Below are 103,192 nucleotides of genomic sequence, written 5' to 3' on the forward strand. Positions count from 1 at the left end.
TATGAGGAAATCTGCCACCCAGCACTCATCCTCCCCTCCAAAGAAAGAAAGAAATGCATAGGCATGCATGTGTGGAGAATTGCCAAGTTTTGTGCAGCTCCCTGCATGACATGTTATGTAATGTTATGTACTCAGCTGTTTTGCAGATTTGCAACTAATTTGCATATGAGCATAAAACTTCAGAGGGGGGAAGGGGGAAAGCTGTGTAGATTTAGTACCTGAGAGTTGTCAGTTTGACAGCTCTAGTGGATAAAAGATGCAGTGTATCTACGGGTTCCCAAGTAGATTGCCCTGGCAGCATGTCTCAGATGTAATGTGTGTGTGATTTTCTGTAAAGATAGCCGGGGGAGTTCAGTCTTCATGGGCCATGCAGTTCTTGGCCTCTCTGCTGTGTCTGCCAAGTTATTATTAATTAATTATATTATATTATATTATATTATATTATATTATATTATATTATATTATATTATTCAGGCCCTACTTAATTTGCGATATTGCAGAAATAGTAGATCCCACAATATTAGGCTTTTCATTTTAATTAGCTTACTTTGCATAGTCCACAACTTTGCATACATTTTGGGGTTTGCAATACACACCTTTCCCCCCATTAGTACAGTAAAACCCCATTTATCCAAGCTGATAGCGTGTGGGACACAGGCTGTCAGCCCCAGGCAGCTGGGGCTTGGGATGTCAGCCCCGCACATGGTGGGACTTCTGTTGTCAGCCCCATGCATTAATGAATGTAATATAGTTGCAGCAAAATGTCTAGTTATCAAAAAAAAATTATCAGGCACAACATCATACTTGAGTGTTTATATTGTTCCAGCAAATTTTTCTTAAACAAATAGATCTTCTCTAGCTTTTTCAAATTGCTGCAATTAATAAAGATCCATTATTACTTTTCTGTGATTTTCCCTGTCTTGTCCTCAACTCAGCCACAATTACATCATCCCGCAATTCAAGTAGGGCCTTAATTATTTTGTATTACCATTGTGCCTAGGAGCTGCAGTCATGGACCAGGACCCCATTGTGTTGTACAAACACAAAACAAAAAGATGCTGTCCCTAAGAGCTTACAATGTACGTACAAGCTTACAATCTGATACAAAGCATGGGGTGGGTGGGTGGGTGAGCGGGTGGGTGAGACAGAGGTTTCCAGTATTGCCATCCTCAAAAAATCTAATCCATCGATAGCAAAAGCCTTCATATAGCTTCTTGATATCTATTATTTCTATCCAATAGCACAGACAATGTGCTAAGTGCAGTCCACGCACATACACACATTCATGCACATTCCCTGCTTGGAAAAGATTAGAATATAAGGCCAAGCAACATCCAAATACACATGTTATTTCCCAGTATACGTGATGGCCAAGATTTTCAAAAACAGCAAGTGGCTCTGTGTTGCCTCCATTTTTTGTTTTTGTTTTGGGGGGCTGGTGGTGGTGTCCATAAAGTAGCCTGATTTTCAGAGGATGGATGGCCAGTGGAAGTTTTGCTTCCATGGTAGCAGGACTGGGGGCTAGGGAACTCTTGCGTGCTCAGAGCTTCTGAAAATTAGTCCACTTCTTTAGGTACTTAAGTATGGACTTTTCAACATCTTGATCTATTAGATCTCTGGACATAGATCATGTCATGCATTTTTCTGTTAATGGTCAGGTATCTATATATTTTTCTGTGATTAATGTATTATTATTATAATTATTATTATTATTATTATTGATATAGGATCATCCCACTAAGTTTGTTAAACTGGATTTTATATGGGCATGTTCCTTGTTATATAGACTGATTATCCCACATTCCTCCATTGTGGGAGGAATGTCCCCTAGTGGAGGAGGCAGGTGGAGAAGAGAAAGAGAGGTAAGTTGGTAATGGTCCATAAATGTATGAGAGAGACAGGGTGGGTGAGGTTCAATCTTTTATTGAACCATCATCAGTTGGTGAAAGAGACAAACTTTCAAGCTCCCCAGGACTCTTCTTCAGGTCTGGTGAAGCGCTGTGGAGCTCAAAGCTTGTCTCTTTCGTCAACAGAAGATGGTCCAACAAAAGATGTTACTTCACCCATCATGTCTCTCGCATATCCTGGGACCAACATGGATAAAACACTGCAAACATAAATGTATAGGCAGTGTGTTACAAAAATGTGGGAGTCGAGGGTCATGGGGAAAGGAAAGTCAGTCTGACTGTAAAAGTCCATTGAAAATACTCTCATCGGTAAAAGAGTAATTATATACCTCAAGCAAACTTATTACATTCCTGTGTGAGGGTGACGCATGATATTCCTTGACTTTATTGTTTTAAATTAGACAGAACCAGGAAGACAAAACTGACCTACTACTTATTTGATTCAAGTGGTTAAAGAAAAGTGAAGGCATTTAAGATGTTTCAGTTCCTACCTTTTAAGTAATTAATGACATTAGAAGACAAGGTAATATCTTTTATTGGACCAAGTTCTGTTGGTAAGAGAGACAAGGTTTCAAACTTATGCAGCGCTCTTCTTCAGGTCAGATACCTCATCCACCTTGCTTCTCTCATCTCCTGAGACCAACATGGTGACAACACAACAACTATTAATGACATTGTTTAATGAATAATAATGTGTACTTACCTAGTGCTTTTTATACAACTCTCTCAAAGGGTTTTACAAAAGGAAATCAGTGTTTTACAGACTGGGAAAATGAGGCAGTGGGAGATGAAAAGAGTTGCCCAAGTCATTAGAACCCATCTATGGTGATTCATAGCTCCAAACGCTAACCACTTGACCATGCTACAAGCTTTGTGGGTGGTAGGAACGCAGAATCCAACCTATGTTCTGTCAAGCATGAAAGTAAACCTGCTAATAAGATATAAACACTGGTGCAGAGGTCTGTTTTAGTGTACATTTGCCTCTTATTTTGCAGATGAAATGTTATCAATACAAAAAAAGTAGGTGTTCCTAGAAAATCCGGCAGTGTTGGTAACGTGTTGCTTGTTTGGGACCGGAGAAGGACAGAGATGTAAGAATTAATTGTTTTTTGGTGGATGCAGTTGATGAAAAGCAGGGGCAAAGTTCTTGTTTTTCTCCTTTTAAAGCACCACACTGCAAAGATAGCAGAAGCTCCTATTCAAACAGAGACTTTGGCTTTGCAGTCTGGGGCCCACCTTCCCCCCTGCAAGATACTCGAAGATCATGTGGATTTCAGTGGGGAAAATCATGTTCTGTGAACCTACGTGGGGTGGAACAGGTTAAAACCGACTGCTCATTATAGTGGAGAGCTCACCATATTGGAGAATGGGTATCTCTATTTTCCCATTTTGTAGGTCAGGGTGGTATATCACACTCCACCCCTGCCACTCTGCTAACATTACTAGCTTGCTTTGGGGGGTGCACGCCATTTATTGCCAGGGAACAAAACTGTTTTTTGGGTGAGGGGAAATTACACCTTTTAGAAATCCTACATGTTGTCTAGCAGGTTTCTAAGCATCATTGACTTTAGGGCAGAAAACCAAAAGTTCAGCACTGTCCAGTTGGGACAATTTAAAGGAAGAGAGATTTAAAAAATAAAAAAGTGTGTGTTTTAAAAGTCTCATTGAAACAAAGAGCCAAGTAATACTTAATTATTATTACAGTACCATAAAGAGGGCCCTTCTGACATCAAGGCCCCACTGCACTAAGCACCATACAAACATGCACCAAGAGACATCTCCTGCCCATCACACCTACATCAAAACAGACAAGAAAGAAAAGGGGAAAGAGAGGTGACGTGATTTGCTAAGCTCATACAACAGGCCAGTGTCAGAGCTGGAGACAGAGCTTGGTTCTCCTGATTCCCAATGAAGTGTCATGGTCAGGAGACAATACTGCCTCTTTGCCTAAAAAGGATGTTCAATAATTCAAAGGAGGTAAACTGGGAAGGTCTGAGAGCTGGCAGTTTGGATCATCTTTCCTGAATGTGGCACATAATATGACCCAAAACAAGGGATCTGAAGGAAATAATCATGTGCAACACTTTAAGGGAAGTCACATTAATGTCTTCATCTTAAATAACACTTATACTCTCTCCTTCATGCTAGTAACCATTTACAGTAACAAGAGAGGCAGATACCACCAGATCCTGTTGGGAAGGAAGTGACTTTGGGTCTAAAATGAAGAATACCCTTTTGAAGGGCAGGACTGAGAGTGGCAAAGAGACTTCTGGAGCTGCAGAACATCCTCAAGGACCACACTGACTAACTGTGTCCTCATGGCCCACACTGTCTCTCTCTCGTAGTGGCTGGTACAAGCTGAGGATAAGAGCCTCATATTTATACAAGCTAATGGAGTTGCCCCTTTATTATTAACAGTAGCACCTAGAAGCCCTAGTTATCGACCAAAACTCCATTGTGCTAGGTACTGTACAATCACAGAACAGATAGATTGCCCCCACCCCAAAAGCCTTTAGCTCATGCTTTGAAGTGGTAGTTTCTGGATTCTGTCATGTCTGAGGATTATTACACTTCAGTTTAAAATCCAAGGGCTCCCTTCCATCTGGGGAAGTAGGCAAAATCTCAGACAGAAGGAGCTACTTTGAAAATGCATTTTCTCTAAATGGGGCACAGATTTTCTTTCCCAAGAGTGGGCAAGTCCTGCTCTGTTTGGAATTAGATGCATTACGATACATCCTTATCATTGGCTCTGAACTCTGAATGCCACTTTTATGGGCTAGTTTTACCAACCTCCATTCCCCATAGTGGAATGGTGAAGGCAGCAGGTACTAGTGGCAAAGCTGGACATAAGGAAGAACTTTAGAAGACAAGGTAGAAGAAAAGACTAAGATGCCATGCAGCTATGTGAATCTAATCACTACAACTCACTAAATACATGAAGCCCAATACATCCTTGATCTAACACTTTGCAATGTCACGTAGGCCATTAGCTAAGCCTGACCTAAATTCAAGCATTGTTGTTAATCTAGACATAGCTTTATGTTCTCTTGGAGCATTCAGTATAATTTACAATTATGTATAAGAAACTTTGATTCTTGTGTAAGCTTTTTCCCATTTTTATTTTTTTTATTTATATTTTAAAATAAAGTAGCTGCAGTATGAGCAATCTGAAAAACAAAAAGGAGTACTTGTGGCACCTTAGAGACTAACAAATTTATTTGAGCATAAGCTTTCGTGAGCTACAGCTCACTTCTCCGGATGCATCCGATGAAGTGAGCTGTATCTCACGAAAGCTTATGCTCAAATAAATTTGTTAGTCTCTAAGGTGCCACAAGTACTCCTTTTCTTTTTGCAAATACAGACTAACATGGCTGCTACTCTGAAATCTGAAAAACAATACTAATGTGCAGTTATATTCTGAATAGTGACTCTGAAACTATGGCCTTGTAAGGTGCCATGCTCATTGTATCTTTATGGCTTCCATGATGAAGTCATTCAGTCTACAAGCAAAATTATTTTCTATGTAACTACTTTCAAACTCCAAGTACATTCTGCAAGCGAAGCTGGGATCATGACCACCAGTACAAATGACTCTGCAATTGGAACTTAGTTAACAATTCTATTCATGATGCCTGAGCCAGAATAGAATCTGGATTCCTCTTCTGCAGAACTAACAGTTGTAACAATTCATTTTTGTAACTCACATCAGCAGTTATGACTTAGCTACCCTGCTCTCTTGGGCCTGTAATGCCATTTTTACCTAGCCCCCTTTCTAAGCACAACCACATTTTAAAAATCATAGGAAATAGAAAATGCACAATATAAATGAAACATTTTCAGGCCTCAGTTTTTATGGCTGTAGTTTTCTCCTGATTTTGCTCAAGACATAGATATGCTGTTTCTTCCCTGGCTATCCTTTCCCCAGCACAGGGATTAGTTATGTAAATTGGAACTTAATCCCGTAAAGGCAAATTTGCAGTTCAAGTCCAAGTGCCTGCTCGCATGGCCAACTGGAACCAAAACCATCAAGAAACTGGGGATATTTTGCATTTTACCCTATTTCCTTGAACTATAAAGATCTCCGTCAGGTTATAAAGGCAACCAACCAGATTTTTTCCCTTTTAAACAAATTCATAATACAATAGATAAAAGGAAAGAGGGGAAAAAAACCTTCCTAGAAAAGTGAGCTAAGGCTCAGTGAATTTCCAGCAATGTGGCAAACATATTGTCTGCTCCTGTGACTCTCAAAAGAATGTAATAAAAGGAAGACAGCAGCCCAGCTGGCAACTTCTAGGGGAACTATCTGCCTTCCAGCCCCTTGATGTAACGCTTGAACAGGTCCAGTATAAAGGATGCTAAAGTGGTGATTATTAGGGCTGTTGGAAAACGTTTTCTGTCTGCTGTGTGATGTGAATATTTTTTTTAAAGGCACAGTATTAAGGGATGTACAGGCCTTTTACAGATCATCTATTCTAAGGGGAATACTATGTTTGCACAGAAAAAGAAAGTTGACCGTTTAAAAGATATTGCTCCTGATTTGTGGCGCTGTGTATCAGGAATACTTCTTGTGAAATCAATGGAGTGATACAGGTGTAAGTGAGAGGGATATCAGGATCACTGTGTTGCATTTCATATTGACTATTTTTCTCAGCAATGTCAGCCGTTCCCTGGACTGACTTCAGAACAATAGCTGACCTCCTAGCCATTCAAGTTTGCATAACAGGCTGCAAAAGTTTTTAGGTGTGTCTATCTTTGCGGGAGTTGAGATAAAGTGTTTTTTTTTTCTTCTCTGAAGTTGCTGACCTTTCAAGATTATCTGTCCTTATGGCTCAGCAACCAACCAAAGACTAAATAACAAGCAAAGATCCCGTGTGGTTCAGTGAGTTTCTGGTTAAGCTTCTATCCAAGAGGTAGCATTCTCTTATTCTTTGCATGATTTCTTTTAAAAACAAAACAACAAGAACATCAGAGATTTACAGGAAGGGAAGTATGTTTAATGTCAACTATCCAACTTTAAAATCCTCTTTTTATTGAGGTTGCCTTCTTCTGTTCCTCAGCCAACTCTGATCTCTTAAGCAACATGTACTACTAGTACAGGAATAGAATTGAGCAATTTAAAAAGACACCTACTAGGCCCATCCTAAACCAGTGCAGGATTGACCTTACACTCTACTTTTTTCTATTGCTTAGTCCAGTCTACTTTTTAGGGCTTTACTGTCTGGGACAGACAGTAGTGCATGGGGCCTAGTGCATGGGGCACTGGGTTGGGCATCTTGAGACCTGGTTTTGACCTGCTGTATGACCAGGGTAAGTTATTCCTGTTCTCAGTTTCTTCCCCACCCTTTGACTATGTAAACTGTAATCTTTTATGGGCAGTTGCTGTCTTTCACTGTAGATTTGTACACAGTGGGGCCCTGCTCTTAATTTGCACCTCCAGGTGCTATTGTAATATACAGTAGAACCTCAGAGTTACAAACCCCTTGGGAATGGAGGTAGTTCGTAACTCTGAAAAGTTCCTAACTCTGAACAAAACATTATGGTTGTTCTTTCAAAAATTTACAACCGAACATTGACTTAATACAGCTTTGAAACTTTATTATGCAGAGGAAAAATGCTGCTTTCCTTTTATTTATTTTTTAGTAGTTTACGTTTAACACAGTACTGTACTGTATTTGCTTCTTGTCCTTTTTTTTGTCTCTGCTGCTGCCTGATTATGTCCTTCTGGTTCCAAAAGAGGTGTGTGGTCGACTGGTCAGTTCCTAACTCTGGTGCTGGTAACTCTGATTAATGTCCTAATCATCTAACCCAGTGTAATCTAATAGCACTTCTTACAATATGCTTTTCCAGCTACAGTTTTACTGTTTAACGTCAGGATATGCTTACACGATGGATGTGAAACCCCAGGGCCATTTTCCTCCCTGTTCCCTTGGCAAGATGCTTTTTCTAGCAGGTGCCAATGGGTTAACAAATAATTATTTTAGCTTTTTAGGAGCCAATGCATGCCAGACGGTGGCGCTGGCTGTGCCCCTATCTGTCAAGAAGGAATTGTATAGATAATAGGATTTGGGGAATGGTCCTAGCTGATCACTCCGGAGATATCCTAACTGACTGGGATGGGCAAGTATCCTGCGTTTTGCACACACTTACGGGTGCACACTTAGATTCCTGATTAGTTTCCAAGGGGAAAGAAGCTAAAAGGAGGAAAGAGGAGAGAAGAAGAAGAAAAAAGCTCCCTACCCAGTCAGGCGGCAGTCCCTGAACCTAAGATTTTACAGAGCTTCTACGTAGCCATGATTGCTGTATAGACTGGAGAGCTTATGTGTGTGTGTGTGTGTGTGCCTATGTGTGTGGATGGGAATGTGCCACCCTCCAGCGCCTGCCTGAGCCCTTAGCCAGCGCCTGACTCTGCTTGATTGTCTCCTGGCAGGAACAATGTGGGTTTGCACTAGGGGTCCCAGACCCCTGTCCCCGCCTGTGGAAAGCGTGTGAAAGGCAGCTTTGCAAGAAGGGGGCACCGTACGGAGGAGGAGGAGGAGGAGTGTGTCCCTAGCAGGAGGAGGGGTGGAAAAAAGGAAGCCCTCATGGAAGTATGAAGGAGATGGTGGGAGGCTGCTGTGTTTGTTCTGACGAGAGAGGATGGGCAGAGAACCCGCTGGTCTATTGCGATGGACACGGTTGCAACGTGGCTGTGCATCAAGGTAAGGCAGGGAGGGGAAGACCCCTCTCCCCAGCGCCGGGCTTTGCTTGTGGGGAGTGGAAAGGGTGTGGGGAGAAAGGGGGGGGGAGAAAAAACCCAGATCCCCGCCCCCCTCCCACCCCGGCCTGTCCAGGCACAGAACAGCGATGGGAAGCTCCGAGCCATCCCAAGCGGGGGAGGAAGGGGTGGGGGAGAAAAATGGGGGTGTATGTGTGTGTGTGGGGGGGGCTTTGTTTTATCCCTATTGTTCAAAATAACGGTATTGTTCTTGGGCCCTGCTGCGATGTCGGGGACTATGCCCATGGGGCGGAGCAGGGGGGCAGGAGTAAAGCGGTTTGGGGACCCTGGTGTGTGTCTACACTGGGGTGGGAGTGCGGGGGGGTATTTTTTGTTGAGGGGGGCGCTAAGTGGGGAGTGGGTTCTTAGCCTCGGGTGCTGTTTTTTTTGGGAGGGTCTGCAGAAGGGGGTTCGCCAAAGCAACACACCACACAAACGGGAGCCTCCCGGTTGTTTACTATTCCCGGTTGTTATTAGGAGCGGGGTAAACTCTGGGAGTCCTTCGCAGAGAGCAAGGACTTCTGGCTGCGTTTGCCCGGTTTCCTCCAGGAGGACTGTGTGTTTATTAGTAGGGACCCAGGGGGGACATCTGTGGGGACAAGATCCTTAGGGAAAGTGTCTGTGTGTGGGGGGGAGATCTGCTGGGAGGTGCAGATCCCCTCTCTGGAGGCGGGGCAGGGTTTTGCAGAGGTGACAGAAAGGCAGGGAAAGGGACCGGGGCTGGCTGCTTTGGCAGATTATTAACGGGGGGGGGGGCGGGCCGCAGGATTGCGAAGGGGGTTAAAAGACCTCGCTTGGCAAGTGTTTCTGCTGCTCCCTGCTGCACATGGCTGGGTTATTAATGCCTCTCCTGGCTGAGTTAACCCTTTCGAGGGGCAGGACCGGGACCCTCTCACAGGCTGGGTCCTGCAGGGGGAGACAGCCCCACTTATCCCGCCCTCCCCAACCCCCAGTAAGGATTACAAGCATTTGTAAATGATTTTACATAAAGGGCAGCACAGACACGAGCTGGAAATGTTGCCCTCCTCAGATCTGTGGGAAATAGCTTGTTAGTGGAAGTCCAGCAGAAGGGGGAGATGGTGAAAAGCTGAAGAAGCACAAGTTTGTCATGTGATTTTTGTTTAATAATAGAAAGTATCTTGGTCTCACTTGGTGTCTGTCTATCATCATCATACATAAGCCAGTATCTATCTATCTATCTATCTATCTATCTATCTATCTATCTATCTATCTATCTATCTATCTATCTATCTAGTGTACTGCCCTAACTGCCCCAATAACAAGGAGGTGAATGAAACCAGACAATCACTACAGTCTCCAATGAACTCACACATCAAAATGAAAAAAAAAAAAGACAAAAACAGCCCCCCCCACCCCCAGGCAAACACTTCTCCTAAGTGATCACTTTGTATCTGAGCTCTGAGTTCTCCTCAAAGGAAATCTGCTCAACACTTTCAAAAGCCAAGCCTAGGAACTTAAATTCGTAACTCTGCTAGACACCAAAAATCATGGACTTATTAAAGACACCAGATTTATGTCTCATAACAACAATCTGTAACCCACTAAGCCTCCTTTGTCCTTTGGGGGAGGTTTAGGTTGGATATTAGGAAAAACTTTTTTACTAGGAGGGTGGTGAAACACTGGAATGCGTTACCTAGGGAGGTGGTGGAATCTCCTTCCTTAGAAGTTTTTAAGGTCAGGCTTGACAAAGCCCTGGCTGGGATGATTTAGTTGGGGATCAGCCCTACTTTGAGCAGGGGGTTGGACTAGATACCTCCTGAGGTCCCTTCCAAACCTGATAGTCTATGATTCTATGGCATCAGCGGTGATGATTCTCTTCACCTTGAATGGTCTCTTGCAATATGTGTTACTCCTTATCTGTTCCACCTTGTATTTAGCTGTGATGCTCTCAGTACCTTTCCCAGACCTGAAGAAGAGCTCTGTATAAGCCCTAAAGCTTGTCCCTCTCACCAACAGAAGTTGGTCCAGTAAAAGATATTACCTCACCCACCTGGTTTCTGTTTCTCTTATTCATACATAAGCCAATATCCATCATTATCATACATAAGCCAATATCTATCTATTGTACCCCAATATTTCTTTCTCTCTTGTTCTCTTTCTTTCTTTCTAGACTTTCTTATACAGGTTTCTGTGAGTGGGAGGTTGGGCATTCTTCTGTGGCTTATATGCCATGCTCGCACCTGTAATAAGAGGTCATTTGCAACCAGGAGAGCAAGGGGAAGTTAAACAGAAGAAGCAGAGCTTGCAGGGGAATTCTTCTCACAAACAGATGCAGTGCCTCCTGTCATAAAAGAGTTTATTCCAGGATGCCTGTAATGATCTGTTAGCATGTAGCTGGTCACTCTGAAATGACACTGGCTTGTAGTTTTAATGTCATTGGTGTAACTCTTCTACTTCGTATTTTTGTAATACCAGAAACTTGAGGATATTTTTCTTCACTACTGATCATTGGGCATCTATGTCTTTCTCCCCCCCCTCCCCGGCCTGCACATTAACACATATGCTTTTAATTGGTAACTAGGAGTTCCAACTTTTACAGTGCTTTATGATTCTGAAGTATCTTTGTTTACAAGCCAATGCAGTGATACTGGGACTGTATATGTTTACTACTTGCTGCAGAGACAACAGAGCAGGCACAAAACATTGTTTTGGTAGGGCCTACAAAACCAATTTTGAGTTTATAAAAGTCTGAGTCATAAAGTAGTGTATAAAGTATCATACAAACTAGATATTTAGACTTTGAAGACTTGCCTCCTTCAGGTTATAATAATTCTAAGGGACATCCTATTTGATATCCAGAAACCTTGCCACCCTCCCTTACTATATATATTACCTGTGACCATGGCATTTGGATATGATTTTGGCATACTTTACATTTTCTCTTCCAAATAGAGTTGCTTTGTTAATTTATCTCTTTGTGCTTTGTGTACAAAGGTAAACCGTGTTTAGCTTTTGACTGCATGAATAAAATAGAGCCAAAAATGAGCTTACTTTAAAACTTCACATTAGAGCTGGTCAAAAAATGGAATGCAATTTTTGGTGAAAATTTTCCTTAAAACATTGTCCCTTTTTGTAACTTAAAATTACATTTTTCAACAAAAGTGTCATAAAAATGCAAATTAAGAACATTTTCAACTCTGGTCCATGTACAGTTTATATTTTCTTTCTTTCTCTCTTCTTGTTCAAGCAACAGGTAGGGAAACTAATAATGTCTTCAGCTGAGTGCTTGCCTCTGGCCATAAGCCCACTGCTAAAGATGGACCCAAGGCACTTCTCTGTCATTGCTTTTATATAGTTTCTATTTTCTTATGTGTATGCCTTGGCTCATCCTGGAGTGAGCCAGCCCTTTCAGTTTAACTCCAACACCCCCATTTTTTCTCCTCGGCTCACATAAAATCTCAGGCATTAGAGAAATGGCAAAAACTTATTGTGGTCCTGTCCCGTCTTATCCCCAGGGAACATCACATGACTGCTTCCGGCATTACATTTTCAGATGCTTTGTCCAACCTAGTTTCAATGGTGGGGACTCCATTCCAATTGTCAGCTCAAGGTTTGAAGGTTGAGTAAGGAGGATGTAATTTGTTCTTTGCTGACGGGTCCCTACATCCTAGTTGGAGCATGAATGACCATACCACTGTCTTCTCTTTGCTTCTGTTGCTTTAAACTCACATGCATCCTTCCAGAGTCAGCAACACTCTCTTAAAATCCAACAAATACATCCCTTCATGGATTAGAGAGAGGCACTGTTGTTGAAGGAGGTAGGGCATCCTCAGGTGACATCGTCAGTCCTTGGAAAGGGTTATAATGGCCAGGATGTTGGATTGCCCCATGGCAGAAGGGAAGTAGGCTGATTATAAAGGAGAGAGCTCCTGTTGACACAGAGGGAGCTGGAGACAAACAGTCATGCTAGAAGAGCAAAGAGAGGGGAAGATTTTGATAAGAGCAGGGTAAAATATGAAGATTTCCCGGATGCTAGCTGGAGGCTTTTACATTAAAGTGGAGCTTGTTCCCCACATTGGTCCAAAATAGCCAAGATTTGGTAACCTTCCTGGCATGCTGAAAAAGGCATCTCTTTCACAAGGTTTTTGGAGAGGGCTAAGGGTATGCTTCACTGTGATGAAGAGATGGAAAAGAGATTCTATAGTTGTCTGGCTGGCAAAGTTCCTGGTGAAACGATTGCTTTAATGCTGCTGTAATTTTACTGTATTATTAATGATGGTTAGGGCACCCCTAGAGCCTTGGATAGGAGTCTTTTTAATTATTTTAAATCTAAATAAAGCAGAACCTGGTGGATTTGAAATTGACTGGGGATTGTGGGAGTCGTCTCTCCACTCCATTTAGGCCAGATTTTCCAATGAGCTCAGCTCACATTCAGGCCAGATTTTTCAGAAGCTTCCTGCATGTTGGGTGCTGACCTCTTCTGAAAGTCTGGCCCGAAGTGTCACAGTGGAACTGCTGAGTACTTTGGAAAACTTGGTCCCTTATTCAAGTGCTGAGCTCAGCTGAAGATCTGGCCTCAGTTGTGGCTCTAAGGAGAATGTTCCCTACCTTTAAAGCCCTCCTCTGCAGCCTAGAGTTAGCTGCATGCAAGACAGCTGCTATGGTCCTGTGGCAAGGCCTTAGGTTTGAGAGCCAGATAATCCTGGGTTTTATTCCCCACTCTGCTAGAAAGGCATGTCAGTTTGCTGCCTTGTGCCTGTGTTTACAGGGTGAAACTCCACAGCCTGTGTTATGCTGTGGGTCAGACTAGAATTAGATGATCTAATGGTCCCTTTGGACCTTCAGACTGACTCTCATTTTACAATGCACTAGGGTCTGCAGGTCTGACCAGAGCCAGAGGATGTTCTACAACAGATTTGTGGGGGTGGGAGAGAGAGTGGGTGTATTGCGTTGTCTGGTGGTGGGAGTCGGGAGGATAAGCTGCGGTTTAATTTTAATTTTTGCTCTTGTAATTTAAGTCTACCTGCCTATAGCTTTGGAGAGGCAGCCCCCCCCTTTTTTTGTTTGTGTATGAATCTGAATAATTTAAACAAACAATGAAAGAGCCGAATTAATTTTCTCCTGCTTCCCCCTCACAGCTTGTTATGGAATCGTCCAGGTTCCCACCGGACCCTGGTTCTGTCGAAAATGTGAATCTCAAGAGAGAGCCGCCAGGGTGGTGAGTACAAGTCACACCAGTCTTTACACTGAATAGATTATTCTGTTCCCCTTTTACTCCCCAGGAATGGTCCAGTGGGGAGGGAAGTGGAGCTCAGGAGATGTGGGTTCTCATCCCAGCTCTACTGATAACCTGAGCCAAGTCACTGAAATGTTCTTTCTCCTATTGAAGTTTAATAGGATTTGAGTGCCTAACTCCTTTTGAAATTCCCTGCTTGATTTAAATAAAACCCATCTTGTGTAGACAAGGCCAGAATCTATATAAGCCAGGTTTAAGAGTGCCCACGCAGCCTTTTGCACTGATTTAACTACATTCTTTTAAATCACAGTTTTAGTTAAACTAATGTGGACAAACCCTTGCTGTGTACCTGTGCAGCACCCATCACAGTAGGGCCCCCAGTCTCAGCTGGGGATTGTAGGGGTCCTGGCAATACAATTATAGCTGTACAGATGGGCACACAGAAGTGAAGCGAGTTGGCAAAGAGCTCAAGCTAAGGGCTTGTCTACGCTGCAAAGTAGTAAGTGGAAGAGTTAGGAAGAGAACCCATGTCTCCTAGCTTGCAAACCCCAGCTCTAATCACTAGATCCCACCCCCTGTTGGAACCAGGACTGCAAACAAGACCTTGACTCCCAGACCCCGCCCCGCTTCTCTAACCATTGGGAAATACTGCTTTTATATACACTGTGGTAAAGAGTATGGAATGTGCCTGAAGGTGGTTATCTCATGCAAATAGTTTCCTAACAGAGGGTCAGGACAGGAACGGCAATCGGGATTTCACGCCCCTCCTCCTCCTCCTCTTCCTCCTCCTCCTCCTCCTTCTCCTCCTCGCCCCTGTGAGGGAAGGACACCCTGCTGTGTTATTTACAATGCAAACAGTGTCTCAGCTGAAATAATATACATGCACATGCAAGTCCTCCTGGGGGGGGGGGGCTCACCTGTGTGCCTGGCGAGGACTGTAATGTTTCAGCAGGAGACTATGCCCCTCAATCTACCTTCAAGATAGCAGGAGAATAATGGCCCTGCAGGTGATTCCTCTTTTAACTCACCCTAGGTGAAATCTGTTGGACAATGCATAGTGGACTTCAGTGATGCCGTTCATTCATGTGACATTCAATCTTGGCTCCATAATAACCAGACCGTGATAACCTTATTTCCTAAGAAGAGCAGGGGGTGACTGCCTATCTAAATCTCTTACCTTATGTGTGTTAGATGCTAGCAGTCCTAACAGCAGATGCACAGATGAGTAAATACCTAGAAAGAGTCTAGTCCTTTGATGTAGGAAGCTGTGCATCTGGTGATCAGTGAGGGACTGACTCAGTTCTTGTGAGTTCTGTGCTGAGCTCTGCTAGCTATTTACTATGTGGCCTTTGTATACCACAACACAGTGGATTGGGTAGTACACTAAGACCTAGAAGACATGGGTTGTGTTCCTGGCACTGCCAGAGGCTGGCGGCTTTGCTATGCCCTAGTTTCCTCCTCTTTAAGAGGAAAATTATCTTCCCCTGGGTAGGCTTGGTTGCAAAATTCTGCAGTAGAAGTGCAAGATGTTTTTAGTATCCCAGTGATACGATGCATTGGTATCCATATCTCACTTGTAGTGATTGGCTCTGAGCTGAACTCCACTGAGAAATAACAAGTATCAAGGGGTAGCCATGTTAGTCTGTATCCACAAAAACAACAATGAGTCCGGTGGCACTTTAAAGACTAACAGCTTTGTTTATGCATAAGCTTTTGTGGGTAAAAAACACTGTGTTTTTTACGCACAAAAGCTTATGCCCAAATAAATCTGTTAGTCTTTAAGGTGCCACCGGACTCCTTGTTGTTTTTGAGAAATAACAGCCAGCCTCTAATAAGGTTTTCCACTTGCATAGCTCTCACCATATGAGAATCTCAAACCACTTTATAAAGATTAAACATTACCTCCCCAAAAAAACATGAATTGAATGAATATTTATAGCCTCATGTTACAAATGGGGTCACTAAAGCACAGGGAAATATATGACTTGCCCAGGGTTTTAAAATCTAGATCTTATGATTCCATACCCCTGCTCTGACCAGACTCCCTCGAGCTGGGAAGAGAATCCAGGAGTCCTCACGCCCAGTCCCTTGCTCTAACCATTAGATTGTGCTCCCTGCTCTGAACTAAGATGAGAATCTAGGAGTCCTAACCTCTAGGCCCCCCTGCTCTAACTTTTAGGCTCTGCTCCTTTCACAGAGCTGGAAGGAGAACCCAGGAGGCTAGACTAGAGACCAGGTTGGTTGAATGTAAGGAAGAAGTACTGCTAATCCCTACTCAGAACGCCTCCTCAAATTCGCAGGTCCCTAAAGGATGCTATGGACATTAGTGTGCTTTCAGTAAGCAACTGAAAACCTATTCCACTTTGTAATCAAATTGTCTGGGAAGCCCAGTAAGCTGCAGTGGCCCGGAGGGCGGCTTTAGCTGTCTCTCAGAAGCAGGACTATTAAAAGTTTTGTGAGGGACTGCTAACCTCTCTTGTTATGATCAGAGCTTTGCTAATCGCATGGTGGGAGAGACACTTTGATCTAAGGGTTGGAGGGAAGAGTGTGGGGCCTTTTCAAGTGCAAATTTCTTATTACAGGGCTGCAGTTTCCTCTGTTCTCTCTGGTCTTTGCTGGGGTTTCCATGCGGATCATGGGAGCAGCTCTCCAGTGCCCTCCCTGGCAATCCCAGCCCAGTCAGAAGCAGTGTATTCATATACCAAACCAATACCCAGTGTCTTTCATTCTTGTGCCGAGGGGGTGGGGGGCTGACTGCTGAGTTCCTGATGGACTCTACCATTTCCCCCCACGTTTCTTATTATTTTTAATATTATTTAGCGCTGGTGAAAGTTGCAGGTTTGCCAACCCATGAGACTTGAGTCTCTTATTTATCCAGAGAGCGGGTACAGCATAGGCCAGGAAAGCAGAAGCTTCCCAAACTCTGCCCATGGCCAGAAATTTCTCAGGCTGTTTTTATATTATATACACGTATGAATGTGTATTGCACTAGAGATCAGAGACCAGGGCCCCTGTGGTGCTCGCTGTTGCTCAAACACAACTACAAGATGATTGCAGCGTAAGGGTCTGATTCTCCATTGCCATGCAGTCACTGATACCAGAGCAAAGTGGGTGTGAAACATTATCAAATCGGAGTGATAGGATCAGACACCTAGTTTGCACTGGTGCAAAGTGTATGGCGATACAGAATCAGGCCCTGGTGCAGCTACCCTGTTGCAAACCCCTCCTGTAGACACAAGCTTGTGCAGGGGCAGTATGATTTCCACTGTTTTGAAATGGGTCTAATCTGCCCTGGGGCAAATTGTGTGTGTCCCACCAGAGTGAAGCACATCTGCACAGTGGCTAACACCCCAGTGTAGAAGAGAGCCCGAGTCTATAGAAGAGGTTACCTCCAGGGGGCAGAGAGGAGTTGGGTCTCCATGGCCCCTTCAACTACAGATGTTTTTGCTGAGAATGCCAGTAAAGAAGCAATTGTTTGTTGCTAAATGTGATGATGATTTTTCTAACTCGGGACACTAGCCCACTGAGGAGTGGAATCTCTAGAGCTTGTAACATACAGCAAACCCAAACAAGGGCCCCACATCCATGAACGTTTATTCCACTAGCCCCCCCCAGCTCACGTTGTTGGCCCCCATAATTACAGCTGGTCATAAATTTTCCATGGAAACTTTTTTTTTTTGGACAGAAAATGGCTTTTTCGACAAAATGGACATTTTTGCCAAAAAAAAAAAGTCAGGTTTTCATTTAAAATTTACGGGGTTTGGATTTTTCATCCCAAACCTGCAACACTTACAAGAAAAATGTCAACAAAAATAGAAAATACATTTTGTTTGCCTTCAATTTTTTCATGGGAGGAAAACTTTTTTTTTCTCCTGCCGCCTCTTTCCGCAAACATTAGTGCGAGGTTGGCGGCACAAGTGTGCCAGCATCGGACACGCTCTTGGGAATACACATTTGCCGTAGAAGCCACGCCAGTATTGGCCCAGCCATCTTGAAAGCTCATTGTGGGTTGGGATCATCCAACCAGGGAGCAGGAAAAATACCATGTGAGCCATCACCTGTCACAAATTGTCAGATACAAATAGCCAGCGACACAAAAAGGTGTGGAAAGAATTAATACTGGGACTCACATCTGCTGTGAGGTGCTGGGTGGATCCTCTGTCCAGGGCCAGGTGGATCCTCTGTCCAGGGCCGGGTGCGTTAATGAGTCTCCACTTCCATTGTCCCCCGCTGCCATTTTAATTAGTGCAGCCAGGTGTGTGTTATTGAGCCAGTCTCTGTCTGTTCTCTCCTGGCTGCTTCCTTTGCTGGAACTGCAGGGGGCTGGGTGGGGCTGGGCAGGTCTTGCCTCCCCTCACAGCCGGAGGGCATTTCCTCAGCCCCTTTTGGCTGCAGCGGCCTCCCGGGTTGTGGGGCTCCCTCTCCTGCTTCCGGGGAGGCTGGTGGAGATGGGAAGCAGGAGTCTGGTGTGAGGCAGGGAGCTGGTCCTGGGGCTGTGGAGCGGGTCCGGCATTAGTTGGGTCTCGTCTTCTCCCCGTCTGCCATGGCCATTTCTCTCAGTGGAGCCAGCCCCCCTCACCGCCACAGTGCACTGTCTCTGGGGCCAGTTCCTCACTCTCTGGGGCTGCCTGCCCCTTTCCCTTCTTCACACCAGGCATCCTACCCTCGCCCACTGCGGCCCCCCCAGTGACCGGCTGAGGGACGATGGCGAAAGGTGGGCGGCGGGGGCGGGAGGGGTCGCTCCAGCCATTGGTCAGAAGGAGAGCTGGGGCGGGGCTCCCTTTGGAATTCCAGCCTCTGCATCCTGGCGAGTCCGAACCCTGCAGCCAGGGGGAGCTCCAGCCCTGGGCAGAGGGCCTGCTCAGAGGCCACGCACCCCTGCCAGCCCCGCCAGCCCCAAGCATCCAGAAATAACGAGCCGGGCCAAAATCACGCGATTGGCTGAAGAATCCTGAGATGATTTGAAAACACGTTTGGGTTCTTTTTGTTTGCCTGCTGCTACTTGAATCCTGGTTTCTCCACACCCACAAGGGCCAGAAATTTACTTTAAAAAAAGAGAGAAAGCTGGGAGTTTAATGTAATGCCATGACTACAGGAGCTGGGACTTTAACATCAAACATTGGGAGACTTGTGATAAATACTTGTGTGCTGGGAATGGTGCTGGATTTTACATTTGGAGCGGTAGCTGCTGAGAGCACTTTATGACCAACCCATATTGTGTGAATTATCTTCCCATAAACCATTACAGGTAAAAAAATTGGTCCCTGATAAACCATGGACAGAAAAAGGTGCAGGATTTTTTGAATTCATTGTTTCCTGTGGATGCTTTGCCCATCTTTGAGCTGAAACCCTCCAAGCTCATTTCACATGGTCATTCTTAACTCTTGGGCCCAGAATTGTAAAGGGCTTTCAGGCATTGTCACACTCAGTGCAGCGAAGCCTTACTGAATTAAGAGTCTAAATCTCTTTTTCAAAATGGATTGAACCACTAAGGAGCTAAGATTACATTGACAGTTGATGGTATTTAAGTGTTGCAACACTGACCACAGCAGTGCCTAAATAGCTTTAAAAATCTGCTCCTCAGTCACTACTGACCGAGGCTGGACCAGTGACCTAGAAATGAAAGATTCTGTATCCCCTGAGCTAGCTTCCTTCCACCAAGTGTATTATCACAATGAGGCAAATAGAAAAGTGACCCTGGCTTAGATCCTGAGGTTGTGTGAATCACCATAGTACCACTGAAATCAGTGGAACTACACCAGTGGTTCTCAACCCCTGGTGGTACGCAGAGGTCTTCCAGCAGGTACATCAACTCACCTAGATATTTGCCTAGTTTTACAACAGGCTACATGAAAAGCACTAGTGAAGTTAGTAAAAACTAAAATTTCATACAATGACTTATTTATACTGCTCTCTATGACTATACACTGAAATGTATGTACAATATTTATACTCCAGTTGGTTTATTTTATAATTATATGGTAAAAATGAGAAAGTCAGCAATTTTTCAATACAAGCAGCATGTGATACTTCTGTATTTTTATGTCTGATTTTGTGAGCAAGTTGTTTTTAAGTGGGGTGAAACTTGGAAGTACGCAAGACAAATCAGACTCCTGAAAGGGGTACAGGAGTCTGGAAAGGTTCAGAGCCACTGAACTACACCAATTTACATGAATTAAGGATTCGAGCTCTTAATCACTCATTGGATCCCTCTGGTGTAAATGCAGCACGCTGGTATTAGAGAGATAAGGTCGATGCAGTAACATTTTATTGGACCAACTTCTGGTGGAGGAAGGTACAAACTTCCGATTTATGCAGAGCGCTTCTTCACATTGGGGGCAGGAAGCCAAATAGCTCAGATGGAGGAAGCAGAGTGACTCAGACACTCTACTTCCTTCCCCAGACCTGAAGAAGAGCTCTGTGTAGCTCAGAAAGTTTATACCTTCCACCAACAGAAGCTGGTCCAAAAGAAGATATTACCTCGCCCACCTTGCCTTTCTCATGTCCTAGGACCAACACGGCTACAACACTTCAAACACTTTGGTATTGCAGACAGGACAATATCTGGCTCTGCTATCGAGTATCCTCTCCCTCCCACACCACTTCCTCTCAGTGAAGAAAACATCATCCCACATAATCCAGCCATGTGCTAAATGAGAACATCTCTGTTCCCCATCCCCTACCAGGAACCATACTAACTTCATTGTTTCTGTTTGATTTCAAGAGATGCGAGCTGTGTCCCCACAAAGACGGAGCCCTGAAACGGACCGACAATGGAGGTAAATGCCCCTGCACAGAGCAGTCAGCTTGCTTTCTCATTGCATTGTCTGCTGGGGGGATGGCAGCACCAGTTCCAGATGCAAAGTAGCAGTTAACAACCTAGAAATTACTGCACTCATTGTCCATCTAGTTTTAGAGTAGCAGCTGTGTTAGTCTGTATTCGCAAAAAAGAAAAGGAGTACTTGTGGCACCTTAGAGACTAACAAATTTATTTGAGCATAAGCTTTCGTGAGTGAGCTGTAGCTCACAAAAGCTTATGCTCAAATCAATTTGTTAGTCTCTAAGGTGCCACAAGTACTCCTTTTCTTTATTGTCCATCTAGGTTGCCAGTGCTGGATGCTGTCTAGGTTGCCAACCAGTGGACAATGCTGAATGCTCCAGAGGAAGGAGTAACATCTCCCCTACCATACATACCCGTACCTCCTAATGTACCTACAAAGGCAACAGTATTCTCTGGAAAAAATTCCTTCCTGACCTCCAGCTGGTATTCTGGTTTATGCCCTGAAGCATGGGGATGGCCTTTGTAATTTTCACCTAAGCTAGTCTCACTGCAGATGCTGCTATTGTTCATATAAATACATAACCTACTAAACTATTTATTTCAATCATATGCTGTAGTGGTGAGTTACAAAGGTTAATTATGTTGGAGAGAACACCTCCCAGTAGGGATAAGAGGGAAATTGATTCTCTGAAGAGCTAGTCAATCCTTGCCCTTTTGCTGAGACTTCCAGCAAATGAGTCGGTTAGTGGGGAGGCAGCACGGCCTAGTGGATAAAGAAGAGGTTCTGTTCCTAGTTCTGCCACTGTGTTGCTGGGTGACCGTGGGCAAATCACTTCACCTTCCTGTAACTTAGTTTTTCCCCCATCTATAAAATAGGGAAAACTATACTTCCTTGGCAAAATGCCTTGAGATCTATGGAGGAATAAGCACTAGGTATTCTTATCATCATTACTAGTGGCTGTTGTGATGATGGTTCAACTTGGGCTGGGTGGAGATTCTGCTTCTGTGTCAGATTCCGTTGAGGATTCGGAATTTAACAATTAAGCTGGAGTGGGGGGGGGCTGCTGTAATGGAGGGGGACTTTCCTCCAGAGTTGTCCCATCCGCATCTTGTGGAGAGTTGTCCTTCTCCCAGCTGGCTGGTGGTTCTGGCTGGTCTGCAACAGTCTGGGCTTCAGATCTCGAGTGGGTCATTTGTGGGGAGGAGTGGACATTCTAAACCTGCTCTCTCCAAGAAATCTCTGTCCCTTTAGTTAAAATTTGCAGGTGGTATCTAGCCATCTGTCTGTCTACAGAGGATGACGATCGATTGTTCTTCATGTTCACCAAGGGTGGGACAAGAAGGAATCAGCTTAATTTGAAGCAAGACAGTATAGGTCAGATATTAGGAAAAACTTTCTAACTCTAAGGATAAGGAAGCACTGGAACAGGCTACTGAGAGAGGCTGTTGAATCCCCATCATTGGAGGTTTTTAAGAACAGGTTGGACAACCTCCTATTAGAGATGGCCTAGGTATAATTCATCCTGCCTCAAAATGTGGGGATGCCAAAATGATCTCTTGAGGTCCCTTCCCGTCCTATCTGTCTCTCTCCCCATCCACTGATCATCACCATAGGCTCTGAGGTCCTAACAAAATTTTCACAATCAAAATCTCAAGGCCAGGATGTGGTTTAGTTTAGTTCCCTCCCTTCCAGCCTCCCCCGAACTGTGATTCCATCCCGCTGCCTGTTTGCTGCCCTCCCCAGGTCTCTGGCATCTCATGGGGGCCTGCTGTGATCTTCTCTCTCCCGTTTGCCTCCCCAGGCTGGGCCCATGTCGTCTGTGCTCTGTATATCCCCGAGGTGCAGTTCGCCAACGTGCTGACCATGGAGCCGATTGTCCTGCAGTACGTACCTCACGACCGTTTCAGCAAGGTGAGGCTGCCTGAGGAGGGAGAAGAGTTATTTGAGCTAAAGGACACGGTTGGCACAAGAACAAAGGGGGTTAAACTGGCCATGAATAAACTTAGGCTGGAAGTTAGAAGAAGGATTATGACCATCAGAGGATTCCCTCTAGGAGCAGTGGGGAGAGCAAACAACCTAACTAGTTTTAAAATGGAGCTTGATACATTTATGAACAGGGTGATATGACAGCATGCCAACCCTTGAGTACACTCCCTTGTGGCATGGCATGGCCCCAGTGCTTAATTTGTGCCCGGGCTCAGCCCTGGCACCTCTAGGCTTGCTGTGTTAATTATGAAAGTAAAAAATTGCTTGAGCCCTGGCACCTCTTTCATTACAAATTAAGCAGGACCCTGCAGGCCCTCTCCTCTCTCTTTCTCTTGTCATGCAGTTATTTACTAGTAGACCAGAGTACTTAGACCAAGATTTCCTCCCGCCCACCCCAGGAGGCTTATTTATTAACTCTTGCACAAAGTACAAACTCCTTAGCTCCTCAAATCCACCCTTGTTCCGGGAGCTAATTCAGACAGGTCTCCTCTCCTCAGACATCTCTCAATCTCCACTTGTGCCTATGTGCTGTGGATGAGGTAGACTTCTACCTCCTGCTAGCATTTCTAGATGCTGCTCTGAGAGCGTCTTTTCTCTAGGAGGTTTCATAGTAGCAGCCGTGTTAGTCTGTATTCGCAAAAAGAAAAGGAGGACTTGTGGCACCTTAGAGACTAACAAATTTATTAGAGCATAAGCTTTCGTGAGCTACAGAACCCTCCCTCAGATGAGCTCTTACCCTCTTATCAGGTGCAAGGGGGTTAATTATTGACACGGGGGATGGGCTGGACTAGCCTCATTCTCCTTAAAGAAGCCCTTTGTGGGTAGACTGGGCCCTGATTCCTTTTAAAGGGGCCAGCCACCCTGTGACATAAGGGCAGACTCTATGATCCAGGAGATCTCTGTCAGTCCTTTCTCCCTTTTCTCCAGATGCCCCCACCTCCATAGGGTCTTTGTTGGGCCTTTTCTTATTCCCTGCATTTCCTATCCACTTTGGGTTCATTTCTGGGTATTTTATTCCCTTTCAAAAATATATCATAAAGTGAAGTCTCATTAAAATTCTAGAATCACAGGGTTAGAAGGGACCACACGGGTCATCTAGTCTAATCTCCTGCCAAGATGCAAGATTTGTTGTGTCTAAACCATCCAAGGCAGATGGCTATCCAGCCTCCTTTTGAAAACCTCTAGAGAAGGAGCTTCCACGTCTTCTCCAGGCACACTGATCCATTATCCTGGTGTTCTTACCGTTAGGAAGTTTTTCCTGAAGTTTAATCTAAATCTGCTCTGCTGTAATTTGAATTAATTGCTTTTTGTCCCACCCTGTGGCAATTCTTGCAAGTTACCTTGATTTCCCTCCATTGCCATGGCTCCACCTCTGACTTGTGCCTTTGCATTCCCATTGCCCTCACCTGGCCCTTGCCCAGAGAACACTTCGTGTTGTGTGTGCAATGCCCCATATTGTGGTGTGAGCCACTTGTTATTTGGGGGGTTGGGAGAAGAGTGTGAGTGGGATTAGACTGTGTCTGTCCCCCCCCCCGATTATTAGGGGATGGCAGGATTGGTGTTTCATCTGCCTCATGCATTGCAGGGAGAATGGGGACGGGTCTCCCTTTGACCCACATGTTATGGGGAATTTGTGGGCTGAAGCTCTCTTTGACTCACGGGTTAGGGAGAAACATGCGTGGGGAAAAAAGGGAAGGAGGCTGTTATTGGGATCAATGGGGCTGAGGCTGAGTGGAACACTGAAAAATAAACCAATATCAGTGTCACGGGAAGGAACTGATACCACCCCACGGGAAGAAGTTTGGGAAGGCTTTTGCTGACTATGGAGCAGTGTGCGTGGGATGGGGAAGGCCTGCCCATTGCATGGCATCCATGGGGTTGAGGGACAGCTCACAGCCCTCCATTTCCTTTTCCCAGACTTGCTATATCTGTGAAGAGCAGGGCAGGGAGAGCAAAGCAGCCTCTGGGGCTTGTATGACCTGCAATCGACATGGCTGCCGGCAAGCTTTCCATGTCACCTGGTGAGTCGCCGCGGTAACGGCCCCCCTCAGCTGTTTTCTGTGTCACAGCCCTGAGGCCATGTTAACCAGCAGACAGGGCCCCACTTCAAGGGGAACTGGGCAAATAACACTGGCTTTATATTTGGAGGGGGGAATCCCCCCCACAACTACCAGAGGTGGAGGAGATTACCCAGACTTGTGTGAAATTTCACAAGAAGGAGGCATTCCCAGGGTGGGGTGGTGAAGTGATGGGGATTTCCCTAGGACTGCGTGAAATCTAATGATAGAGAGGCTGACTCAGAGCCCAGGGATGCTTTTTCAGGAGCACAGGGCCTGGAAGAGCTTAATCAGAAATATGTGATTTTTAAGGTCCCATCTCTCATGCACCTTCAGGGCCTGTCGATCACGGGAAGGTTGGAATTTCCTGCTTTGCACTGGGAACAGCCTGGCTTCCTTGCTCATGAGCTATTGTCCCTTGGAATAATCACATGTTGCTCAGACCAGGCCCCAGCTAAATGCAAAAATTACAAATAGAGGTGGTAGACAATGTTCAACGTTTCCACTAAAACCTTTTGTGAAAATTTTCCCCACCAGCGTAGAGAGAGGTTGAAATGGTTCCAAAGTGTCAAATTTTGGTGAAAATTTTCTCCTAATGTTTTTCAAGTTGCTTCCCTCTCCCTCTCCCCCATCGCAAACCATTTATTGAACAGGCCAGGATGGGAAACATCCAGCCCTTCATGGGACAAAGCACTCAGCACATGGCCTGCTGAGGTTTATGCTCTGCCGCCCTCCCCACCTTCTGCATTTCAGTGCCCAGATGGCTGGCCTCTTGTGTGAAGAGGAAGTCCTGGAAGTCGATAATGTCAAATATTGTGGCTACTGCAAGTATCACTTCAACAAAATGGTGAGTCCCTTTGTTTCACTGGTAGGGCTTATTCCTGCTTGAAAGGGGAGGCAGCATCTTGGGGGTTGACCCTGGATCGTCCCAATGCCTGGCAGCAGGAGAGGCCCTGAGGGGATGTAGGCGAGACCTTAAGCCTGTGCCATGGACCACTCCTTGGGTCTCTTGCTCTGACAGGGCTAGCAGAGCCTGTGAGTGGCAACCTTCCCTGACCTTTGATGCGAAGCACTTTAAAACTATGGGGCTGGTTCTGGCCCCCTGCTCCTGCCCCTGTAGGGCACTCTGGGAGCACTCAAGGGTCCGGGGGGAGATTCTCCAGGTGCAGGAGCAGCGTAGGCAATGTAAGCAGCCCATTACTACTCTGGCCTAGGTGATAGTGTTGGGACCAGTAGGGGACGTGTCAGGACAGGAGGGAATGTGGTGCTACAGGACTTTTGGTACTGAGGAGATTCTGAGCTGTAACCCATATGCCTTCCTGAAGAGGTTGCTGTAAGATAGAGCAGTCCTAATTTATGCCTGGAACCAGGGGCGGCCCAAAGATGGCATGAAGCCACCCAGGAGATGCAGCAGAGAATCTGGCCCCATATATATATATGCAGCCCAATCAAAGTGCAGCCACTTCTGGGGAGGAGGGTGGCACGTTGCCCAGCATTTAGGGGAGATTTGGGGCAACAGGAACATGGGCTCCTCCCCAGTACATCACAAGAGGAATAGGAGGGAGAGGGACCCTTCCCAATTTAGAGACCCGTTCTCTCCCCAGCCCTACTGGCAAGGACACCTAATCCCCAGCGCTCTCGGCCCCTCCTTTGTTTGCTGGCCTTTCCCAATCTCCTTCCCACTTATCATGGCTGTCACATTCCATGTCTAATATCTCCGGCCTCCTCCCCAAAGTCAAACTGGAGGCCACATTCCTGCTATGTGGGTCCCTTCATCACCCAGGACAACCATGGCCCTGTATCTATTTTCCCGACACAATTATAGGCAGCACGGCTCCCTGGCAGCCACCTCACCAGGGGTCTGAGAAAAGAGCCCCTCTCACCCAACATCTTACTCAAGAGCATTGGCCTTATCTAGGAAGGGGGCCTGGATGTAGAAGCCAAGCAGGGGAGTCTGGTTTGGGCCTATCTATGTATATCTACCCATGTGAGCTAAGCAAGTGTTTAGGGTGGTACAAATCAGGTCAGAGCACCATCGCTGCCACAATTCATCTCCTCCTCATAGGTAAGCTCCTCTCCTCCTTGCTTACAAAGCTCTCACACCCAGGCAGGGCCTAGCTACTTCCTCTGCCTCATGCATGTCTTTGTGCACTGGCCATGTGGCATACAGGAATTGGATAGTATCCCTTGAAGCAGTCTGTGAACCCTCTGGTGGCCCTCACTGTGCTGCTCTGTGCTTTCGAAACCAGTCAGAGCAGCAGTATGCATGTATAACTAGGCTTGGCATGTCGGTTGCACATACTAAACGCACTTGTTGGGCTCCACACGTGGTTTCTTCACACCATTATTGTTGTGTAAAGGGCAAAAGGCACAAGAGATCACGAGGAGGGATTTGAAGTGGAGCGATGTACAAGAAGCTGGGGGGAGGGCTGTCCATCTGACCAGATGGAGAGTTGCTGGGGTAGGAGAGGGGAAATCAGATAAAGCATGTCTCATTAATCCCCTGTCCTCATTCAGCTTGCCTAGAAAGTTGGCAAGCTGTAGGTTATCCTGCTTGTAATCTTCTTTCTAGTGAAAGGGTGAAACTCCTCCATCCTCCCCCCCAAGACCAGCAAAGGGCCATGTGGCCCCTGTTTTAGGCCATATCGACACCACGGTTGTTACAGCGGCACAGCTGCCACTATGCCATTGTAGCCACACCTACATCGGGGGGTTGCCTCAGCTTAACTACAGCATTCGGGGGGGGGGTGAATTTTTCATACCCCTGAGCGACGCAGTTAGGTCAATCTAAATTTTAAGTGTAGCCGAGGCCTTAGTCATGATTTTGCTGTAGTGCTGAAGCTTTGGCCCTGTCCTCACCATTGGCTCTTTGTTTTTTTGTCTATTCTCCATTTCCTCCCCCCAAATCCCCCGCTTATCTCAGAAGACATTGCGTCACCCTGGAGGCAGCTCCTTCATCGCCGGGAGAAGAAGCCGGTCTGTGTCACCCGCTCAGGAGAAGCCTGTCTCCCACCATGAGAGGCCAAAGAAGGTAATGTTCCCCTGGGTATGTGTCTGTGCATTGAGAGAGTAAGGACTTGATCATATGGGGTGAAAGAAGGGAGAAAAGGGTGTGGGGGACCCAGGTATCCTGTCTGATGTATCATTGCCATCCAAAGGTGTTCACTGCTGGAGATTTGTCCACTGGGCTGCGTTTTCAAATCACACTCTAGGAACACCTGCTAAGTTTGGAAGCACAGCCATGGTGCGTGTGAAACACTGCACGTACAAAGGAAACACATGCCAGCAGAGGTGCCCGTGTAACATGCTTCCCCTCCCTTCCCAGTGGTTGTTCCATATGGAGGATAACAGTCTACTACTGCCACCAGCTAACAGAGTTACTTCTTTAGCTCAAGTGGGAAGAGTCTGTGCTGTGGTGCTGAAAGCAGTGGGTTCAAATACAGCCGTGACTTATGCTTGAGGTTGTTATGCTCACAGACTTTGGAGGCTTTGCATTCAAGGGCCAAGAGATTATGGGTCATAGAATTTTGGCCAAGTTGTTAATTGTAAACAATAAAATAATTCATAATAACAAGCAAGGTGCTTAATTAGCCAAATTAAGCACAGTCACATGGATCCTGCCCTGTGGTGCAAAACTAACCAAGGAAATGTCTCATTTTGGTTAAATGATTATTCTGAAGAACATCACACTCTGTGTCTGTCTGGAATGATAGTTATTTAAACGAGTAAGATGTGCTCACCGAAATCACGACAGTATTACATGCCATGGTAATGAGGGAGACAGAGATGTGCTCTCCTATTGGCCACATTGATGTCTTCTGAGACTTTATGGATCAAATTCTGCTCTCAGTTATCCTGGTGTGAATCTGGAGTGACTCCATTGAAGTCGTTCAGGTTTGCACCAGTGGAACCGGGAGCAGAATTTAGCTCATTTCACAAATGCAGCTCATGGTTGCCATGCAAACTGGAGCAGGAACTCCTAAGGTCTTGCCCTGGGTGGTGTCTGGGGGGTGTCTGGCTTGCTAGCTTTTATTTTGTCTTGTTTTAATGCTGCAGCCCTCCATAAATAAACAAACCAATTCAAATCCAGTGCAGGCTGGTAATAACCAAACTCCAGAACTCCCTGAGGACTTGTTGGGTGATTTCTGTGGAATGAGTTGGGTGGGTCTCAGCCCAGTTCCCAGTGGGCAGGCACATCCACCTTAGAAAAACAACGTGGCTGCAGTGAACGCCACATGACTTTCTTCTTGCCAGCCCCAGCTGAGAGGGGCTGAGTGGGTTGTGAAGATTCATGTCCCCTCTCGTCCGTATTGAAAGGTCCCTCCAGATCTGGGTTGACACACACCAGCCAGTACGTGTGAGCACTGTGCTGTACCTGATCTGTAGTCAAACAGGGGAGACGTCAGTTTTCAGGGATGCTTGTATAAATTCACATGCACCCCATTGCTGACCCTGAATGGGCAAATTTCCTGGTGTAGACGAGGCTAAGATACACCAGGATATATTTACTCCTCTTGTAAGTTGCAGCTGCTGGGAGGGAGGGAGAGAGAAAGAGCCTTTGTGTCATGGATAGAGAGCGCTGGAGCTTGGCACCGGGTAAACAGCTGTAATGGAACGTGCTATTTTTAGCCAGCACCAGCCAGAGGGGTTGGGGGAGGGGGACGGGAACAGTGTGATTGACAGGAGCTTTGGAGATCCCAGCTGGAATTATAACTGACTGAAGCTGCGAAGGTCAGGGACTGTAAGACGTTTCCTATATTTACACAGACTTTGGCAGCAGGGGTGAAAGGGGCGGGATCATTGTCATGTGCCTGGCAGGCAGGAGTGTAGGTGGTTCCGGTCTCCATGCTGAGGCTGGAAAAACAGGTTGGCACCGGAGGGGAAGCCAGAGCAAGAGGAATGTATGTTTGTTTGCATTTCTGCAGCGCTTGCTGCTGTTGTTACGTCTGGGTGCCTCACAAACAGGGATGGACTCAGCCCCACAACTCCCCCCAGCCCTGGGTGGATCATCACTGTGTTTGTACAGCCCCTAGCACAATAGGGCACTGGCCCATGATTCTTAGGGCGCTACCACAATGCAAATAAATAATCGTAATAGTAATCATTCCCCCATTACAGACAGGGAAACTGAGGCAGAAAGAGGACTAAGTGTAAACCTCCTCTCTAGGGGTATGAAGCAGCTGACACGAGAATGGTCATGAAGCACCCGGTCTTGCCCCTCAACTCCCACTGAAGTCTGTGTAAGTCATGGGTGCTCAGCAATATACAGGTCTGGCCCCAGTTCATTGTTAAGGTGTACGAATTGAAAGAATTGCCGCTGAATACAGATTGTCCATGTGCCGTAACCATTTAAAGAGTGTCTAAAGCAGTATTTCAAATCTGTTACTCCCCGAACCGTTTCGCAGTAAGGGTTGAGTGGCTAGATCAGGAGACGGGCCGTCAGGACTCCTGGGTTCTATGCCTGTTTCTGATGATGACCTTGGGCAAGGTCACTTTCCCTCCCCTTCTTAACCACTTGTAATATAGGCATTGCAAGACTAAGCTATCTCCCAGGGAGCATTGTAAAATGTTCCTGTTTGCAGAGCTCTCTGAGAGCCTTGATGAAAGGGATCTGGGTGTTACTAGGGTTATACCTTACTATACTGGTAAAGACCTTCAGCTGTCCAGCCCTCCCCTCTGGCCTTCAGGAGAGGATTTGAAGCCCTGGTAAACCTTGGGTTCATCCTTTGTTGCTAATTACCTGGCTAGTGTAGGGTTTTATACTGCTGCCCCTCACTCTAGTATCTGAATGTCTTCCATGTAAAAGCGATAGCAATAGCGAAATCCCTAGTAGACTTTATATTGCTATGGAGTTTGTACCCATGGCAGCCAATGATATGGAGCCTTAATTCCATTACCTACTTTTTAGCTTAGTAGGGAGGCCCTGGACAGGAAGGACTCAAATGAAAAGCCCCAGTCAGATTTAGGAGAAAGGTTTCCCCTTGTTTGCATCAGCCCCGATCATGTTGCCAATCCATGCTTGCACCAACACCCGAGGAAGTCACGTTGCAACACGTTACATCACAGCGTGACGACATGTCCTCATTCTGTTGTCATGCTGCTTTGGGGTGCCCCCGAAAAATGTGATACTCTTGCTGTCCTGTGAATGTGTGATGGACTTGTGAAAGTCATTACTGGCCCACATGCTGGACGTGTCTTTCCGGAGAAGGTGGCAGATGGAAAGGATAGCTTTGTGGCCTAAGCTTGGGGTTGGAACTAGCTAGACTGCCTTAGCACTATGGGTTCGACATTTGGATAGCTCAGCTGTGTTTGGTGTAATTTCCCTGGAGTCAGTAGTCTTCAACAGAATTACACAAGAGGTGGATCTTGACCACAGAGTACTACAGGGGTAGCTCTCATAAATGAGATCCTAAAAGGAGGGATCCTGTCAGCTGTGCATAGTCATTATAGGTCACATGGCACATTTAAGAGTAAATGGGATTTGCTGCATTATCCCTGGGCAAAATCTTCTTTCCTTTTTCTCCACTTTCCCCTGCTGTGCAGCATAGAAGGTGCCTTCCATCCCAGAGATGGCTGCATTTCAGCAGAGTTTCATGTGCATAGGACCATACACCAAGATCCTTACATAGGTCTGAAAGCTTCAGGTGCTTCCTGTTATGTGCTTAATCCCATTGATTTGTAGGGGACTCTTTACTGCCCAGCAGCAATTGTTTGTAACATTAGGATCATGACTTTTTACTTGGTCTTCACTGAAGCAAAGCTCTGACTGAAGTGAAGAGGGAGTCAAAACAGAGTAAAGAAAGAATAAGGAGCTCAGGATTTAGCCCACTGAATTTGTTAGGAGTTGTGTCTGGGCTTTGCTAAATAAGGGCTCATAGTTTGTAAGGAGCGTTCATTATACTGGAAAAAAAAAACCCAGCACCTGAGTTTCAGAGCCCAAGTCCTTTTACTGGGGTTCACAGGGCTTGGGCCGTGGGGCTAAAAATAGGAGTGTAGATGTTCCCGCTTGGGAGCTGGGGCTCTGGCCCAAGTGGCAATGTCTACACTGCTGGTTTTAGCCCCACAGCCTGACCTCCATAAGTCCAAGTCCATTGACCCAGGCTCTGAGACTTGTTGCCACGAGTTTTTCTTTGCCATGTAGCCTTACCCTTTGGGACAATAGATGCTGATGGTGTGGCCCTGCTAGCCTGTGTGCCTGTCCCTCTCAGGAACCTCCAAGCCCTTGTGGGTTCAGCAACCCAAACATTTCCTTTCTCTTGGGCTGTTCCAAAAATGACTCACTCTTGTTTTAAGGCAGTTTGGGTTTTTTCTCCAACGACACCCAGGGCCTTAGCAAAAGCACCACCGTTTATTTCTTTGCCTTGGCATTTCCAAAGTGCCTGCTCATTGCTCAACCCTTTGGGTTGCATTTTTTGTGTGTGTGCATTTTTTTAAAACAATGCTAAGTAACGAGAAAATGCTGGATGATATCCGGATGTTGAATGAGGTACAGATGCCCACGCCCCTTCTCCTGTACGTCAGCTGTGAAACTTTAAAAAACAGCCATGCTCTATGTTTTCTATGTACCTGAAGTTCCCAGGAATGGATGGAAACAGAGACTGCTTCCTCTATGAAGTGATGGGCATTTTTAAAAATATCTATAACAGGCCAGATCCTCAACCACTGCTGTTATTATTATTCATGTTGCAGTTTTATCGAGTTGTCATAACGCAGGTCAAGGCCCCATTGTGCTGCGTGCTCTACATCCATATAATAAGAAACAGTCCCTGCCCCCGAAGAGTTCATCATCTAAATATAGGAAGGAAATGACTTGCCCGAAGTCACATGGCAGCTCGGTGTTAAAAGCTGGGAATAGAGCCCCCTTCCAAGTTTCAGAGTAGCAGCCGTGTTAGTCTGTATTCACAAAAAAGAAAAGGAGTACTTGTGGCACCTTAGAGACTAACAAATTTATTTGAGCATAAGTTTTCGTGAGCTACAGCTGCGTCCGATGAAGTGAGCTGTAGCTCACGAAAGCTTATGCCCTTCCAAGTTGTAAAACAGTGGTCTAACCACTGGACCACACTGCTTAGCTATTGGGGTTTATACCAGCTAAGGATCTAGTCCAGTATATCTAGGTCCCAGTATGTGTTAGAAAGAGGTGGGGCTGTGAGATCTCACATCCAAACCCCTTTATGTTTGGTGGATGTGTTTAGTGTTCCGATCTATACCAGAACCAAATCTGCAAGGGATCGTTTTGTTTCCACATTGGATCCAAAGTGCGGAGCAGCCTTCTTTCTTCTTTTTAATGCAGCCAAATACTTGTGAGATCAGCATCTGGGATATTTTTGGCATGGTCAGATCCAAGTCTGATTCAGCCTCAAACCCAGCACCCCGAGCCCTGATCCAGATCCCAGTCTGAATGACACCCTTTTGGGGCCTTTCATTAGGGGGCACGGTCTGGCCCACCCCTCCCATCAAATTATTTGGAGCAAATAAATAGAGCCGCAACAATTTAAGAGCTGCATCCGATGAAGTGAGCTGTAGCTCACGAAAGCTTATGCTCTAATAAATTTGTTAGTCTCTAAGGTGCCACAAGTACTCCTTTTCTTTTTGCGAATACAGACTAACACGGCTGCTACTCTGAAACCTAACAATTTAAGAGCAGGTGCTGCTCTCATGCCTCTGCGTGAAATCCAGGGGATAACCAGCTAACCTGACCCACCTGGGTGCTAGCACTCATGGATAAGCAGCTAACCTGATCCATCTGGGTGCCTTGACTTATTCCCCAAGCACTCACTGGGCTAGCTTCCCCTCTCTCTTACACTGGTATAGCTCAGAAGGAAACCCACTGCAATGAACGGGGCCACACTGGTGGAAGAGAGAGCAGAATGAGGCCAGTACATTTCACTGGGGCAACATTTTTAACTCCTCCTTCCTTTCTCTGCCTTCTTCCTGCGGCTGCACCCACATCCTGGCTTCCTTGATTTCTGGATTATTAGAGAGTAAGAACCAGAGACCGCTCGCCTCTTCCAGACTAAGATCCCAACCCCCCTAGGAGCCTCTTCTTCCTTCCCCCACTCCAAGCTGCTTTTCATGGTCCGCTTGCTCGGGCCCACCAGCAAATTAGAAGTGGGGCTCCGAGCAGGGAGAGGAGTGTGTGGATTGGAGCGGGGGAGGGAATAAACGCCCCAGAGAAACCGTGCACTCCTTTTTGGCAACCCGGGGATCTTGTTTCACTCCGCCCGCTGCTTGAAAGCTACAAGTTGGATTGTGTGTCTCAGTCCCGCCCCGCTATGCGAACCCAGCTCCCCCCCTTCCTTCCCCAGTCAAGTCTCTGCGCTGCTCCATGCCCAGATGCCAATCCCCAGCTGTTAAATCCTGCCTGGGGAGGATGTGTTGTTCATGAAGTTGGTTGCTTTGGGGGAGGTCCATGTTTGCTCCAGAGCCAGGCTCACCCAGCCAGCCCCGCAGGGAGTGTGCAGTGCCTGGAAGGTAGGGGGGTACTTTGTTTTTCGAGGCAAGGTGGGTGCCTCTGTGTGTATGTGTGTGTGTGTGTGTGGTGGGGGGCTGTTAACATATTTGCCCCCCCCTCCTCCAGTGAAGCTGCTTCCTGCCAGTCTTCTCTTCACTGCAGGTTCCCCAGGCAGGCAGGAGGCACTGGCAGCGATTTCTCAGGGCTGCACACCAAGATTCCTGGAAAGCAGATTTGCAGAAGCGGGGCCTGTATGGAGGGGAAGGGGCCGGGAGTGCTGGGCACCGGAGGACTGGGGGTTGGCAAGCAGGGCAGACTCCGGCCGTACCCTTCCTCCAGGCGGTGCAATCAGTGGTGGCTCTTGCAGGAAGCCTTCAGAGCAGCAGTGATACTCATCCCCTCCCTTCCCCCAGAGCGAACGGACACGTTTAAATGCCTGGGCCAAGCGCTGGGGGGATGGCACGGCATGGGGCTGCTGCCTGCCAAGCTGAGCGTGGGCGGCACAATGGAGCAAGGTGGAGACAGGGCAGGGCTGCAGGACCTGGGTGCTGCCAGCTGGCTCTCCATGCGCATGCTCGTGGGTAACAGGGTAGCTTGTCTGGGGACTGTCAACCCCACTAAAATACCAGTGAGTAACTAGGGACCAGGGCCCCTGGGTGACTGGGTAACCCGATCCCTCTGGGTGCCAGGGCCCCTGGGTGGCCAGGTAACCTGACTCTTCTGGGTGCCAAAGCCCCTGGGTAGTTGGGTAATCTGACCCCTCTGGATGCCAAGGCGCCTGGGTGATCAGGTAACCCAGCCCTGCTGGGTGTCAGGGCTCTGGGTAGTAGCCAGCTAACCTGACCTACTAAAGTATCAGGGAATAACCTGACTTGTCCATTTCCTGGGGTATCACTAAGGGACTCGGAGCAATCAGGCATCCTGAAACTTGCAAAGTGGAAGTGCAGGGGTTTGAGACCCAGAAAACACAAGGCTGAGGTTCCACCCGGTTGTTTTGGCCTTCTGATTCACCAAGAGGGGAGTAAGTGAGTGACCTGGAGAAGCCTGAAAAGAAGAAGTGTTTCCTAACTGAGCAGAGGAGGAGAAGGAGGTGGCTGTGGGCATGGCCTGGAGCTCTTTGTGTTGGCTTGGAGTACAACTGCAATTCAACTTCTAGACTCCTTGCAGCACTCTGGTCTGAATGCAGGAAGTAGCTGCTGGGTAAGTTTAAGCAGGGTTCAAAGTCTGGCCTCTGCAGAGCAGATGTTCCAGAGTTCAGAGCCAGATTCCCAACTGCTCAGCACCTGCACTTGGGGCTACCTTTTCAAAAGAGCCGAGCACCCAGTGTGCTGAGCTCTTTGGAAAAGCAGGCTACTTATCTTAGGTGCCTAAATTGGAGATGACAGGTTTCAGAGCAGCAGTCTTGTTAGTCTGTATTTGCAAAAAGAAAAGGAGTACTTGTGGCACCTTAGAAACTAACAAATTTATTTGAGTATAAGCTTTCGTGAGCTACAGCTCACTTCATCGGATGTATTCAGTGGAAAATACAGTGGGGAGATTTATATACACAGAGAACATGAAACAATGGGTGTTACCATACACACTGTAAGGAGAGTGATCACTGAAGATGAGCTATTGTGAGCAGGAGAGCGGGGGCGGGGGGGGGAAGAAAACCTTTTGTAGTGATAATCAAGGTGGGCCATTTCCAGCAGTTGACAAGAACGTCTGAGGAACAGTGGGCAAATCTGATCCCAGTTGTGGGTGCTAAGTGCTTGCGATGTGCATGTGCATATATATATATATATATATATATATATATATATATATATACACGTTCCTAGATGCAACCAGATGCACTGCTCAGTTATTTGTCGTAACCTCTATAGTGCTGACAACTAAAGGAGATTCTCCAGGACTTCAAATAGCAGAGACCTGTGGTTTTGGAGCAGGAAGTTCTGAGATCTGTCACAACTGCTACTATGTTAGCTGTGGCTTGTGCCCTTCTTGCCATGACCTATGGGATAAAATCATTACAATGCTGTCTCATGCAGCATTTGCATCGCCACATTGTAATGCTGCACCGCAACGTCCCACCTCCTGACCGACATTAGCTTAATTTTCTGTGGATGTCATGAGTGGTGTGTGGAGGTGAGTGCTGGAGACTGGGAGTCAGGATGCCTAGGTTCTTTACCTAACTTCCACTGAGTGAGACCTATGGCAAAGTCACTTCACTGCTCTTTGCCTCAGTTTCCCCTTGTGTAAAATGGGGATATAGACACTGAACCACCCTTGTCAAGCACATTGAAAGTGTCTTCCGTAAGCCACTAAATGAGTGCTTATTTTTCTTTTTAGAGAAACGGACTAGGAATCACAACCCTTTCATTCCAATCCTAGCTCTGCCACTGATGCACAACATGACTTTGGGCAAGTCAGTTAACCTCCCTGTGCCTCAGTTTTCCAATCTGTAAAGTGAGTGTAACATCTGTGTATCCTACAGGGATGTTTGTGAGGCTTAATTGATTAATTAATGTTTGCAATATTACCAGCCCAGAGCACTCAAAAAACATGAATCAGGTATTGAAAAATCAAGAGATTGGCTAAAAACCATAAGATTTTAATATAATAGATTTTTTTTTAATTTGCCTTCTGGTTTTTGAGTCTTTAAGGGTCACATTGGCAAGTGTTTTTTGGTAATCATGAGAGGTGGAAATGTTTGTTTGTTTTTGAGTGAAAGCTGAGATTCTCACATAATCCCTTGCTTCCAGGAGCTGGTGCTTTAAGCACAACTGGAGAGTTGGCAGCACTGCACTCAGGCGTCAAAACGTTGTCCAAGGTGTTTGTAAAGTGCAAGGTAGTCCCTGGATCACCACAAATACCCAGTGGCGTTGCCAGGCACAGTATTCCAACTCCATGTGACTTAATGGATGACTGTTGTTGTTTTTAACATGACACATTTGTTTGGGGAGAGGTGCACTCTTCTCATGTGGGCAGCCCAGCTGAACCCACCTTTTTCATGAAAAGGATATGGGGGGAAGCTAAGGACATTTCCAGCATCAGAGCTGCCTCTTTCTGTGATACCTACGGGAAGGACCATGGTGTCATCAAGTCTTTTTTAGCTCTAAATGCCCCGTTGCTAAGGCACTTTTGTGCTTCATGTGTGAAATCCTATCTCCTCTTCCTTCCATCTTCTTGACTTCTGTGGTGGGCATGCCTGGCATTGGGGCGGGGGGTGGAGGAAGAGAGGCAACCGTGCCAATTTTCCTTCTTCTACTGCATCTCTGCTGCTGTTACAACTCTGCTTTCTTCTCTGCTCATGATGGGCCTCCTTCCCTGACCTCAGGGCTGCCGAGATGGAATGAGCAATGCCTTTACCGTCTCTTCTCCCCGGTAGTTTATTTTCTACAAAGTTTTCATCTTCCAAAGACTTTCCTAGAAGTTGTGTCCAAAGTACCCCTGTCCAGCTGCTGCTCAGGGTTGGAGCTGTTCGGTTTGGGCTCCATAGCAAATTTGCTGGGGAGTTATCACATCAGACCCGCCAGTTGGTTGAGATGAGGGGAAAAGGAAGACAGTTTAGGTAATAAGGTGACAAGTATGGGATGGATGGGGAGAGAGAGAGAGAGGAACAGATGTTATGGTTGGTTACAGCCAAGCCTGTGTGAAGAGAGACTGTGGTCAAGTGGATTGAACTCATGGCTAGGAGCCAGAAGCCACTGGTTTGCTGGAAGGAAGGATGATCTTGTGGTTGAGCCACTGTCCTGGTGCTCAGGAGAATTGGATTCAGTTTCTGGATCTGCTGCTGACTCCCGGTCTGATCTATGGTAAATCACTTAGGGCCAGATTTACAAAGGGGTTTCGGTGCCTAGTGGACTGACAAATGTGCCTAAGCAGGTTAGGCACCTAACTCCCATTGAAAATCAATGGGATGAGGCACCTAACTCACTTAGGTGCTTTTGAAACTCTCACTAGGTGCCTACCTGCATCTTTAGCCTCCTAAATACCTTTTCAAATCTGGCACTTGATCTCCCAGGGTCTCAGTTCTCCACCATTAAAATAGGAGTGTGGATGCTTCCTTTGTTGAGATTGTCAGAGTACTGGGGCAGTGATGGTCTCTCACTATACTGTGCCTCGCTCAGTGGAGCCCTGATCTTGTTTGTGACTCATAAGTGACAAATACTAATAGCCCTGGCTCTGCTGCTGACTCATTATCTAGCCTTGGGAAAGACACATAGGCCCACATTTCTACAGCACCACTCTCTTTGGGTAGCTCCATTTTTGGATGACCAGCTTGCAAGTGTCCCATGTGACTCACACATCCAAAAGGCAACCAGGGGTTCAGGTTGGAGAACAGGGGGAATTGACCTGCATAGCTATTCTGGAATTGCTCCCCCTGTGGACACTCTGTGAATAAAAAGTCTCTTTGTTCTGGAATAAGTATTCTGTTTATGAGCTTTTATGGCAGATGCAATTTCATGCCTTCCTTTTTTAACTGCTTCCTCAACAGAGTTGCACCAAGGATGAATCTGGCCCCAGGGCATTCATCACACACAACACTCAACACAAAAGAAATAATTATCGCCCTCTACCAAGATCAATACATGACAGAAAGAGCAGAGAGCTATGAGCTGTGCCACAAGTACTCCTTTTCTTTTTGCGAATACAGACTAACACGGCTGCTACTCTGAAAACTGCTGGAGACGGTTCTTTTGCAGGCCTGATCCTGCAAGCTAACAAATGTCTCCAAGGCTCAGGAGGTTGAGGTACGCAGCAGCTCCTAGGAAGTCTCAGCAATCCACAGGATCAGAACCTTGCTCTTTAGAGTAGCTTTACTCCTGGCATGGGAGGTTTTAAGAATGGGAAGCCTAGAAAATCAGAAGTTATGGGAACAGGAGACCCTCTACCCTTCCAGCAATCTCATCCTTTAAAAATAATATTATTCCTAGTGCTTGGTACTTCCACAGACAACCCTCTTCATCTTCATGGCACCTTGTAAGCATTCATTTCTCTCGCTAAGTTATTTGCCTCAATATCCTGCAGCAGTAAGTTCTCCAGGGTTAATTATATGTCACATTTATTTTCATTAAAAAATGTGTTGCTTTAAATATTTAAATCTTGCTGCCTTTTAAATAATAATACCAAGTAATAATAAGTAATTCTCAGTCATTATTATTTGTATTACTGTAGCACATAGGAAATCCCAGTCAAAGAGCAGGATCCCACTCCACTTGTCACTGTGCAAACACAGAAGCATCTTCCATCCAAGGGTCTTTATGGATCACTTTCAACTTTAAGCCCTAGACCTCTGATCCTGCATTGAGTTCTGTGCAGCACAGGGGTCCCCACACATGAAGCTCCTTTCAGGCCTAAATGTTGGCAGTTGCCAGATTGGATCAGACCCAAGGTCCAGCTAGCCCAGTATCCTGTCTCTGACAATGTCCTGCACCAGATGCTTCAGAGGAAGGTGTAAGAACCCTGCAGTAGCAGATGTGGGCTCATCTGCCCCCTACATTAGGTCTCATCCTCCACTGTAGTAGTTATAGATTTGCTTAAGCATGAAGTTTAATATCCCTTCCAAAATGTATGCTAGCCTTAACGATTATAACTCTGGATATTCTTGCTATCTGTATAAGTGTTCAATCTCTCTTTGTATTTTGCTAAGTTCTTGGCCTCAATTTCCTATAGCAGTGAGTTCCCCAAGCAACAACAATTTATCATGGGAGAAGGACAGTAGCCTATGGTGGCATTACCCTTTTCAGCTGTCAGCTTTATATCTGTAGCGATCTGTAATAAATTATTATAATTAATAGAGCTATGCGGAGGATGGCAGTTCTGTTTCACAAAATATTTTGAATTTTCAAAAATTGGCTTTTTTCCAAATTGGAGCAAAAAATGAAAATTTTGAAATTCTCCACAAAGGAAAATTCAGATTTTTTGTTTGTTTGTTTGTTTGAGGTCAATGAAAATGTTTCATTTCAATTTCAACTTTTTTTTTATGTTTTATTGTATTTAGGGCATCTGTTTGGGGTGGGTTATTAATTTCATTTTGGGGGGTATTTTGAGCTGTTTTTGCGTTTTATGTAGATGTCCACAAATCAAGGGTTTTCGGTGCTTTTTCTGTGTATATACTGCAGTATTATATACATTACTCATTACAGTAGTATATACAGTAATGAGTCATCTCTTTTAACATTCGCTAGTGCACTTTACTTTAGTACTGTTTCATACAACAATATGTTAAAGTGCACTAGGGAACCTTTAGTGCACACCAGCAGGGTCTACACACGGATCAATTAATCTGCAACATGTTAGTACGCTTTAGAAATAACACCCCCACGGTCTTTGTTAATGCTCTGTGTAGACAAGCCCTTAGAGACAAGTAACCACTTCCAGTGTTTTTGCAATGTTTGTTGGATAACCACCAAATTCTTTTATATTTTTTTAATCAGGGGTGTTTTATCAGTGTTTATCGGTTAAAGCCAAAAGTCAAAAGCCTATTTATATTATAATCATACACTTAAAAAAATTCAAAACAAAAAGTTGTTTCATAACAAATAAATGAAACGTTTTGTTTGGAAAATGTCAAAACAAGACATATTGACATTATCAGAACTTTTCCCCCCAGTGTATTTGCAAAATGAAATTCTAGCAAAGCTGATCTGATTTTGCAAAGCATTTCAATTTTGACTGAATTGCATAATCCAAGACTATAGTTCCATCTAAAGTTTTCCAACCAGCTCAATTTATTATGAAACATTATCCTCTAATAAGATGATATTGTTTTCAAATCCGTTATAAATCTGGGCTCCTGGAATCACAGGGCTTAAGTGTCCCCTGCTTTGTGTCTGTCTGTCTGTCTATCTATTTTATACAGCCATCCATCCCTGTAGGATATGAGCACCTGTGGTGTAAAATCATTAGCAACAGTGAAGTCCCTAATCGACTTTAGGAAGTGTTTGTCATGTCTCCTTTTTTGAGGTAGAAGCTGCTTGGGGTAGGGTTTTTTGAGGAGTCTCATTTGTTTCGTGGTGGATTTTTGGGTAGAGGTGTTGGATAGAAGAGATTCCTGAGGTTGTATCATTCATGCCAGAGTGGAAAGACTTTTTCAAAGAGGAAGGTATTGTAGAGTTTCCTAAAGAGAGTCGGGGCTTGTCTACATGGTATGGTAATGCACTCTATGGGGGCGGGTGATTTCTAAACCACACTAATGTGTTGCACGTTATTTGGTCCATGTAGACCCTGCTGGTGCGATTTAATGTACCACTGTTTGCAACTGTACTATGGTAAAGCGCATTAGGGAACTTTTAGTGCACACCAGCAGGGTCTATATGGACCAATTAGTGCACAACACAGTAGTGTGATTTAGAAATCGCACCCCCGTACAGTGCATTACCCCACCATGGAGTCATACCCCTAGACACTGGATTTGCCTAATCTCCCCTGGAAGTTCTTTCTACAGCAGGGACTTTGTGTCATCCTTTGTACCTGTGCAACAAAGGTGTAAACGGGTGCCTGCCCCTGGTGTGAGCAAGTGGAGAATTCTGATAAGCTGGTGTTTTATAGCCACCTTGCTCAAGTTTGCATGGATGTCTGAGTGGAGAATCGGGCCCATTCAGTTTTGAATCTTTTATAATCAGGATTTGAGGGTGGTTGTTTTTTTAAACCCCCTGCTAGTGCAAACAAATCAGGTTGACGAAAAAAGGATGAAAACTAACCATCATCACTGTGTGTCTCAAGCCTACCTACAGAAGGCCAGTTAATGGCAAAACCGCTGTGAAGTCAATGGTACCATCTCCAGGTGATAGAGAGAGGCAGTGTGTTTAGTGTATGAGGCACTGAAGTGGGGTTAGGAGACCTGGGTCCTAGTCCTGGTTTTGCCACTGACCTGCTGTGGAACCTTGAGCTAGTCACTACCCCTCTCTCTGCCTCAGTTTTCCTCCCACCCTTTGTCTGCCTTGGCTATAAGCTCTCTGGGGAAGAGACTGTTTCTTACTATGTGTATGTACAGCATCTTACACAGTAGGGCCTTGATCTCAGTTGGGGTCACTAAGCATTACCCTAATAAATAATAATGCTAATAAAGTGGTTGTGTCCTCTTGTACAGGCTCAACAGGGACGCTCAGTTGATCTTCTCTGTATAGCACTTGTTATTTTATCTTGCCTCTCTCTTCCTTTACCAAGCCAAGGACCCCGTCCGGCTGCCATTGAAACCAATGGCAAAACTGCTCCAGAACAAGTGTGATTACTCCTCATGATGCTGGTGCCTCCTACAGAGTGCTGAGCACCCACAATCCATAGATACCGAGGCTGAGGGCACCCTGAACCTGCCAGGATCAATGCCTAAGAAGAGCTTATTCCTATGGAAGACTGTGGTAGCCACAAGGGCTCAGCACCTCTCGGGCCATAATCCTTGCTTGGTTTGCAGCCTGTACAATCCCACTGATTTCACTGGGACTTTAAGGGATGGAAACCAGGATGGATTTTGCCCTAATAATCCAGCTGTCATTGATAGAGGGGCCCAAACCAACCCCTTACTGCCTCCCAAGCAGACTGGGGGAATATTAGCACATAGGAATGGCCATACTGGGTCAGACCAAAGGTCCATCTAGCCCAGTGTCCTGTCTTCCGACAGTGGCCAATGCCAGATGCTTCAAAGGGAATGACAAAACTGGGAAGTTATCAAGCGATCCATCCCCTGTTGTCCAGTCCCAGCATCTGGCTGTCAGGCTTAGGGATGCCCGGAGCATGAGGTTGTGTCCCTGCCCACCTCGGCTAATAGCCAGTGATGGACCTATCCTTCATGAACTGATCTAATTCTTTTCTGAACCCAGTTATACTTTTGGCCTTCACAACATCCCCTGGCAATGAGTTCCACAGGCTGTCTGTGTGTTGCATGAAGAAGTACTTTCTGTTGTTTGTTTTAAACCTACTGTCTCTTAATTTCACTGGATGACTCCTGATTCATGTGTTATGTGAATGGGTAAATAACACTTCCTTATTCGCTTTCTTCACCCCAGTCATGATTTTATAGACCTCTATCATACCCCACCCCCTTTGTCATCTCTTTGGATCATGAGCTTTGCCACCTGAGTCACCCCCTCGGCCTGCTGAGCCCATTAACCATGTGTGTCTTCGTACAGAGAACTGTTTGAGGGCTGAAGCAATGGGGCACAGAGCCCCTGTGGGAGAAGAGGAGGAGGGCTTAAGTTTCTTGAAATCAGCCAGGGTGTGTTAAACCCTTTCCTATATCATCTTACCAGAAACTGATTAGGGGATCCTGTGGATTTTCTGTCTGCCAGATGTGGGCTGCAGCGGGGTGGGGGGGGAAGAGTGGTACTGGGACACTCCCAGAAGTGGGTGTGAGGAGGCAGGGCTGGTGTGGATGAGAGGAGTAGAAGAGAGGAATATAAATGGATGGCTGTAAATCCACCCCAGCACAAACCTCCTCCTCTTTTTTCCCTTTGCAATCTGTTCCTACCCCAACAGAAAACTCATCCTTTCAGCACTTTCTCATTTCCTTTGCAGAGTCGGAAGGACAAGGAAAGACCTAAACAGAAGCACAAAAAACATCCGGAGTCTCCCACCAGCCTCGCCCCGTCCTCTGTGCCCGTCCCTGCTGAGAAGGTACCAGATTCATGAGGTGCCAGTGGGCAGGCCTATCTCTGCCATCTTCCTTGGGAAGCAATGGGCGAGAGGCTTTATCCCTTTATTTTGATTCCTGGTTTCTCACATTCTTCCTTCTTCTGCCCTTATTCGCTCCCCCACAACCACTACCTTGGGTATTTCACACTGAGGCTGTCTCTCGCTTTCTGTCGGCACGGAGGACCCGATCAACGGGCTGAACTCCCCAGTGGCTGAGCGGCAGGTCCTAGCTTGCTCGGCAGCAGATGTTCAGGTTTAAAGCTCCGGTACAATAGATGAAACATCCATGTGTTGCCCTCTCTGCAGCCGTGCTGTAAATAGCTCCGGCAGATGGGCAGCCCAGGTACCTCCATTTCAGGGTAAGAAGGGACAACTGGAGACCAAGGTCCTGGCACTTTGCCCTTCTCTAAGCCTTTCCATCCAAGCCTCAAAGCACACCAGCAGGGCAGACAGGTAGTTACTGTATTTCCTTAATTTCTGGGGAAACTGGGGCACAGAGGGGCTGAGTCCCTACTGCCCTAAAATCCCTTCATGAAAGACATCAGAGCTCCCTGTTGTGGTGTACCCCTACTATAGGGGCTTCCATGGATGGTGCAGAACTGTCTACACTGGCTCTACACCAGTCCCAGTGTTGGGGGCATGCTGGGGGCATGCCAGGCGCATGCAGCACCCCATAGGGGGCTGTTGCAGCTGAGTGTAAATTAGAACAGCCCCGAGGCTGCTGTAATTTGTGCCAGGGGCCAAACCCCTGAATAAGTGGCAAAGTAGTGGTGGAGCTTGGTCAGAGCAGAGTCAGGGCCAGAGTGGTGATGTGTTTTGCCCCAGGGTCACACGGGAATCCGTTGAAGCCCAAGAACTAGAACCCAGACATCCTGACTCCCAGGGCCTGATTCTCCTCTCAATAATGCCAAAGTAACTGGAGGTAAGGCCACTGGTGGGAGCAGAGCCAGGCTCTGGCTAGAACCCATAGAAAACACAGCCCACCAGCCCGCCTCAGGAAGACTATTTAAAGGGGGTTGCATGGCCGTACGGTATACCCTGCGCTAATGGCACCTACACACAAGTAACACTCTGTGAGGGGGCCCAGGGCCGGGATAACAGCAGGGCAGGACAGAGATGAGAGATCAGAGCTGTGTGAGAGGCCCAGAACTGGAATAGCAGGGGGCGTTTTTCAGGTCAGGATTGAAGGGAATTATCCAAGTTGTGCATGAGGCCCAGGGCTGGAACAGCAGGGGGGAAACAGATCAGAACTGATGTGCAGCAGCAGAGTAGAGGGGCCAGGGGCTAGTGGGCACTACTGGGCATGATTGAGGGGCACCAGCTGAGCTGGGCACAGAATCCCTCACTCCACTTATTTGCACTCTTCCCAGCCCAGTGTTAGTGCAGTGAGACTTGCTCTCCTGAGTGGCAGATTCCCCCAGTTAGCAGAGCTGCCGGGGACTGATGTTCTAAGAAGATTATTTCCAAGCTCATGTCGAAATTCAAAACCTGGCTCCTAACTAGCTAGAGTGCCTCTTAGACAATTACCCACTATCTCCTCCCAGGCCCTGCCAGACCTTTGTATGAATGGGGGGAAGGGCCTAACTCGGTTTACACAGGGACCTTTCAGCACTTTGTAAGCTGAAATTCAGGTGATCCTGATTACGCTGGCCGTTGCGGAGTGACATGGCCATAGTCTTTCTACAGGGTGTTATTATTAATTTTCATAACGGGTGGCATTCCCATAGTGCCTTCTGTGCACAGATCCTAAAGCGTTGCACAAGCTTTCTGCTACTGAAACGCACCCACTTCTGGGGTGGAACGCAGCAACCGTTTAACAGCACACTGCAGCATTGCACAACAGTTCAGGACTTGAAGTGGAAAATCTGTTTGAAACTGCAGAGGGGTGCGGGATAGATATTGGGACCAGTATGACGACACTAGTGCAATTACACAGCTGGAAACCCCCAACGTAGACACATGACACTGGGGCAAGCTCCATCTTGCACCAGTGCTGTGCATCTACATGGAGTGTGCGCTGGTGTAATGCAAAAATAACACCAGTAGAGTCAGGGCTTTAGGCCATGTCTACACTACAAACTTTGATCGGTGCAAGTTACGACGCTGTACAACCACCAGAGTTAGTATATCACTCGTGTGCATGCATATTTGGCTGCTTGCATCAGCACTGCACATACTTGTGTTGATGCAAAGTGCAGTGCACCATGGGTAGGAATCCCAGTGTCCCTCGGGCCACCATCCTGCGCAGTGCCTTTTGAGAAATTTTTGCAATGTGTTGCGGGATAATAGAAATGACTCACCAAGGGATCTCTGAGAGATAGGGACCAAGCTCCCAACATGCATCTTTGATTGGTGGAGATTGGTGGAATTACCCCAACTGAACTTTGTCTGGGACAAAGTTAAGTGCTCAAATCTGTGGGGGTGGGTGGCAAAATAAAAAGTATTTGTGGACGGACTAGTTGTTAGAGCTTTGTCATCACATTTAGATTTACAGTGAGAGAGGCAGGGCAGGCTAGTGGTTAGAGCATGGGATGAAGCATCAGGAGAGCGGGGTTCTATTCCTGATGCTGACAGTGACCTGCTGGGTGACCTTGGGCAAGTCATTTTCCCCCTCTCTGTGCCTCAGTTTCCCTTCCTACTGCCCTCACTCTTGCCTGTTTAGGTTGTAAATCCTTTAGGGCAGGGACTTTCCCTGATGACATGTCTGTCAGTGTCTAGCACAATGGGGCCCTGATCTCAGTTGAGCCTCTAAGCACTACTTTGATATCAACAGTGGTATTGCCTCCCTTGAGATGCTTTGTGACCATGGCGTAGAACCAGAGGAAGAGGCAGTGATCTTCAAACCCCAGCCAAGTCTACCCAGGACAGTGGAGCTCACTTCTTCCTCCCTCCCTGCAGCCCTAAAACATGCCTGCCACCTGGCAGACAAACCAGATCTTGTAAGAGTCTCCCTGATGGGGCCAGAGCAGCCTCTCCTGCAGCCTCTGACCTAGCCATCCTCCTGGATTCAGGCTTTTATCCCTGCAGCTGGGGGTCGCCCACCACATTCCAAGGATTCCAGTGGCTCTGGGGGCATGCAGCCCAGCGCTGGAGCCCGCATGCTGTCCAGCAGCGGTGAAGAGGGCTAACGGGGGAGAGCGGGCTCTGGTATAAAGCAGGAAGCAGCGTGGCTGGCTCAGCTGTAACCGAGCTGGACGACTCAGGGCGTTGGCAACAGGGAGCCCTTTGCCTCTTGGCTGCCAGTTTGAATCCAGACCAAGTTGCGAGCTGGGTGGGTTTCTTCACTGCCGCTGCACATGGGCCTCTCCATGGCAGCCTCATCAGCGAAGCCAAGAGTTTGACGGGACCGTGGAACCTTGTGTGCCAATCAGAGGGTTTCTTAGGGACCCGCGAAAAGGCTGCAAGGTCTGAAAGAACTAGGCCCTTCTGTGTGATCCAGGGAAAGTCACTAGACTAATGGAGAACAATGTGGGGAGAAGCTGCCCTTCTAGCCCCGGGCAGGCCTGAATTCAAGAAGGCCAGATGTCTGCGTCCAGGCATCTGAAACCTTCCAGGGGCAGCAGCATCCTCCCTCTCTCCCGGCACCCCGTGCATGGAAGGGGCACAGGCAGCCTTTGGCATCCGACCCAGGGTAGAGGCTGCCAGTTAATCTCTTTTACTTTGGCCAGGAGAGGGAGTTGGTAGCATGGTTGCCACGGCAGCCGCATCTCCAATGGGATTTGTGCTTCTGTCCCCATATGCAGACAGGCAGGGTCAAAGCTTGTCAGCATTTTTAATGAGTGCACAAGTTTGGGGGGAGGGGAGCAGAAGGGGGCCGGGAATTGTTAACTCAGGCCGATATTTAGGTGCCAGAGATAAGGAGCATGAGGAGCAAACACTTTCTAACTCATAAAGCCTCCATCTGTCTGTCCCAGAAACTTTAGCCACCGGTTCGCACCAGCCTGCACTGGGAGCAGGAGGAGCGGATGGTGGGAGTGAGTGAGGAGACCAAAAGCAGGTTTGACCCTCTCCTTTGCTGCCACCTCTTCCCTTGGAGAGTCAACCCATTACCACCTGATGCCTCTTGCAGCAGGGAGTGGAGGTGCAGGGGGGCAGCCTGGGGAGTGGATAGAGAAGCCACCATGTAGCATCTAAGTTTGGGACTCGGGAGACCCATGTTCAGTTCCTGACTCTGCCCAGGGATGCCTTGTATGACCTTGGGCAAGTCACCTAGAACTAGATCCCCATTAAAATTGATCAGAGTTGGGCTCCTGACTTCTAGAGGCAGCCTGAAAATCCAGTGTCTACCTGCACTTCGGCCCGGATCCTCAAAGGTATCAGGCTCCTGACTCCCATTGGTTCCAGTGGAAGTTAGGAGCCTAAATACCTTTTAAGGATCTGGGCCCTAAATACCTTTGAAATCCTGACCTTGAGCATTTGTCTACACTGCAATTAAACAGCCCCCACAGCCCAACTCAACTGACCCAGGCCAGCTGCAGGGGGTTAACTGCAGCGTAGACATACCCTTAGTTGCTCTGTACCTTTGTGTCCCATGTGTCAGAACAGGGGAAACAGCACTGGCCTACCTCCCAGTGAGGATAACTAGGATAAAGAGCGTGAGAGGCTCACTAAGGAGGGCCATGTCAGTTCCATAGGTAGCTGATCCCAGGTGTGTTCCTGGGATGGCGTACAGGGTGCTGAGAGAAGCTGGGTTGCTAGGGGAGGGGACATTGTGGTGGGGAGGATCCAGGCATGGGGATGGCATGTTTGGGAGCAGGTTGCGAGGTTTGTGCGACCAGAAACTCATCTTGCAGCAGATGCCTGGCCATTTTGGTCCCAGGTATCCAAGCACAGTACACAACGGTGGCCATGTCCCTCCTCTCCGCCCGCAAAAGGCCCTGGGGAGCCATCCTGGCCATGCCTAGTGCACTTGCAATAAATCTGCCGCCATTCCTGGCTGCCCCAGCTGCTTTCTCCCACCAGCTGCAGACATCCTGATCACTTGTTGACACGCACTCGCACATGCTTCGGGCTGCAACATCTGGCAGGCAAGGCCGGCTTGCTCTGGATTCTGCAATCCAAGCAAGCCATCCATGCCAAGGCCTCCCCTCACCCACCCTTCTAGGTCAGTCCTGGGAAGGGGAGTTGGGGAGGGGGAAGCATCTGATTGGACATTTCCATCTGGGAGGCAGAACAGCTTTCTGGTTTCCCAGTGTCGTCTGAGCCTTGCTGTACACCAGCAGGCCTGAGTCTGTCATGAGCCAGAGCCCCATCCTGGAAGAGCTCTGGGAAATTTTGCCCCAGGCCTGTTTCATCTTGATTTGCGATCCCTGCGACTGCGTGAGGGGCAGTGGGGGTAGGGAGAAAGGCTCATGGTCCCCCTTCTATCTCCTGGATATCAGAGCAAGCCTTAATTAAGCACTTGGAAGCCTGCAGTAAGGACCCTCTCACCCTTCCTCGGTCTGAAGCATGGGCCGGTGGTAAAAGCACACGGCTTGAAGTCAGGAGACGTGGGTTCTTCTCTGAAACCTAGAGCAGGGCTGACGAGAGGGTGACAAAGGGGGGACAATTGTACCAGGAGACTGAGCTCTGGGCCCCCCCCCGAAACATCTGTAATGTCTGTGTAAATAAAATGAAATGGGATGGGGGGAGAGACCCCAGCAAACATGATGCCCAGCCCATCGGGAGAAATTTGGGGTCCCGGTACACGTCACTTTGAGCCTGATCCTGAAGTCTATTCTTGTACCGTGCTGCACCACAGTATCTGAGTGCCTTCCAGTTGTGCACTAAGCCAGTGGTTCTCAACCAGGGGTCCGTGGCCCCCTGGGAGGCCATGAGCAGATTTCAGGAGGTCTGCCAAGCAGGGCCAGCATTAGACTCGCTGGAGTCCAGGGCAGAAAGCCGAAGCCCCACTTCATGGGGCTGAAGCCCGGGACCCTGAGCCCCACCATCCGGGGCTGACATTGAAGCTGAGCAATGTAGCTTCGAGGGGGGACCCTGTGGCATGGGGCCTGGGCAAGTGCCCTGCTTGCTACCCCCTAACGCCAGCACTGACTTTTATATGCAGAAAACCAATTATTGTGGCCCAGGTGGGCCATGGAGTTTTTATAGCATGTTGGAGGGGCCTCAGAAAGAAAAAGGTTGAGAACCTCTGCACTAAGCAACACGACTACATGCCAGAAGGTGCTTAGCTAGTACGGTGAGGAGTGTGGTACAAGAACCTAGACAGGGTAGAAATAGCCAGTGGGAGTTTTGCCATGAGCATCAACAGGATCAGAGCGGGCCCTGAACTCCGTTGCTCAGTTTTCCCCTCCCGAGGACAGAGGTAACAATGCTGAGTTGACCTGTGTCCTTAGCTGGCGTCCTTCATTGATGGCTGCAAGGACCTTTGAGAGTCTCAGAGGGAAGCTGCTCCAGAAATGCAACGTATTATGACCTGAGGTTTTCCAAAGGAGCCTGAATGAGCTAAGTGCCCAGGTCCCACTGGAAGTTGGGAGTAGAGCATTGAGGGACACTCCCAGCTGTTATTATTAAGCAGCCACATTAGAGCTCTTCTAAGGAGAAGAGGGATGGGGCAGTGGTTTGGGGATTCGTTTAGGATTTAGAAAATGGGGGGTGGATTTTGCCTGCTCTACCAACAACTCCCTGTGCGACCCTGGCTGAGTCACTTAGGCCCTGATTTTTAAAGGCATTTAAGTCTTGCTGTGCTCAGCATTGCACTGCCTAACTGATTTAGGAGCCTAGGTCTCATTTTCAAAAGGCACTTGGGAGCTTAAATCCTATCAACTGTCAATGGGATTCTGGCTCTTGAGTGTCCCCCTAAATCGCTTTGAAAATGCGACATAGGCTCCTAAATCAGTTAGGTGTTGCAGAGCCCAAATTTTAGAGTCTGGGCCTTCAGTCTCTCTGTGCCTCCATTTTCCATCTGTAAAATGGGTAGAACAGCACGGCCCTACCTCCCTGGGGCGTTGTGAGGATAAATCCATTCAAGACTGTGAGGCTCCATTCGCGTACCTTAGGCAGAAGACTCTCGCTGCAAGGTTGTTTGACCCATGGCCAAGCTCCATCTCTAACAGGCAACTGGTTCTTGCTGGCCCTTTTGGGTGGCTGCTTCCCTGCATCCCTTTGTCTGGCCTAGGTGGGGACAAGCTGCTGCTGTCACTGGATTGTTCATTGTTCCTACACTCCCCGCCCCCCCATCAGTATTAGTTTAATCCAAGGCAGGCAGTTCTGTACAAGTATTTTTCACCCCTCCCCGTGCTTCCTTGTCAGTGGTTCCCTCTAGCAGCTCATCCCACCAATCAGAGTGCGAAGAGATGCTCTTCTGATTTCCCATAAATAAATTAATGAATGAACAGCTCAGGCGCTGCAGAGTGTCGGACGGAGGCCGGGAAAGAGGTACAGCTGCGAGGGGGGTAGTGTGTGGCTCTGGGAGTGTATGTGGTGTGTGAGTCTGGTCTGGTCCTTCCATCTCCCGGCTCACGGACCCGCGGAATTGGATTCCTCGTAAGATTCGTGGACTCGGCTGGGCTGGGAGACCTGTCTCCCTGGTGGTTTTTTTAAACAGGCCTTTAAAATGTAAATACGTCTGAGTTTTTGCGAGGGATCTGTCATGTTCTCAGCACTGTGGGGTGTCTTTCCACAATATGCTCCTCCCACCACTCAACACACAGACAGACGCACACGCACAAAATGCATCCTATGGAATTTGCCCCTCTTGCGCCCCTTCTGGTGAATTTAGTGCTGTGGGAAAGTTGACAGCCCTGGAGCCTGAAGGCCTCTGTGTAGCAACAGGACAGGTACAGAGCGGACAACAACAAGGAAGTCTTCCCACCCTTAAACTGCCTTGGTGCTGAGCAGGACAAACCACCTCTATGAATGAGAGGGGATTAAAATCTCTATGGTCTATTCAGTCTTTGTTCGTATTTGTATTATGGTAGCCCCAGCTGAGATCGAGGCCCCGTTGCGCTCGGTGCTGTACGTACGCACTCTATGCCCTAAAAAGCTCACAGTCTAAATGGACAAAAGGTGGGGAGGAGAAACAGAGGCACAGAGTGGGGAAGTGATTTTCCCAGGGTCACCCAGCTGGGTCAGGAACAGAGCCCAGGTCTCCTGACTTCTCCTATGTGTGTGGGGAGAGTCGGGGGTCAGAGGGTTTATTTTGGTGATATGGATGGCTCTGATCTGGGCTGCGACCACCGGTTGGTTGCACATACACACTGCCAGTACTGCCAGTAACCATCCCGCGCCCTGGTGGGAAACTCTGGCCCCTCTGAAGACAGTGGGAGTTTTGCCATTGACTTCCTTGGGGGCTAGGCTTTAATCGCTGCAGAACGTCTCTGTAGCCCATTGCCAGTGTCCTGAGCCAGCACGACCCCTCTGTTAATTGTATCTATTTGTTTAATTTTGCAACCAAGATTCGTTTGCCAACGCCAATTTCACCCCGCTGCGCTGCTAATCCATGATACTCCCCACACTCCCTTCTTGGCCTGCTAGATTAAAAAGAAGGCTCTTTGATATGGTTTATCTCCCTCTCTCTGCTCCTCGGTACCCTTGAACACCTGGTGGGAGGATCAGAAAAGATGGATTTTTGGGGTGTTTTGCACCCATTCTGACTCCTATCTCAAGGGGCATGTGTCAGCGTCCTGGTAGAGTTGCTTGAGACTTGAGGTGTGCTTTTCTTGTGGTGTTTGAACAGCCTCACTGCATCCTATTGCTCCCAGACTCTGCTCTCCCTCCTCCTCTCCTTCTGCCCTCAGCTAGCAGATTTGGAAGGTCGGAAAGTTTTTCCTGCTCCCTCTGTGATCATAAATCAAGAGAGCTTAATCTTCAACATCCAGAAGTTAGTGATGAGAAAACACAGATTCCCCCACCCCACTCCTTTCCCAATTTCCACCGCTCCCTTCCTCCTGTCTTTCATATTCCCAGCTCATCTGGCCCACATTAGGCTGCCAGCCATTGCATTGTGTGGAGTGATTAGACCAAGCAGGGGAACTAGGGATAGATTTTTATCCGGGCATCCATGTGTCTGCATCACAGACCTATTTGTTACCCTTTCCAAGAAGAGGTCCTCTGGAGTTAGGGAGTGTGGAGCCCAGATCTGGCTCAAATCTTCCTCTCAGCGAGCTCTGGGCAATACAAGCAGCTTGCAGTCACGTCACAGGTGTTTTATTTTGGGCTGGGACTATCACATTGCAGCGGTGGCCAGAAAAGTGACCGTGGAAGTAGCATCTTGCAGTTAGTGACTTTCAAACATTACTGGGCTGCCTTTGAACTGGTGAAGGGTTGAAAGCGCCACATCCCACTGCAGATGCCCTGAGAGATCCAGTTCCCGACCCACCTGACTTTCCTTTTGTTCAGCCCACTGCATTTCCTGGCCCATCCTTCCAAGCTCCCAGATTCCCTAGCATCTGTCTACTCTGTTTCATTCCACGTGGATGGGCACCTCTGGTTCTCTCTCTCTCTCTCTCTCTGTTTCTCTGGGGTTTGTCACTGAAGCGTAGAAAGCTGCCCTGCCAATTTAGCTTTGCAAAAACATTTTCCACAGTAGACAGTGGAAAGGCTCCCAGGTGATCTTCTAGGTTAGCCAGCCCGGCAGAACAGACATTTGGTAGCAACAAAATGCAATGGGGGAATGAAGGAAGCTGCATGAATGGATGCTTGGTGGATGAGCCACATGGGACTTGATATGCAGAGGTATCACATCACCGAGCAGGGATGCGATGGTCCCTCCCTGTGTAGGCCTGGCTTCATGTGGAATATTGCATTCAGTTCTGGGCACCTAGATAGCAAGAAAGCTATGGCTACCAGCTCAGAGAAGAGCGTGGGAAATGACTAAGGGACTGGGAAGACTGAAAGGGCTGAGGGGTTGATTTTGATTCTGTGGACTCCAGCTGGAGTTGGGTGCTTGCTCAGCATTTCTGAAAATTAAAGCCCCGAGCCTGGAATTTTCAAAGGTGTGTAAAGAAGTTAGATGACCAAATCCCGTTGGATTTCAATAGGTCCCTTTGAAATATCCCAGCCTAAATGCATGTGGCTCCACTAAGCAAGACCACAAGTCTCCCAGCATCCGAAGGGAAGAAGAGGCTATCTACAAGGGTACAAGGGAGCAGAGCTAGGACTAATGGGACATCCCCTTTTTTTAATATCAAACTTCCCGATAGCAAGGACTGTTAGACTGTGGAAGAGTCTGTCAAGGACAGTGGTGGGCAATCCGATGCTTGAGAATTTTTAATAGCAGCTTGGACAAAGCATTAGCAAACATGCAGTAGGGTACAGCCCTGCATTGGCTCCAAGGAGAAAATGCCCCAATAGATCCTTTCCATCTCTCCCATCTGTGGCTCTGAGTGGTCAGCTCCACAAATTGCAAATCAACACAAGCTCATTATCGCCCCAGAGGTTCTTATTGCTCTCATAATTTCTGCTCTGACTGGGGCACGTCGAGACAGCGCTGCTGAGTTCTGAGACGTGGCTATAACTGGGATTGAGGCAAAAGGCCTTAGGATGGTCTGAGCCTCTTGGAGTTGTAGAATAGATCCCTTTGGCTCTGGAAGATGCCCTGGCACCATTTACACACCAGCGTGGGTTTTGTAAGTCTAAGGGAGCCTTACCAAGGTTAAGGGAGTCCAGCTAAGAGCAGGGAGAATGCTGGCCAGTATTGTCTCATTGCTCCCTTATACTTCCCCATCTGTCTGTGTCCATCTCTCTCTTCTCTCACACTGTCGTTTTGTTCTGTGTTTGTACAAGGGGGTGCTGGTCCACGACAAGGATTAAAAAAATAAATAGCAATAATAAAATGTTACTATTATTATATGACTAATAACAATCACTCTTGCCACCTTACACATCACCTCTAAATTTGGCCTACAGAATGTGACCTGGAGGAAGTCACACAAGCCCAGATTTTCAAATGATCCCTAGCTTTGGCTGCCTCCAGTTTGGGGGCAGTGCCTGGTTTTCAGAGGGGGTTGTGCCCCCACAAGTCCAGCTGAATTCAGGAGGAGCTGCAAATATCCAGCGCCTCTGAAAATCAGGCCCTAGGACTCTCAAATCAGCTGATATGTGAGACTATTGCTCTTCTCCCTGGTGTTGCGTGGGGTGAGCTATGCTTGGACTATTCCTTTATTGGAATAAATTACATAAAATGGAAAACCAGTAAAGAGAGAGCCAGCTGCATGCACATTTGGACTGACTCTTGGCCCCTGTGTCTGTATGCTTGCCAGGGTTCCATCGGCCACCATGAAGGTAGCAAAGAGACCTCGGAGGTCAGCCGGTCAGAGGTAAAAGGCAAGAAGTCCTCGAGCCATGGCACCAGCCACAAGGGGAAAAAGACGGGAAGCGGGAAAAGCTCCACCAGCTTCACCTCAGCTCCCTCCAGCAGCACTTTCCAGCCTGCAGGTAAGGCTGTGTGGGGGTAAAGTTGGCAGGGAGAAAGGAGAACAGAGACCGAGTGGGGAGAGAGAGAGAAGATCATGCATCATGCTAGCAAAAGGAGCAAGGATCGCTCACAAGGCAAAGCAGGAGGGAACTGTATAAGTCCAGCACATAAAGTGTGGAGCGCGGTTACACTCATAGAGTTCTTGGTCCTCCAGTTACCAGAGTTAAAAGCAACAGCGAGTTAAAGAGTTAAAAGCAACAGCGAGTCAGACTCATCCCTGATGCAGCTCCACTGCTTCAGGGGAGCAATTTGTCCCCCTGGAGTTTCTTTTATTGGGGTAAATGAAATGAACATGGGCCGGCTTTTGAGCATCAGAACAGCCAGGTTGAGCAATGTGGCCGGGGGGGGGGGGCAGGAATTGAGGCCTTGAGGCAAGCATACAAACATTTATTCCTAGTGTTGTCTGAATACAAACTGAGAATCCCTATCCTTAGGCTTCCCAACACTCATTAAAATACCACCTCTGCCAGAAAACTCAGGGAGTGTGATCTAGCCAGGAGCTGAAAAGGAGTCAGGACACTTGAGCTCTAGTCTTGGCTTTGCCCAAGGTGACCTTGAGCAAGTTGCTCCCCCTCTCTCCCTGAGCCTCAGTTTTCCCCCATCTAGAATTATACTGACCCACCTTCTGGGGGAGTTAGAAAACTTCATTAATTACTGATTTGAAAAGCCCTTGAGGTCCCACCAGAGTTTTACTATTATTAATTCCATGTGAGGAGGGAATAATCAGGTCCAGATGTGGCCTGGAGTTGCCCTTTTGAATGGGCCTGTCTTCACTACAAGGAAAGGAAGGTCCATCTGTCAGAATAAAGGGAGGAGGAAAAGGAAATTTGCACAGAGGTAGCCTTTTGCAGCACCTGCCCTTCCCCTCTTGAGTCAGTGGTGTCCCCTCCTTAACTTTGAGGTGCGCCTGAACCAAAACTTGGCATCCAAACACCCCTGAGCCTTGGATCTGGATCTAAGCTCAGGAGGCTCCAGGCCAGCTCTGACCTCACCAGATCCATTGTAATAACCATACCTCCTTCTAGCGCCTTTCATCCCAAGGGATCCCAAACTAGGCTGGAGGAGCGGTCACCTCCCCACAGACAGTGCCTGCATGATGGGGGAGGAATTGGGGACAAACCCCTTACTCCTACAGAAGAGTGTAATGGGATCTTTACTGTTGTAATGAGCCTGCTAGCACACATCTCTGCTGGAGAGGACTGCTGTACTGTGTGTCCTATACCCTATACTGCTGATGGTGATCCTCCTTTAGCTCAGGCATCTGGGCTTTTGCAGCAGGAGGATTTGAGTTCTGAATTGCTGCTCCTACTCTTCATTCCTCTCTGCTCCCCCTAGGCACCTCGTGCAGCTCTCTGCAGGGTTCCCAGGATTTTGTGACATTCCCCAAGCTCGAGCAGGAGGAAGAGAAGTACCGGAAGCCCGTCTCCTCCTCCTCCTCCTCTTCCCACTGCTCCCCGCTATACGAAGGGCAGAAGGGGGACGTCTTCGAGCAGAAGGTCATATTCTCAGGCTTCGGCTCTGTCATGCGCTTCTCCACCTCGGCAGTGAACCAGCAGCGGGGACGTGTTGCCTCCCCTGTGGACTACAAGGCCTCGAACCCAGTCAGCGGCCCCTCGGGGGGAGGCGGCGGCACCAGCAGCAGCAGCCACAAGCGCATGCCCTCCCTCAGCATCGAGGACGGGGAGGTGCTGAAGGAGAAGAAGCACAAAGGCAGCAAGAAAAGCAAGCATGGGCCTGGCAGGCCCAAGGGGGGCAAGAACAAGGAGGTGCTGGGCACCCAGCTGGCTGGGTCCACGTCTACCTCCTCCTCCCCCTTCTCCGGGGGCTCCCTCGTCAGCTCCAGCATCGGCAACTCATCGCGATCCTTCAGCCACACCGGGACCCTGCCCAGCCTCAGCCTGGAATCCCCCCTGCTGGGCTCAGGTATGTTCCCCTCAGCACCCATCCCGGGGCACATGGCTCCCTTCAACCTACTTTCCCACTGTACAGCCGGCATGAGGCTCTCCTCCCAGGGCCCGCAAAGGTATTTCAGTGCCTGGCCCCCATTGAAATCAGTCAGAGTTAGGCCCCTAAATACCTTTTGAGATTTCAGGCATTGGCTGCTGTCAGAATCCCTCCTCGGTGAACAGAGGAGTCCAGCTCCAGGTTCTCCTCTCAGGGGCTCTGGTGTGAATCCATTCCAGATGTCCATAAAAATCCAGGTTTCAGAGTAGCAGCCGTGTTAATCCAGTTCAAGTTCTCCTTTCCAGCCCTCTTGCTCCATCCAGGCCAGTGCCCCAAATCCATTCCAAATGACCATAGAAATCCGGTTCATGTTTTTTTCCTCCTTTCTAAGGCCGGGTTCAGAATCTCTCCCAGGTGAGCACAGGATTCAATCCAATGTCAGGTTTCAGAGTAGCAGCCGTGTTAGTCTGTATTCGCAAAAAGAAAAGGAGTACCCGTGGCACCTTAGAGACTAACAAATTTATTAGAGCATAAGCTTTCGTGAGCTACAGCTCACTTCATCGGATGCAATGAAGTGAGCTGTAGCTCACGAAAGCTTATGCTCTAATAAATTTGTTAGTCTCTAAGGTGCCACGGGTACTCCTTTTCTTTTTGCGAATCCAATGTCAGGTTCATCTCCAGTCAGGAGCGTTGTCTTGCATCCATTCCAGAAGGCTGTAGAAATCCAGTTCAGCTTTTCCTCCCCCCACTGCTTTCCATCCAAGCTTGTGACCTGGTATCCGTTCCAGGTGAGCAGGAAGATCCGGGCCAAGTTTTCCTCCTTAAATCCAACCCAATGGGCATGTCATACCCACCTTTGCACAGGTGCCATCCGATTTAACCAAACTGGAGCTTATAAACAAAGGAGCGGATGGATCGGGAGGGGGCGGGATGGTCACTATCAAAACCAGACGTCGCTGAGTTCTAGGCCCCAGATTGAGGAGCGATAAACGGATCTTACGTTGTCCCCCTTTCTTAAGCAAAGCCACTTTTTAAACTAGCAAATGTCTGTTCTGCTTACGCCCAGGGTGAGTGAGTGCTAGACACTGAGGCCTGGTTTAACACACTTAAGGGGGGGGTGATTTTTTTTTTAATGGACCATGGGCTGGTGTACACTAGATCAACCCAGCTACGTTGCTCCGGAATGTGAAAAACCCCGCACACGGTGAGTGGTGTAGTTACACAGACCGAAGTCCCATGTAGACAGCGCTAGGTTGACAGGAGAGTTCTTCCATTGACCTGGCTACCACCTCTCAGGGCGATGGATTTACCACAGCGACAGTAGAACCCCTCCCGTCACTGTAGTAAGTATCTACACTGAAATGCTACAGCAGCCTGGATGCATTTATACTGATATAAAGGTTTGGCTTGTTCGCCTTCCCTTATGGGAATACTGGCATAAACACGCCTAACCAGTCTTTTCACTAACCAACATGACTAACCAGTCCCACTGAGCCCACACTAGGGGTAGAGTGGTATAGTTAAAATAGTGCAACTTTTATGTGTGGACAAAATCGGAGGCACCTTGCCCAACCCTACAACCCTCCTTGCCAGAATGGAGGGCAGCGGTGCCGAGCTGTGGCAGGAAAGGGTTAAGGCAAGGGAGCAGGAGGAGGGGCCTGGCACTTAAGCCTGCTTCTGAGACTTGACACTTCTGGCAGCTGAGTCAGTCTATTGTGGGTTGTTTGCAGATGCTCCTATTTAGGTCAAATTGGGGTGGGGGGGACTTTGTTCATGTGCCTGGGAGCAGTGGCCCATTCTGTCCCGGGCTGCCTGAGAGAGTTTGTGGTGAGGAGGTGAATTGGGGATGTAGTCCGGGGAGGAGCTCTTCGGAATTGATGCAACCTCCATAGTCATAATCTTGGGTGATATTTCTCCTCTTCCCCCATCCCCGGGGAACAATGAAGAGATGGTTCAGAGCTGGGGCTGCCAGGCTCCCTTCTCCCATTCGCTCATTCTCCGACCTCCTTCTCCTCCTCCTCCTGGAAGAAGATGTTGGCCAGGATCTGAGCCCTGGGGGCTGCTGGCTGCCGCAAAAGGAACCCCTCCCTTGACAGTCATTTCCTCACCTTCCTACCTCATTTATCCAGCCTCACCGCACCTTGCTGTCTGGGCGTCAACCGTGGCGCACGTCGGCTTCTCTCCATGGGAGTGCAGTCACATGTCAAGAGTAGGAGATAGGGAGTCTGGACTCCTGGGTTCTATTTGCTATCCCAGGCCTTTGGGCAAGATGCTTCATGCCTCGGTTTCTGTGTCTGTAGAATGGGAGCATCATGTGGCTGCAAAAGACTTTGGCATCCTCAGGTGGAAGGACTGAGCTTCACCACCATTTGCTGTGAAGGGACACCTGTGCTCATGGCAATCTGGGGCTGGAGATGCCAAGGCTGGCCTTATATGACCATGACCTAGAAGGTCTCCCCTCCCTTCCATTCTAGATAGTCCAAGGCAGTAAATGAGATGCTCAGTGCACCTGGACTCAGGAAGCAGGGGGCGCTCTAGGGCCTCAATTTTCGACTGTCCACTCTTTACTGGATGCCTCAGGTTTTGGGGAGCCCAACTGGAGACACCTCTAGCCTGGTTTTCAGGGGGCGCTGCACCCTCAGAGTTCCAGATGAATCCACAAGCGCCGAGGTTGCTTGGCCCCCTTTGAAAAATCACATTTCAGGGAGGTCCTCAAAATGGAGGCACCCAAAATCAGTGGACACACAAAAACTTTAGGCCCCAATGAAAAAGGGGTTCCAAGTTTTGCTTATTCCCCCACTTGATTTGGGGCAGGAAGGATTCTAATCTAAGCTGCCTACAATAACCTACCAGCCCCCTGACTGTCTTTCTTCAGGTGGGTGCAGTCATAGATCACTGCGTTGGGAGAACTTAGTCTATTTAGCTCATCAAAAGGAAGATCAAAGGGTGACTTGATTATGGTGTATACCTTCCTTCCTAGGGAGAAATGACCGGGTATTAAAAGGATCTTTAATCTAGGGGAGAAAGTCCGAATGAGAACAAATGGCTGGAAGTGAAAGCCAGAGAAATTCGAAGTAGAAACAAGGCGCAAATTTTTCACATTGTGGGTGATTGACTATCGGAACAAATGCCCAAGGGAAGTGGTGGGTTCTCCATCTCTTGATGGCTTCAGAGCAGGACCGGGTGCCTCTCTGCAAGATGCTTTAGCTCAGCACAAGTTATGGGGCTCAGTACAGGGCAAACTGGGGGAAGTTCTCTGGCCTGTGCTAGGCAGGAGGTCAGATTAGAAGGTGAGGTGGTTTCTTCTGGCCTTAATCCCCATGCAGCTCTGAATGCTGAGCAGGGAATTCTTACTGCTCTATCCCCTTCTGTTTTCCATGCAGGGATCTACACCAGTAACAAGGACCCCATTTCCCACGGGGGCGGAGTGCTCCGGGCTGTGTGCAGCACCCCCCTCTCCTCCAGCCTCCTCGCACATCAAGGCACCTCCTCGCTCCCACAGCTCAACCGCTCCCCTTTTGCTAGCACCATCCCGGCCTCCTCCTCTTCCACAGTGTCCACCACCCAGGTAAGAGTGCTGGGACGGGAGCATGTGGCTGGGGAGGGAGGGCGGAGTTATAATTCAGGAGGCGATTTGGACTGATCCAGTAACCTAGCAGTGCAATGCAGCCTGACGGGGCCGGGGGGGTGTTCCCCATTTAGGAACAGTACTGAGGAAGGACCTCTGTTGCTCCACAACCAGAGGGGCAGGAGCATGCAGGAGATCTCACTTCCTGCACCGCTGCTCCCTGAGCTCCGTCTTGCCAGCACCCACTGACTCAGGGATTTAGTTCAGTGGAGCGCTGCTGGTGGCCTTCCTCCTCCTCCTTCACAGACCTCCCGGGATCAGAAGAAGGATGATCCCCTGGTTAGGAGGCTAGCCTGGCGCTTGGGAGCCCCAGTGCTCTGCCAGGCTCCCTGTGTGACTTTGGTTAACTCCCTTAGCCGCTCAGTGCCTCAGTTTCCCCATCTGTAAAATGTGGCTAATAGCCCTGCGCTGCCTGAGGATAAAAATGTTAGTTCATGGTACTACAGATGCTATGGTCATGGGGACCATATAAGTACCTAAGACAAAGAGCAAGTCTTAGCCAGGAATGCTGTCTGATGTGTTAACCAAAGGGATTGCTTCTCTAAGTTCAGAAACCAACCCGTTGTTCAGCTGCTCATCTGAACCGCTTGGATTGGGAAGATCAATCAAGAGCGGGCTCTCTTGTGAAACTCCCAGTGCTCCCTGACTTTCTTTTTTAATACTTTCCCTGTTGGCTGGGACCCATTTGGAAGTTCAGAGGAGGCGTGCGAATGCAGCATCGGGTTCCCCAGGCTGTTCAGCCAGCTTCCTGTCTCTCTTGCTAATGTCCCACCTGCAGGTGTTCTCGCTGGCAGGACCCACCTTTAGTCTCCCTGCCTCGCACATTTTTGGAAGCCCACTGACCTCTGGCCTGTCTATGAACCCTCTCTTGGACCAGTCTGAAAGCAGCCGGGCAGGTACGTGAATCGGAAGGTGTGTGCATTCAAAACTCAGAAAGAGTCTCCCCGGAAGAATTGAGACAACCAGACCCACAGTTTGAGCTCCACTTCCTGCTGTCTCTCCACCCCAAGAACTTGAAGGCCGAGGGGGTGTGCTGGGAAGTATGAACTGTTGAGATCAGTGGCGTCTTTGTCAGCTCATGTTATGTCTGCATTAGCAGAGCACTTGGCTGGGAAGCTAGCAAGCCAGGGGGGTTAGTCCCGTGATGAGAGCACACATGCTGGATTGTCCGTGGGAGACTGTCTCTGGGTGTGTATTAGAATGGTGCAAAAATGTGACCATTCTGAGATTTCATTATTTTACACACTTGAGCTGCGCAAACGTAGTGAACATTTTTTTGGAAAAGTTGGCACAAAGTTTTGCACTACAAATGCTCAGCTTTTGTTTTGGGGTGATTTCGTACCTCTTCGACTCTGGTTTCACCATGAAATGCAACAAAACCAGCTATGTTCACACTGAAAATATTCTGGCACTGAATTGACTTTGGAATGGTTCATTTTCCCCCTGCAAAACCAGCTCATTTGCTTTGGAAAAGGGCCTTGCTCATGAGGGGGAAACCTCCTGCATTGCAGTGAATGTTTCTAATCAAGCGGGCCAATTGTTTAGTTTGCAACAAAATGCACAAAAAAGGCCCTGCACACTCCTGATTTCCAGCATTTTGCCTTTGGTTGTTGTGACTATCTTATTTCTCATGCTCTTCTGGGCCAGAATTTTCAGGAGCTCAGTATGGTTGGATGCTGACCTCTTGGGAAAATCTAGCAGTAAGTGTCACAGTGGGGAGTTGCTGGGGTCTGAGCCCCATTGCCAATGCTGATCCCTTGAAAATCTGGCCCTGAGCACTTTTGAAAATTGGGCCTCTCGTATGTGCAGGACATCAGTTTGTCTGTGTGCGCGCGCATGCCTGCATGAGGAGCACGTACGAACGTTTACTCCTGTGTTTCCATACTTGTAAGCCCATGGAGAAGGTATATCATATATGTGCATGCCATGGGGTAGGGGTAGAGGCGGGGGCTGTCCATGTGCCTTGGGAGCTGTTTGTCTGTCCTGGAGCTGGGGTGGAGCTGGGGTGAAATTTCCAGCTCATGTGGTCACACTAGTTCTCATACCCACACTATTTCTGATTGAAAATAGCCATGTAGCCGCAACTGCATGGGCAGTGAGATGGGCTAGCTACCCATGTGCCATCCCATCTGAAACCTAAGTACATACTTGGGGCAGCTAACCCTAATGCTGCTATTTTTAGCATGCTAGCACAGGTATGTCTACCTGGGCTGGAAATTACCCCTCTGGCTCCACAGCTGAATGTACCCTGATTGTATGAAGAGTGTCACAACGGAGCTGATGTTAACTCAAGAGTTAAAGGCCCCAATGCAACAACCCTTCCTCCTGCGAAGCGCCTGTCTAGAGTTGGTATGGGAGAAAAGGATGGTTCAGGAAGGTGTGTTTCCTCTTAACATGATGGGGGATGAAGGAAGCAGCACATCCGCTCCCTTCTGCCATTCCTTGGCCAGGTGGGGAAGGATGAAGGAGAAAAGTTCACTTGCAGGGATGGTCTTGTGGCTGGGACTCGGGAGACCTGGACAAGTCACTTAGGGCTAGATTTTGAAAACAGCTTGGTCCTCCGATATCCTGAGTTCTGTTTAAAATCTACTCTTAATGTCAACTTCCGACATTGCTCTTCTTGCTTCATCAGGATCTTTGCACAATCCCAGAGCTGTTTCATCAGCCGCAGAGCCCTAAAACCTTCCTCTTAGAGCAGCTGTCACAGGGGACCTCTTGCTTGAAGTGAGCTGTAGCTCACGAAAGCTTATGCTCTAATAAATTTGTTAGTCTCTAAGGTGCCACAAGTACTCCTTTTCTTTTTGCGAATACAGACTAACACGGCTGCTACTCTGAAACTTGACACCTTTTGTGATCTCTTTGTCCCCATCTCCTCCTGATCTATCTTAGGCATTTGTTTGTTGTATTTGAGCACCTGGGAATTGTTCATCTATTTATCCTGTGAGGTAGGGCAGTGCTACTAGCCTCCTCTTACAGCTGGGGCACCAAGGCACGGAGACACTAAATCATTTGTGAAGTCACGCAAGAGGCTTTTAGCAGAGGAGGGAATTGAACCCAGGTCTCTGGCTAGCACCCTGACCACCGGGCCACCCTTCTTCCTGATGCTGCATTCTGGGGATGAGTGAGACCCAACTGCCGCCTTCTGCTGCAGCTGTTCCCGAACCCCCTCTTCAGTCTTGCAGCCAGGGGCCCCTCTCTGGTAGCTCGAATGTCTTTATGTCCTAGAGTGACCTTCAGAAAATGGCTACTTCTCCCCAAAGAGGAGGAGCCAGTTGAATTTGACTGACAGTCAAAGACTCCTATCAGGACGGGAAGGTGGGACTGCCATTCTACCTTCTGTTCCAGGTGGGGCCTCTTGAAGGGGACTCCACAGGGCTGCTGCCTGCCAGCTTGGGGCATCACACCATCAATCACGACGCCCCTGCCACCCTGCAGTGCTTCCCACAGGAAAGTCCCGGATCCTTGCATGTAATAAACACTCCTGCGATGAGGAGGAGAGGCAAGGAGACCAGCTGGCACAAGCTGGCGCTCACAGCATCTGATACATAGCAGAGTGATGGGGGACATATGCTGGCTGAGTGGCAGACATGGGGGTGGGGAAGAGAAAGCGCCTGGCTAATGATCATGCTCTGCTTTTTTATTTGGAAATATCGGGGGGGCTGGAGACACCACACACACACACAGCCTAGAATTTTCAAACACACTTAGTATCCACAGATTCTCCAAGGAGCCCAGTGGGTTGCGTGCGGAGCTGTCGTGAAAATCTGGCCATTTATTATGTGTGTAAAGGGGAGCTGGGTCCTTTGGAAATCTGGCCCTGGCCTTTGTAAGACTCAGCCCGGAGTGGGTAAAGAATTCTGAGTGTGTTGTGCTACAGCAGCACCTGTCCGAGCTCTGTCTGTCATGGCGGTTGCACACAATTAATTAATTCTCACAAGCCTTGTGGGGGGGGAAACTATCACCCCCCATTTTACAGATCAAGGTTGTTGGCTGTTCCCAGGCAAGCCACCAGCAGAGCTGGGAATGGAACCCAGGAATCCTGACTCTCAGAGCTGTCAGTTCTAGGCCACGCGTCCCTCCCAAAAAGGTTGAGGTTTAAAGAGATGGTGTGGTCTCTGAGTTACTACAGAAAGTTCTTTCCCAGGTGTCTGGCTAGTGGGTCTTGCCCACATGCTCAAGGACTAACTGATCACCATATTTGCAGTCGGGAAGGAATTTCCCCCTGGTTAGATAGGTAGAGACCCTGGGGAGGGTTTTCCCCTTCCTCTGCAGTGTGGGGCTTGGGTCACTTGTAGGTTTAAACTAGTGTAAATGGCGGATTCTCTGTAACTTGACATCTTTAAATCATGATTTGAGGACTTCAGTAACTCAGCCAGAGGTCAGGGGTCTAGTACAGAAGCAGGTGGGTGAAGGTCTGTGACCTGCGATGTGCAGGAGGTCAGACTAGATGATCGCAATGGTCCCTTCTGCCCTTAAAGTCTATGAGACTGTTGAAGAGAGACCTTAGCAACCAAGGCAGTAGATTGTAAGGGGCGGCCATTTGCTCTCTGTTTGGACAGCGCCTAGCACATTGGGATACCTGATACTGGTTGGGCCATGAGGGCCTTGCTGGCTTATCATAGTAAATAATAATAACAGTCTGCCCCAGAACAGATGCTACGATCCATGCTGGCTGGATCCATCCTGTCTAGTCTATCTAGGCTCTTCTCTGTTATATCTGAGCATCATGCCATCTGGCTCTGCTCACACCTGTTCATAGATTCATAGATACTAAGGTCAGAAGGGACCATTCTGATCATCTAGTCCGACCTCCTGCACAACGCAGGCCACAGAATCTCACCCATCCACTCCTATGAAAAACCTCACCTCTGTTCCTAGGGAGGGGTCGTGCTCCTGGGCAGTGACCTTTGGGGTATAATGCACAATGCTTCGTCCAGCTCAGAAAGGGGGTGGCTCCATCTTAGAATATGTCCGAGAGCCCCGTCTCTCCTAGGTACTTATAACATCTGAGCACATCACAATCTCCAAATGTATTTACCCTCCCAACCCCCCCTCGGGGGAGGGGGTGGGGGGGCAGGGCAGGACTATTCTCCCCATTGTACAGATGGGAAACTGAGACTTGGGCAACGTCACATGGCGAGTCGGGGGCCCCGCAGCTCTCTGACCTCCCAGGCCAGCTCCCTAACCGGTCTCCTTTCTCTCAGCTCCCTGAACTGCCCCACCCCCCTTTCCCCACCCAGAGGAGTGAAGGGGGGCCGTGATTCCGGGGGCACCTGGCCTGCCAGACCACGAGACAGGCGTGCCCAGGGAAGCTGACGGGGCTGTTATGTAAGGACAGTGGGGAGGAACTGCTCTGTGCTGCCACCTAATGGAGGCTGTGGCTCTAGCAGCCCTTTGGCCCAGGCTAATAGTCGCTAGAGGCGGAAGGGAAATGCTTTATCTGCCTCTGTTTCCCTTCCCAGAGCCTGACCTGGAAGACTGCAGTTTTGGCTGCCGAGGGACCTCCCCTCAGGAAAGCCTCTCCTCCATGTGAGTGCCTTTCGGCTGTCCTCCGACACGGGGGGTGGGGCTCGCCACCTGGGTGTAGGGTGAGCTATAGGTAATACCAGCGGGTAAGGAGAAACTGAGGAACATGGTGAGGGGAAGGGAGGCAGCCGCTTCCCAGTGTGGAGCGGAAGTGGGGAGGGCTAGGAAGGAGTGGAGCAGTGCAGAGACATCCCCTCCCAGTGTGGGGCAGAAGGGCTTGGGAAGGGGGATGTGAGAGGGGCAGAGACCGGCCCTCCCAGCGTGGGGCTGGTAAGAGGGATGCAGAGACAGTCGCTTCCAGTGCAGGGCAGGGGAGAGGGGCTTGGGTGCGGAGGGAGGTGCAGAGGCAGACTTTCCCAGTGTGGGGCAGAGGGTCTCCGGATTGGGGGGAGGTGCAGAGACAGCCCCTCCCAGTGTGGACTAGAGAGGGGTGAAGGATCCGAGTCCATCTTCTGACAGCTCTTCTCCTGGGGCCACTCCCCAGGTCCCCCATCAGCAGCCTCCCCACCCTCTTCGACCAGACCGTGTCCTGTAGCAGCAGTGGGCAACTGGAGAACGTCCCGCAGGCCACCCCCAACATCGAGCAGCTTCTGGAGAAGCAAGGCAACGGGGAAGCCGGTGTAAATAGTGAGTTGGGAGGGGAGAGGGCTGGGGGACCCCTATGGGGCTGGGTCCCCCAGGGACCTGCCACCAGCTTCATGGCCAGCTGTGCCTGGCACAGGGGTGGGTTTCTTCCCCTTTGTTTGGGGGTAAGAATGGGGGAGGCCGCAGACAGGGGGGCTTGGCAGGGTGGGTAGAGAGGTGCTGAGACAGCCCCTCCTGGTATGGGGCAGGAGCTGGGGAGTGAGGAGTGCAGACACAGCCCCTCCCCTCCCGGGAGGGGAGCTCCGTGCTAACCCGTGCCGAAGCGGAAAGGACGGGGGGACTGGTACGCCCCTGTCCCTGCACAGTAGATGCTCTAACTGTGTCACCCCCACATGCCCCCTCTTCTCCTTCCCACCCCTCCTCCCTTCCCTTCCCTCTTCCACTGCCGCCCTCCTCTCTCTGCCCCCCCGCCCCGTCCCCCTTCCCCCCTTTCGTTTCCCGCAGTTGTAGAAATGCTCAAGGCCCTGCACTCCCTGCAGAAGGAGAACCAGCGGCTGCAGGAGCAGATCATGACCCTGACGGCTAAGAAGGAGCGGCTGCAGCTCCTCAACGTCCAGCTCTCTGTCCCCTTCCCAGTGGTGACCACCAGCAACGGCCCTTCCAGCCACGCCCAGTACATCCTGCCTGCCAATGGTGAGGGGCCGCCTCGCCCTGGCGACTGGGGGGAGACCCCTGCGCCCATTCGTAACAGTCCCGCCACCCCGGGAGCCTGCCACACAGGGGCTCTCTGGGCTGGGGGGAGGAGGTTTGAGGGATTTTATCATGGTGCAGAAAACCACGCTGGGTCCAGCCATTGGCTGCACCTGCTGTCCCTCTGTGTCACCATGGTGATGCTGGGCTCCACCCCTGACTCCCTCTTCTCTCCTGCAGTGTGCAACAGCGACTCCCTGAGCATCAACAAGAGCTCCCCCTGCAAGAACAGCTTTGGGATGGAGAACTCCCTCTCCACCTCCTCCGAGGTACTGTGGCCGCCGAGACCCTGCAGTGGGGCCCAGGGCCTCCCCCATACGGTATCGCTGCTCCCCAGCAGCAGCTCACAGGGATGGCCAGACCCCCTGGACTGAACGGGAGGGTCCGGCAGGGTGAAACCAGCCCCTACCCGCCGCCCTAGGTGTTCTGTGATCTAAGGGGCTGGCTTTCTGCAGATGGAGTCAAGGAAGTCAAGGCCAGGACGGGGCAACAGAGGGCTCCTTAAGCTTTGCCGGCTCATCTCCGTGGTGCATCCACCCCCACCCAGGGCGTAGAGGGCCGTGGTAGTGCATATGTGCTAGGTGCTGTATAAAGGAAGTGAGAATGCTAGCGATTTACTCTGCATGCCTAGAGATCGGGCATTTGGGTGTCAGCTTCCAGCTAGGCATGTGAGAGCCTGGCAGCCTCACCCCACACGCAGCATTCCTGCCCCTGGCTGGGCACGCACCCCAGCTGCAGTGGCAGGGGCTGAGCGGCCAATTAACAGCACCCGAGGTTCAGTTCTCACCCTCTCTCTGTTTCTCTGCTTCTCCCTCCCAGGATCCACACTCAGGCTGCCCCAGCAGAAGCAGCTCGTCCCTCTCCTTCCACAGCACCCCACCTCCTCTGCCGCTGCTGCAACAGAGCCCCACCTCGCTGCCCCTTCCTGGGATGCAGCAGCAGGTCAACGGCCTGGCCAGGGTGACGGCCAGCTCGCTGGGGGGAAGTGCGGCAGCCAGTCACGGCCTGCCCACGGGGCCCGGGGTCGATGGCCTTCTGGGGAACCTAGCGGGAGGCCAGCAGGTGCCCATCAATGGGATGCTGGGGAATCTGAACGGCACTCCGGCCACCCAGCCACAGAACCCTCTGACGCAGGCGAGCGGGCCGCCCGCCCTGCAGCTCTCCACCAGCCTGAGCAGGTGAGAGGGGCCCCCCAGGTATCCCGAGGGGGGAGCTGCACAGTCATCCCTGCATCTCCGACCCCCCCCCCCCCCGCACAGCCGCTGTCTCCCTGTGGGGCTACGACCCCCGGCCCTTCGTTTCCTCTTTCCTCCAGAACTGCAGCCTTGTGTCAGGCTAGTTGTCTCTGTGTAAACGAACACAGGCATGCTTCCAAAATTAGGCGTGGTCACGGCAAACTAAACATGTACATCCCAGACCACACAAACCCCTATGTGTGCATTAACTCCCCAAAGCATGCCCCAAGCAAGATGTGACAATGCATCCCAGCACAGGTATGACAGTTATTGCTTGTGTGAGGCACTGTGCTTAATGACGTGTGCACCTAGTGAGAGAGACAGTCCCTGCCCTGAGGAACTTGCAATAGAAACAGATGAAAGGGGGGAGGAGAAACTGAGGCACAGAGCAGGCAGGTGACTTGCCCAAGGTCACACAAGTGGTCAGTGGCAGAGCTAGTGTCCTGCCCACTGGACCGTACTGTCTCTCATAGAGGCAGCTTAGTTTGACCCATAAGGGAAGCTCAGCTTAAATGATTTCAGCCATGTATCCTTACCGAGGAGCCTGGCTCATAGTCTGTGGCAGGGCTTCCCCTCTGAGACTGCCGCTCTCCTCGGGGCTGGGCTTGGTGGGGGGGGGGTGCGGAAATACCCCTGCAGGGCAGCAGGCTAAGCCAATACCCTGTCTTCCCTGCAGCGTGCCAGGCCTGAGCCCCCTGACGGAGCAGCAGCGGCACGTTCTGCACCACCATGAACACCAGCTGCAGCAATTGCAGCAGCTCCTGACGTCCCAGCCGCTTAATCCGGTAAGTGTCCCTGTGCCGGGTTTCTGCCCCCTCCGGCAAGGGCCTGGCCTGAAGTTTGGACTGGGGAAGATTTAGTCCAGTGAAGAGAGACTGACCAAGACCTGATGCATCCGTTGCTTATGTTTGCTAAATACCTTGTCTACATGCACAGGTTGCCCCACTTTAACTGTGGGCTTATCTACACGTCCTTAAACTGGGACCAACACTGCAGAGATCGGCCCTAAAATTAGTTCTTAAACCAGTGCAACCCCTGTGTGGACACGCTCATTTTGGCTTACTTTTGGGTTAGTTTAAACTGATTTCCAGTCGCACACAAAGTTCCACCACTTTCAGTAACTCGGTTTACATTCACACCTTAGTTAAACTGGAGCCAGTTAGGCAATGTTTGTGTAATGCACACACCTCCTGGGTGTGGTGCTCTGTCCCCTCTAGTGGCACCGAGACCACATAGAGATTAATGAGTCTGCTACAGCCTTAGCTAAGGGCCACGTGGCTTTTAGCTCATGCAGTAGAGGCTCATGCACTAAGCTTCAGAGGTCCCAGATTCAATCCCGCCTGCTGACAACCACGGTCTGTCGGTGTTACATTTGCCCTGCAGTTTGAGCTCTGATTGCCACTCGGGTAGGCAGACCCACACAAGCACGGTTGAAAATAGCAGTGTAGACGCAACTGTGTGGATTTCAGCGGATGTTGTGGAAGCCAAACCAGAGCCCAGGTGCGTGCTTGCATTGCTAGCTGGTGCCACCACATCTACACTGCTATTTGGAGCAGTGACAATCACTCAGGTACAGGTCACTCGAGCATGTCTACCTTTGCTGCAGTCACGGCTCGGATTGTAGTGTAGATGTGCCCTCTGTGTGCTGATCAGCTCCCAGGGAACCGTCAGCAGGAACATGAGCACATCCATGTGCCGTGAACGGAAAAGCAATGCAGCTCACACAGACTTGGCAGTTCGTGGGTGGGCAGAACCAGTGCAATTTACACGCCAAGCCTGGAAAGTTGGTGAAGCGGGAAAGGCAGTGCCTAACAAGGGCCTGATACTCCTCTCACTTAAACCAGTTGAAGTCCACTGACTTCACTGGGGAATTGCTCTGAATTACACTGGTGTAAATGAGATCTGGCCTTGTGGGGGAAAGAGGGGAGACTGTTTATCTTACAATCTTGTCTCATTTGTTTTGCCGTGCATTGCATCAATTTGGCATCCAGGAGTGTGCAAAAAGGAGCGTGAATTGCATGGCCTCCCTATTTTCACCTGTTTCTCTGGCCAGCTGGTGTGTAACTTACAGCCTCGTTCATGTCACTGCTGAGCTGGGCCCCACATTTTACTGGCACTCATATAAACAACAAACAAACCTATCCTTGTGTGCTGGAAATAATTGATCTGGTTCCTATTTCATGTACACTCATGAAACTTCAGTAGAGTTAATCCTGGGTTAAACCAATGTAACAATCAGGCTCCGTGAGTGTGTAAAATATCTTGGGCCAGATCCCCAGTTGGTGTAAATCAGTATAATTCCATTTAAGTCAATGGAGCTATGCAGCTTTACATCAGCCTAGAATCTCACCCATTAGGTGTCAGTCTTACATTATACACGCAGATTTCCAGGTTAAACTATTTATAATCAGAACAATGTTTTTCAAGGGGATTCTCTTCTACAGTAGCTGATGTCACCATGTCATCCCCTTGCTCCCTTTGTGTGTGGGAACTAGTAGTTAGCTTCACAGGTGTATTCTGTTGGTCAATGGTTTCCATGGAAGCTAAAGTGGTTTAATTTGATTGAAACACATCTCTGCCAGCTCCAGGTCCCTTCCATCCTCCCAGGCTTCAGCTCACCTGGAGTAATTAATTCCACCAGAGGAGATTAAATATAACAAGGTCGGTTTCAGCAGAGGGAGGGGAATTGAAAGCCAGTCTGAGAATTCATAGCAATTAATTCCACAAGCTGCTGGACATCAGATAGATTGAAAGGGGGCTGGATACATTTGTGGGCCAACATGTTTGTTGGGATCCTAAAATAGGGGTCATCCAATCTCATGCTTCAGGGTGCCTGGTGATGACTGAAGAAGTCAGGAAGGATACCAAGCACACTGCAATCCCAGGACCATATCTACTCTAGGAAAATGGATTATGTTAGAAAACATGATCACGAACTCAAGATGTTAAACACGACTTAGCCACCCAGTGTGGACAGGGATATGTTGTGCTTAAAAATGTGCCAGCTGGTTGTGATCAACCTAGTGGGTACAACATAACACTGCAAGACGAGGGAAGAGCCATGGGATAAGAGCTAAGAGGGGCAGAGGGGCATGCAAGTCCACCTGCTGTGTTAGTGAATCGGGTGTGAGTCTGTTTCTCTGCATCCATGCAGGTACATGCATGCAAACCTCCCACATAGATTCATAGATTCATAGATACTAAGGTCAGAAGGGACCATTCTGATCATCTAGTCCGACCTCCTGCACAGCGCAGGCCACAGAATCTCACCCACCCACTCCTATGAAAAACCTCACCCATGTCTGAGCTATTGAAGTCCTTAAATCATGGTTCAAAGACTTCAAGGAGCAGAGAAGCCTCCCTCCAGTCAACCATGCCCCATGCTACAGAGGAAGGCGAAAAACCTCCAGGGCCTCTCCAATCTGCCCTGGAGGAAAATTCCTTCCCGACCCCAAATATGGCAATCAGCTAAACCCTGAGCATATGGGCAAGATTCACCAGCCAGATACCCAGGAAAGAATTTTCTATAGTAACTCAGATCCCATCCATCTAATATCCCATCTGAGGGGATTTGGCCTATTTACCCTGAATATTTAAAGATCAATTACTTACCAAAATCCCATTATCCCATCATACCATCTCCTCCATAAACTTATCGAGTAGAATCTTAAAGCCAGATAGATCTTTTGCCCCCACTGCTTCTCTTGGGAGGCTATTCCAAAACTTCACTCCTCTGATGGTTAAAAACCTTCGTCTGATTTCAAGTCTAAACTTCCTGGTGGCCAGTTTATACCCATTTGTTCTTGTGTCCACATTGGTGCTGAGCTTAAATAATTCCTCTCCCTCTCCTGTATTTATCCCTCTGATATATTTATAGAGAGCAATCATATCTCCCCTCAACCTTCTTTTAGTTAGGCTAAACAAGCCAAGCTCTTTAAGTCTCCTTTCATAAGACAAGTTTTCCATTCCTCGGATTATCCTAGTAGCCCTTCTCTGTACCTGCTCCAGTTAGAATTCATCCTTTTTAAACATGGGAGACCAGAACTGCACACAGTATTCTAGGTGAGGTCTCACCAGTGCCTTGTATAACGGTACTAAAACCTCCTTATCCCTACTGGAAATGCCTCTCCTGATGCATCCCAAAACCGCATTAGCTTTTTTCACAGCCATATCACATTGGCAGCTCATAGTCATCCTATGATCAACCAATACTCCAAGGTCCTTCTCCTCTTCCGTTACTTCTAATTGATGCGTCCCCAACTTATAGCTAAAATTCTTGTTATTAATCCCTAAATGCATAACCTTACACTTCTCACTATTAAATTTCATCCTATTACTATTACTCCAGTTTACAAGGTCATCCAGATCCTCCTGTATAATATCCCAATCCTTCTCCGAATTGGCAATACCTCCCAGCTTTGTATCATCTGCAAACTTTATTAGCACACTCCCACTTTTTGTGCCAAGGTCAGTAATAAAAAGATTAAATAAGATTGGTCCCAAAACCGATCCCTGAGGAACTCCACTGGTAACCTCCCTCCAACCTGACAGTTCGCCTTTCAGTAGGACCCGTTGCAGTCTCCCCTTTAACCAATTCCTTATCCACCTTTTGATGTTCATATTGATCCCATCTTCTCCAATTTAACTAATAATTCCCCATGTGGCACGGTATCAAATGCCTTACTGAAATCTAGGTAAATTAGATCCACTGCATTTCCTTTATCTAAAAGATCTGTTACTTTTTCAAAAAAGGAGATTAGGTTGGTTTGGCACGATCTACCTTTTGTAAAACCATGTTGTATTTTGTCCCATTTACCATTGACTTCAATGTCCTTAACTAATTTCTCCTTCAAAATTTTTTCCAGGACCTTGCATACTACAGATGTCAAACTAATTGGCCTGTAGTTACCCGGATCACTTTTTTTCCTTTCTTAAAAATAGGAACTATATTAGCAATTCTCCAATCATTCGGTACTATTCCTGAGTTTACAGATTCATTAAAAATTCTTGCTAATGGGCTTGCAATTTCAGGTGCCAATTCCTTTAATATTCTTGGATGAAGATTATCTGGGCCCCCTGATTTAGTCCCATTAAGCTGTTTCAGTTTCGCTTCTACCTCTGATATGGTAATATCTACCTCTATATCCTCCTTCCCATTTGTCATGCTACCATTATCCCCAAGATCCTCTTTAGCCTTATTAAAGACTGAGGCAAAGTATTTGTTTAGATATTGGGCCATGCCTAGATTATCTTTAACCTCCGCTCCATCCTCAGTGTTAAGCGGCCCCACTTCTTCCTTTTTAGTTTTCTTCTTATTTATATGGCTATAGAACCTTTTACTATTGGTTTTAATTCCCTTTGCAAGGTCCAACTCTACTCGACTTTTAGCCTCTCTCACTTGATCCCTACATCTTCTGACCTCAATTAGGTAGCTTTCCTTGCTGATCCCTCCCATCTTCCACTCCCTGTATGCTTTCTGCTTCTTCTTAATCACCTCTCTAAGATGCTTGCTCATCCAGCTTGGTCTACAACTCCTTCCTATGAATTTTTTCCCCTTTCTTGGGATACAGGCTTCCGATAGCTTCTGCAGTTTTGATTTAAAGTAATCCCAGGCCTCCTCTACCTTTAGATCCATAAGTTCTTCAGTCCAATCCACTTCCCTAACTAATTTCCTTAATTTCTGAAAGTCAGCTCTTTTGAAATCAAAAACCCTAGTTGCAGATTTATTTTTGTTAATCCTTCCATTTAGTTTGAACTGAATTAGCTCATGATCACTTGAGCCAAGATTGTCCCCTACAACCATTTCTTCTATGAGGTCCTCGCTACTCACCAAAATTAAATCTAAAATGGCATCCCCTCTAGTCGGTTCAGCAACTACTTGATGAAGGAATCCATCAGCTATCGCATCTAGGAAAATCTGAGCCCTATTATTATTACTAGCATTGGTCCTCCAGTCTATATCTGGGAAGTTAAAGTCTCCCATGATCACGCAGTTTCCATTAGTATTTACTTTATTAAAGACATTAAAAAGGGCTGTATCCATATCCAAATTAGATCCCGGAGGTCTATAGCACACCCCAAGCACTATCGTAGGAGAGGCTTTACTAGTTTTCTTCCCCAATGTAATTTTTGCCCAGACAGACTCTGTCTTATCCATTGCATCGCTTCTTATTTCTTTACATTCTACCTCATCATTGATATACAATGCTACTCTACCCCCTTTACCTTTGTTTCTGTCTTTCCTAAACAGCACATATCCTTCAATACCTGTAGTCCAGTCATGACTACTATTCCACCATGTTTCCATTATCCCTATAATATCTGGTTTCACTTCCTGCACCAGTAGCTCTAGTTCCTCCATTTTGTTACCTAGACTCCTCGCATTGGTGTACAAACATCTTAATTTTTGCTGTTTGGCCTCGCTCACATTTTGTACCCTATTAGGCACAGTCATTCTACATCCAGTATAACCTATTAGACTAGTATCCACACCGCCCTCACTCCTTATATACATTCTCCTACCCACGGCTGTATCCATTCTTACTTCATCTTCTTCCCTCTCAATGCTAAAATCTGGCGTAGAGATTTTCTGGACATCTCCCATCCATCTCCCCCCAATTCCTAGTTTAAAGCTCTCTTTATCAGTTGTGCCAGCCTCGATCCTAGAAGTCTATTTCCTTCCCTACTGAGATGAAGTCCATCCCGAGAGAACTGACCTCTGTCCATGAATGCCTCCCAGTGGTCATACATCCCAAAGCCCTCCTTATAGCACCACTGCCTAAGCCATCTGTTGACAGTCATAATCTTGTCAGACCTTTGTTGCCCTTCTCTAGGAACAGGAAGGATCCCGCTAAAGATCACCTGAGCCTCAATTTCCTTAAGCGTCTTCCCCAGCCTAGCATAGTCTCCCTTAATACTTTCCAGTGAGAATCTAGCCGTATCATTTGTTCCCACATGAAGGATAATTAGGGGATTCTTTCCCGCTCCCTTTAGGATCCTTTTCAACCTCAGGTCTACATCCCGTATCTTAGCACCCGGAAGACAGCACACCCTTCTATTCTCAGGATCAGCTCTAGTTACAGGCCTGTCTATTCTTCTCAATAAAGAGTCCCTGATCACATAGACCTGCCTTTTCCTGGTGACAGTGCTATTCTCCAGTGTCTCCCCTGTTCTCTCTGGCTGCAAGTTCTTTCCATTCCTATTTTCCCTTACAATCTTCTTCAACCCATCCTGTATCCTCCTGGGGCTCATATTTGGTGTAGTCTCCCTTGACTCTTCCCCTTTTTCTATAGGGCTAGCCTCTCTTCTCTTCTTCCTTACCCTTCCACCTTCAGCGACTACCTGCTGAGCCCCTTCTTCATTTTCCAACTCTGCAAACCTGTTCCTAAGCTCTATTTCTCCTTCACTAGCCCGTCTTTTTCTCTGCCTGGTTCTTTTAGTCACATGTTTCCACTGACCACTTTCCTCATCCAGTCTCTCCTCAAAATTCCCCAGCCCTGCTTCCATCTGTGAGTCTGAGCTTTTCCCTTCAGATACCTCATATCTTTGCTCCATCATCTGCTCAAACCCCTTCCTAAACTCAACCAGACTTTCCACCTGCATCTCCAAACCTCGGATCTTTTCCTCCATCAGCTCTATCAGACGACATTTCATGCAGAAAAAACTCTTACCGGTTCCCCCCTCCAGGATCATGTACATACCACAGCTTCCACATCCAGTCATCCTCAATGTGTCTTTCACTACAGGAGTCACTCCCACAGCTGCCTCTGTATCTGTCATCTCCTTCCCACCTAAATCCTGTTAATCTGGGAAACACAAGCCACACCAAAAAGACCACACACCCCCCAGCAAAAGCAAACCCCAAACAAGCACCACAAGCCAAACTCCCTTTTCAAACTCCCCTGTTTAGAGCTCTGTTTGCTAGCTCCTGTGCCGCTGCAGCTGTCTGTGCCGCTGCCTGACTGGCTGGCTACCTTTATAGGGCCCCATGCTTTATAGGGCACATGCTCTGTCCCCTTATCCAGCCTGACTCTCTCTCCCCGTCTCCAGGAGCAGCAGGCCTTGGTGTTTCAGATGATGCAGCAAATCCAACAGAAGAGGGAGTTGCAGCGGCTTCAGATGACGGGCACCTCCCAGCTGCCCATGACCAATCTGCTGACGGCCACCTCCACGTCCCTCCTTCACTCGAGCGCCACTGCCCTGATGACCTCCGCCGCCCCGCCCCCTCCCAGCGGCAGCTCCCTCCTGGCGTCCATGTCCCCCCAGCAGCTCAACCCCGGCAACAGCCTGATGGGGACCTCGACAGCCCCGCCCCTGAGTGCTCCGGGGAATAGTTTGATGGCTTCAGGGTCGGGAGTCCCACCGGTCCTTTCCACACAAACCAACCCCTTCCTCAACCTGCAGGGGGACAGCAGTGCCCAGAAAGGAACGGTGCGTAAATTAGGAGTATTATGGTAACACCCAGGGTGCTAGGTCTGTACAGATGTGTAGTAAGAGACAAGTCCCTGCCCCAATGAGCTTGCAGTCTAATTGGGGAAACTGAGGCAGAGAGAGAGGCAGCGCCTTGCCCAGGATTAGAGAATGCATCCATGGCAGAGCGTGCCCTACCCACGAGACTAGGCTGCCTCTCTGGCTCATCCGCCTCCCTCATTAGCCAGCCAGGTGGGCCTGATCCTACCTCCATTGGCATCAGTGGGGTCAAGACAGGGCGCTGGGGTGAGCAAAGGTGCACCCACAGATGCCCACCTGTGCACATGCCAGGCCAGCTGCAGAAGCAGGCATGGCAGCACCTGGATTTGCTCATGACTAAGGCTGCGAGTCTGTCATGGAAGTCACGGATTCAGTGACTTTCCGTGACCTCTGCGACTTCTGTGTGGGGTGTGTGGGAGTAGGCTCAGGGCTAGGGGCAGGGGGTTGGGATTGGGGGTGGGCACTTACCTCGGGGTGCGGTGCTCCCCGGCTCCCACTGGCATGGTCCTGCAGCTCCTCACATATAGAGCCGGGTCGGGAGCCCCTGCCTGCCCCGCCAACCCTCCCCCTCCCAACACCAGGGGGGTCCTGGGCCACCTCCTCCAGCACCCGCGGCACCCCCCGACTAACCCCCCAGAGCACCCACGGCCACCCCTCCCAAGTTTTAGTTAAAGGTATATAGTAAAAGTAATAGACAGGTCACAGGCCATGAATTTTTGTTTACTGTCCATGACCTGTCCATGACTTTCACTAAAAATACCTGTGACTTAAACGTAGCCTTACTCATGACATCTCGATGGGGCAATGCCCCTTCCCAGGCAGAGGTGGATGATGATTTTGTGGGGCCCTGGGCCAGAGCAAGTGGGGGCCCCTCCCCACCCCTTCCGCCCAAAGTCTCCCCCCTCATCCCCCCCGGGCATTCCTGCTAGGGGGCAGGGCCTGAGGGCTTGCCCTCCTCCGCCTGCCCGGGAGGAGCAGATCAGGGTGCAGGGTCACCCAATTGGCTGGGGCACCTGGGCGCCCCATTGGCCCCTGGGCACGGGGCCCATTGGCTCAGGGGCTAATTTGCCACTGTTCCCAGGCTCTGAGCTTACTGGCTTCACATGGTAAAGTACAAGGGGGATTGCTTTCTTGACTGGCAGGGCTCAAGAAGGGATACACACGCAGTCAGGGGCACAGAGAAAGCAGGAGGGTATTGGCTGCTGTCAAAGGCAGGACCCCAGATTTGAGAGGCCAGAGTGATGTGAACTGCTATGACAAAGCCCCGTCAAACTCGCCATCTCTTGCCCTGTAGACAGGGCTTAGAAGGCCCAGCCCGATGAAGCTCTGGGGAGCAAATGCCAGAGTCAAGGAGTCTGTTGAAACTGGGAGCAGGGAGGTCTCCAAATTGAGTGTCCCTGCTGATCTCAGCCTAGGGGGGAAGCGGGCAGTCCTCATTCAGGCTGTGTGCCCCAGCAGGGGCAGGCCAGCCACGTGGCAGGGCTTTCTTGTTTCTACTCACTTGCGGGTTGCTGCCTGTCTGATGACTCTCTTCTCTGCGTCTTTTTTTAAAGATCATGAGTGAAAAGGGAGCTGCTGTCACCCAGGACAAGGGCTAAGCCCCCCCACCCAGACCAGCGGCCAGCTCCTCTCTGCTACAGGAACGTGGCTCTCCGTGGTCACAGATTTGGATACTTTAGAGCAATGAGCACAAGGCTTCCGAGAGGGTCTTCCCGACCATAGGAAGTGCCAGGTGGTGCTTTAGAAGACAACGTGTCTCTGGCCAAGACCTGGTATCACGTGCCCTTCTGAGAGGGTCAAGGGGAGGTCTCTGCCGGTTTGATCCATGGCGCACTTGCACGAAGTGAAGTTACATTTCTCCTTGCTAAGCAGAGGGCGAGAGTTTACCTGTGCTCTGACACCTTCCCGCCTCTTCTCCAGTGCGTGTGTGTGTATGAGTGTGCGCATGTGTGAGGCCTCCGGGATGGGGCCCTAAACCAAGACCACAGAGTATCCTAGGCCAAGACTGTGGTTGAAGGGTCATCTCTGCTTGTTTTCTGCACAGCATTCAGACAGCTTGCAGCACCCTCTGGGGGGATGCCAGATACGGCTCATCTGGGAAAGTGGGGCAGGGCCATGGGTGGGGCGGGGGGAAGTCAAGATTCTGTTCCACCACATGGGGATACTAAGAGGAATATGAGCTGTGAAAACCCTGCCACAAACCTACAGCAGGGACTTCCCTCCTGCCTGTCACCTTGTGACCCCTCAAGGAGATGATCTGCCGTCGGGAACCACCATGCACGGCCACCCCACCAGATCCAAATCCAGCTTGGGAAGACATGGATGGCAGAGCTGTGGAAGGGGATTGGGCATCAGGGGTGAATGCCACCTTCTTCTTACCCCAGTCACTGTGGTGAGTGACTCTGCTGAAGATTAACCTTAAAGACAGTCCTGGGACCTCTATGCCAGCGGCAGGGCAGACGCCGGTTGGTCAGCTGGGTGCTGTCCCTTCCACATAAGAAGCACACTCCTTCCTCTCGCACTCTCTCTTGTTCTCTCCTTCCAAGATCTACAGGCCCAGCATTACCACTTGAAAAGGGCTAACGCCAGTACCGCCCACTGCCTGCTCGCCGCAGGGAGTGTGTTCTAACCAGGCCGTCTTCTCAACGGGCTAAAACTGCACCAAGGAGACAGAGGGAGGGAGGGTCTGAAATCTCTTACTTTTCCTCCCTTACCCGCCTCCCGAATGTGGCTAGTCTAGCAGAGAACTTTCTTATCCGTCGCTGGCACTAGATATCCCAAGCCCTGGAAATGCAGCCAGTCTTCCCAGCCTAGGGCATTGGATAACCTCATTGCTTCACACTGTCTGGTGTTAACTCCATCTTGAGACCTGGTCCTGTGGCAAAGAAACCTACTTCCTCTAAGGTTGGACAATGCAGGGTTGTTGTTTTTTGAAGGACAGTTCGGGGAGGGGGAATCGGCGTCAAACGTTTGAATTCCCCCTTCCCTGATTAAATCCAGATCTCTCGGGGAGGCGGGGGGTCAAGACTCCAGCCAGTGGAAATACTGAGGGTCTTAAAAAAGTTTTCAGACTTTACCGAATACAAATGATTTTCAGCACACCCCCACCGCCTTGTCTGGTTTGCACTATTCAAATTTGTCAGCGGTGGGTCTGTGCTGATATCAGTGGAAAAGCTCATCACCGTTCAACTCCATCTATTAAGCCCATTACACATTTGTTCTTTGATTTGATTTTAAAGATCGTTGCCCCAGTGGTTGAGCAGAACTAACAGCAGAGAGTGCCCCACCAGGGGTCTCGTTTTCTGTTCTGTGAACCGGGCAGAACAATGCTCTCTGTTCGGAAAGCTATTGGTTTATTTTTTTAAGCTATTGTTTAAAAACAAGAAGAAGCTACTGGAAAGATGGAGATGGCAGCTATAAAAGTGAAAATGGGAAAAATGTGGTTTTGCTCTTGTCCTTATGGTCTCTGCAATACCAATAGGAGAGGCTGCAAAATGCGATTCGAGTGAATGTTCCTTCTCTCCCCAGCCATCTCGCCAGTGAGTTAAAAATCAAGATGTGCCAAACTTCCATCAGCCTGGTACATATGTCACAGATTGGAACATTGAATTCCGTTTTCCTCTCGCCTGATGGTTTTTTTTTTTTGTTTGACCCTAACCCTGAGTTGCACGATTCTGAGCCTGCACTTTTTTATGTGTGATTTTTTTCCCCTCTCCAAGTGGGGGACTCCCTCCTGCAAGTTCTCTCCCAAGTGGAACAGTGATACAGGGTGCCATGTTTCTACATGGTCTGATGCCGACCTGGCATGTGCGTGTGAGGATCCAAGAGGGCCTGTGGGATTCCACCCGCGAAAAGCTGCACATGCAGAATTGCAATTTCAGAGGCTGGCTGCGCTAAAAACCGGCCCCGAAATATTCTGCCAGCCGTTGTTCTGGGTTGGTCTGTTCCTTTACTGTAGAGCTCCAGATCCGTGTTGCCATCTACGCCCCTGTTAGGACAACAATCCATTAACACAGTGGGGGGGAGCGTTTCACTTCCTGGCCCCTTTTTCATTCCAGCAAGTTCTACTCACAATGCAACAAATTCATTCTCTAGGACAAATGACAGCGAATCCAAGGAGTCTGTTTCCCAACCAGCGTCTCCATTGGTGTTGGTTCCATTCAAGGCCTGGTTCGGTGGATTCCTAGCTACCCCTGTGTGTATTTGACGCATATTTATTTGTTGACATACCAAGACTCTTAGCTCTAAGGCAGCTTCATAGATCAGACGGGAAAGGTTGAGGATAAGAGGAAGGAAGAGACAGATAGCACTTAAAGAAAAGATTTCTCTGGCTTCTTCCAAAAGCACCTGGTCCCTTTAAAGTATGCTCCTTGCCCAGTCCTGTCAGGAGATTAGGATGAGTTAAGGGGCCACTTTTAGAAGGTTGACATTAAACTTTGTCTCTGCGTGAAAAAGAGGAAGAGGAGAAAAAAATATAAAAGCTAAAGATTATCTGTGTTTCAGTTGCACTGGGGTACACGGTTCTTTACCCATTTTAATGCTAATGTCACATTTAGTATGTTGCATGTGTCTTTTTTTTAATTAAATAAAAGAGAAAAAATGTGTATATTTTTGGCAATTTAAGGTAATGTAGCTAAGATATATTTTTTTCACTCTGCTTGACTGTTCTTTATTATAATAAATAATATTAATATTAATATTGAAGACCTTTTTGATACATTTAGGGTTTCAGATTTTAACTAAGGAAGTGGGTTGTGTGTTGGAAAGATGAAATATAAAAATATCTTAGTTTCCATTAAAGCTACTGACGGTCTCTGAATCATCTGTGTAAAAGGGAAAAATGTTGCTCCTAATTTATTTTAAGGTTCCATTCCTATAGATGTTTTAATAAATGGGTTAATCAATTGTTAAGGGTTGTTGTAGAGTCCAGTGAGTTAATAGGTTGCTTCTGACCATCTGTAGCACCTTCTACTGATGTGTTTATAACATACTATTCATCCTTATCACACTGCTTACGAATTATTGATAAATGAAACCTTACTATAAAGTATGACCAAAAAGCTAAGGATGAATTTTTCATGTGACGAATGGGGTCTTTGGGGACGTGATCCAAAGCCTGTTGAAATCAGGGGGAGTCTTTTGCATTGATTGATATGTCTTAGAGCCCTGCTTAAAGAAAGCTCTAGGCATTTGCTTAAGTCCATCCCTCTGCAGGATGGCACCTGGACACATTCTTAACTTCAAGCAGAGGTGTTGAAGTCCCGTTGACTACAATGGGACTTGAACACCTGCTTAAGCGCTGTCCTGAATATGGGACGTTTTTGGGAGCGAGGCCTTTATCAGGGCTAGCTGGGTGCTGAGCTCTGAGCTGCATTGGGCCTGGTTTTCACAGGCACTCTGCACCCATGCAGCTCTAGGTGAAGTGATGGGGAGCTGTGGCTTCTTGGCATCCTCGGGAGAATCGGATCTGAGGTGTCTTAACCTTGGGTGCCCCAAAATGGAAGCACCCAAAATTAGTATGCATTCTTGGGAAAGCTTCAGCCTACTTAACTGATGAGGGGTGAGGGGAAGAGCATTGTCCCTTAGCAAAGAGGAGTGCAGCTTAGTCATGTGGTCCTGAGATTGCGGACTTAACCTGACACCTGGCTGGGGAGGGAGACAGCCTGAGCTCTGACCCAGTCAAGGGCACCGGAACCTATGGGGGGTAGGGGAAAACCAAAGTGCCCCCTCCCTCTCCACAGCTGGCTGCTCCCGCAGTGAGCCAGCTGCCTTCTCTTCTAGTGCCACAGCAACCCCTGGTGGGCAAAAGGTGTAATTGTGCAGCACCTCCCCAGCAGAATCTATTATTCTGCGGGGGGAGGGGGAATCTGTGGGGGACATGAATTCTGCACTTATGGTTTTTTTTTGTTAAAAAGTGGGGGGCATGGCCCCCTTCCGGGTCCAACGCTGGTGGACCCAGTCCCCACAGAAGAAAGAGCAGTATCTACCTGGGCTTGAGATGTCTTTGTACCAGATGGGATGGACCTGAAACCAAACTCTTGTTGCCAATATCTGGCCCTTATGCCTTGTTTTCCAAAGGGGTCCACTTCCAATCAGGCAGTGAAACAAATGGCCCTATTGTTCCAAAGAGCCCTGCACATCAGGTGCTGCACTCTCTTGAGATCTGGCTGCTTATTTAGATGCCTCTGAAAGGGTTGGTCTTCTTAGGAAATCTGGTGCTGAGGGTGGGGGCTGAGCCCATGTGTATCCAGCCCTGTGTCTGAACAGGACAAACCTCCAGACTTAGACACACTCCAGTGGGAGGATAGTTCGGACTCAAACGCTTGTGGTCTCCACACCGTTCATCCTTCTCTGGTACTAATCTAGCTCCCCTTTACCATCGCACAAGCTAAAAGGTATTTTCCTCCCAGCACCCCCATGAGAGAGGGCACGGCTATTATCACCCTTGCACAGATGGGGGAAACGGAGGCCCAGAGGTTCAAAGGCATTTTGGCATCTAATCCCCATTAATTTAAATGGGAGCTAGGTGCCTAAATACCCTAGAGGATCTGGGCCAAAGGACTTGCCCAAGGATTCACAGAGCATATGTGAGAGCAGGGAACTTGGACCTTGTTTTCCTAAGTCCTAGCCACTATGTCATCTGTCCTTTTATCCCCAGAGTTTTCCTACTTTCTTCTTTTACACACCCACACCCATCCTCTATCACCACTTTTCATGCACACCCATCGAATCCACCATCTTAACTCTGAATGTGTTTTGCCATAAAGCTTTATCCACACACAGAACTGGGTGCCCGAACTACACTGCAAAGTTAGGTTGGCCAAACTACATCAGTCAGGGCTGTGAAGAATGTCACACCCTTTGTGACGTAGTTAAGCCGACCTAAGCCCCAGTGTAGACACCTCTAGGTCAATGGAAGAATTCTTCCATCGACCTATCTCCCCCACTGGTGGGTTTATGACAGTGATGGAAGAGTACCTTCCATTGTTGTGAGTGTCTAGGCTTCAGGGAAGCAACTGTGCCACTGTGGTGTTTCTCGTGTAGACATATTCTGATTTTTAAACTGATTTAGTTAAACTGATGCCAAATGCAGTGTGGACACTCTTATTTCAGTTTAAATTAGGAGTAGGCCTACTTTAGACACAAAGTTGGACCAATTTAACTGACCTTATACTGATGTTGTAAAACGGGTGTCTTTTTGTTTGTAAAAAGAAAAGGAGTACTAAAGTGCCACAAGTCCTCCTGTTCTTTTTGCAAATACAGACTAACACGGCTGCTCCTCTGAAACCTTTTTGCTTATGAACGCTCTTACAGGAGTTCACACCTGTCTTACATCTATTTAGCTTGCACATGTAAATTTACAGAGGCAAGCTCAACCCATACAACCAGTTTTAAAGCAATATGAGGGCATCCATGAGGGTTCTTGCTCCAGTTTAACTAATTTAGCTGTCTGTAGCCAAGGCTTTGGAAATGAATAGCTGGTTTCTCCTGGGATTGTTCCTTCCAGATTTCCCCTTCCCATTTTGTTCTGGGCAGGGGTAAGGTAATGAACAAAAATATTTTGTGCTTTAAGCTCGTTCCAAGAGGTTCCTGAGCTGTGAAACAGAGTTTTGGTTCAAGTCCATCTAAAATGAATCCCACGGGGAAGTCCGTGAGCTGCATTTGCAACATTGGTTTCCCATCTCCACCAATTACAATAGACTGTGAGGGCACAAACACCAGGTCACAACTGGGGAAGAAAAATTCCTGGCAATTCTTTCCCCTCAACTATTTTTAAATTTGAAATTTTGTCAGACTTTGAAACAATTTTAACCAGCTTTATTGTGGGTTGAAAAAAATGGGAGCAGAAAAATTTACAATTTTAGTTTTAAATTTTGAAAAATCATAAATCTCAGGTCCTAGAACAAATGTTTGTTTCACATCTACAGTGGAATTTACAATGGGGTTAGTTAACATGTGAAAACACGACTGAAAATCAAAGCGTAGACCAACTCTAAGGCCTGGGTTTGATCCAGACATCTTGCAACAGTCTAGGCCCTGTCTACATCACTAAGGAAATTCAGGCTGGTGTAATCTCCCTGGTGCAGTTACCACAGGACAAATCCCTAATGTAGATACATTTGCACTGACACAAAAGCAGGTTTACAGCCTCTGCAGCTTAATCTAATAATCTAACCAAGTAAACCATGCCAGGGTATCTATGGTGTACTTTGCACTGCTGTAGCTACAGCTACAAGCCTGGATGCCTTTATGGATTATTTTATTTTTTTTAGTCAAACACAAGTTATTGTGCTCAATGCAGGGGTGAGTGGGTGAAATCCCATGTGCTGTGTATCTAGTTCAGACTAGATAATCCGATGGTCTCTTCTGGCTTTAAAATCTAGGAATTACTCTGGAGTTGTTTTTTTTTTAATGTCAACAGGGCCTTATTTGTACATCACATTGCATACTTCAGTCCTATGTCCATCTGAATTTGAGACCCCAACCAGCTATATCTCCAGTGCTGGCAAAAGCCCCAATTCAGGAAAACATATAAGGACATGCTTAGCCATCCCTGTTCAGGAAAGCCCTTAAGTGTGTGCTGACCTTTGACTTCAGTGGGACTCAAACACATCCTTAAGTACAAGTACATGGATCATTTGATCATTACCTGTTCTGTTCATTCCTGCTGAAGCACCTGGCATTGGCCACTGTTGGAAGACAGGATACTGGGCTAGATGGACCATTAATCTGACCCAGTGTGGCCATTCTTATGTTCTTATGCTTAAGATTAAAGCATACGTAGATATTTGAGTGATTTTTTCCTCAAAAAGATTTTCATTTTAGGTCCAGAGTCATAGCCAGGAGCATGCTAACTTTCTTATAACATGTGTATGACTGCTGTCAGCCAGGCATATTCCATTTTCACTTGGAGAATGTTCAAGGGGATGACACTCTTTTAAAAAAAATCTTTCTATGGACAAAACCCCACTTCAGGTGCTAAATAGCAGTGGAATGTCTTTGACAGAAAACTGCTCCTATTTACCCTTCCTCTACCGTCAGTGATAAAGGAATTCAGTTGGCTTCATTTTCTCTCTGTTGTGTAATAAGCAGAAAAGAGTGTCTTTGTATCATTAATGTATTTGTACAACCAGGAAATTGTTGCAGTCCTTGTTCTTTTAATAAAAGAGTTATTTCCAAAAAAATAAAAAGTAGGACCAAAAAAAAAGTGAGTTCTGTATTTTATTTTTTTTTTCACTTAATTGTCGTTTCTGCCACAGCATGAACAGTCCAGGAATAATTATAGCATGGTGTCTTTCTAGTGGAATCTACATCCTATAAAGCATTCCTAGAGAAAGTCACTGCTACTCAGATGCAGCCTGCTCTAGAGTGGAGCACAGCAGCTGTTTAACAGCCCACAGCTACACTGCACAAAAGGTTGGTGACCTATCCAATTGAAACTAGGGGAATTTTAGAGAGACAGAACATAGTTACCCAAATTGGACTTTACCTAGGACATCAGGATTAACACTTCTACTTTTATACGTCTAACTGGAATTAGGAATTAATTGCTCTGTGGCTAGGTTATTCCAAAACTGCCAGCTGCAGGATTTCTTGCATCTTGTTGGCCAGTTGGAAACAAGGTTACATGGACAATGGATTTGATCTGGTATAGCAATTCCTGCTTCTCTTGAGGAAAATGGCTTTGGGGGTCTGTAATAACCACAAGAGGCAGCTCCAGCAGCATTACACTGCTTAAAACCATGCAAGGCCCCACTGGTTCAGTTCTGACGCCAGCCCTGATTCAGGAAAGCTCTTATGCACATGCTTAATTCTCATGGACTTCAATGGGATTTAAACACATGCTTAAATGTTGTCCTGATGAGAGGTTTTCCTGAATCAGGTAAAAGAGTACTAACTACTAAAGGCCCAGGCCACTTCATCTGCTTCCCCTCCCCTCCCCCCGTTAGGTGAGATCTCTAACCCCTCTCTTTGGGGCGAGCACTCTTGAGAGACGCACTAGGATAACAGCAGAGTGAACAGAAGAGCAATGTCCTGACATGTTTTGTCATCTGATTCCTCTGGAAAATGGCACAGACTAAAGCCAGCAATCTCCCTGGCCCCTTCAGTGCTTAGCCATCTGCACAAGGTAAATCATCACAGCTGTCAAAAAGTTACATTTTCCCCAGGGTAAATGTTAAAAAACCCAAACAGAACACCCTTTGACACTTCAACTATTCATTTAAAGGGAAGTGGGTGAGTCATGGGTAGCAAAGAGGCTAAATTCACTCTTCAGCTTCAATGTTCCGGTTGGGGAAATCGGCAGAGCTCATGGAAAGCACAGTTGGAGGACGTTGAAATGAAATTTTCTCATGGTTTATTAGGTCAGCAGAATCCCTTCATGTAACGACAGCCGTGGAATTCACTTGGCTATTGTATTTAGCAGATATAGCAGTAAAAAAAACCCAAAATGACTGCCAAAAAAGGGGGGGGGGGTCTTTTCCATTCCTGGCTCTGATGTAATCGGACCTCAGTCTGATTAAGGGCTCCATTTAAGATGAACATTCCAGCCCTGATCCAACAAAGTCCTTAAGCACATTGCTTAACTTTCAGCTCTTGGTTAGACCCATGGAAGTCAACAACACAGTGTTCAAGGTCGTCCCACTAAGACTGCAGCAGAGCTAGGAAAAGAACCCAGGAGTCCTGACTCCCCATCCTATTATTTATTTATCTGTATTTACGTAGCTCCTAGGAGCCCTTATCATGGACCAGGCCCTCCCTGTGCTAATCAGAAACACAGGACAAAAAGTTCCCCCACCTAAAGCGCTCACAATCTAACTATAAGAAAAGAGGCAACAGATGGAGACAGACAGGGGAGTCCACTTATGCTTTAACCAGACCAATGTGCGAACGTTGTGTCAATCAGTTCAGAAGCAAAAGCTGGTCAAATTCAAATGAGAAATAAGGCATCCTTTATTTTTTTAACCATGAAGATGATTAAACATTGGAACAAACTGCAGGGAAGTGGGTGCTTCTCCATCTTTTGATGGCTTCAGAGCAAAACTGGACACCGGTCTGGTAGATAGTCTTTACTCAGACAAGTTATTGCACTGAATCGAGGGGAAGTGGGTGACATTTCCATGGGTTGTGCTATACAGGAGGTCAGCCCAGATGAGCCAGATGGTTCCTTCTGGCCTTAGAAGCTATGACAATACTCCAAGACTCAGAAGCCCATAAGAGCAGCCATACCGGGTCAGACCAAAGTCCATCGAGTCCAGTCTCCTGTCTTCCAATGGTGGCCAGTGCCTGGTGCCCCAGAGGGACTGAACAGAACAGGTAAACATCCAGTGATCCATCCCCTGTCACCCATTCCCAGCTTCTGGCAAACAGAGGCTAGGGACACCATCCCTGCCCATGCTGGCTAATAGCCATTGATGGACCTGTCCCCCATGAACTTATCTAGTTCTTTTTTGAACCCTGTTATGGTCTTGGCCTTCACAGAATCCTCTGGCAAGGAGTTCCACAGAACCTGAAGTCGACAGCTTTCAGAGTTGGGCCTCTGACCATCAGGCTCCTAACTTTATATTTAAGCCCCTACATAAAATGAAAATGCAGGGAGGGGGCTATGTGTGGAGGGAGGAGCCTTCCTTTTAGGCACCCACCTACACGTTTCGGGTGCCCCTACTAACTGGGCCAGGAGGTTGTTGGACAGAGAGTTGCACCAGGGGCTGTCCCGGGGTGACGTGAGCCAGACGCAATCCCCATCAGAACAACCTCCGCTGCCCGGAGGCGTGGATAAAAACCTCCTGCGGCCTCGGCAGCTCCTCACCGGGGCTGCGGGCAGCCCTTTCCCGGAGGCAGCAAGAGCGGCGCCCGAAGGGAAGCTTCCCCCAGCGAGGCTCGCTCCGTGAGCAGCCTGAAGCCCAGAGGAAGCGGGCTCAGCTGCAGCGCGGGGGGGGGTCCACGCTGCAAAAGGGGTGCGGGGGGGGGGGGAGAGCTTCCAAGCCGGCGCCCTTGCCCCGGGCTGGCTGCATTGCACACCACGTTGCATTGCAGGGCACGGGGGTGGAACCTTCCGCAGCCCGCCCAGCTCCCGGCTGCAAAGCGGCCCGGCATTGCCTGCGCCTTCCGGGGCGGCGGGGCTCGGCCGCAGGGGCAGGAGCCGGGAAGGTGACCCGGCGGCCGGCTGCGCGCCCGCGCTTAGCCGGGATGCCGGCGCTGCAGAGACCGGCCGCTCTTGCGACACTGGTGAGCGGAGCCTGCGCGAGGGCGGCGGGCTGCTGGGTAAGCGCACGCGGCGGAGGCCAGGGCAGGACGGCCGGTGGATCTTGGGGGGGCGAACCCCTCCCTCAATTAGCCCCCTCACTCCCCTCCTTTTCGGGTATTTCCAGGGGGCTCTCCATGGGCCAGAGGGTTGGGTTCTAGCCTAGACTGAAAAGTGTGCATCAGCCTGGCAAAACAACCCCCCCCCTTGTCCGCCCTTCACCTATCACTGGGGATTATTTGATTAATGAGGTTTACTAGGCTAGCGCCTAGGGACCCCCCCCCCCCCCGAGACCCCTCCATGGTACTGTGCAGGGTGCAAACACACCCCAAACTTCGGTTCACCACTCCCAGGTCGCTTAGGGGTGTGAATTGTTCACACCCCTGAGGCCTGGGCTAGGTGACAAGGGGAGGTTGACGTCAGTCGCCCCGGCCTCGGCCTATCTGTGCGTGCGTCTACGCACCGATTTCTTACCGGCCAGACCGAGGGCCCTGTTACGGACACACAGAAAAAAAAAAAACACCTCCTCGAATGGCGCGGTCAGCCTCCCGAGGGCGAGGGAGACCCAGGGTGAACACTGCATGACCTGTGTCAACCCTAGCAGTCCTCCAGCCGCTGACCCACAATGCCCCGTTCCCTGGGACAGCGAGCGGTGTAGTTAAGACGACCTAAGCCCAGGGGTAGTCACCTCCTTCCACCGACCCAGGGGATGGATTTACTACAGGGCTAGCAAACAGCTGTAGCAAGTAGCAGCAGTGCTTGGAGCGCAGATGTACACTCAGGGAGCTGCGGGTGTGATTCCCAAGGAGCAGCTAGTGGGCTAAAAATGGAGCGTAGCCCCAGAGGCATGAGCTACAGGAGGGGCTATAAAGCATATCAGACCGGTCCGTACTTGGTGCAGCTAGCGGACTCTCCCACCACTCGCGCCATTGCAGCTACACTCTGTCGTGCACTAGCTCCATCCCAGCTAACGTGAGGACGTCCCCTTGAGCTGGGGATTTATGCATCCAATCCAGCTTGAAGCATAGACATATCTTACATGAAAAAAGCTAGACAAAGGGTGGGAGAAAAGGCTGGAGCACTCTTTACCATGGTGATGGGGGGGGGGGAATTAATTGGATTTTGCTTGCCTGTCAAAATAAAAACATACCTCCTTCCCCCCCCAAAAGAGCACTCTCCTAGGAGGAGTAAAATATTGGCTGAGACCCATATAGAAACTGATGATAAACTTACTGTGATATAATATCTAGCTCTTTGTATCTGTATTGCTCAAAGCACTTTACAAAGGAGGTCAGTGTCATTATCCCCATTTTACAGATGGGGAAACTGAGGCACGGGGCAGTGAAATGACTTGCCTAAGGTCACATAGCAGGCCAGCGGCAGAGCCAAGAGTACAACCCCAATCTCCTATCCACCAGGTCACACTGCTCTGAAGGGAGACCAGCTTTTCTCTAGGGGTGGGGTTTTCATAAGCCCCAAAGGCCTCAGTCTTGCAAACACTGATGACTATGCATGACTTACGAGCACAAGACCGATTCACTTTCAGTGGGATTTGTGCTGCTAAGGTTATTTGGAACGTTGAAAAATCTCTGTTTATGATATATAACACGTATGTATATGGTAGTCTGGTGTTTATTGTATGTGATATGTGTGTATGGTATATATAGACCGCTTTGGTGTCTTGTTTATACTCCTTTATATTTAAAACAACAACAGTACATAATTTTAAAAAGCTATCTCTACAAAAAATCAGACAACCCTCAACCTTCCAATTCATTTATTTAGTTATTCTTTAAATCCAATGATTTTTGAATGCATAGCAACACCAAAAAGAAAAGGAGTACTTGTGGCACCTTAGAGACTAACAAATTTATTTGAGCATAAGCTTTCGTGAGCTACAGCTCACTTCATCGGATGAAAGCTTATGCTCTAATAAATTTTGTTAGTCTCTAAGGTGCCACAAGTACTCCTTTTCCTTTTGCGAATACAGACTAACACGGCTGCTACTCTGAAACCTAGCAACACCAAGGATCTGATTCCCTCTGTCACCCTGGCTTGTGTAGTCCTTTGCACCTGTGTCAAGTGGGTATACCACGGAAATCAAGCTGTGCAATGGGGTTATTTGGGAAGCTGGTGGCGGGCTTATAAATTTAGTGATTATTTTTGTGAATGTATTTTGTGCATAGAGGCCCCCACAAAGGTCAAGGCCCCATTGTGCTGGACACTGCCCAGACACAGGGTGAGAGGGAGTCCCTGCCTCAATGAGCATTGAAATAGACTAGACGCAGAAGGGATGGGAGGGAAAGAGGCACAGAAAGGCAAAGCTGAGACTAGAACCAGCTCCTCTGAGCTTTAATCCAGTGCCCAGCCCAGTGGACTGGTCTGTTTTCTGGCTGGTGAGAGATCAAAATTTAAAGAAGAGACAATATTAAGTTGAGAGGACTCAAAAGTGCTTCTCTGTTTAGGCAAATGTGATCTCTTAATCCAGCCTGGAGTGTGTTTTCCAGCCTGGAGTGTGGGAAAAGGAGTTTATTACTTTCCAGAAGCTCAGGCTAATAAACCCCCTTCCCAAGCCGTTAGGGCTTCAGGCATCATAAAACTGCTAATGTCACTGGCAGTAAAATATGTATACTTTAAATCCCCAGGCTGTCTTGACATAAGAAAACATTTTGCTATGGCATCTCCCACCGATAACAGAAAAACCCTGTTAATCTCTCTCCGTGGAAACATAGTCACATAGTAATATTACAGTAAACTCAGTTGCGACTGGGGCCTCTGGGTGCTAGGCGCTGTACAGACACAGCACAAGAGACATTCCCTGCCCAAAAGAACTTCTAGTCTAAATAGACAAGACAAAGGGTAGGAGGGGAAACAAGCACAGAAGAGCCAGAAGTAGAACCCAGCTCTCCTGATTCCCAGTCCAGTGCCCTATCCAGTAGACCAGCTGTTGTTACGCTCCTTGCTTAGATTTTTAGTTTCACCCAGTCCTCAGGTATTACGCACGATGAGATCTTATAAAAACAAGATTCCTCAGCTGAGTTGAACCTAATAGGACAGATCCTTTACAGCAGATCTCTGTACCTGACCATACCTCCCTCTCCACAGGTAAGGAGTTCTTCAGGTACCTCTTCGTCCCCTTCCCAGCCAGCAATTGCAGCCAAACACCCGTACCAAGTGGACTTGAAGGCAGGAAAGCTTTATGCTTGGTGCACCTGTGGCCACAGCAAGAAACAGGTAACTTCCAAAATCCACAAGTCCTCCTTTTCTTTTTGCGAATACAGACTAACACGGCTGCTACTCTGAAACTTGCCAAAATCGTTGTGGTTTATCCTTCGTGTCCGCACTCCCCGAGCTTCTTAGCAATTCACCCAGCTCAGAACCATTTTTCATTGGCCTACATGACCTCCTTCGACATTCCTGCAAAACTCTGAAGACTATGGGAAAGTCCAGGGTCTTGCTTCCAGCACCAGCTGCTTCAGAGGAAGGAACAAGAAATACCTCCCCCTAGTGGACATGGTTGGGATAACCTAGTTGTCTCCCTAGCTCCTGTCAGTTCTAATCGCCTTGTGCCATGAAGCTTAACATTATTATATTAAAATATATGTTTTAAATTATCTTCAAGTAACTGTCCCATGGTTGAAGCTGGTGGTAGCTAAAGACGAGGTGTTCTCAGGAGCAGGCCCATGCCTCTGCAAGGTGCTTTTAATGGATATATTTCAAAGCCTAAAATGTGGCCCCATTTTAGCATGAGTTCTCCCAGCTGTGAGCTATGAATTGCTGAGGCACTGAGGCAGCTGGCTAGATCTCCTTTCTCTGCCCTGTTAAAGCCAGGGCTCTGTAGGAAACCAGGGTCTGTTTGCTGCTCTGATTTGGAGATTGCTGGGGTCCCAAATTCCAAGTGCACCCAGACATTGCGCTGAAAGGCAATGAGTGAAATACTTGATAATCAGCTAGGGAGAAGCAGCTTCACACCCACTGCTGGCCATACTGGGTCAAACCAATGGTCCATCTAGCCCAGTATCCTGTCTCTGGCAGTGACTGGTAACAGAAAGTTCAGAGGGAGTGAACAGAACAGAGCAATTTCGAGTGATCCATCCCCTGTTATCCACCCCAGCTTCAGATGTTTGGAGGTTTAGGGACACCTAGAGCATGGGGTTGCGTCCCTCACCATCTTAGCTAATAGCCATTGATGGACCTATCCTCCAGGAATTCATCTAATTCTTTTTTGAACCCAAAAAATTCTTTGGCCTTTACAGTATCCCATGGCAACAAGTTCTACCGATTGACCGTGTGTTGTGTGAAAAAGTACTTCCTTTTGTTATTTTTTAACCTGCTGCCTGTTAATTTCATCGGGTGCCCCCCTAGTTCTTGTGTTATTTGGAGAGCTAAACAATACTTCCCTATTTGCTTTTCCCACACTAGTCAGGATTTTACAGACCTCTAGCATATCCCCCCTTAGTCGTCTCTTTTCTCAGCTGAAAGGTCCCAGTCTTTTAAATCTCTCCTCATACAGCATCTGTTCCATCCCCCCCTCATCATTTTTGTTGCCCTCCTCTGCACCTTCTCCAATTCCAATATCTCATTTTTTTGAGACGAGGTGACCAGAACTGTGCACTGCATTCCAGATGTGGGCGTACCCTGGATTTACATACTGACATCATGATATTTTCTGTTTTATGATCTATCCCGTTCTTAACATTCTGGTCGCTTTTTTGATGGCCGCCGCACACTGAGCAGATGTTTTCAGGGAACGATCTACCATGACTCCAAGATCTCTTTCTTGAGTGGTAAACCAGCTAATTTAGATCCCATCATTGTGTGTGCGTATAGTTGGGATTATTTTTTTCCAAGGTGCATTACTTTGCTTGGGAGTGTTCTTATTCTTTATGTGATACTAGCCCCTAATGGCCCCAGTCAGGATCATTGTGTGTTTATATCATGCAACCCTTCTCATCAAGTGCAGTAAGTTAAAATCTAGAGAGTAATAACTGCGTTTAAGTTTATTCTTTTCTGTTGCCCTCTGCCTATGAATGCTCATGTTGCTGTTTACAAGCAGACAGCAACCAAAAATGGAAGTCTCCTCTCAACTATCCCATTCTCCCTCTGGACATTACCTTTCCTAATAGGAACATCTCTCTCCCTGTCCTCCTGTGTCAGCTTATATCTCCCACTTGGAGAAATACCTGTTCTGTAGGGGGACTGAAGAGGTTTCTGCTATAAATCCTTTAAATTTCCTTTAAATCCTGAAATAATGGAAGAGTCAATCGGGTTTATTATTATGCAGAAGTGGGATGCCCGATTTGGCAGATAACTGGAGTATGATGTGCAACACATATGGAGCCTAAATACTTTATTGATCAGGTGTATTACAGTAGCACCAAGAAGCTCCAGTCACAAACCAGGACACCATGGCGCTAGGCGCTGTACAAACAGAACATCAAGACAGTCCCTGCCCCAAAGAGCTGACAGTCTGTCTGAGACAAGAGAGGTTAAAAGAAAGGTCAGGTTTGACCCATTCACAACATTATGTCAGGCTGTGGGGGAAATGCGTCCTGTTTAATGATCGCCCCTGGTACAAGCTAGGAGCCAGTGCAAAATCCAGCAGGTGAAATTAACGACATGACATGTTGTGAGCTGCCTTGTCACCCATCATCCTGCTCTCTGTATACTGTGGGGGGCCTAAAAGCTGACCCTTCCTCGGCTATCTTTTGGTGATCTCCACTGGTGTGGGGGAAGGAAAGCAGAGGAGAATATGGGGAGGCCAGCATTAATTCCCCTCTTGCTTGGAAATGCAAACAGATCTTTACCCAATATGGGGCAGCCTGGATCTCCAGCTCCTCCTAAGAGGAAGGATGAACCAGTGGTTTGGGCACTTATCTGAGATGCAGGAGACCTGGCTTCAATTCTTTCTCCTGCCCCAGATTTCCTGTGTGGCTTTGAGCATGTCACTTAATCTCTCTGTGCCTTAGTTTCCCCTATCTGTGCTCTGCCCTCCAGGGGCTGAAAGATTGAGGCGCTCAGATAGAATGGTGATGGAGGGCCGGATAAATACCTGAGCTAGATGGAGCTAATCCAGCTCCGTGAAACGGTCTCTCCTTCCCAGCAGCCCTGGCACACCTCTCTTGGAATGGTGGTGCCAAGTAAAACCACTGCTTTGTTTCTTTTGCTCTACAGCCTTTCTGTGACGGATCCCATAAAACTGCAACCCCAGATCTCTCTCCTCTGAGGTTCCGGCTGGATGAGGCCAAGAGCGCCTGGCTGTGTGGGTGCAAACACACCAAATCCCCTCCTTACTGCGACGGCACCCACAAGGAGGAGTTCATTCAGAAAGCAAAGCTCCCTGGGCAGCCTTGATGGGGGGCTTCCTATCCTGACACAAGCTGGGGGACCTTGCAGCTTATTTCGAGGGGTGGGGGGCTGCAGGAATGGGAAGATGTTCAGGCTTTCAGTGTTTTCCAGTGTATTGGATCAAGTTGTCCGAACAGCTCCAGGTTCCGTTCTTATTTCCCTGTACATGAAGTTCTATACAGACCAGGCCAATCAAACACACGGGCACCAGGCTGGTGGCTTCATCCAGCTGCCAAGAAGGATTAAATAAAAGCGACAAGGCCTTTTTCACATTGCTGGCACAAAGAGAAAGATGGGTTTGATCTGCATTGTTGCGTCTCAGTGTTATAAAATAACTCGCAGCATTACAAGAACAGGGCCCACTGGGTGACTAATAAATAGATTCTCTGCAAAGAAACTTCCAGCCCATGGGAGCAAATGGGATCCCAATGCACAAATGTTGTAGGAGGAAAACTTCATGTCATGATCTATCACCGGTTCCTCTGGGCTGTCCCTGCAGCCTTTGTAAACCGTAAAAAAATGAGGAACTCTGTTGGCTTCAGATTAGAAAGCCTGCTGCTCATATCAGCCTAGCTGTTCCCATTTGCCTTGTCCCCAGCCTGATCGTAACTGGAGCCTGTTTCTTTGATGACTTTGTTTTCAGTTCAGGCTGGAGATTTCCCACCACCCCCAATTGAATTATTCCTCATTGAGCTGACACATGATGACTCATGGAAGTAAAGTGAAGCACGTACCCAAGTGGTTGCAGGATAAGGGCCCAACTGTTTAAGTTAAAGGTGGCCTGCAAAGGGGAAAAAAGGCTTGTTGTGGTTTTTCTTCTTTATGATCGATAAAAAGAACCTGAAGAATTGGGAGCTTTGGGCTTTGAAAAGCGGAGGTGAGGGGGATCTCTTCTCTGCTTGCCTCTTTCCTCAGGGATGTAAAGTTTTGTGTAGTTCTCTGTTTCTGGTGGAGAAGTCCCTGGAGGACTCAAAGCTGCAGATTGAAAATTTTCTGAGCCCTACAACAGAAGCAGTGTCAAAGCCTTTCAAAGAGATTTTATTTGTGAACTCCTTTTCACGCAAAACTTTGAAAGCCCCACCGTTTTAAGCAGTTGAAATGAAAACCATCATGACTTCCCTTCTGAATGAAATGGCGTGTCACTTCCTTGCTGTCCACTGTAAACCTCCAAGTTCAAGTTTTCCATAGACTCTCCCAGGAAAGACAAGATCTGAATTTCTAAGGCCTTGTCTACACATACCCAAGTTGTATCAGTTTAACTATATGGGTGGATCCATTTATACTGGTATAAAGGTGCATATATTGGGATAACCATTCCCATATGGGATGGGGAATAAGTTATACTTGTGCAAGGCACTTTTATATACCAGTGTAACTGCTAGGGATTGTATTGGTGTAACTATATCGGTTAAAAAAAAAAAATCATACCTTTCAGTGTATCTAGTTATACAGGTGCAAAATCTGTGTGTAGCCGAGGCCTTAATATATAAAAAACAAACAGAAGAAAAAGTAACAAAAAAGCAACTTTTCAGGCCTTCTTAACTCATAATCAAGAAGCAAAAAACCACATTTCTTTTTCTTTCCAGGTCTTTCCAGTCAAGTTGCTCTTTCCTCTCCTGTCTTTGTTCTCACAAGGGATTTCTTACAGGGCTGTTTTTTAAACAGGATGGGGAGACCTGTAACTGACCGACTGCAATGTTTTTGTTGACCTCTGTTTAGACAATGACAGGTAAAATTTCAAAAACGCCTACGTCGTTGGAATTCAATGGGACTTAGGTGCAGACCGTCAAAGGTATTTAGGCACCTACCTCCCATTGAAATCTGTGGGAGTTAGGCATTTAAACACCTTTGAAGAATCTGGCCCTTAAGTGCCTTATTGCTGATCTACATAGAAAGTTGTACCAGTTTGACAAAAGGTATGATTTAAACTAGCACTGTTTTGTCCGTGGAACAAACTGGTTTATGTTGCTTTAGCTTGTGCATACTTAAAATGTGATGAGAGTGTCCACACACCAAATTGCATCAGTTTAATTAGAGCAGTGTAGAAGTTAAACTGGTGCTGCTTGTGTGTCTGTGTGTGTGGACAGGGGCTAAGTCCCTGAGGTGCTTTAACCCTGCAAGCCTGGTTCTCTGCTACACTGTCATTTACACCAGTGCAAAACAAGCGATCCTAGTGATATGGTTGGAAACCAGATCAGAATGGCCATGTTTTACACTGGCTTTATACTAGTGTGGATGATGGTATGAATTGCCAGGGCCATGGAAAATTAGACCCTTCTTAATTAGCCAAACATTCAGACTAGAAGATGTGCTCGGTACATCTTAATGGCATGTTGTTGTTTTTTGAGTCGGTTTATCTGGAAACCAGAGGAAGTTGTTTCTGCCAGTGCACAAGGGCAATTGCTCCTGTAACAGACTGCCATTATGGGGGAGTTCTTTGCACAAACCCCAGAGACTTTGAGATGCTGCCATAATAATAAACCAAACCCAGTTGTCACGCAGAGACGCAACTTGTTCTTATACCATAGGATCAGCTCTAACGACTCAGTGGTCAGGGCTTCAGGAGATTGCAAGGGACCCCTGTTTCTCTTGAATGGTTGTTTTGATTATGAAATGGTTAATAAAATATTAACATCCAGCTAGATGGCTCTGTGTCTTCCATTAAAAAAAAAAATCCCAGCCCCTGGGGGTTCCCCCTCCCATCCCTATTCTGGTGGGTCTGGTTGGGGGAAGGGAGGAGCCTGCTTTTAAAGTTAGCAATGCAAGGAGGGTTTGGAAAAGTTATCTTCCCTCGGGAGGCTGTGCATTACACCAGAGGAAGGAACACCTGTGCTTGTCTGTGAATCAGTTTTTCCAGCTTGTTGCCTCTCCTAATAACTTCTCCACCTGTTGGTAGATAATAGACACAAATGAAGCAAATCACCTGGCTAGGTCATTAGTGGGGATTGACCCCTAAATCTCTGGATTTAAAACCATGAACTGCTACTCTTTGAGCTAAATAAACAAATCCATTAGCCTGCAGTCAGTAGCAGACTCATGGACCCCCTATCTGGTCCAGCCAGTAGAAGGAGACATAGATCCACACAGAGTTAAAGTTCTGTAGGTTGAGCCATGCATCAAGAGAAGCTTCCTGCCTTATCTTGGTGTCAATCCAGAGTGAAATCTCTCCTCTGTTTTTTCCACCAAATGCATCCGATGAAGTGAGCTGTAGCTCACGAAAGCTTATGCTCTAATAAATTTGTTCGTCTCTAAGGTGCCACAAGTACTCCTTTTCTTTTTGCGAATACAGACTAACACGGCTGCTACTCTGAAACCTTCGTTTGAGTTGACACAGGTAGCAACAGATCAGAATCTGGTCCGTTCTCCTGTGATCACTCCTTGGTTGCTTTACCTTCAGCGAAAGGCAGTTGATTGCTTTTTCTTCCCACTCTCCCTGTAAAACCAGATTATTTTCTCTCCAAAAATAAGGTGCAATACTGTGGAGAGGAAAGAACCAGCTTTAAACAAAAAAGACCTCAAAGAGCAGAGCAAATGAACCTGCAAGGTGGGTTTGGTTTGGGGCTAGGGAAGTGTGCATTTCACGAAGACTTAATTAGCAGAGCTGTCAGGACCCTAAACAGGAGCCAGTTGACGTTTTGAAGGGGGGGGGGGTTAGGATTGGCGCAGAATATACACACACACTTCACCCAACCAGGCGATTCCGCCCCATACACACACCAGCTGGTGCCAGGCTGTGAGAAAAAACCCAGCTCAGCGAGGAAAGGGGGCAAAAAACTCAAGCCCTCCACAGAGCGGGCTGGGGCTGGAGCTGGCTTTTCCTTCACAGCTTTGCTCGCCTCTCCTGCCAGGCGGCGTGTGAATGACTAGCGTTAAGTAATAATAAAGCCAGGCTTCCCGAGTGGGACAGCCGAGGACTGCGGCCGGGGTGGAGTGCTTGCTGGTGCAGTAGTTTGCATTGCTTTCCAGAAAGACCCAGCCTCCGGATCGCACCTGAAATGCAGCAGCCCCCTGAAGGATTTGCTTCCAGGGCAGAAGGAGCCAGGAGCCTCCAGAGGGCTTTCTTGCGCCTCCGGCTATAATCCGATAGCAAAACGTTGCAGCAGCTGAGAGAAAACTGGAGCTTTGAAGAAAACAGCCTCAATTTTGGCTTTATTAAAAAAAAAACAAAAATGCCCCCATGTGGGAATAATGAAATCCCAACTGAAGGCCGTCGGGTGCCCAGGTAATTTGCTTTTTGTTTCTGCCCTGGGTTCTCTCGAAACTGGGACATCGGTTTTGCTTTTTAAATTAAAAAAAATGTTTATTTTGCTTTCCCCCCCCCCCTTCCCTCCAAAGACTCAATGGTTGGGACAGAACCCAGCCCTGCCTAACACAGACATTGCCCAAGTGAATAGATAAACCAACTTCCCATCCACCCCTAAAGTTTTGAGTTTCAATAGCCCTGCCAGGCCAGAAAGAAAAAGAAATCAAGGTCTCTCTACACCGGGAATTGCTCGAATCATAGAATATCAGGGTTGGAAGGGACCTCAGGAGGTATCTAGTCCAAGCCCCTGCTCAAACAGGACCAACCCCAACTAAACCATCCCCGTCAGGGCTTTGTCAAGCCTGACCTTAAATCGTCTAAGGAAGGAGATTCCACCACCTCCCTAGGTAACGCATTCCAGTGTCTCACCACCCTCCTAGTGAAAAAGTTTTTCCTAATATCCAACCTAAACCTCCCTCACTGCAACTTGAGACCATTACTCCTTGTTCCCCTCTCGCCCCCGTAATAAGTGGGGTCCCTTTAAGAAGCCCGGGCATTCTCTGAGCGTGGCTCCAGTGTCTAGACACCTACCTGTCAGTTGTCCACAAAGCTGTTTCTGCAGCCAAGAGCGATTGGTGGTTTGTGTCTTGAAGCAGTTCCACCCCTCTGACGAGACAGCTTCCCCCCTACAGCAACTAACCCCGCATTCAGGTATTGTGCCTATACTGGGGGGGGAGGGTTAAATTTGTACCTGAAATTAACAAGCAGCTCACTTGGGAGGCAATCCATGAGTTGTCTGAAAGAAAAATAGCTGGGAGAAGGGAAGGGGGAGAAGCCAAGACCTCACTCTAAACCTTGCCTGGCTTTATTGCGGGGAAGAGGGCTAGCACACCGAATCATCGACTCATTGACCAGATCGATTCGCTTTTGGGTTTTCCCTTTGTGGGTGGGGTTTAAGAGAACAGGGCCAGACTGGAAAACGGGAAGAGGCGAATAGAGCTGGTAAAATCGCTTGCGGATGTGTTAAAGAGGGACAAATTCAATCCACAGCCTGTGTCCCCTGCAATCACACGGGGTAGCCCCCCAGAGATAACCAGCGGTGCAATGAAATGGACCCTCCGCTTCCTTTGAGGGAGCAGAACGGGGCCAGAACCTGATTGCTTCTTTGCCGCTTTTGCAGGAATCGAACCAGATCCGAAATAAATAACCGGGGGGAGAAAATCTATAAAGCTACAGAGAAATAAGAGCTCATCCCCGTGTTTCCTGCAATATCCCTACATTTCACTACAAGTAGGTTGCCTGCGTGTTTTATAAATTGTTGCTGTTGTGGTTTTGGGGGGGGGGGGGAGGCAGGGAGATTAAACAGGCCCCCCGAGCTCTGTTATCATTTCTATTTAAAAGGACTGCGATCAAAGCCTGGCTCAGTCCTTGATAATGTGCATTGATCCCCCCCCGAGCGCCTGACAGAACTGCAAAGCGGAGTATAGACGAGACTAAATAGATTCCCCCCCCCCATAAAATATTCCCGACACTGTGTTCCGTGCATTATGCGGGGAATAAATCGCAGAACCAGGCTGTGAGCTGGGACATGTATAGACCTGCCCGGGGCAATGCTCTAAGCGCCATTGTAATGACATTAACCACCCGTTATTGCTGCGGGTGACTTGTTTCAAACTTTAGGGTCTGGAATTTTGCTCCCGTTTGCACCAGTGAAAATCCAGAGTGAATCAATCCCCACTCGCTTTCGTGGGGCTGCTCGTGATTTACCCAGCTGTGTAGTCTCTAATTAACACGTGTGTGCCTCCCATATCCGCAAAGCGTCTCCTTCCTGACCGGACAAGCTCGCTGAGGGGGTGGATCCAGCTCTGTCCAGGTTCCTCCACGCCACAGCTCTGATTCTTGCAAGCTCTGGGCTTGTCAGGTAAGCGAGTTTGTATGGCCTCCCTTCTTTACAACTCCTCTTTTCTGCTAGCCTCTCCCCTTCGTGGGCTTCTAACCAACGACCTTCCCTGAATCCACTAACCCACCATCTTGCCACTTTTCTAAGCCAAACCTTCATGTATCCAGCAGTTTCAATCCAAACTTTTCAGAGAGTGAAGATTTTTGGCTCTCCCCTGGTTAAGTATTTTTGAAGCATGTGTTGTTGTTAATTACTGACCATTTTTATTTTTAATATAATGTTTTGACATGTTAAGATCTAGCACTGTTAATTTCATATACAGAATTTTTAAATAATAATACTCTGCAGCAGGGAAAGTTTCCATATTCCTCCCAGAGCTGGGCTGCAGGATTGATCAGGTAATCAGCAAGTCTAGTTTCTAAATCAGATCTGTTACATTCCCAGACCAGTGGCTACAGAAGAAACTTTGTTCCCTCTGAAACCCTCATTGATAACAACATAAAGTCTGCTCACTGATTCATCTCTGCCTTTAAAATACTATTTTTAAAAAATCTCCTTCCTTTATTCATAGATTCTAAGCCAGAAGGGATGACTGTGATCATTCAGTCTGACCCCCTGTATAGAGAATGTCCCCCCCCCCAAAAAAAAAAAAAAATTCCCAGAGCAGATTGTCTAGGAAAAAACATCCAATTTTGATTTAGAAATTGTTAGTGATGGAGAATACACCACACTTGAGAAACTGTCCCAGTGGTTAATTACTCTCATTGTTAAAAATGCATGCCTTATTTCTGGTCTGAATGTGTCTAACTTCAACTTCCAGTCCTTGGATTGTATTAGACCTTTCTCTGCTAGACTGAAGAGCCCACTGTTAAATATTCTATTGGGGTATCTTTTCCAGACATCCCCTGATTGCCAGCCTCGGTTATCTCCCACAAAACCGGGCTTCATCTCATTGTACATCACGTAACAAAAAATGGTGCCTTAGGGCCAAGTTTATCAAGTATTTAGGTGCCTGCAGATGGACAAAGGCAGGAGTGCTGGAATAATTTTTATAGTGGGGGTGCTGAGAGCCATTGAACCAAACTGTAAACCTTGTATATGATGGAAACCACTTCAAGCCAGGGATGCGACAGCACCCCTAGAACCTATAGCTCT

The 103,192-nt window shown here is 48.0% G+C and overlaps 2 protein-coding genes across 12 annotated transcripts; both read left to right on the forward strand.

Annotated features, from left to right (window-relative positions):
* The first annotated feature begins 7,936 nt into the window (after positions 1-7,936).
* MLLT6 (MLLT6, PHD finger containing) lies at positions 7,937-82,213 on the forward strand. 9 transcript variants are annotated; one of them, XM_043503325.1, is made up of 21 exons: positions 8,190-8,605; positions 13,495-13,557; positions 13,759-13,840; positions 20,583-20,637; positions 22,442-22,551; positions 24,544-24,647; positions 25,437-25,530; positions 27,610-27,714; positions 43,633-43,731; positions 54,951-55,125; positions 56,501-57,088; positions 60,493-60,677; positions 61,516-61,633; positions 66,200-66,266; positions 66,748-66,890; positions 67,353-67,541; positions 67,779-67,867; positions 68,418-68,776; positions 69,510-69,618; positions 76,883-77,263; positions 78,856-82,213. In XM_043503325.1, the coding sequence occupies exons 1-21, from the start codon at positions 8,544-8,546 to the stop codon at positions 78,898-78,900; spliced, it is 3,222 nt and encodes a 1,073-aa protein (XP_043359260.1). In that variant the 5' UTR covers positions 8,190-8,543; the 3' UTR covers positions 78,901-82,213. The 9 variants fall into 9 exon arrangements, with proteins under 9 accessions (XP_038241683.1, XP_038241682.1, XP_038241684.1 ...); XM_043503324.1 differs by having other exon boundaries at positions 8,191-8,605; positions 27,607-27,714; XM_043503326.1 differs by having other exon boundaries at positions 8,191-8,605; positions 27,607-27,714; positions 67,359-67,541.
* A 7,091-nt stretch (positions 82,214-89,304) lies between these two features.
* Positions 89,305-98,534, forward strand: CISD3 (CDGSH iron sulfur domain 3). 3 transcript variants are annotated; one of them, XM_043503332.1, is made up of 3 exons: positions 89,305-89,566; positions 92,652-92,792; positions 92,861-93,648. In XM_043503332.1, the coding sequence occupies exons 1-3, from the start codon at positions 89,492-89,494 to the stop codon at positions 92,975-92,977; spliced, it is 333 nt and encodes a 110-aa protein (XP_043359267.1). In that variant the 5' UTR covers positions 89,305-89,491; the 3' UTR covers positions 92,978-93,648. The 3 variants fall into 3 exon arrangements, with proteins under 3 accessions (XP_043359267.1, XP_038241424.1, XP_038241423.1); XM_038385496.2 differs by lacking the exon at positions 92,861-93,648 and adding an exon at positions 95,721-98,534 and having other exon boundaries at positions 89,341-89,530; positions 92,652-92,780; XM_038385495.2 differs by lacking the exon at positions 92,861-93,648 and adding an exon at positions 95,721-98,534 and having other exon boundaries at positions 89,353-89,566; positions 92,652-92,780.
* The last annotated feature ends 4,658 nt before the right edge of the window (positions 98,535-103,192 follow it).

This window comes from Dermochelys coriacea, chromosome 27 (assembly GCF_009764565.3).
Source record: "Dermochelys coriacea isolate rDerCor1 chromosome 27, rDerCor1.pri.v4, whole genome shotgun sequence".
Taxonomy (NCBI): Eukaryota; Metazoa; Chordata; order Testudines; family Dermochelyidae; genus Dermochelys; species Dermochelys coriacea.

Excerpts from the sequence above, each read along its gene's own strand:
- MLLT6 (XM_043503324.1), top strand. The coding sequence starts at position 8,544 with ATGGGCAGAGAACCCGCTGGTCTATTGCGATGGACACGGTTGCAACGT. Across the intron at positions 20,638-22,441 it reads GAAACGGACCGACAATGGAG|GCTGGGCCCATGTCGTCTGT; the intron begins GTAAATGCCCCT and ends TTGCCTCCCCAG. Across the intron at positions 22,552-24,543 it reads CTCACGACCGTTTCAGCAAG|ACTTGCTATATCTGTGAAGA; the intron begins GTGAGGCTGCCT and ends TCCTTTTCCCAG.
- CISD3 (XM_038385495.2), top strand. The coding sequence starts at position 89,492 with ATGCCGGCGCTGCAGAGACCGGCCGCTCTTGCGACACTGGTGAGCGGA. Across the intron at positions 89,567-92,651 it reads CGAGGGCGGCGGGCTGCTGG|GTAAGGAGTTCTTCAGGTAC; the intron begins GTAAGCGCACGC and ends CCCTCTCCACAG. Across the intron at positions 92,781-95,720 it reads GTGGCCACAGCAAGAAACAG|CCTTTCTGTGACGGATCCCA; the intron begins GTAACTTCCAAA and ends TTTGCTCTACAG.